Below are 140,013 nucleotides of genomic sequence, written 5' to 3'. Positions count from 1 at the left end.
GGGTCTTCACAGTCTCCTGGTCACAAGTGGGTGGAGCGAGCTGGATGGAGGAGGGGACAGTCACCTACGACCACTCTAACCACATGGCTAAGCTGGCCAATTATTTTTATTAATTGCAGACGATGCATCCTTTACTTCTTAGGGTTTGTATCTCCTCATGAGATTGTGCTTATTTCTTTGCGTGACTGGGGCTTGGGCTGTTTCCTTCCTCCCGAGGTGCAGTCGCGAAGCTGTCTTGGGGTCACTGCGGCCCTGACCCAGGCTGCTTTGTCCCCTGCCAGACTCTGCCCTGGGGACTCAGCAGCACCCTCCTCCCAGCAGACCTGCCCCTTGCTCAGGGACCCTTCCGTGGCCCTGGGCGGATTTCGGGGTCCCCCCACCTCACTCTCCAGGGGGGTCACAGTCTCCTCACCCTGGACACCTGGGGCCTCAGCCACTCCCCACAACTCTGCCTCTGCTCCAGTCCCCACCCTCCCTGACCTGCCACGGGGCAGCCACGCAGCCTCCTCCGGTTCATGATGCTTGCAATGACACACTAGCTCATGGTGGCTAGCTCAGGAAACGCGTGAGAAACTTAATTCTCAGCCAGCCAGTTCTCACCTTCAGTGCTCTTCTTACAATGGACTTCGGCTTCAGGTGCATTCTTGGGGGTGAAGTAAGAACCCTGAGTAACTTAGCAGCCCCTGGCAGGGGCCTGCCCTCCCACAGCCCTTGCCTTCCTCCACATCCAACCAGAGGACAGAGTGGGGCCTTCCCAGGCCACGGACCTCCCGGCAGGGCGCAGCATGTGTTTGCCCCATGTGAAGGCCACTCCATGATGGCCTGGGAGACATCAGGGCTCACAGTCCACCCAGGAGGACTTCACAGTCGCACAGACCAGATGGAGTGCCGACCCCTGCCAGCCCGCTGTGCCTGCGTGCCAGGCACTGATGTGTGGCGCACGTGCCCTCACGTTACCTACAAAGACCCCAGTTTCGGGCAAGTTTGAAGAACAGAGGGGCATCCTCGAGACAGAAGCCTGGCGTGGAGACATCCCGGGAGGCCGCTGGTGTGGACACCAGGGACACCTCATTCATGGGGTCCTGAGCCTCCTCCCCAAGGAACAGGAGGGGGCGCTGCGCGTGGGGACGCACATGTGCACATGGGAGGCGGAAGCCCCGACCCTGTACATGGCCGGGCAAGGGCCAGAGGGGCTGGGAAGGGCCAGAGAGCACCTCACAGGCGCCCAGAGCCTGTCCACGGGCCCCACCCGCACCGGCGGATGACAGCCCCAGGTTCTAGGAGATCAACTGGGAACACTTGCCTCTGGCGACCCCGGCACAGCTCACATGTGACACGACTGCTCCCCTCAGGGCTCCCCGGCTCAGAAGGTGGCAGAGAGGACCAGGGGCATCCGGAAGAGCCGTAAATCACGGCCAGAACAGCCCCAGGAGGGCTTGCCAGGGACCCTGAGCCCGTTTCCTTGTCCCTCCCTCATCCCTCCCACAACCAAACTATCTTATTTGGGATTTTCCCCGACGTTTATGATGGAGTCCTCCCCTCTGTGGACTGGCAGTGCAGCTCAGCGGTGAATCCATGAATGCAGAGAGGACAGGACGGGAGCTCTGAATCTGGGCCTGGCCCAGCAGCCCTCGGGAAGTTGGGGCCGGCCCTGTTGGGTCAGAACCGCTGCAGTGCAGCTTGGTCGTTTCTAGGGTTCTCTCCAGTGCACCCCCCACTGATTCTTCCCAGGGTCACAGAGGTGCTGAGAGGCGGCTGCAGGACACTGAATGCTGGGGCACAGGAGGGCAGGGGCAGCCGGGTGTGTTCCCTGCTCAGGCTCTGCAAGGTTGGAGCTCAGGGGACCTGGCGCTGCCAACAGTGCCCACACAGCACCCGCTGTCCCGGGCACCGCACTGCCTGACCCGGCCCCTGGCCCCTCAGGCTTCTTGGCTTTGCAGTCAGAGCTCAGGCCACTCAGAGGCACCCCTGAGGATGCTTAGGAAGTTCCAGCACACCGAGTGTCAGCACATCCTGTCCCTCCACCTGTGTTCCGACTCAGCATCCCAGCCATGAGCAGAGGAAGCCACCCTGGCTCAGGGTCTTCCTGCTCCCAATTCAGAAGTCAGAGAATAAACTTTCACTCGAGGGGAACTGAGGAACCAGGCTGATGGCGTGGACCTCGGTGTCGTGTCAGGAGGAGAGCAGAGGGGCTGTGTGGAGAGACGCACGCACGTGGACGCACGGGCTTCTGGCCAGGTTGGTCTCTTCTACCCCGTCGCCTGCCCCTTCCCCAGGTTTGCATGTCTGGGCTCCAGTGTGCATGATGTGTTTTGATCGTACCCATGTGCCCATTGCCTGCCCTCCCTCCCCATCCCACTCCTTCCCTTCCTTTCGTGGCAGAATCATCTCCTTCCTACATTCTCATCACCTTTTCTAGATTCCACAGACTAGGCAGAAGGTGCGATACCTGTGTTTCTGAGCCGGGCTTATTTTGCTCAACATGAGGATCTCCAGGTCCCTCCATTTTTCTGCAAAGGGTAAAATTTTCTTCTTCCTAGTGGCTGAATAATGCTCCCCTCTTAGATGCACCACTCTTCTTTTATCCCTCTGGCCCCCACCTGAGGCTGGTGGAACTCAGCCAGCCCACAGCTCTCGATGTGAACGGCCGCCGCCCACTTCTCCCTTTGTTGGTGTTGCACTGACTGATATTTCAGATTTAAAACAACTCTTACGTAGTCACAATGTACTGAGGTTTGATTAGCGTGCAATAAAGTATCACTAATTGTAAGTACAGATCAGCTAATGTTGAAGAGTGCAGTCCACAACTATAAGAAATGGTCCAAAATATCCACCACTTTGAAGTTTCTCTGCAGTGCATTCTTGATCAGTGTTTTATCCTCCCTGGCCAAGGACATGCAACTTGATTTATGTCCCACACATCAGCTTGCATTGGCTGGAGTTTTATTTGCCTTTTTTGGTGGCTGGCTTCTTTTATTCAACACCACAAGTAGGAAGGAGATTAATTCGTGCTGTTTCCTGAATTAGCAGCTGGTTTCTCCTTACTCTTCATGTGTTTCATTCTATGTCTCTACCACTGCTCAATGACCTATTGAACATCAGAGTTATTTTGGGTTTTGACTGTTAAAAGGAAGGGTTCTAGAAACATGTGTGCATAAGTCACAGTGAGGACAGGTGTTCCAGTGGCTTTCAGATGAACATTTGTAAGTTGAGTTACCAGGTTGTCTGGTAAACTACGTTAGCTGTGGAAGGAGCTGCCAACCCTCCTCGGAAGTGGCTGCCTCATTTCCTGCTGCACCCAGTGATGCACAAGTGGTAGCTACCTCCACCGTCCCAACCTTGATCGGAAATCCTGCCGCTCCCGTTTCTGACATTTTATTGAATGTGTGGGCTTTTTGTGGGCACATGTGTGTTCTTCTATAAAGTAATTTTGGAAGTTTAGTCTTTTTAGTGGGTCTTTGTTTTTATGCTTGTAATATTATCGAGTTGTAGGAACTCCTAGCCGATGTTCCATGTAGCTGAGAACACATCGGGTTGGCTCCTCCTTGTTGTTTACTGGTGGTGCATTCCCTGGCCACACAAGTTTCCCTGAATGTGGTGAATGTGCAGTGTATTAACAAGAGCACACATGCACTCGACCGTTGTCAGGTGGAATATTCCATGCAGCTCACTAGATCAAGTTGGCTAACCGTGTTGCTCAAGTATTCTATATTTTTATTGATTTTCTGTTGGCTTGTCCTACTAATTACTGAGAGAGGAATGTTAAAACTTGCTAACCGTGGACTTATCTGTCTGCCCTTTGACCCTGTCAGTTTGGGGTTCTGCATTTTGAAGCTCTGGTGTCCAGCAGGACAGCACCTAGGCTGGCTCGTCCTCTCAGTGACTGGGCCCATACCACGTGCCACCTCCTCCATGCTTCTCTTGCTATGTGACTGTGTGTAGCATTAATAAAGCAACACCACCCGCCCTAAAATTAGTACCTGCATGTCTCATATATTTTTTAAGCATTTGTTTTTTAACTTATGGTATCTTTAAAGTTTATAACAGTTATTACCAAGTTAAATCTTGGATTTGGGAGTGGGGTTGCTTTTGTTTTCTATCCAGATCTGCTAACCCATAAAAAGTGTCAAACCAAGCCTGTAGCTGGAGTTAAATATTTGCAGCATTTCTAAGCTACAGTTTACTAACTGCGAAATGTACACAGCTGCAGTGCAGTTTGATGATGTCTGACAGACTCATGTGCCCATGGAATCCATGAAAATCCTGAGCTTCCCGCAGCCCCAGTTCCCTGCTCCCGCCACAGTCAGCCCAGCCAGGGAAGCAAACCACTGGGTCACCGTGGGCCAGGCCTGCTGCCCTGAGCCACGTTTCACGAGCCACACACTCACATGCCCTGCATCTCTGGCTGCTTTTGCTTGGCGTCAAATCTGTCAGTACCATCCAGGTCCCCCCTTGTCTATGTAGTCCACTTCTATTTTATCATTTTTTAGTCAATTATGTTGTATACACAATTTTTGTTCTACTCTCCTCTTTATGAGTATAAAGTTGCTGTAAGCATTTTTGTATAAATCTTTTTATCAAAATAACCTCTCTTTCTTATGAGCAAATATACAGAAGCATAATGCCGGGCCATAATTTTATTAGAAACTGTGGATTGCATGAGCGTTCTAGTTGCTCCAATCCCTGGTCCCCTGCTTTTCATTTGGCTCGCTCTCTCTCTCTCCCTCTCTCTCTCCCTCCCTCCCTCCCTCCCCCTCTCTCCCCTATTGTAATGTCTCCGTGGTGCTACTGTGGTTTCAATTTGTATATCTTTGATTTTTAAAAAAACTACAAGCAGTATTTTTCCATATAATTATTTCCCAAGTAATTCCGTGAATTGTGCTATGGTTTGGGTCTAGATGTCCCTTCAGAGGCTCTTGTGGTCACAGGGCCTTCTCGGAGGTGGCTGGATCTAGAGTGTGTGGTGCTGGGACTAAGGGCATGCGATTATAAACAGCCCATTGATTGGCTTGGCTTGCCCGTATCCCAGTAGCCTGGATAAGGCACAGAAAGAGGCTCATCTTCCCCCTCGTTGCTTTTGTTGCCTTTTGCCACTGTGAACCCTCTGCCGTGCGCCATCCCGCCTTGGAGCCGGCCAATTATGGACTGAACCTGTACAAAGTGCGAGCCAGATGAACTTTTCCCCCTTTGACTTTGAGCGTTGGGTATTCTGTCTCAGTAACAAGAAAAATAACCAAGATAGAGTGTGATGCCAAGCAGATTGCCCTGTTCTGTTGTTATTGTTACACTGAAGATACTCTTTATGTGTTAGGGTTACTAGGCTGTTTTCAGGTATATCTTAGTGAATACTTTCCCCAGCTGTTTACCTGCCTCTTCACTTTCTTTATGATGTCTATTGATGAAATAAAATGATTCTGATGAATTATGAGTTAGCATAATATTCAGTGTTTTTTGCATTTAGTGTTCTTTCTAATAAATATTTTCATATTTCCAGTTCATGAAGCCATTCCCCTAAGTTTTTCCCTAGGAATTATGTGACTTTTACATTTAAGTCATACACAATTTCAGATTATTTGTATAAAGTGAAACAGAATTCAATTATGTTTTTATTGATATAGATTTCCTGTTTGATGCATGGACTCACTTTGGCAACTTTGTCAGAAAATAAGCAGATTGTTAGGTGTGGAGTTCACTGTTCTGTCCCACTGAGTCATTTCTCTGTCCCTACACGAATTCTCTACTCTCTGACCACCATCATTTACACCAAGCGTGGTGCACATCTGTAATCCCAGCACTTGGGAGGCTGGGCCAGGATGATCACTGCAATTTCGAGGCCACCCTGGGCTACATAGTGAATTCAAGACAAGGGCCGGGGATTTAGCTCAGAGGCACCATGCCTGCCTCGCAACCACAAGGTCCTGAGTTCAATCCCTCATACCAAAAAAAAGAATCAATTCATGAATTCAAGACAACCCTGGATTACATAGGGAAACTCCGTCTCAAACAAGCAAAAACAAAAACAATTTATATGACTTGGAATTGAGTAGTGTGGTGGTGATGAGAGCAGACACTGTTCACTGTCCCCACACCTGGCGGGCAAGTGCTAGTGTGGTACTGTCAGTCCTGATGTGGTTTTGTCCTACAGACCCTTTTCATCAGATTAAGGACATTTCTTCCTGTTCCTAGTTTGCTTATAATGTGAGTAGGTGCTGAATTTGTGAAATGCCCTTTCTGTATCTAATGAGAAGATCATATTTTTCTCTTTATTCTGATACGATGGTGAATTACACTAATTGATTTTTAAATGAAAGCCAACTTTTTAGAATTGGGTGAAACTCTTGGTTACATTATGTTTTTCACATCTTCTTGATTCACTTAGCTGTTTCCATAAAGGTATTCCAAATGGAAGGAGAAAGAAGCGATCAGCAGATTCCAACACTAGGATGACAGAGGTGATAGAATTATCTTGAAGTAGTTATCATAAAAACCATTTCCTGAGCAGCTACAAACACATACCAAATAGACGACAAAGAAAGACTTAACAAAGAAACAAAACCCTAAAGAACTGTGGTGGGTTACCTTAATTGTGTCGATTTGACTGGCTCAGGAGCCAAGAAGCGGTGAACAGAGCAGACTTCCAGGTGTGTCGAGTGGGTCACAGAGGGGTGACCTCGTGGACTCCGTTGGTCCCAAGCCTCTTCCTCTCTGTCACTGGTCCCCTGCTCTGCCTGCTGGTGGCTATAAACTATAAGCGCCTTTGCTCAGCCAGGCCCTTCCACCATGATGTTCCTGCTTCAAGAGCAGCTGACCACGGATGGAACCCCGGAAACCTTGAGCTCAATCAGACCTCTCCTTCTGTATATTGTGGATATTGAGTATTGTGTCCCAGGGACAGGAAAGCTGAATAATACAGAAAAATGGTAGCAGAAGTGGGATTGTTCCTGACTGTACCCGACCATGTGGTTCAGAAGCCTTTGAAACTGGTTCATGGGAGGAGTTTGGAAAAATTTGAAGATGTGGGGTAGAGAAGGCTTAGGATATTGTAAGTATTGTAGGCTTGGTGGGCAATTCTGGTCAGAGCTTTGAAAACCGGAATCATGACAAGAATGCAGACAGTAGAGGCCAAGCTCATGAGATTTCAATGGAGAATGAAGATTTGGGGGGTAAGGCTTGGACTAGAGGTCATGCATGTTACACTGTGGCTAAAAATATAACTGCATTTTGCCCATGTCATAAGATTTTGATGAGACTAAGTTTAAGTGCCATAGACTAATTAATCTGGTGAAAGAGATTTCAAGACAGCTGTGGCATAAGTACTTCTGGCTGCTTTTAGACAAATTTTTAGTGAAAATTTTAGGGAGGGAACAGAGCAGAAAATTTTGAAAAACTTAAATTTTGGCTTAGAAGGAACCGTGTATGAAGTTGGGGGTTGGGATCAAGGAAGTGTAGTTGCTGGATTAGAGTCATTAAAAATAAACCAAGTACTTTGAACCAGGACAAGAAGAAAAATGCTTTGAAGGCATCTCAGGAATCAGCAAGATCCCACACATCCCAGGCTCAGAGATGCAGAAGTGTCACCTTTTATTTGAGAAGACATCCCCTGGACCTCCTGCTCAGGAAGGGCCCCTAGGGAACTGGCTCCACAGAATTCATTTCACTGTATTCAGCCATCTGGGTATTCACCGGCCACTGCACCCATGGTCCAAGGGGACCTGGATATTGCTTCTATTGACAGCAGACTGTGGCATTGTCCACATGATACTGTTTTTGGTTGTTTTGTTTTGTTTCCTTCTGGTACCAGGAATCAAACTCAGGACCTTGCACTTGCCAGGCAGGCATGGTGCCACTGAGCTACATCCCTGGCCCCTGATACTGGTTTTACCAGCATGCTGAGTCTAAGAACTGTGGGGTCAGGGAGTCTTCTACACAGGCTATAAGAAAACCCGAGCAAGGATCCCCTGGGAGGGCAGTGTTTGAAGCCTTGGGAATGAAGCCAAAGGTGTAGTAGAGACCCCAGCAAGTCAGGGATGCCAGGAATGTGGAATACCTGCCAGGAAAAGCTGCAGGCCATGAATGGAGGCAGCCCAAGAGAGAGGCCATATGGGCTGTGACCAGCAAGGCCACAGAGGTGGAGCTGCCCAAACCTCCAGATCTCACCCCTCATGACCATGTGCCTCAGATGCAGATGTGGAGACACAGGGTCTCGTGCTGGCTCTGCTCGTTTTCATCTTGCTTTCGTCCAATTCTTTCTATCTTCCTATTCCTTCTTTTTGGAATGGAAATGCTTACCCTGTGACATTGTGCCTTGGGGTTATGTAACTTGTTTCTGTATTTTTACAGAGGTTGATGGTGAAGAGTTTGCCTTTGGTCTCAGGAAAGACTGACTTGGACTTTTGAAACACTGGAACAGTTGAAGGTTTGGAGAAGGGATCATTGCAGTCTGGTTGTACACAGGAGAGGTGGAATTATTCATTTGTTATTGTTTACTTACTTAGAGATTAAGTGTAGTTTAAAGAGATATGTTTGGGCATTCGCTTGACAAGGAGTGGAATGTGGTGGTTAAGCTTAACTGTATCAACTTGATTAGGTTAGAGCTACTGAGAGAATTGGTAAAGTACCCTTCTGGGTGTCCCTGAGTGGGTCATGGAAGCATGATCTTGGGTAATATATCTAGTTCCTCACCCATTCCTCTCTAGCACTGTTTCCCACCTCTGCTTCCCAGCCACCCTGAACATTCCTCCACCAGGCCCTTCTGCCATGTTGTTCCTGCCTTGGAGTCAGCCATCCACGGACTGAATCCTCTGAAACCTTGAACCCAATTAAACCTCTCCTCCTTTAAGTTGTACGTGTTGGGTACTGTATCTCAGGGATGGGAAAGGTAACTAATAAAATAATCAAATGTAAAATTTAGAAGGTAAAATTAAAAGGATGTGCCACGTTATTATTTATAATCTTTCTCTTGGTCCTCCATTCTTCTATCTTTAAGCCTATGTGGATTTACTCCTTATCTCCAATTGCTCTTATATCTACTCAGTAAATTTTTATTTTGCATTTAATATACTAGGGATAATCAAAATACATAATGCATGTTTAAATTTTAAAAAATTTATTAAAGTAAAAGACACATGCCATTAATCCATTTCAAATTATCTCACTTCAAACACATTTGTCCCATCATTCCTGCCTCTTTCTGAAGCAGTTCTATCTGAAAGTCCTCTTTTGGGAGTGTCTTGATGAGGTGTGATCAAAATACAATGAATGCTACTGTTGAGTGCCATCCAAGGGAAAAGTGGGCTCAGGAAAACATCACAGTGTGTTCTGACTTTATTCACTGTATCTGGCATCTTGTGACTTCTGGCTCTTCCTAAAGTCAAAATGACCATGAAAGGTCAATGTTTTGAATTGATTCAGGACATCAAGGCAGCCCTGGAAGTATAACTAAAGACACTCAGGAAAGAGGACTCCAGAGCTGCTTCAGAAAGTGGCAAGAAGATGGGATGGGATAAATGTGTTCCAAGTGAAATGGAAGATTTTGAGGGGGATTAATAGCAATGGATCTTTCAAGGCAATAATTTTCTGTTTAAACATTCACTGTATTTCTGTTCTGACACTTCACTTCATTTTTTCTTTAAAGTTCCCTTTCTGTGTTGGGATTCTTCATGTCTTCATTCATTATGACCATGTTTTCTTGAAAGTCCTGAGATACATGTGTACTAATTGTTTTGAAATCGTCATCTGTGCATCCTCGTGTCTAGTTTCTATGACCTGATTTTCTTCTGGAGTATTGATCACATTTCCCATTTCTGCACACATCTGATATTGTTTTTCATATCCTGGACACTGCAAGACACTTCAAAGGCTCTGGAGTCTGTTACCTCCTCCAAGGATTGATTCACTTTATCCCACCATGTATTCACCCCTCTGAGCCCACATCCCTAACTCTGTCTCGCTTTCAGTGGGCAAACCCAACATCTTTACCCAGTTCAGTTTTACGGCTGTTTTGGTTTGTTTTGCAGCAGAACCTGGAGCCTCCCCATGCATGTGCATTTGAGAGTGCACAGACTGCTGCTGCCCTGAGGCCCTCCTGTGCCCTCTCCCTGGGGAATTTCCTCCTGTCTCTCCATCAGGGCTGGTGTCCCTGCACACTGTCGTCAGAGCCCTGGACCAGGAGCCTGTGGCTTCCTGCTTGGGTCCTTAGCAGCCTGCTGAGATCTCTCTCCATCTCCTTCCAAAGGCTGGGGTGTTGACCATCACTTCCCCAAGGATTAACTGCAGTGCTGAGAAGGGTTCACCTGAAACCCTCCCCACCCTGACTTTATTCCCTGCAGATTCCCTGTCTGTCCTTTCCTCCAGTGTTGCTTACTCATAACCAAGTCAACATCTGGCGCCTGGGAGGGAGGACGTTGCTCACAGGTGGTGGCACAAAGTGAACTGTGCCCACAAGGAGCAAACACAATCACATCTCTAACCCCACTCCTCCCGCCCTGGAGTTGCTGGACCTGGAGGCCCAAAGCTGCAGACGCCCCTCACCAGCCCCGGCCAGGCAGGGACTCAGACAGGTGGGTGCAGGTGGTGGCGGGAGTCCGGCCTGAGGGTCTCTCCTCTCCTCGCGTCCTCACGCACCTGAGCTGACCCTGCGGCTTCCCTTTCATGCAGAAGGGAGACACGAGCACCACAGAAAAGGGCCAGGTTTCTAGGCAATCCCTGTCTCTGTTTCCTTATTGGACCGAGGGATCATAACCGCCAGTGGTGTTTTCCCAGTAATGGCTTTTCCACAGTCGAGAGCTTCCAGCACACCGCTGGTGAGTCTTGTAGAAAGCGTTCTCCTCTTTGGTCTGCACTCTGGGCTGTTTAATGGAATTGTTCAGGGACAATAGACAGAATCATCCATTCCCTTTAGTGACAGATAAGGTTGTCCTGCTCGGGAGGGAAGGCGGAGGCCTGCCGACCCTGACCGGATGCTGCCCGGCCCCCACAAGAGCACATCCCGGAGTCTCCACTGCGTTTCCAACCCACCTCCCTCAGAGAACAGCCAGCTTGCTGTGCCGCGGCAAAAGCAAACACCACCAATGGGCGTCGGCAAGAAGGAAGAATATTTAGCTTATTAATTCACAAGTGCTGTGTGTATATTTATTTTAGCATTCTCGTTTGATTATTTGAACAAAACAATGTTTTTCCTATGTTCATTAATGCTTCTTCAAGATCAGAGAATTCAGTGAAAAGTTCACAGATGAGAATTTCCCTGTGTTGCAGTCCAGAACCAAAGCCCAGGATTTGTCGATACTTTTGCATGATGACAAGGAGTCCCCTTACATGGCAGAAAACTGATCCTCGTGACAGTCACAACCTGTAATTACCCTTCCTTCGCCCATGTCCTCGGCTGAGCTCTTTTCATATTTTATATCTTTTACATTATTAGATTTTAAAACAGACGTGTTAGAGATTATTAATTTGTTAACACAGTCTGAGCTTAACTCATGACAATCTCAAATCTGTGTTTTCCCCGACTTCCACCAGAAACTGGGGACTCCTCCCGTGTCTGGGGAAGGTGTTTGTCTCAACTCTGTAGAGCTGCAGGGAATCGCAGAGACATGGCAGCAGGGGTGTGGGCCAGGCCGGAAATCCTCCAGGGCAGTCAGCGTCCTGGGCAAAGGTCCCCTGATCCTGGCCACATGTGTGTTCCAGAACTCACATCCACTGTCGGATGGAAGTTGAAAACAATAATGAAAAAACTTGACCAAATCTACTTGAAAATTAATAGTTGATCAGTCCCTAAACAGATACTGAAAAGTAAGTCAAGTAAAAACAATCGAGCCACGTTAGGAGTGAAAATTAAGACTTTGAAAATCATCTTCGGGTGACGGATGATCGAGCACAACCCCCATGTATTTTGTTAAACCATCACTGTTGCTTCCGAGAGCACAGGAGAGTAAGGCCAAGCGCAGCCCGAATGTGACCTGCTGAGTAAACCATAGCCCAGCACCAAGCCAACTCCTGGAGTATTTGGCTGAGCTCAAATAAATTATTCTGGATGCAGGCCACAGGAGGGCCTGTACAGGCCTCCCTCGCAGGGGAGAAAGAGCCCAGCCACACACGGTGTCCAGAGATGAGAAAGGGTGGCTTCTGCAGGGGGCTCTGACCACGGGGCAGGAATCTGGGGTCAGCCCCGGCCAAACTCAAAGCAGGGCTGGAGGCTGTGACTTCTCAGCCCCAGAGAGGCACAGAAGGCTCCCCGCAGTCAAGGGTGTCCATGTCCTGCTGAAGAGACCCTTGGCCCTGGCTGCTACCCCTTCCATCTGAGGCTGTGGCCACCTCCTGGGCCCTGCCACAGCAACAGTGCCACTGCACTGCCCCTCCGAGATTTGCCACTCACCGTTTCCAAACCTCTGCCCGGCACAGCTGAACGCAGCCCTGAGCCATCGAAGGGCACCTGGCCCAGCTCGCTGAGGGTGCGATTCACACGCGAGTGCTGAGTGTGAGTCTCCGCAGCAGTCAGGCCAGGAGCCCTGGGCCATGAGAGGCTCCAGGCCAGCCCTGCAGGCATCCGCAGCCCCGAGACAGGGAGCAGGATGAGGTCCCTGGGGGCACGGACGCTGGTCACAGCACTTCCCGGTGGGGATGGAAGGCAGCTCCTCAGGCCTCAGGTCGCCAGGTTGTCCCATGTCCTCCAGCCCGCTCCACCGCAGGGAAAGCACAGGCTTTTCTCACTCACCACTGCAGCTCTACCGCTGGCCCAGTCTGTACGAGAAATGCCTACTTGTCAGTCTCCACAGCTCGGAGACAATGCAGCAATGTCCGAAGCCACACGTGGGACCGGCCCTCCCGGGCAGCACGGGACTAGGACAAGTGGAGTCCTCAGAGGCTCTGTTTCCCAATGAGCCGCGCTCCTCGCTCCAGGTGCTGCAGGGTAGGGCCCGGCGCAGCTGTTGGGGACCCAGGCTCGCCCACCTCAGCCTCTCGCTCGCTCCCAAGCCCGCTCTCAGGGCTCAGCTCCAGCCCAGGCCCCGTGGGACATCTGAGCCACACAGCTGCACCCTGCACCCCAGCGCCACCTCCGCGGCACCCCCAGGTCCCACTCAGCCTTCTGCCAAAGCGCTGCTGGTGCTGGTCGCATTCTATTATGAAGGAGTAAGAAGCTAAATGCTATGCAGTCGGATAAACGTGAAGAGGGGCTGTTTCATGCAAATCAAGTTAAGTGCTTGGGAAAAACATGTTGGCGTGGAAAGTGATTTAAAGTGATTCCTGTGAAATGAAGGCTGGGCAGGATAACCATGAAAGATCGAGGAAGCCTCTGGGGCATCTCGGGTTCTTCCTTTGCGTGTGCTGCAAGTGTTTCTTATGTTTCTGGTCCTCTGGAAAGAACCCTGACTTGTGCAGAAGCCAACATGCTTCGCACGTGTGTGTGAGAAACAGGAAAAGCCGAACCCCAAGGAGGGCGCTGTCTCTGAGGAGCGGCAGCGAGGCCCGCATGCATCCGGAGTGGACTGAGCAGTGGGGGTTCACTGCTGAGTTTAGGGTCCACCCTCACTGTGTCCAGTTAACTGTCCAGTGTCCAGGCTGGACTTTGAGTAACCACGCACCCAGCCAGGCTCAGAGCCACCAAACCACCTCTCTGCTGCAGGCAGGCTGAGCCCAAGCCCTGAACTCAGGGCGTCGCTGCTGGGTGAGAGCCAGGAGAGCGCGGGGCAGCCCGACCTGACACCGTGTGCGGACACGTCACCATCTGTTAGATACAAACCGGTGTCCAGGGCTCACAGCACAGCTTTCCTCTCATCTTGCTTCCTTTTCCAGCCTCAGGCCTGGTTTCCTTGCCCAGGAGTTTCCTCCCACTTCCAGGAGCGACGCACTCAACACTGCATCCACCCATGTCCTCATCCGCGGGGCACCCGTCTGGGCTGGGAGGACCTCGCCCTCCCGGCCCCCACCTGTGCTGGTGAACTGTCATGCTGCAAAATGGGGACATGTGGATGGCACCGGGACTGTGCCTCCTGGAGCCCGCAGGGCTGGAGAATTAGAACATTCACCAGGGACGAGGACCGTGTGTTGTGAGTGTGCAGGAGGCCTGGAGGGCCACGTGTCCGGGCATCGGGCTCTGTCCCTGGCCATGGCCCCTCCCTTTGTCCTCGAAGCCAGTGAGGTGGCAGCTGCTACTTCTTCCAGGTCGAGACGCTCAGGAGGGGCCGAGAGCATGAGGGCACAAGGACTGGGTGAGGCGACCTTGCCCACCCTGTCCCTCCTTCCCACAGCCTTCAGCATTCTCTGCAGACGGGAACTACATGCCAGCCCACGGTGCTCTGCTTCCTGGGCATCTCTTTTCTGTCTCAGGGCTCAGGGGTCCTGCGTGCCAGGTCGGTGGGCAACAGCCGTCCCGAATGCCAGCCAGCACGCCTGCCCCTCCCCTGGCTGCAGCACAGGTGGCCTCACTGTGGTCTGGCCAGCGGGATCTGGACACCCTGCCGCGACGTCAGGTGAGCCCTCGGTTAGGGGATTGACCTGGTCGATCTGCAGGTGCCCTGCACCCTCAGAGGCACCCCAGGCCCTGGAAAGGTGGCTCCTCCTCAGAGCCTTCTGGTCTGGTGTGCAGAGTGACTGGGAGCGGTGCGTCAGGGAAAGGACCAGGTGGGCACAGGGCTCAGGGTGTCCCCTCAGCCACAGCACAAAAGGAACCGAGTCGATGATGATGTCATCAGGCAGGGTCCTGGGGCCACTGGGGAGCCCTCCAGGGAGACTCCCCTACCGCTTCCTGAGACTACCACGACACAGGTTCCTTAGGAGATGGGGAGCTCTTCACCAAGATATCACTGCTCACTTACTGTCAGCCTCAAAGTGTGTCTATAAACGCTGAAGTGTGTGCGTGAATATAAATGTGTGTGCATGTGATGGGCATGTGTGCAAGTGTCCTGCACGTCCGCAGCTGGTGGTCCTCTGGTCTGCAGCACACCATCCCCTCCTGCATCTGTCCACGGTGCTCCCAAGCTGCAGTGCTGGGAGGGAATGTGGCCACCGTGCGAGACCCAAGCTCCTGACCCTGAGATCCGCACACTGTGCTCAGTGTGGCTCTTACAAAAGTGGGCTGCTCCCACTTTTTTCCACTATAAATGACGCTGTGATGAGAGCTACATAAATGTGACTTTCTAGTCCCCTGGGGATTTTATCCTTTCGTAAGAGGAGAATCTGAGTTAAAGCTCAAAGCGCCATTCCTGAGCTCCCCACGCAGTGCAGCCGAACAGACCCATGCCCCATGGCACCTGCGTCACCCACACCTAGCCAAGCACGTGGCAGCCCGCAGGCTGGAAGCTGGCCTTCTGCTCATTTCTATGTCTCGGCCTCGGAGAAGGCCCGGGTCTCCACTGGGACCCGGATTTCTTTTTCTGCTCTGACCATTCATCTCCTTTCTATTTGGTTTTCATGTTTTTCTTACAAACTTCTATGAAAATAATTGGCAATTAATGTTCCAGCCCAGGGACAAAAGCTTTAAATGAGGTCAAACAGAGGGGAAAGGACACCTCGGGCTGAGGGGGGACTCTCAGGGCCCCTCACAGTCAGGTGCCACTGCAGGGGCAGTATCGGGATGCATCCCACGGCTGGAACCAGCTAATGCTGTGACTCCTAAAATGTCAGCCTCTTAACAAAACCTCAACAGCCTCAAAACAAAGGCAGGTGCATCTGTTGTTCAGCAGACACTCAGTAGGGTCCAGGCTTTAGACCTGGGCCTTGGACAGGCTGAAATTTATGGGCAAAGATGAAATTTCAAATTCTTTATCTTTGGCCCTCTTCAAATTGCATTCATCCAATTACTCGCAAATCCAGTAACTTTGGGTTAAAACAGGAAAAGCTCCTACACTGCTGGGGCGTGTGAAACCTAGAATCCTTTCTCCGCCTCTGACTGTACATTTCACAGCTGCCCCGCAGGCCTCTCCCCGTGAAATGGCTATGTCCCCACTTGGCTGGAGGTCCTGGCCTCCTCCAGACGTGCTGTCCCAGCCCTGTTCCAGCCCATGCCCCAGGCCAGCTCCCAGGAGTGGTGACCAGGAATGGCCTCAGAACGCCAGCTGAGACCTATCTTCGGAAGAGGTCAGTGTCCTGAACTGGTGTGCTCTAACTTGAGGCCTCAGGGCCCCGACCCCTCTGCTGGGACAGAGGATGGGGACCCCCTTCCCCTGGGAGCTGACAGCCTGGTGCGTGCACACCCAGCTCTGGCAAGCTAATGAGTCACTGTAAGACTCACTTTCCACACCTGTGAAATGGGTACTCGTGTCCCAGGGTGGGAAGGGTTGATTACACAGGTGCACATGCAGCATGGTGCCCAGGGCAGGTTCCTACAGGGCAATCTTACTGATCCTCCGCCTCTGCCCACTGCTCAACAGTGAGGCCACTGCCCCCAGCTGACGGGCGGTGCCAGCACTCCGGCTAGGGACAGGTCCTAGAACTCCCAATGAGCCTGAAGGGTGGCCAGTCTGTGTCCAGGTCCTGCTGTGTCCAACCCCTGGGCGGTATGGCCCCTCCTGGCCTAAGGGACTGCAGCATACAGCGTCTCTGCCAAGCCAGGCTCGGGCAGGGACAGCAGAGGCGCAGGTGCCCCGAGGCAGGGCCTCTGACAGTGACAGACGGCCAAAGCCACGGTGGAGAACCCTGAGTGACAAATGGTGGGCTGAGGAGCAGGAGCCGGGAGAGAGGCACTGCCTGTCACTCCGCCAAGCAGACCGGAGATCACGCAGCCTCCTCAGCCCAGCGAGGCTGTGACCCTTCTCACCTGATTGCCCGGCCTGCCTCTGTGATCTGACACATTGAAAACAAGCTCAGGCTCAGGCGGGGCTCCTCTCCAGTGGGTCGGAACTTGCGAGTGACAGGCTCTCCTTCCTCCACGCAGACAGGCGCTCGGGGAGGGGCCTGCGCAGGACGCTGCCTCAGCGACGGCCACAGCGCAAGGGCGGGAGCGGCCCAGTCCAGCCCTGCCCGTCCGCGCGCTGTGCCCAGCACGTTCCCGCCTCCGCCTTGCTCTGCCCAGACCCGTCCAGCCCCTGCCAAGTCCATCCCGCTGCGGCCAGCCCAGTCCTGCTCTGCCCGCCCGTGCATCGCTGTCCGTCTCCGTCCATCTCGGTCCAGTCCCCTCCCCGCAGCACCGCCCGGAGCGCAGGGCCCGCTCCGCAGCGAGTCCGCGGGCGGCCAGCAGAGGGCGCTAACGGGGGCCGCCCGCGCTGGGCGGACCGACAGACCCAGGCGCCCGACCCGCCCCGACGGAGGAAGGCGCCGCGGGGAGGCCTCAGGCCCCGGCGCGGGCTGGGCGGCTGGCGTCCAAGTCAAACGCGCTGCTCCTGCCCCACACGCGGGGCGCTTTGAGTCGCCTCCCGGCCCGGCTGCAGCCAGGAAGACGCCCCGAAGTCGGGGCCCAGCACTGCGATCCAGCGAGACTGAGGCCGGGCTGCTCTCAGCACTGACCGGCGTGACCACCGCAAAGAAGCGGCCACCTGAGCCGATGGGCCTGTTTTCTCTGCCCCAAGCACTTCCGTCGTTTCAGTGAATGACAAAAAATCACATAAGCCACGTGACTTGGAAATAAATATGAAAGACTATGGGAAATTCACGTTGACAAACAATACTTTTAACAGCCAACTTGACCCAGTGTCACCTAGGGTACAGGTATTTTGAGACGCTTCGAAAGGGCTGTCAGGATTCAGTCCGACCTGTGCTGCAGCCTGGGGCTCCTCGGTGCCTGCAAGTGTTAGGCTGCATCCAGATGTCCCCCAAAGCCCCATGCAGTCATGGGGGGGCTTTTCCGACGTGGCTGGATCCAGGGCGTGTGACACTGGGACTGATTCATGGTGCAATGCTAGGATCAAGGGTGCTAGGATGAAGGGTGTGAGTGCTGCCCGCCCGAGGTAGCCTGGAATAGATACTAGGGATAGAAGGCGCAGTGGTCGCCCCTTGCTGCTTTGCTACCTTCTGCCCATCATGAACTGTTCCCCTCTTCCACGCCACCCTGCTTGGAGCCAGCCAATGATGGACTGAAACAGAGCTAGATGACCTTTCCTCTTTTAACTTTGGGCACCAGGTATTTTGTCCCAGCAACAAAAAAGTAACTAAGACAGAGGGTGTTTGGGAGGGTGACCAGAAGGTGGCCAGGAGGGTGACCGGAGAGTGCAGTTCTGTCCAGTCAGGGCACACCAGAGAATTTACCAGAACAAGACGGTCCTCTGCACATGCCTCGTGCACATAGCACACAGCAGTGTAGCTCTAGCTACAGTGGCTGGTACCCTGTGCACAGGAGTAGGAGGTTCTCTACTCGGCTTTTTGGTTTGTCTGTTCTTGCCGTACTGGGTCAAAGCCAGGGCTCCAGTCTGCTCCGCGCTGAGTTTCACCCCCGCCCCGCGGTTCTGGTTTTCAGTGCACAGACAGAAAAGGGGCGGTGCTTGACACCACAGCTCACCTTCACGGCCAGGTGGAGTCAGCAGCTGTCCTGGCCCATCCTCCTATCCTCGCTGTCCCACCAGTAAAGAAAATGGGCCTGTGCCACAGGGGGTCACATTACTCACTGAGGTCCCCAAGACTCTCCAGTAGTTTATGCTTATTGGAGTCCAATTCAGTTATGCAACTTTGCATGCATGAGCTGATATGTGGGCTTTTTTCTTTAATGTGAAAATGCACATCACTTACAACTCACGAAATCTAGTAGGAGGGCCTTGGCATGAATGTGGAGAATGGGGAATCGGGAGGTCTGTACATCCACCATTCACAGAGACAACATGCACGCATGTGTGTGGTAGGCAAGACACGGGTAACATGTATGCAATATGTACAGATACACCATGGGTAAGGCTATTAATGGCAGAATGTATACATATTCTGTGCCTTACGGACATTCTGCCTAATGTCGCGTATATGTAAGTGAGCATGAGGACACATATTGGCCACTTTCCTCATCACTGGGACGAAACACTGGACACCACAGCTCAAAGGAAGAGAGGCTTATTCGGTTCACATTCTAGAAGTCACACTCCTTGCCTGGTGGGCAGCATGGTGGAAGGGCCTGGGCAGAAGAGAGCTGCGTGGCTCGTGGAGGACAGGAAGTACGGGGAAGGAGGAGCCAGGAGGTAGGTTTGTCCTTCCAGGCCGCACCCCAGCGAAGGCCTCTTCCCACCAGCCCCACCTCCTGACACCAAGCCAGCTGCAGCACACCAGTCGTAATCCAATCAGCTTTCAGAGCCAGCTCTGCGCTCCTGAGGCTTTGGGGGGCTCCAGATACAGAACAGGAGCTGAGTGTTGGACTGGATGAGACAGAGAGGGAGCGGAGGGCCCCCCATTTCCATTAACAGGACCTCCACACTGGATTCTGGATCAGCGACTGAGAGGAGCTGAAAGACACCATCAGGCTTCAGCGTCAAGAAGCATAAGGAACTGACAGGGCATTTCAGGGAGCCTACCACCACACAGCCCAGGGGACAGGGCCTTCCCCAGGCACCTGAGCACTGCAGCCAGGAGTGGTTGCTGTTCCCACATGAAAGACAGTGTCCTGGGGTGACACAGGGAGAAGAAATGACAACTTCATCCGATTGCCTAGGGTGTGTAATGGTAGAATATAGACACTGCAAAGACAAGTGAAATCTCGGTAAAAGGGAATATGTAAGGAAAACGTTCCTAGCTGACAAAAAGAAATCACTGCAATAAAAATACCAAACACAGTAAAGTGCTTTCAGGGGATTTTTAACTGAGACGAAACAACACATTTTAAGTGACGTTGCTGAGACACGGTCCTAGCGTGACACTGGACTGCGGGTGCACCTGCATCGGAGGTGCAGACAGAGCAGAGCGACCAGAGCCCAGGCGAGCGGGAGGCGTGCGGTGTCTGTCTGCACAGCGCAGGGCGGTGTCCAGCGACCCTGCAGCTCGCAGTGCTCAGAGACCTGTGCTGCAGCTGCCCCTCTCCCCACAGCTGAGACGCAGGAGAGGGTGCGGCTGTCGAAGGAAGGCTCTCAAGTGACGGTGCGGGAGCGCACTGGCGAGGGCCTGGTGGAGTGGAATCAGGAGAAAATGTAGGTGTGCCACGCCGGGGAGTCCGCAGGAGAGTCCTCATTGGTGGTCTGAGCTGCAGAGCGGGAGGATCCAGGCGCCGCTCACTCCGGGAAGCTGAAGCCGGAGACCAAGAGGGAACGAAGAGGCAGCTCCAGCCCCAGGTCCAGACCCGGAGCTCCCCGGAGAGTCACCACGGTCTGCACTGGGGGCTGAAGAAGCTGGAGTCCCAGAGACAGACGGCCAAAGGGCGCACCGCAGCCACTCGGGAAGAGGGAGCTCTTCCAGACGATGCACTTCCTTCCTCTTTCCGCTTCCTGTCCGGGCTGCAAGCCTATTGGTTGCTGCCACCCACATCCGGGGTGGGTCTCTCCCCCTCGATTTGCCAGCCTGCATATCAATCATCCACGGACAGACCTGGCGCCGTGCCCACCGCCCTACAGTGGCTTTTCCTTCAGTCAAGGGGACGCCTTGATCAGCGGTCAGAGAGGGACAGAGCGGTACCACCGTCCAGTTTTTTACTCAGCAGCGTTCTTTGCAAGTCCCAGGCACACCCTGGGCACTACAGGAAGGAAGAGGATGACGGTGGATTTGGGAGGGAAACCAGTGTGTGAACTGGTCACGGGAACAGAACACGCTTAGAGCCGGCAGCAGAGTAGAAGATCGTGCCAAGGTCACACTCACAGGACCCGTTCCGACCCAGTTCCAAGCCCCGACCGCCCCCATGTCGGCAGGTGCTTCTCAGATGTGTGACCCTTCCAGAGCTCTATGTGGGACTTGCCCACTGGGGAAGCACTGAAGTGGTGGTCTTCAACAACAGCAGGTCCAGAGAGGAAGTGACCCGTGGCCAGTCACACCTCTGTGAAGTCCCTCACCCACCTGCCTCCTCGGACACAGCCATGTGAGAGTCCCGGGACTCCTGTCCCCACCACCACTCAGCTGCCCACCTCTGGCCAGGACCCAAGAGCCACCAAGTGAGTGGCGCACAGCTGAGCCCTCGAGAACTCTCTCCTTGGCTCCACAGGCTCTGGCGCTCAGGGGTCACTGCCTGAACAAAAAGACACAAGGCACTGGTTTTGCAACCCAACACCAGGCAAGGTGGACAACTTAGTGAGACCCTGTCTCAAAAAAGTCTGAGATGCAGCTGAGAGTGAAGGCCCTGGGTCGGTCCATCCCCCAGCACCACACAAAAAAAAAGAAGAAGGAAAGGAAGGGAAGGAAGGAAGAAAAGAGAGAAGGAAGAGAAAGGAATGGGAATAAAAGAAAAAGAAAGGCACACAATTTATCACTTACCAATGTTTATTTCTGGAATTTTCTATTTAAAATTTCTGGATTGTGGTTGACCACAGATAAGTGAAACCACTACATGTTTCATACCAGGAAGGAGAACCAGACACCAAGGGAAGAGTATAGCAGAGGAAGAGCCACCTGGGTCCAGGACCTCTGGATGTAAGGATGACAGCGCCAACATGCCATCGTGAAGGCCGCCACCGTGTGCTTGAGGAACAGAGGGAACTGGGGCTGGAGCACCTTTTGGAAATGCTCTGTGAAGCAGAAGGTGGGAGAGTGTTGGGACCAGGGACCTGGAGGACCAGGGTTCAGCATCCTGTGGGGACTGGGGTCTGCTCCAGGCACAGGAGGCGCCAGGAGCAGAGACGTCTTCCACAGAGCAGGCTCCTGGGTGGTGGATAGGACCCTGGGGACCTGCAGCACCACCAGCTGTGTTGTTGTCACTGTGGCTGTGGGTGTGGCCCAGATGGGTTCAACCTGCTCACCTCTCCCTGTAGGTCGAGGATGAACCTGCGCACAACTTGAGCCCAGCAGGGAGTCGCGTGCCCCGTCTCTGGTGGCTGGTGGCAGGGCCAGCCTGTCACTGGCCGGCAAGCCCAGCAGTCCCTGGGACACAGCAGCGGCTCTCTGAGCAGGAGCCTTCGCCAGCGCTGGGGTCTTCCACTCAGAGAAAACTCCAGAGCTTCTGCCATGCCTATTTCCAGGGCAACTGTCCTGGCCATGCTGCCTTCCCCGAGAAGCACAGGTGAGGGGATGGGTTGAGCAGTGGCAGAGCAGTGACATTCCATACCTCCAGCTCCAGGACCTCCTGCCACGTTGCCAGACACGCCCTGGATGAAGTCAGGCTCCTAGGGAAACATTCATGAAGAGCCATAAAACTGAATAACCATGGCACGTCAGTGCCCTGTCCCGCCCTCCAGTCTGGCAGCAGCACCAGCACTGATTTCTTCTGCTTGACTTTTATTCTAGTTGGCATGTAGGGCAAGATGCTTGACAGATTCCCCCAAAGTAATGATAAAACTGGGAAGTATTGTCACAAACAATGTTGCAGGACTCAGGGGCTCAAACAAAAACATCCCCACCATTGAGAAGGACGCATTTTTTAAAAACTTGCTAGAGCTCAGGCAAGAAGGTGGGATGTGTGGTGCTTTCTGAGCACAGCCCCAGCCCTGCCCACCATGTGGCCTGGGCGGGTGGTAGTGTGGGTTCTCCCACCCTCGGGCTGCAGACCAGCTAACTGCATGCACAGGGCAGGCACAGCAGAACAGGAAGATCCTGACAGAGGGAGGCCATGCCCAAGCCCAGCTGACCACAGGGACAAGGGCAGCTGCACCAGCTCACTGGGCCCACGGGACCCAGGCAGTCTTGTCGGAAGCTGAGCACTCTCATCAGAAGGGTACCTGCAGACCAGGCCCAGTCTGAAACCGAGATCAGGGAGGGGAACCAAGCGGAGGTGGCAGGAGCCCCTCACTTTGGGGAAACAGAATTTACAGGACGAGACCAGACCAGTCACTTAGCAAACAGCAAACGAAACAGCAATGACAAAACAGCAGGAGGGGTCACACTATAGAGCGGGTGCAGCATATCACCGAGGAAATCAAGTTTTCAAAACACCATGAGACAGACACAGAACGAGAAAGAGCAATCCCTACCCAGGGAAAAAATAGTAGATAGAAACCCTGAGACCCAGGCGTGGAACCTACAAAGTCCTCAAGGAAGCTGGATGAAGATGTCCAAAGAACTGAGAAAACCACATCTAAAAAGTTAAAAGAAAAGGTCATGATAATGACTCCTTCAGAAGAGAATATCAACAGAAGTGTAAATTATGCAAAGAAATCAAATGGAAATTATGAAGTTGAAAAGCACAATACACAAAATGAAAAAATATCCTCTCAACTGAAGATTTGGACTGGCAGAATAAAGACTCAGAAAACTGAAGATAGCTACAAAGAGAATTTTCAATCTGAAGAGCAAAAGTGAAAAAGAACGAGAAAAACAAAACAAGCAGAGCCTGTAAGCCCAGCAGATACCACCAGGAGAAGAAAGACACCTTCAACAGGAGCCCCAGAAGGGGCCAAATAGAGTGGCAGAAAAATATTTGATAAAATAATAAATGGAAACTTAGCAAACTAAGGAAAAATCTGCATGCCAAGAAGCTCAGCAAGTTTAAAACGAGATAAGAACCAAGAGATCCATACATAGCATGTCATAGTCAAATTGTTGGAAAACAAAGAAAAAGAACATTTTGCAAGCACAAGAGAAAAGAGAAAAATACTCGCCATACATGAGGGACCACAGTGAGATTAACACTGACTTCGCATGAGAAAATGTGTATGGGAAAAGTCACAGGACGGCATCTTCAGAGTTCCAAAGGGAAAAAAGCTTTCAACCAAGAATCCTTCAGTCAGCAAAACACCTTGTGAAAATGAAAGCCAAATGAAGACTTTGCCAAGTGAATAAATGTTGAGAGAATTTGCTGCTAGAACACCTATCTTATAAGAAACAGGAAAGAACTCCTTCGTGCTGAAGGGGAGTAGCACCAGGTGCTAGCTCAAATGCATGTGAAGAAATAAGCAGCATGAGGGTCTTGTGCAGACAAATGTGAACACAATACAAGTGCATATTCTCTGTTGTCCTCTGAACTTATTCTACATAAAGACTTAGTGCAGTGATAGAAAACTGAATTGTTGGGCAAACAGCATAAATACACATCCATCACATACAGCAATAGCAATGTGAAGGAAGAGGGGCAAAGCTACATTACAGCCAAACGTCTGTATTCTGCCAGAATTCAGTTAGAGTTAACACATTCTGTCAAAAGCAAATATGAACACCATCATCCCCACAGCATTATTTTCCTAAGGCAAAAACATTAAAATGGGGCAAAGTAGAACATTAGAAAAGTTCTGTTTAACACAAGAAAGGCTATAAAAGGAAAAAATGGAGGAAAACAAACATGAAGAAAACAGCAAAAGGGCAGAAGCAAATCCAAGCACGTGACTAGCTCCTCCGGGACACACACAAAGCCAGCTATTGCTCAGATGGGTTAAAAACAAAACAGGGGAAACATGGTCCAACGTCCTCCTCTTTATAAGAAATGCACTTCAGCTTCCCAGACACAAACACTGAAAGCAAATGATGAGAAAACACAAACTATGCAAACAGAAACAGAGAAGAGTTGTCTGCTGATGTCAAGGACGTGAACCTGAAAAGCTGTGATGAAAGACATAGAGGATTCACCAGAAAGGTGCATTATGCATATGAACACACACACACATCCACACACACATGCACACGCACACACCCCTAGCAACAGGGCCTCAAAACACACGCAGCAGAACTGACGGAACCCAAGGGAGGAACCAATGACCCCGCAGTGCTGACTGGCACTGTTAGGGTTTGGTTCTAAAGCGGCCCCACTGCCTCATGTGTTTGGAGGGTGACTGGGTCGTGGGGACGCATGGCCACGTGGGTCTGGCTGGAAGGGGTGGGTGACGGGGTGTGCGCTGGGAGCCTCATCTGGTAGCGACAGCTGCCTCCTGTGCCCACCCAGCCTCGCCAGGGCACATGGATGAAGTGACTTGGTTCCTGGCCCTCTTTAGCAGGTAAAGACCGGCCTCTGCGTGACCAGAGCCAGGAAGCAAGGAGAGAACCAGACAAGGGGCACGAGCCCATGAGCCTGTACAGTGCTGCAGTCCCCATCCAGGACCTGCAACAGCTCAGTCCCATCTTCACAAACACACATTAGCACCACCACCCGGACACACTCATCCAGGCATGTGCCAAGTGAGCTACTTTGCTAGCCTGGGACATACATCACAGAGGTGGCCTTGCCATGAGGACTGAGTCTCCAGGGGCCAAGGGAAGTTGTGCCCAGATGGACTGGCAGCCGGAAGGAGCAGGAGTTTCTAGACAGGCCATTCGGAGGCCTTTCCTAACATCTGAACTCCCAACAGAAAGTGAGGGGAACCTTTCAGGAAAAGCAGGAGCAGAGCCAGGTCAAAGTGCCCAGTGGTGACCCCCATCTTGCTCCGTGGCTGCTCCATCCACACCTGGCTCGAGCCTCCCAGCTCCTGCTCACCTGTCCCAGCCTCTCCTGCGTGCTGGCTCAGCTGACCTGGCTCCCTCTCCCCAGCACAAGGGCATTGCCCTGCCAGTTCTAATCCAACACAGCTCTCCAAGGTCACAGTGCCAAGAACAGCACCCCAGGCAGTGCGCCTTCCCCAGCCACATAGGGGTAGTGCCAGTTTCACTTTGCATCTTCTTTTGAACACCTGTTTTCCATGAAACCACCTACAACACGCCTTGGAGAGTTGATTCATTTACACAGCTCATGGTTTTGAGAGCTGTGAGTGGTGTGGTTTCCTCCACTGCCTGTGTCGCATCACATTACTGAAATCCCAGGAGTTAGGAGTGCCACTGCCTAGCTAAAAGGCAGGTGTCGTGAAACTTTATTTAGTAACAGTCATTTTGGAAAGCAGATGATAACACTCTGAAAGATACTGTTTTTGCTTGATTTTATGTAAATAGTAGTGCATATATGCGTAGGAACAAAGAGAAAATCAAACTTTGAGTCCTAGAGCACACTCCCTGCCAGCTATTACTCCAATCCCACTTTTAAATTCTGTGTGCTTACAGAAATCCCTATGGAAATTACCAGAGCAAGCTATTCAGAGTCAGGTATTATTACGGCATATTTAAGCAGTTTTTCAGCAAGTGGCCTTAAAATAATCAGCAATTTTACTTTTTTACTTTACAGCATTCACAAAGTTAGTTAATTTTCTCAATTAAGTTTTCTCACTGCAGAAAATAAGATGCATTTTTAAAACTTCCAAATCTCTCTGTAATGTAAATGGATCATATTCACCACCTGGAGAACCCAGCCAAGTCTTGTTCACAAAAGACACGTGCACCTCATAAAACTACAGAGTGATTCAAAGCCAAACATAAGCAAGGTACATCAGGCCATATGAACACAAACCAGTGCAGCCGCATTCATATCAGGTAAATTAGAGTTTAAGTCAAAAATTACTAGGGGTAAAGACAGATAACACATAATGATGAAAGAAGCCATTAGTCAATAAAATATGATAATCTAAATTAGTGTGTACTTAAAAGTATAACCCCAAATCAAGAACACAAAAATTAATAGAAGTTAAAGAGAAAGAACCAATAGGGCCTGGGATTTAGCTCAGTAGCATCACACCTGCCTCTCAAGCTCAAGGTCCTGAGTTCAATCTCTGGTTCCAAAGAGAGAGAGAGAGAGAGAGAGAGAGAGAGAGAGAGAACAAATTCACAGCCCCAGTGGAGATTTGAATATGCCCCTTACATCATTTTCAATCTTATAAGACCATTGTGATCAGGAGATTTCTCATGAAATGTTTGAAAAGAGGAAAGCACCATATAAATGTAAAGTTAAAATGGCATAAAATGCGTTTGTGAGAAATAAAATTCACTGAGCAGAAACACCCAGACTGCACTCTCTTCTGTGCAGCCCGAAGTACTGGGTGTTTTGGTGGCTCCTGGTAAGGAATGCTTGCCTGAAATCACTGACCAGTTGCAGTGCCCACACCCACTGTGAACAGCCAGAACAGGAGGGGCTCATTTTTAAATGCACAGGACCAGCATATCATAGCTAGGAATGTTCCTTTCTGTTCGTGATCCCCATCTCGCCCTTTAGTGCATGATTTTTCTGCCCTTCAAGGGGCCCCTGAGTCTCAGGAACTCCTGGGCTGGGAGTCAGAAGCATAGAGGCATTGAGGTAGGGATGCTGGCTGAAAGGGAAGGGTGATTTTGGGGAACTCAGAGGTTGGGAAGGCCTGGGGCTGGCCTGGAAGTTGAAGGCCAAGAAAGCTTTACTTCCCTTTGGAACAAAGCAAATATTCACTAAAGGTGGGTGGGCAGAGGGACTGTGGATCTAAGAGGCAAGAGGCTTTGGGAAGAAGGGAGCTGAGGCTCAGGAGCCCCTATGAAAGAGACCAGTTATCAGCGTGGCTGGTGAAGAGCCTCCTGGAGAGGGGGCTGCCTCATGGAGGGCTGCACTCAGCCGGGGATTCCCCTGCCAATGTGCTATGGGGTGAGACCCACCTGGAGGGGTCGCTGGCGGCCTCTGGAGGCTGTATCTCTCCATGGTGCTCCTGCCCTGAGCTCTGCTTCCGGCTGCTGTGAAGTGAGCAGCCCTCCTCCACCACGCCCTTGCGCCATGGTGTTTCTGGCTTGGAGCAGCTGACCATGGACTGAGACCTCCGAAACCATGAGCCAGATACACCCCCTCCTCCTGTAAGCTGTGTGCCCGGTGTGGCATCCCAGTAATGGGGAACTGACCAATACCCCAGACTCGCCCATGGAAGGGTGCACAGCCACCCACTGCACACTGAGAGGACTTCGAGAGACCTACAGCCATGGAGCCAGCACCAGCTTCTATCTTGACTGATATTGACACTAGGTTCCAGGGCCTGACTGCTCTGTCCTCTGCACAGGGCGGCTCCACGGCTTGGTGGCTCTACCCTCCCGGCCAGTACCCAGGGTATTGCTACCCCTAGCCCTGGTCCAGGCCTGTGTTCCCAGCAGGACACTGTCAGCCTGGTCCAGCACCGGGAGGCCCTCTCTCTCTCCCACCAGGTCCAGGGCAAGCATTCTCCCCAGAGTCCCTGGGTCCAGGCCCCTGTTCCGATCACTGCTCCTGCCCCTCCCCTCCTGAGCTATCACCTGCCCTCCCCTTTTCTTTTCCTGCCTTCTCCCCAGAGCAGGGCTTCAGGCAACCCCAAGCCAGGGGCTCCCATTCCCCGTTAGTACCGGGTGCTCATCCTGGGAGCAAGATGCTGCTGGGCTGCAGCTGGGCTGAACCTCTGTGACCGTGTGACCCCAGGCCACATGCTCTCCCAGGGACAGGTCAGGATGGAGTCAGGGTTTGTGCGGGGACAGTGGTGGTCCTAAGTCCCTGCAGAGGGACCTGGGGGTGGGAAAAGTCACCTTGTGACCCACAGTGTGGCTTGCAGGGCTCTGGGAAAGACCATAAAGGAAGTCACGAGTGGGTATGGAATCCAGGCCCAGGAAGTGGCACCCACCAAGTGGCCCTGCAATCCCAGTGCCTCTGCATCCCCTCTGGGATGGGAGCGAGGCCAGACAGGGCCATGTGCTGGTTGTGAGCTCACCCTGCGCCAGGCGTCAGTGCAGCCCAGAGCCCCTGGGGAATCATGCAGCTTGCAGGGCCACAGCATGCAGAAAAGATTTCCGTCCACCCAGCTCTGGATCTCTTTGCTGGGCCCTGCTCATTCCACCTGCCTCAAAGGCTGCTCTGCAGGTCAGGAGCTCCAGCCTCTTGCCCCACACACCTTTGGGACTTTAAAACACTGCCATCCATAGCGGTCAGATGTAGTTTTGCATCTGTCATCTGTCTTTGTGGAAAACATCTGGCCAGCCAATGTGTAGCTCAGGGATAGAGCACTTGCCTAGCACGACGGGGAGAGGTGCTAGAGGACAGGGGGAGGGAGGGAACCTAGCATCTTTCTTGCAATCAAAACAGTACATGTACAATATAAACATTTGAAGAATTAGGATAAACCGGAAGAAAAAGGAAATCACCCACACTCGTAACTACCAGCGAGAACAGCACAGCTAACATTTAAATTTATTTTTCCAGTCTTTTTTCCTGTGAATCCAGGACATGCTTTGTTCTTCAGAAATGGAATCACCCAGTTCCAGCTGTCTGCAGTCTGATTTTTCAGTCAGCTGCCTCCTGCCGCCCTTTCCCGTGTCACCAAGCCCCTCGTGGGACTTGACTTCCTCAGGCTGCACACAGTGGACTGTGACTGCTATGGCCAGCCCCGTCCTGGAGGCTTCACACCACAGGGCGTACGGGTCGGACTGCAGCTGGCGCGGCCCCCTGTGCTCCTCAACATGGCACTGCGCCCAGCCGGTGTCCCTGGGCCCTGGCTGGTGCCTCGGTCTCTGCCTTCGTCGTGTCAGTGGCCCCATGCTTGTGCCGCTGGTGCTGTCCCCATCTGGATGACGCCTGTCCCGTGGCTCAGGCCCCACCGGGTGACCTCGTGCCTCATTACGTCTGTAGAGACCTTGTTTCCAGCAGGGCTCTGGGGCTGGGCTGGGCTTCCTGCTGCACATCTGGGGACACTGTTTGGCCCCACGATTTCTCCATCCTGGCCCTGTGCTTCACACTGACACTCCTGGGCCTCCTTTGACCCGTGCTGCGGTCACCGACCCTGTGTCCCTCTATGGCCACTCCCTGGGGTCCTCTCCCCATACCAGAGTGTGCGCTGCATCCTCTGCCTTTGCAGAGAGATCAAGACAAGCAGCAAGCGGAGTGGCCCCAGTGTCGCTGCGGGAGAGGCTGGTGGAGGCCACCTGAGCTGTCACCCAGCGGCACAGGCACGGACGCTGAGTCTCGGGGGCAGAGGTGGAGGAGCCCCACTACGTGGGTCCCTTGAGTCCCTTCTGTCCTCAGGGGCTTCCACCCTGAGCCCTGAGTGTCCTCGCATGTTGCCTGCTCTGAAGACGGGGCCAGCCCTGGGCCCCGCAGGCATCCACAGCCAACCCGAAGGAGGTCCAGGCCAGGCCTCGGAAGCAGTTTGGGAAGCAGCGTCTGGTGAGGGCACAAGGTCACTGCTGACGGCCCCTCCTGGCCCCGGACCCACTGGGCCCTGGGACTCCCAGGGGGCACTAGGACACTTCAGGAAAAGTGCCACTTCGAAGTCCTGAAAGATGACTGAGCAGGCCAGTCCCATGTAAGGTGCTGTCACCTCGCAGCCCGGACACCCAGCCTGGGAAGAGTGTGTGTGGCAAACATCAGGTCCCCAAAGAGCCTCTCCCAGGACAAACTGCCTCTTCTCTGCCCACCACCCCCAGGTGCTGACCACTGTACCAGAGAGGGCTTAGCAGGCCCCTGGACATGGTGGATGAAAAGAGAATGGGCCCAAGTCCAGCTGGAGCTGCAGCGGCTGTCAGGCAGGGACCCCAACCCCAACCCCAGGAGGGCAGGGAAGGAGACACGGGGTTCTCCCCCGGCCACACGGTCCATCTTGGGACAGCAGGTGTCCTGACCTCTCCATGTCCTCCGCTGAGGCAGGAGCCAGGGGCTAGGGGCCTTGGGATAGGCCGAGGAAGCCTTATTCAAAACGCTTGGGAGCAGAAGTGTTTCGGATTGGGGTTTAAGACTTGGGAATATGGGTGCATCCATCAGAAGGGATCTTGTGAGGGCACCCGAGCACGGGCTCAAACATGATGCATGCAGCCGGAAGGTAACTTTGTGTAATAATTTTCAGAATTTTGTGCATGAAACAAAGTCTTATAGTGTGTCAGCGTGTCAGATTTTGGATTCTTCGGTCAGGGGTTCTCACCCCCAGTAAGCAGCTCTAGGGCTGTGCAGGGCAAAGGGACATACGCAGAGAGGGGACGGCAGCCCTGTGAACACAGGGATCTGAGGTCACGTGTGCCTGGGGAGCAGATCTCCATCCAGAGTGGATGCACCTCTGGGTGCCACCTGCCCACCTCAGAGCCAGGGTGGTGGCCATCGCTTGATAACCAGCACTGCTGGAGGTCAAGATGCTGAAGTCCTAGCCCAGACCCAGGACGGTGACTTCATCTGGAAACAGGACCCCTGCAGGCATCAGCAGTGAAGAGAGGGCTGCAGGGTGAGCCGTCACCCCACAAACATGTGTCCTCGGAGAAGGGGAAACTGGGAGAAAAAGACAGAATGACCAGAGGAAAGGCAACCGGACACAGGGGAGATGCCATGGAGAAAGCAAGAGACCCCGAGGCCACCGAACCGAGGAGAGGCCCCTGCCCCGATTGTCTACCCTCCGGCGCCGAAAGTGAGACAGGAAGTCCTGCTGCCCACGCCACCAGCAGCCCCGCACACACCAGCCCAGGACACGCATGCGTGGGTCAAGCGCAAGAGCAACCGACACTCGAGTGTCTGGAACCTGCCCACGGCCCAGGCTGCTGGGGCTCTTGGCTCCACCTTCGGGCCACTGCTTCCTGCAGCCGAGCCTTTCCTCAAACCATTCTGCACACCTTGCACAGTGAGATGCCCGCAGGGAGACGTGTGTGTGTGTGTGTGTGTGTGTGTGATGAGTGCCACACTCGGCCCCCACCGTCCCACCCAGCACAGCTCCCCTGCGTCGTCAGCTGGGCCCTTGGCCGCTGCCTTTCCCTGTGCACCTGCCCTGCCTGAGACCAATTTGGTGGCACCCTTACCTGCAAGGACTACACAGGTAACAGATAACCGTGCAAACCACACATGCTTTCTCTACAGCTGCCCACAACACGACACATTGAAGTCAGCAGCGTCTCAGAGCCCTGGATGCCGACTCAGCCCCCACCGTGAGACAGACTCCAGCAGGCTGCCCTCCGAAGACATCAGGGTCCTGAATCCCACTCCTCCTCTAACTCCTGTTGGCCTTGGCAGAAACCTGCTTTCTGTGCCTTTGTCTCCTCCTCTGTGAAGTGGGAGAGAGACAGCAGCCCGCCCTGACAGTGGCCTGGGATGGCACGGTGTGACTGTCAACCCGAATGTCACCTTGGCTGGCAGACGAGGAGAGCCCGCTCCCGGGGTGTCTGTGGGCGTCCCAGAGACGACTGACAGCGGGCTGGCAAACTGAGAGGGGACCCGCCCTGACTGTAGGTGGCCTTGTCCAACAGGCTCACAGCCTGGATGGAAGGAAAGGGAGGAGGAGGCATCAGCCTGGGTTTGAGAAGCTCCGTGCTGCAGGTGTGTCGTTTGCAGCTGCCGTCACCTGTGGATGTCAGGCTCCAGTGTGTCAGCCTGTGGGGTGGATTCTCACCAGGCACAGCAGTCGTGGAGACTGGCAAGTCCTGGGTGTGCAGGCAGACAGGCGGGCCCTGCAGGAGGTGCAGGCGGGGCCAGGTGGGTCTGGTGTCTGGGGAGGTCCTTCCTGCTCAGAGCCCTGGCCTTTGTCTACCCAGCCCTTCAGCCAGGTGGACGCAGACCACCACCCCCTGAAGGTCAAAGTCCCCTGGTTCACATGGTCCACACCAAGGCCCAGGAGGGTCTCGCAAAGCTCACAGCCCTGGGATGTTGGGCCCCAGCTAGGCGTACTTCCTGTCATTCTTCAGTGCTCAGTCACAAACTGAAAACCACATGGCCCTGTGCTGACAAACCCTCCAGGCCCAACCCCAGGAAGCCTCAGGGTCTTAGGACTCATGGGGTGGCTCGGCGGTGGGCTATCCCTCTTGTGACAGGGCTCAGAAGGTTCCTGGGACACCAAATGCCATGGCCACCAGCCCCAGGACACAAGGGCAGGCACCCCAGGGTCCCCCTGCAGGCTCAGCCTCGAGCCAACCCCCCAAGAAAGACAAGAAACAGGAAGACGCAGCGGAGGCCCATCTGGCAAGTTCTCTGCTTGCTGCAGAGGAAGATGATGTGCTACATAAATAATGAATTAGCCGTGTGTCTGCGTGGAATTAGTTCTTGGAGTGGCTGGCAAAGCAGTTGCGCGATTCCAGGTCACCGCAGGCCGTCAATCCAGGAGACGCCGTGACAGATCTGTTTAAGGCTCGTGTTATTACCTACCCTCCATGGAATGTCTTCATGGGTCTCACTAATTCTATTTCGATGTGGCTGAGTGTCGGAGAGGGCTCAGATGTGAGAATACCCTTTTGCATTGTAAAGGGACCCAAAGGACTTGGCCGACCTCCACCACTGTGTGACTCTCTGCTGGGATGCTGAGGGCCCAGAACCATCCTTCCAGCAAGACCCTTGTTCCCTCCTTCCCCAAGACCTCAGGGTTCCTGAGCACAGGCAAGGGAGAGCTCCAAAGAGACAGCCCAGCCCCAGACCCCGTGGAGGCACCGTGAGGCCCCAGGACAAGGAGGGGATCTGGAGACAGGGCCCAGGCAGGGCCCAGCTCCGTCCCGGCCAGGATGCATTCCAGAGCACAGCTCTGAGCGGTCTGAGCATGCTGGAGCTCACTGCAGGGCTGGATGGTGCTGGAAAGTGTCCCGAATTCCCTCCGCTCCCACATCCAGGAAGGCTGCCTTTCCCTGGCTTGCGCTCCCCAGCTGGGGTCCCCGCCTCCTCAATGCCACAGGCCCCATGAAGCCTGGCACGGCTCCTGGTCACCTGGCCCAGCGGCTTGGTGCTTCCCTTCAGGTGACTTTCCCAGCCTAGGGGCCCTCAATCCCGGCTGGTGTCTCCCTGCAGGTGCTGATGCTATACAGCAGGGTCCTCTGGTGCTGAGTCACTGAGGTCACTGCCTGGTAGATTCCTCCAGGACAGAGGCAGGTGCCATGGCCCACCCACATGGGCCGAGGCCACCCACTGCCCTTGGGTCCCCAGGCTGTGCTCTAATCAGTGTCTCGGGGACAGGGCCGATCTCTCCTGCCCAGGTCACCTAGGCAGCAGGGCCAGCACTGTGGCCAGCATGGTCCTCAGGTCACAGGGAGGCATCTCTAGCTGTCTATGGGGTCCAGGCTGTGTGGGAGCTGCTCCGGTCAGGCTGGGGACACACGTCCTCTGCAACAGGAGCCTGACATGGCAGCACCTCAGGAGGCTCTCTGGCAGACCCTGTCAGCCCTGTCCCAGGCAAAGGCAAGAGGTGGGCTTACCAGAAGGTGACACTGCTTGAAAGCTCGGAGAGGACACCGCAGAGGGGACATGCTGGGTCGGGCCGAAGGTGGTGTTGGGTTGCATAGGGGACCCCACCTGCCTCCACCAGGCAATCAGAGGCACAGAGCAGCGGCCAGCGACATGGAGGATCAGCCGCGAGTGGTGCCCACCAGCTGGCCATGTCCGGTGCTGCCTGCAGACCACCTGGCCCTGGCTTCGAGGGTCGTGGCTCTGGGAGGGTGGGTAGCAGCTGGGCCCCTCCCCAGGCCAGCACCTGAGGGCTGAATGTGACAGCAGCACTCGGGCACCCAGCCTCGGGGACTCTTTGCACCAGCAGTGCCAGCAGCCGCGGCCACCCCTTCCGAAGCAGACGTCACCTTCCACCCTCCTGACCCTTCCAGGCAGGGGCTGCGGAGAACCCCAACCGCACCAGTCATCCCGGGCTGGGCCCAGCAGGGACCTAGGGGCCAGGGTGCCCCCGCATCCTGCAGTACAGTGTGGCCCATGGGCAGTGAGCTGGGCCCTCCCTCAGTGAGGGGTTGACGTCGAGCCCAGAGAAGGCAGGAGCCACCAGAGGTGCAGAGACCGGTGCGAGACAGGATGGAGGAGAGGCAGGGACACGGCTGTGGCAGGTTCACTCACACAGACCCACACGCACAGCCGGGCACACGCACAGCCATGCACAGGGCACACGCACAGCCGGGCACACGCACACGCTGACTTCTGCAGAGCCAGCAGGGTGGCGGTGGTAGGCACCAGTCAGCCACATCAACTTCCTGCCCCTTGCTTCGTGGCTGGAGTCAACCTTCGGCGTCAAAGTGCCCCGAGCACACCCCACTCTGAAGGAGTCTGGTGTCAGGAATGCCCCGCGTCGTGGTGAAACTCACAGTGACTGATTCCTCAGATGTTGTCTTGCTGCAGACACCAACATATTATTATTGTTCTTTTAGCAGTAAAACGCTAAACACAGACTTGTTCTCTACAAGAGAGCCTTAAAGATCCCTGCGACAAAAAGAGATGACTTAATTAAGATGGAGATGCGCAAGTGGAAGAAAATGGAAAAGGACTCAGCCAGTCGAGTTGTGCAGGCTGCGGTTTCCATAGCCACAGTCTACACTGACAGGCGGCACGGGGTCTCCTGGGCGGGCCGAGGTGGCAGCGGGGAAAGAGGCCAGGTGGGCACCTTCAGGGTCCCTGCAGTGGCCACACAGTGCCCATTCCTCAGACTGGTCCAGCCGTAGCCCAGGAGTGGGTGCGCTTTATTGCATAAGGTACAGCTAGACCAGGTCTGTTTATAATAAACAACACTTTTCTTACATCTCCTCCGCAACTGGCACATGGGTCCCTCCGCGCAGATCCTCCTGAGGTGCCCTGTGTATAGGGCCGTGGGCCTTCTGGGTTATGGGCCTCTGGGCCCACCCATGACTGTGCCTTGTCTTGCCTTCCAGGTCCATCAGCTTAGGGGCAGGACCCATCCCTCCAGTGACCTCGGCCGTGCCCAGGCAAGGTGTGCCCAAGCATGCCCCCTCCATGCTGCTTCCGCTTGGAGCCCGACCCAGGCTGAAACCTCTCAGTGCTGGGAAAGTGGCGAAGACGAGAAGCACCTGGCGGGCCTGCCCAAGGCCACGGGGTCCTGAACGTCACAGCCCTGCCCGCCGGGCCTGGGGAGGCCCCTGTCATGGCACCATGCCCATTCACCCTCCAGGGGCCACGTAAGTGCCACCCACAGGTACAGTCACCCCAGGGAGAAGCACTGCTCAGGCCAAGACGGAGCTGGCACACCGGAAATGAGCTCAGGAATAAGACAGGGGAGGAGGCAAGAATGGAGCAGCCTGACAGCAGGGGTGACTGTGCCAAAGCACTCAGATGCCAAAGGTAAAGGTCACCCTGTCCCCCCGGCCCCAGGCATGCACCAAAACCAAAGCACAGGACCCTGCTCTGCATTGGACTTTACTTCCATGGTGGTTTTCACACCCCCACCCCGTTGGCTTCAGACACCATGACACTTCCCCCCCAAACCTTGGGCTAGCTAAACGCCCCCTGTTGGGCCATGACTCCTGTCCATTCCCACCTATGGACACCCAGAGCCCCAGGACCTGAAGAGTCCTGTGCCTGGCCCTGCCTGGCCCTGAGCCCCTCTCTCTGGACCCTCTGCCCCTCAGGAGTGGACCTTCGCCTCTTTCCATAAATCTTGTGCTTGCTGGTCCTCCTGAGTGTCATGCTCAGTTCTTCACTCAGGACCCAGAGACAGCTTTTCCTGTGACCCCCATCCAGGCCCAGGACAGTTTACCTGCGTGACGTGGGCTTCTTGTGTGGACAGGACCTGAGTGTGGCTGTGGCCAACCCTTCCGTGTGGCAGAAGCCTGCATGGGGAAGGTGGAGGAAGCAAGCCTCAGGAGGCCAAGGCTGTGCTGGGAGCCCAGCTGTGGGCCCCAGGCAGGACAAGGGGCGGGGAAGAACCCTGGCAGGGGCCGTCCAAGCCTGGTCACAGCGCCTGCGGTGCAGTGCTGTCACCCTTGGTCAGATGAGGCCTCCCTGTTTACGTACAGCAAGAGGCTGCCGTTAGCGAGCTGCCGCCAGTCCTCGCCACCAAGAGCAGCTCTGCATGTGTGCAAGCACAGCCGAGACCCATGCGCTCCCCGTCAGCCTGGCCGCTGGGCCGCTCTGGCTCTGTGGAAATGAGGAAGGCACCCCACCCCAGCAACTGTGCATGACTTACAAGCACTTTGAAAGAAACGCCTGCGCAGCTGTTTACCACTTAGCATTACCTCTACACGTCATAGCTCACGGTCTGACAGACTGTGTCCGGTTTCCGGCCCAGCAGATCCCATCCATCAGTCCATACGTGTTCTTTGTCAAAGTCCTTCCCAGGTTCTCCACTGCACCCTCCGCTCGGTCCCCACGCTCGGCCTCACGTCCGCAGACAGCACCCGCGCTGTGAAATTAGCCGCAGACACGCTGCTCGGCACGCAGAGCTGGACAGACAGACAGACAGAGGGGTCTAAACGCACTCTCTCCGCCTTCTCAGCGGCAAAGACCTGTTGCCAACACAAAGAGGAGTTTGTTTGGAAGTTTCAGCAAAGCCGCTGAATCTGTTCACCGATGCACAAGGTGGTACAAGACAGCGGGGCAGCTGAAGGATGGCTCGAAAGAACAGTGCATTCAGGTAGCACAGAAAGGATGAAGGTAAATAAAGTAATTCCAGAAACCACGTGAACGTGCGCATCCTGGAGTAAACCCGATGCCACGTGCCTCCCATGAGCAGGAACAGAACATGGTTTTCACCCGAAGACGGGCAGCAAGCAGGGCCTCTGAGGCCCTCACAGGAGGGGCAGGGGCAGGACCCTCTGTCCTATGTGGCGGGCGGCAGCAGGACCCCAGGTGGGTGCTGAGACTCCTTTCTCCACAGACAGCCTCGCCTGGGGAGAGGGCTTTGTCAGGCCATGACTGCTTCGCCATGCTCTGGAGACATGCCTGCCTCTGCTGCAGCTGTCCGTGGCCAGAAGGAGCCCAGGCTGCCTCTTCCGGCTCCTACTGCCCTTTCCCAGTCCTCTCCTGCTGGAGGGACCCCTCCCCACACTCCCTCCATTTCCCAAGGCTCAGGTGTGGATGCTGGGCTGCTTCCTGTCTCCATCACAACGGTGTCAGTGTTGTGTGCCCCTCGGTCCCCGTCCGTCTCCCTGAAGTTCAGCACAGAAATCACAGGAGACATAAACAAACTTCCAGACCGACATCCTACCTCCTGCGTTTAACCCTCGTCTGGTCCTCTCTGTCCGTCTGCCCAGCGCACTCCTCTCCTCTGACATGCACGCTCCCCTTGCAGACCTGCCCCTGGCCAACTTGTACGGCCACCCCACTCCTGGGGGACCAAAGATCCCGAGTGAGATGACTGCACCGTCTGTCCCCAAGGCCGCCTCCTCCTCGTGAGCTCCGCTGGGATCATTGTCTACGACCCCCACCGAGGACCGCCACCCACGCCCGTGCCCAGCATCATGTCACCCCTGCAGACCCTCTGTGGTCGTCACCAGAAACCACTGCTCGTGACCTTGCCGTGACCTTCCCCGAGGTCCCAGACTGACTGCGGAGGTGCTGCGCTGACAGCAGGAGAGACAGGGAAGGAGGGTGCGGCCCTCCTCAGGAAGAAACAGGTGCAACACTCGGCCAAAGAGCGGGGACAGCGCCACCACAACCTGGGCGCGAAGGTGGCTGCCGCACACCCGGCTTCCTCTGCGACCCGCAGCTCTGGACACTCACCGCCAGCCCAGGTGTGCGTCCTTCGGGCGCAGAGCCATGGCTCGGGGTTGGAAGCCTGGCTTCTGTTCCCCATGGGCCCCACGCATCCAAACTCCGCCCTACGGACAGCCAGGTGGACTCACAGCATGCGAGTTCCCCACGAAACGCCATTTGTGAATTTTTGAGCCATATCTGGCCAGGAACCACGAAGAAATGGGAGAGCATCCCTTCAAACACCCGCTGTGCCCACTGCAGTCTTGACGATGATCGGGATGAATACTTCCATGCACTTGGCCCTTTTTAAAGACAGACTCAGATTTTGGCGGCCCAGTTCCACAGCCGTTTGCACATCGGCCGAGGACTTCGGACTCCGCGTCCTCCCGGCGCTGCTGCTGCTCTCACCATCCTATGGCCAGGCTGTTCCCCTGAGCCTCTCTCACCTCCAGGACAGACCGCTCTTCCCTCCTGCCTCAAGCAGGGGCCGGAGCAGCAGTGCAGGCCTGTGAAGCTCCCCAGCCTGTTCTCCATGAGTACCGCTGACCGGCCCCGTGGAGGCAGCGCCTTCTTGAAGAGGAAGTTTGGCTTCTCACCATCTTAATGAACTGCCGTGAGTGTCTGTACAAATACGTGTGCACACACACAGTGTGTAAACACAGACCTGCCGATAATGTGGATAATGTGCGCATTCGTGTCTCTGTGACAGTCTTATCTTGTTTTTGTCTAGAAGTGTCCTTATCTGCCTAAAGAGGATAAAAGAGGTCAAAACTGCCTGGCTAGTGGAGTTTCATATAAGAAACAACACTTTCGTGGGTCTTTCCTTACCTTGATGCAATAGACAGAACACAAATATTAAAGTTACAAGCTTTAATATTTAACCGCAGCTGGCCTGTGGAGGTAGGGCCCTGCGATGTGGGTGCTTCACCTCGTTTTAATAGACATCACGCATTAAAAAGGGGAGGGTTGTTAAGTTGCCGTTCAGCTGAGAGCCACAGGGCTCAATATGTTCTCAGGTCAAAAGCACACGTCCTGAAGGAACTGGCAAGCTAGAACAGTGTCTTTGTTATTAATCCGGAAATTGCATTTTTAGAACTGATATTGTCGACTACATAAGTCTCTACCTTTTCCCCAGTGGAAATTTTTTTCCTCTGAAAATCAAACAAACTTTCCTTTGTTCCCTCCAAGGCCAATGCTGGCCCTCATGGCGGTGGCTTGAGTCTGCGTGTCCTTCTGCAACACACGGCCCTCTGTGTGTCCCCAGCAACGTCCTGCACGGACGGCCTCATGGAAAGACAGCTGCTCAGGTGACAGGGCACAGTGGGCACGGTGTGAGCCACTGCTGCTGCAGAGGGCCAGCAGCTGCGTCCTCCCTTCCCTCAAGACTGAAGGACGTCTGGGACCAGAGGATGAGGCAGGAGGAGCCTCCCCTCCCCGGGACAGGCAGCAGTGTGTGCTGCTCCAGTCTGATTTATTTCCTGAGAAACACGGGTTGGAACCGGCCTCCGACCCACACATGGAGCAGGACTGGCCAGGGCCCAGCACACTTGCAGAAAGGAAGCTGCCCAGAGGCCACTCTCCTGAGGCCCCCTCCTTGGGCTGTCCAGGGTCACGGTGTGGATGCCAGGAAGGGTCTTCCCCGCCAGGGTAGAGGCCGAACTCCCCCGGGTTGAGGACAGGGTCCCAGTCCTGGCTCTGCCGTCGGGCCAGACACTCACCTTGCCTGACCCCCAGGGACAGCAGCTGGGAGCCAGCATGGGAGACAGCACAAAGCTCAGGGCTGGAAGCAGGAGGGGCTGGGGAGGCCGTGGACATGAGGCAGGAAAAAGGCCCCCCGGAGAGGGGGCATTCGGGACCCTTGCCGGTCACCCAGCGCTTTCGGGGATTTGTGACCGTGAAATATCAACTGTGTTGCCTTTTCTAGAACTTTCTCACTAGCATGTGTTTGCAGACATGAGTTCACATGCATCCTGGGGAGCAGGTACAGACACAGAGCACCCTCCCACCCACCCTGCCCTCCTTCGCAAGGTCCTCTTTCCCATTTTCATTATTATTGTCAGTGAGCTGCCTGCCGTTAGCACATGTTAATGACGTGTAATGTTCACATCATTGTGAGTATTTGGAACCCGCATGGGACACACCTTACACCTTACACCTCACACACCTCACCTCCCTCCCCCCACCCTCAGCCCCTTGGTCTCCTTCCTATTGGAGAAAGATCTGTCTCCCTGTTTCCTTTTATCAGTCTTTAATTTTGCTCTTTATATGTACATTGCATTATTCAAATGAGAAAAACCATACAGTATTTAAGCTTGTGTATCTGATTTATTACACTCAACATTGTATTTTCCAGGTGAATCTATTTTCTAACAAATGTCTCTATTTTATCCTTCTTTATAGCCGAGTTAGTACTCCACTGTGTGTAAGTATCACATTGTTTATATCTACCCATCTGTTGATGGACACATAGGCCACTTCCAAGATGTAGCTATTATGAATCATGCTGCTATAGACACGGGTGTGCTGGTATCACTGCATTGTGATGTCTGTAACTCTTTTGGGAAGATTTCTAGAAGGGGAATAGCTGCATCAAATGGCATTTCTATCTTCAGTGTGCTGAGGACTCTCCACACTGACCCCCGGAGTGGCTGTACCAGTTTACACTCCCACTGACAATGGAGAAGGCTCCTTTCTCCAGGCCTCAGACTCTTGCCGTGTGTTCACAGTGCACTCATGGCCCCACGTGGGAGCCTGATTGGGCTGCAAAGTCAGAGATAACACAGCAAGTGGCACGCGGTCATGCAGGGCCAGACATCGGGGGACAGCTGACACAGTATCTCGGGTCCCAGGGTCCTTTAGGGTTCGCAATGGTACAACACTTTGCTGGCCTATTTCAGTGATCAGAATCCACATTCTGTGCACAAAAGCATGGCTTCCACGTGGCACATTGTCTGCTTGTCCAGCACTGAGGGGTTCTTCAGAAAAGATGCTCCCCCCATCTCCTCTCTGGAGGCTTCGAGCTTCTCAACTCCAGGCCCTATCATGGAGCACGGGTTTAAGGAGCCACACCGTGTCACTCTGACGTGTTAAAATGCTGCTTCCCCGTCCTCCCCTGTCGGCTGTTGGCAGGGCCGGGGGGTGCTCGCAGGTGTCTGGCCCAGCCTGACTCCTCTGAGGGGTTCTAGGATCCAGGTGCACCACATCCTGGGGGATGACAGCAGTCACCTCCAAATGCTTCCTGGAGCCTGGGCTTCTGTCCCCTGGAATAATGAGAAGGCTCAGTCAAAAATGTATTTGCTCAGCCCAAAGCCCCAAGGACTTTCTCCACTATTTTCTTCTAGGAGCTTTATAGTTTTCACTTCGCAGTGAGGACCCACTTGGAGTAAAGGTTTACATGGTACAAGGCACTGATCGAAGTCCATTTTCTGTATGAGTCACCAAGTGTTTTAGAAAGAACAGGGATGACCTCTTCTCCACTCAGTTGCCTTTGGACCTTCACCAGAAATCAGCTGGTACACACCTGAGTCCATTTCTGGACTCCTCTGTGTCATTATGCCCAAACCTCTCTGTCTTGACAACTGTGGCTTGACGAAATTGGACAGTGAAAGTCCTCAGATCTGTTCTCCTGTTTCAGAATGACTCGGTTGTCCTGAGTACTTTGCACTTTCACGTACATTTCAGAGTGAGACGGTCGGTTTCTAAAGAAGTGGGCCTGTGGGGTTTGGCCTGGTGTTGCTCTGAGCCCATGGGAACCCTGGGGAGCACCAGAAGATCTGTCTGGCTGCTTGAGGCTGTTCATTACTCTCTCCCAAAACGTGTAGCTTTCAGTGAGTAGATCCCACACAATCTTTTGTCAGATTTTCATTTTTCTGATATTTTGAGTGGTATTTTTTCCACTTCGACTTCTGGTTCTTGCCAGCATCTAAAAGCAAAATTGACTCTCAGATCGACCTCAGGCCCTGCAACTCTCCTAACTTACTTATTAGTTCTAGGAGTTGTTTAATAGATTCCGTGGGATTTCTACACAGGTGAGCATGTTGTCTGGGAAGTAAGAGCTTTCGATCCTATAGCTTGGCCTTCTTGCAGACCAGACGGCCCTGGCTGGACCCCAGGCTCTGTGGTGTATGACGAGCCATGGGCCCTGGCACAGGGTGCTGTCGCCTGCCTTCTGCCTTCTCCCTGTGCTCACCAACTTCAGCAGCAGAGCCACTGGGCCTTGGGTTGTCATGGGAAAAGGTTAATTATAGATTTAATGTATTTAAGAGATAAGACTATTTATTCCATCTCTGTTTCTCCTGGAGTGAGTTTTGGTAGTTTCCTTCAAAAAGAATGTCCATTTTGTCTAAGTTTTAAATGTGTTGGCACTGCTGGGTGGGGTGCCACACACCTGTAATCCCAGCACTTGGGAGGCTGAGGCAGGAGGACCCCTGACTTGGAGGCCTGCTTGGGCTACATTGTGAGTTCAAGGCCAGCCTGAACTGCATAGTGAGACCCTATTTCAACTAACCAATCAATCAACCAGTGTATGTATGTATTGGCAGAACGTTTACCTAGACACTCCCTGAGGTCCCTGAAATGAACAGCCTCAGAGCCGGTCCTGGCGTCCCCCTGGCATAGACACTTGGCTTCCCCTCCTTTCTCCACCCATCCAACTCAAACTTACTGATTCCATGCATCACCCAGGGAACCAGCCCTGGCTGCCACCACTTTCCCTGCTGCTCCTCTGCTTTATCCAATGTATTCGTTTCTCTGGATGAGGAAACTAGGAGGTGCTGCAAACATGTGCCAATAAAAATAGACTTAAAATAAATAAAATGTGCTCATTTCTGTTCTGCTCATTAACACTTCGAATTTCACTTACGCTTATTTTTCTGACTTCCTGGGAGGATTTGAGAGCGCTGATCAGCCACGTCCCTTCTTCCTCCGCTGGTCGTCATCAGTGCTCTGATTTCCTGCAGACTCAGGCCTCCCATCTCTTTCATGTCTTACTTGACCAATGAGTTTCCAAAACTGTGTGGCTTTTAAGTATTCAGCGACTCTCCTAATACAGGCGGACTCTCTGTGGACTTCTAGGTAGGTTCCACTGTAGTCTAAGTCTGAACTTCTATTGCTTCGGTCCACACACTGAGGAACTCATCTTCGAATACGCTTTGTGTGAACAGAAGGCGGTGCTGGTTCCACTGTCATCTAGGGACCTGGAGCCCTCAGGCAGCTCGGGCGGTGGCTGGCTGGCGGTCCCCACCCAGCTTTCAGTTCCTACTGAAATTCTGCCTTCCACTCCATCTATCTTCGGCTCATGGATACCTCAGGTCACTGCGTCCTTGTGACTGGCTGACACCTTCACCACTGAGAGGTGTTCCGCTCTGTGCGGTCACAGCCCTGGCTGAGATGCACTCACCTCATGTTCACATGGCCCTCGGCTACCCGCTGACCAGGGTGACTGCAGCGTCTCTTTTGGTGTCCTTTTACTTTTAACCCATTTCTGTCTTTATATTTAAAGCGAGTTTGCTGAGTTTAGCGAGTAGCTAGGTCCTTTCTGTGTGGTCTGGCAGTCTCTGCCCACGTCAGGGTTTCTGGCCATTTACATCTGGTGCAATGCTGCCATGGTTGGTTTTAAGTCAACTATTTGTTTGTCTGCTCTCAGCTTTTTCTGTTTTTTCGTCACTTGTTTTGCCCCCTCTCTGGCTGCTTTAGGGTAGAGGGCGTTTTAGGGCTGTGTTTCCTCACCTTAGTTGTTTTAGTGCACAGTGTACACAGTGAACTGCCACAGGGCGCCTGCCACCGTGTGATGCCTGTCCACACGTCCCGTGAGGACACAGTCAGCTCCAGCCCTCCCACCCTGCCCAGCTCATGCAGCTGAAGGGATACATTTGACTTCCGCCTGAGAGGCAGCCCCAAATCACGTACGCCAGCTGCTATTTCATACAACTTGACACAATTGTCTTTCTTATTAAACTTTTTTTATGTTATCCCACGCCCTCCCTCAAGCCCCTTCCTTCCCTTTGTACAAAAGCTTTGTTTCCATTTTTTCCTTCTATTTTCACTTTTCTTCTTGTCTCTTCCTTTCTTTCCTCCCTTGTTCCCCTTCCCATTTGAACACTTTCTTCCCATTTCCTAACACCCATTATACATCTCAGTCCTTATTTCTACTTTAGGTTTCTCACACCAAAGAAGCAATGTGGTATTTAAACACGTGTATCCAATTTATTTCACTTAGGAGTACGGTCTCAAGGTCCATCCGTTTAGCTATAAATGTCTGAAGCTTATCCTTCTTTATGGCATTGTAGTACTCCATTGTGTAAAAAAAAAAACATATCTTCTTTATCCACTTGTCAGTTGATGGGCATTTGCGCTGTTTCCAAGATTTAGCTATTACAAACTGTGCTGCTATAAATATAGGTGCACATATATTGCTGTAGTGTGATGCTTTTAATTCTTTGGGGAAGATACCAAGAAGAGGTACAGCTGGGTCAAATGGAACCTCCAGTTTTAGTTTTTTGAGAAATTTACACACTGATTTCCACAGCAGCTGCACCAGTCTGCACTCCCACCAACAGTGGAGAAGGGTTCCTTTTTCCCCACAGCCCCTCCAGCATTTATTGTTGGTTGATTTCTTGATGATAGCCTTTCTTTCTGGAAGAGGTAGAATCTCAGCGTTGGGTATCAGAATGAAAAGACACTTCTCAGATGAAGAATTAGAAATGGCAAATAAATGTATGAAAAATTGTTCAACATCACTGGTCATTCATGAAATGCAAATCAAGACACAAGCATCTTTAAAGAAATTTAACTGATAGAAAATCACTTTGCATTTCCATCCTTCCAGTTGCCCTTGGTGTGTTTCTCTTTCCTTCCTAAAGATCCAGGTTTCCATCTGGTGACAGATTTGGATTGCCCAAGGACACTCCTGTGCTAATTGTTATTGTACAAGCCTGCTGACGGCAAATTCTTTCAGTCTTTCTATGTCTAAAATCATCGCTGCTCTGCCTTCATCTTTTTTTTTTTTTTTTAGTACCATGGATCAAACTCCAGACTTTGCACTTGTGAGGCAGGTGGTAGAACCACTGAGCTAAATCTCTGGCCCTCTGCCCTCATTTTTGAAAAACGCTTTCATTGCATAGAGGAATCTCGGTTCACAGTGTTGTATGGTTTCCTGCAGTCTTTCCAGTATGTGACTCACAGTCCTCCTCCTCCTCCTCTCACTGCCCATGGAGGGGAAGGTGGCTTCTGGACATCATGTTTCTTCCTTAGCTTTGGCTTCTGGACATCATGTTTCTTCCTACAGCTACTTTTGAGATTTTCTCTTTACACTAGCTTTATGCAACTTGATTATGATATACATTATTGTGAATTTCTTCATGTTTCTTATTCATGGTGTTTGTTAAAATTCTTAGATCTGTGAGCTGATAGTTTTCATAAAATTTGGAAATGCTTAGTCTTTATTATTCAACTATTCCCCTTCACTCGCTCTGTCCGCTGTGACTAAACACCAGACACTGTCACTTCTACCTGGTTGCTGGATACTTTTGTTCCCTAAATATTCCTGAACTGTGTACTGGGGCATGGGCAGTTGACTTGAAAACTGCTTTCCTGAGTCTTGCTTTTAACAATTTAAAAATACTTCAATTTAAAAGGCCACACACATGTTTAGAAAAATACTCTGTGTGTGAACAGAAGTGTGCACTCAGCAAACCAAACATTACACCTCACAGCTGTGCTCCCCTCGTTGTCAGTTTTAAATGCAAGCAGCAACTGCAGGCAGCCACTGAAGAGGCAGAAAGGGCTCGAGCTCTGGCTCCTGTATGCAGACTCATTGCTCTCGCTTCTGTCCTCCAAACCCACTGCAGGGTGAGGGAGGTGAGGCCACAGTGCAGGACATGAGGCCACAGTGTGGGTGACGGGGGCATCTCCGAGCGGACGGCTCAGAGCCGTGAGGCCCTGCTCAGGGAAATGCCGGAGTCAGGGCCAATGCCAACACTGGGCTTTCTCCAAAATCATCTGCGCAGGGCTGTAACCGTCCCACTACAGCATAAGTAGTAAAGCTGAACTAAACAGCCATCCTGTGAGTTGCAATCTCAAACCAGTAACTCTGCCCCAGGAGGCAGAGGTGGCCACAGGCGCACAGCAGCCACACTGAGCTCTGTCACTGCAGGACAGCGAAGATGGCACCCTCTCCCCGCCTGCGAGCCGCAGCTCCACTAGCCAGAGCACTGTCCAGTGCAGCAGGGCTGCAGCCATTCCTGCGAAACTGTTACTTTGTTACCACACCCAGCTGGGTGTCTGTGGGAGGACGGGCCTCCAAAGACAGCTCTGTGTGTGCTGACTTGGCTCCGGACAGTGCAGCCAGCAGGGCAGAGCCGCTGAGGACCAGATGCTATCCACTCGCAGGTGCACAGCCAGCTGCAATGACAGGAAGGGCATTGCCTGAACCTGCACCGCCTGGCCACTAAGGCAGCTCACGGTTCATGCAGCAGCAGCACAGAGAGCCCAGGGCCACCATGGCACGGGCAGCAGGCAGGGGAGGAGAAGGCGCCCCGCCAGGAGCCATCACTGCTTCACAAAATCATCAGGGCAGAAGCATAAGAAGTGATCGGACAAGTGCACCCACTCTGCTCTGGACCCCTCAGAGCAAAGCACTGGTGCGGTCCAGCCACCCCGAAAGGCCGTGGTGTTTTTGCTCTTCAACCACTGTAGAAAAGTCGAGACAGATTTTAAGGCTTTAATCTGCAATAGCAAAAGCTCAAGTTACTGTATCCTGCGTGCAGCAAAGGTCACCTTCTCACAGGTTTTCTCCATCAATTTGATAGAGGTTTATTCACGTGGCTGCGTTCTTATGTCGTCAAACAATTAACCTGTTGTGAGAGCAAACTGGACTCACAAAGCAAAGAACAAGCGCATTTCTGTGTCTGGAGCCTGGGGGTTGTCACGGGCAGGGAGGACAGGGACCCTGAGCCCCGGGTCCCCTCCCCTTGGACCCTGGCAGAGGCCGGACGCAGCCCTTGTGAATGCTGCTCACGGCTCGAGCTCCAGATGTCTCAGGGGAACGCTCAGTGTGCAGAAAAGCACAACGAAGTGACTGGAAACCAGACAGTGCACAGGTCCGTGCCCTGTCTGGCTCAGCTGTGGGTTCCCCACCCACAGACGGGAGCTCTCCCACAGGTGCGGCATCACCCACTGCACACCCTGCTCACTGCAAAGCACCTACGTGAATGGCTATCACTTTTCATGCACGTTTTAAGTGGCCTTGGAATATCACTGATACTCGTCCCCCACGGAAGTCCTGTAGCACATGGAGGGCACGGAGGCCTGGCCTGGGTGACTCGCGCTGGAGGGGACGCCATCCAAGGTCAGCCAGGAGTGGCTGGAAGCAAGAAGCAGATTCCTTGTTTGACCAAAGGCTCAGGCCAGAGAAGACAGAGGAAAATCAGAAAGGTTTCTGTGTGGAAGAAAACTGAGAATCACAAAAAGAGGATGGGAAGGTTTTCATTTTCAAAGTGATGTCAGTGGTGTGGAGTGAAAGTCTATGGGAAAGATTTAAGGAAGTTCACTGTAAGTCAGACAGTGCTCAGCAGGTAAAAATCCTTTTATCTCAGCACAAACGGTGGACTCGCAGCTCCAGCCCGGTGTCCCAGCTGCCCTGACAGAGCCCTCCGCAGGCCTGTCTCCCCGGGGTCACCTCGCGTCCCACTCAGACAGCAGGAGCCCATCGGACCACCAGGGAGCGACCACGACTTCTCCAGCTCCACACAGGTCTGCAGGGGGAGCCTGCTCATCCCGGTGACCAAACCTTAAAACGAGCTCTTAGGAGGAGCAAATGCAGATCCCACCGCAAACACCGATGTGGTGTGCACATCGAGGGATCTGCCGTGGCTTCTCACCGCACCCCGTTTATTTTCTGCCTTGAGAGACTCTTGTATTAAAGAGCAAGAATTCCAGAAAACCCAGTTTCCTTTGTTTTTCTAAACTATTGGTGTAATGACCATTTCCTACATTGTTTTGAAGTACTTGTAAACAGCTAAAGTTCCATATGTTACGGTATCTTGGGCTCGACATTGAAATTCCACCCTTTCGTTTTCAATTATTATTAGAATACAGAATATACATTTTCTTTAAGCTCCCAAACAAAACCCCATTAAGAAATACACCAAGTAGCTCTCACATGGCTGTGTTTTATAAACTAACAGAGGACTGAAATTGCCAACAAATCTTTACAATTTACAATTGGCAGACTTTTTACCCTGCCAATATTTTTAGTCAATTTGTCTCTGCCGTGTGAGTGCAGGTGCTTTTCGGCCAGCAGCCTCGATTCTCAAGGAAGCGCATGGCGCCATCTTACAGGCAGACATGGTCTCGCGTGGTGCTGAGTCCCAGCACTGGAAGATGTCCTTGGCATTCTGCACCAGCCACCTGGTCCCTGCCAAAGGGAATAGTGTCTCTGGGGCTGACTTTATGTTGCACCCTCTTTGCAAAACCCAAATCTGAGAGCAGGGCCTGAAAATCCAGGTTTCAATAAGCACAGTCAGGAAAGAGGTGGAGGAGTTCTCTCATGACAGACACAGGGTCCCCCTGCGGGGACACGCAGGTGACATGGAGATGGAATGCCGACCTCCTCGGGGTCCCTCCCCTGGGTGCACACAGCCGGATCGGGTCCTCCACACCACCAGAGGTCAGAGTAAGTCACTACTTAAAGCGCCTTTCATGGTGACAGCCACAGAATCATGGTCTTTCCTGGAAGACCCAGTGTCACCACGCCATTCCCAAGTGCCCCCTATACAGACAGGCTGGCAGAGTTTTAGCTAAGGATAAAGCTCCATTACACTGAATGAGAAAAACCCCATGTAGATGATTCCATTCTCTATAATGTGCTCATGTGGAACAAGCATTCTCAGATTTAGGGTCGAAATTGGAATGAAACTTTTCTTCAAAGACCTGGTTCTTTGTACACTCTTTCTCCTTTATTAGATGAGAAGTTCATGAGGGAAATATTTGCATTTTGCTTTCCTTTACTTCCCACAGTGTTTAACATATTGCTGGTGATAAGTGAATATTTTAGGAATGAGCACAGATGAGTAGAAGGAGATGTTGTGTTGTAAAACATCCTATTATATTCATTTGTTGAGCTTAGAGATTTTCAAGATAGATCAAAACAATGAGTTCCTTTTCATCAAAAAAAGGAAAGATTTTTAAATCTTGCATGACTATTAATCTCCTACAAGTCAAAGTCTTACTGTGTGTTTGGCAACAATTTTAAATGTGCACTGCTAAATATTTTTGATACAGTGACCACTTTATCCTTCAGTATTGTGTGGCATTTTTTGTTTTTATACTTAAATTCTTAAATTTTCTAGACATAAGTCAGCATTTAATAAGTATTTCCTGAATGGATGGCTAAAACATTTTTTATCATAAAAGAAAAAACTAAAATAAAATTTCAAAAATTACCCACAACCACACAGACAGCTATTTTGCCTTATTCCTATTTCCAACTCTGCTCATGTTACGAAGATGTCATGAAAGAGGTGCTGTCACTGTGTGTGGTTTTGTATCCTGCCTTGTTTTCCTTGACATCATCATTACATTTTGTTGCAGGATTCATAGTGACCTTTACAGTTGCCATGTCATGCACACTGAGCACATCCCACAGTTTTTAGCTACGTATCATTGTTGGACATGTAGCTTGTTTCTAATTATTTACCACTATAATAAAAAACACCTTGGCTATGATCCTGGTATTTGTGGAGTTAGTTGTTGCCTTATTTTTCTCATTGCTAAGGCAAAATACCCAACACCAAAGTTAAAGGAGGAAAGGTTTATTGTAGCTCAAGGTTTGTAGAGGTTTCAGTTCATAGTCGGCTGGCTCCAAGGCAGAGTGGCATGGCAGAGGGGCGTCACAGAGGAGAAACAGTCCATGGCAGGCAGAAGGCAGCAAAAGCAGCAAGCAACAAGCAGCAAGCAAGAGCAACAGCAACTCTCTTTCTGTCTCTTATGTTTTATCCAGGGTACCCACCCTCGGTAGCACTCACACCCTTGATCCCAGCATCACACACTCTAGATCCAGCCACCTCTGAAAAGCCCCACCTATGACACAGGAGGATTACAGGGACATCTAGACACAAGCCATCAAAGTTGTATTGGTGTTTTTGCTTCTTTCTTATTGAGATAAAATTCACTACTTTATCTGTATTGAAGCAAACAAGCAGTAGCTTTCGTGTGTCTGCAGTGTGACACAATCAGCACCATTAACCCCAGGGCATTAGGGTCACCTTATAAAGGAGCCCATGTCCAGTATCAGTCACTCCTCAACTCCCCCTCCCCTGACAACCAATAACCTGCTTTCTGCCTGAATGGATTTGCCTTTTCTAGACATTTCTAGAGGTGCAGTTGTACACCATGCAGTCGCTTGTGTCTGGATCCTTTCTTCTAGCATAACATTTTCAAGGCTTATTGTGTTGCAGCAAGTAATCAATGCTCCATTCCTTTTTATGCCTAACTAATATCCCACTCTCTATACATACAAAATGCATTTGGGGTGTTTGTACCTTTTGGCTACTGTGAGTAGCTGCAGTTTGTTTTCTGTTCCTCTGTGTGTATTCCTAGATACGGAATTACTGGATCACATGGTAAGTAATTCCATGGTTAACTTTTGGAGCAATCCCCCAACTCTTTTCCACAGCAGCCATACCATTTTTTATTTTCAACTGCAATGTCTGAGGGTCTGGTGCCCATGGTTTTCATGTTCCTTTTTATTACTGCTGTCATAGTCATCCTAGTAAGTATGGCAGTGTCTTGCTGTGGGTGTGATTTTCTTTTCCCTCATGACTAATGATCTTAAGCATATTTTTATGTACTTGTCTACTTCCACATTTTCTTTGGAGAAATATCTACTCAAGTCCATTGTCCATTTTTCAATTAGAATTTGTTGTTGAGTTGTGTTTTGTAGTATTCCAGATACTAACACCCTCACAGAAGCAATGTTTGCAATATTTTCTCCCATTCAGTAGTCTGTGTTTCCACACTCTTAATAATCTCCTTTCATATGCACAGGCTCTCGTTTTGATGAAGTCTGAGTTATCTGTCTATTTTGATGGTTTCTGTCTTGTGTTTTCAATGTTATATTTAAGAAATAGGTAATCCAACATTTTGAAAATATGCACCTATATCTCCTTGCAATAGTTTCACATTTTCAGCTGTTTCATTTAAGTCTTTGCTCTATTTTGAGTTGATTTCTCGTGTGGCATGGGGCAGGGGTCTGGCCACCTCTGTGTGTCATACCCAGTGTCCAGTGCCATCTGTTAAGACAGCTGCGCATTCTTGGCTCCAGACAGAAGTTAGTTGCCCACAGGCATATGGTTGGTTTCTGGGACCTCAGTTCTATTTTTATGTTCTGCATTTCTGTCTCGCTTCAATGCCAGACTCTTGATTACTATACCTTTATAGAAAGTTTCAAACTTAAGAAGTATGTGTTTCCAATTTTCTTCCTTTTTAAGGTTGTTTTAGTTGTTCAAGTTTCCTCAAACTTCCATACTAAGATTATATTTTACATTTTATTAAAACTCGAACCTCTTTGGGATTTTGACAGGGTCCAGCTGATCACTTTGGGGAATGTTACCTACCATCTTTATAATCTTCAGTCTCCTTTCCATGAACAGGGGATGACTTCCCACTTATTTAGGTTTGTTTTCATTTCTTTCCACTAAATTTTATAGTTTTCAGTGAATACATTCTGCACCTCCTTGGCTGAATTTATTCTTAGGAATAAATTGTTTTATTTTTCTTGATCCTGTTGTAAATAGAACTTTTAATAACTTCCTGTGTGGATTCTTCATGATTTCTAATGAGCAGAGCACACTCAGTCAAAAAGGACGGCAACATCTGATGGCGGAGGACCATTTCCTTGGTGAAGGTCGAACTCGGGACCTTGCGTTTGCCAGGCAGGTGCAGCACCACTGAACTAAACCCTCAGCCCTCCAACAAGCTCTCTGAGTAGAAATAAAACTGATTTTTTTTATGTGGATCTTACATCCTGTAGTGTGCCAAGCCCATATATTAGCTCTAAGAGTTTTGGTTTGATTTTGTTTTGTTTTTTGCAGATTCTCTAGGAGTTCCTATATGCAACGATGTAATAATATGTTAGTAGAAGTAGAAGTGGTTTTATTTCTTCCTTTTCACTCTGTGTGCTTCTTCCTCCTTTTTTTTTTTTTTTGTCTAATTGCCCAGCGAGGTCTCCCAGCTTGCTTTGAAGAGTTACTCCGTCTTGTTCCTGACCTCAGGAGGACATTTTCAAGTTTTCACCTCTCAGGGTGATTTCCATTGTGAGCTCTCCATATGTGTGCAGGCAGTTATGGAGAAAATGTTACCTCGATTTAGGGTCAAGGTTGTCCAAGCTGTTAAAAAAGCAGAAATTTTTAAATTGCCAATGTAATATTGAATGTGGGGCGAGATCCTATGCCTGCTTTAGAGAAACAGTGTCAGTGTTTCCATATTGATCACATCCACCAGAAATGTCCCCTCCCTGGGGCCAGTCACTCTGCCCACCGCACACGCACCCTTTGGAGAAACGGGAGCCAAGAAACAGCCAACTGCTTACTCCAGGAAGGTTTTTAGAAAGCGAAAGACAGGTGCTCCCTCTCTTGCATGGGGCTGTGTCCCAGTAAACCCATCAGAAGTTGTGTTTTCCTATGTGGAAAACACACTTCATAAACCTGGCCGGCTGAGCATCGTGGCTGAGCCTCCCCTGCCTTAAATGTGCTCAGGAAGCTCACTGCAGCTCCAGCATCTAGCAAGAAGCCAGCGGGTGACAGTGCCAGTGTCTCAGGGTCTGCTGAACAGGCTGCAGAAAGCAGAAGGGCTGTGCATGCACTCCCATGGCACTAAGTCAAACGTCCTGAGTGGAGCCCTAGAGTCAGGGTGGTCGTGGCCGTCAGAGTCACCAACCCATCCTGCGTACCACGGACCACTCACCAAGGCACCGTTTTCTCCTGCCTCAGCCCTAGCTGGCTCATCCCTGATCACTACCTTCAGCTCTCAGGTGCACTCATACATTCACACACACACACTCACACTCACCCACACATTCACACATACTCATGCACTCACACACACAAGGAGCCTGCGGAGCGGTGAGATGTGATGGGAACAGCAGCACTGGCCCAGGGACATCACCAGCCCTCATCCATGCACTCAGCAAATACGGCTGGGGGTACAGTGAGCACTGGGACGCCTCACCTGCCCTAACCAGCTGAGCACAGGGACAGACAGACGGGCGTGGTGCAGTGCGTCGAGGCCATGTAGAGCACCTCGGAGGAGCTCTGGGCACTGGCTTCCAGGACATCAGGGAAGTGTCCTGGAGGAAGAGCCAGAGGCCAAGTGCACAGAACCCAGTGGGCAAGAATGTGGATGAGGAGGCCCCAGGCCACCCACAGTCAGAACATCTCCAGGATGAGGCTGCACCCCACTGGGCAGCATCACCACCTCCAGCACCCCCAGCAATGGCCACCTCCCCAAAGCACCAGAGTGCAGCGCTGAATGCGCAGGGGCATCGGCTCCTGCAGATGAGAAGCCAGAAGTTGCAGGGCAGGCCAGACTCGGCCACCACCCAGCGACAGCCTCACCACCCAGCCCACCTTCCAGTGCCCAGCCCTCAGCCGAGCTTGCGTCCAAATCGCAACCATCACAGCAACAAGAGCAGAGCAGAGCAGGGCCCAGACGGAAGTCGCCGGGTCCCTTGGCCCATCACCAGCCAGAGCCAAGGAGAGAGAACAGCCTTGTTCTCTCCAGAACAGAAAATGAACCCACAAATCACACCAGGTCTGCCCAGGTTCTCACAGGACAGCAGTCAATGGCCAGCCCGAGGACCAGGGTGGGAACTATGAGCTCCCACCCGGGTTTCCCATGTCTTTATTGGTTGCATCTCAGCCGTGTACTTTATTTTAGCACCACCGTAATTCCTGCCAGCCCTGGGCTGAGGTACTCTGTCCTTTTGAAGCTCAAAGACATCTGTTCACAGAATGACAATTTGATGTTCTTCTTTTCTCTCTTTGGGGTTCCTAAAGGATCATAACCACAGGCAGAAATTAATTTGGAGACCATATTCCCAGAGCACCCCCTACTGCCAGAGAGATAGAATCGGCAGACACCTGTCAGCCAGGAGCCAGGCTGTGAGGCACAGGGTAAGAGGACGACCTGCCGGTGGTGAGCTTGCCGACCTGGACAACGGGTCCCCTCAGTCTCTGGAGGGCTGTGACCTGATAAACCTGCTCAGCACTTGCCTGGATCTTGCCACCTGGTATGCTAAGTGCACTGCAATAGGATGACTTCTGCCCATGCTGCCTGTCCTTGCGGTTGGTAAGAGGAGCTTAGTGTCTGGCAAGCCTCCTCCTCTCTCTAGGCCCAGGCCACTCAACAGAGGGAGAGCATCTCCGCTCCACACAGGCAACTGGACCCTGGGGTCTGCGGCACTGTAGTCACTCACATAGCCCCTGTGGCCACAGGAGAGGGAAGGGGGCAAGAGGCCGATCCTCCCATGGACCGAGGTGAGGAGAAGCATCCGCCACTGGTCAGAGCATGGCTGGGCACAAGGACTCCTTACCTCAGCTGCCGTTCACCTGTGTCGCGGGAACAAGGACGCAGCCTCAGTGGTGCCCACGTTCTCTGCCAGGGCTCCAGTGCGAAGAGCTGAGGCAGCAGATCCCATGCCTCCCTGGAGGTAACAGTCCCAACCTGGGCTGGCCCGATTGTCCATAAAGATGGTAAAAAGTGTAGAAACTACCTGGCCAGTGGCTGAAGCCTGAAGCGAGCAGAAGCTGAAGGAGATAGGCAGGCCCAGGTGGGGACTCCCAGCTGCTCAGTCCGCAGGGTGCTTCTCGGGGGTCATCCCCTCATCCTCCCTAGAGCTGCAGAGCTTGCTCCCAGCACCCTGGGGCACTCGCCCAATCCTACCTGCAAAGCACAGGCTGCAGGAGCATTCCCACTGCAGGTACCTAAAGCTGCAGCTGCCCAGGGCCTTAGGAACAATGCTGTGGGAAGGTCATTCTGGGTCCCCATTGTTCACAGGACGCACAGACGTCTGCTCCCAAAGGCCCCGACTGGAAGCGGCTGGAGAGCAGGAGGCCCTCGAGCCGGCCTCCCAATGCCCTGTGCCATAGCGCCGAACTGTGAATATTTCATGGGTGGGGACAGCGCGTGCTCCCAGGGTGACGCCGGAGCCCATTAAGCGGCTCTGCAGCTCTGCTTTTCAGCGGATGTGTCAGGTCTCATTCATCCACCCTGCTCAGCTCAATATGTTTCAGGGCTGAGAAATCAGTCAGTCGTCAAAGGGCCCATCGTTCATTCACACACAGTCTGCCCTGTTACTCCCAGGGATGCAAACTGGCAAACTCGGATGTGGTTAAATTCTTAGTCCAGACCAGGACATTTGACCTGGGACTCTGCTTCCCTTTTAAATTTGTCATTTTTAAGGCAATTTTGTGAAAACATGAGGACATAATATTTTTTGGAGGGGGTACCTGGGATCGAACTCGGGACCTTGCGCTTTCGAGGCAGGCGGCGGCACCACTGAGCTAAACCCCTGGCCCTGTGAGGATATAATATTAAAAAGAAGGTCTCAATAAAATGGGTATAAGGAAAACAGCAATATTTATTGACTTTCAAATGGCTTTCACAAAATACTTTAAATTTTCCTAAAAACTCCATGGACTGAAAAGTTCATGAAGAGAATGTGTCCAGAAAAGAGCATCTTGGGAAAAAAGCCAGACACAAAGCTTGAGGACACAGAGTCAGGACAGCGACAGCCCGTTGCCACAGCCTGGGCCAGGAGGGTGCAAGAGCAGCTGCTAACTTCCGGTTAGAGCCTCATCCTCGTGTCCCGAGGAGCCTGCGCTAGGCCCTTTGTAACGCCTCATGGCACAGAGCAGAGGTCTCACTGTTTCCTCCCTCTCTTCCAGAATTCCCCGGAGACATTGCAAAGGTAATTACAGACCCAACCGTGGAGACTGCATGACCGGGCACTGCGCCCACCCCTTGGCCTCCTCGGGCTGAGCAGACGGCGTGCAAGTCACAACCCAGCCACGCCTTCCTTCCCTGCCTCTCCAGTTCCCGCCCTGGTGTTAACTGCGCTGCCTCTGCCAAGCCCTCTCTGAGGTGCTCCTCTACCCTGGCAGCTCCCAGACGGAGCTTGCTTAACAAATCGGCCCTCGGGAGGTCGATGAGTCACCCACACCTGGCCCAGAGGTGCCGCACAGATAATCGCTCATTGTTGCTTCCAGATGCCCGGCAGACACCAAGGAAACAGTTCGCCTTCAAAAGACAGGATGGAGAAGGCGGGCAGAGCACTGCCCACACGCTTGGAGCCCATGCCTCAGGGAGGCTGAGGGTCAGATGGCAGCCGTGCGTTCGAGCCTCAATCCCGAGCCAAGGAGCGAACCAGAACGGAGCCCGGTCACTGCACCCTCCAGCCACAGCCCTGTCTCCTGTGACAGCAGCAGCCCCTGGCCGACTGAGGCACCTCGCCTGCTCTGAGGAGCTCACAGTGGCCCTGTGGCAGGTGGAAGAGAGCAGAGCTGGTCAAGACCAGAGCCCAGCACAATCCACTCACTTGGAAAAGCGAGCTCTGGGGGAAGAAATCTCAGGCCAGAGTCCAAAGACAGTGGAATTGCACGCTTAATATCTATGGTTGCAGTGAGGCTGAAAGAGGCGCCTCTAGTTGTCTTGAGGATATTGATCCTTAACGCTTCCACAGCAACCCGCGCCAAGAATAATGAGAACATAAACAGAAAGGGGTGAGGGCAAGACGAAAGGAAAAGGGGAATAAAAGGGACCCAAAAACATCTTCCCTTCCCCAGACATACTTTATCCTGTCCACAATGCGAACTATTATTCCCTCTCTCCCTGGTCAGAAAGCCAACAGAAATTTTAAATCCAACCTCTTGGAGGGCACTCGAGGTCCCATATCTCCCCCACAGCCCCTCCGTCCTATCAGCCCCTGCCCTCCTTCCCAGCAGCCACTGCCCTCCTTCCCATCAATCACTGCCCTTCTTCCCAGCAGCCCCTGCCCTCCTTCCCAGATCATCCCAAGGTCATCTTCACCCTCTCCTGCTCCCCAGAAGTCAATGTCATCGTGGCCCTAAGAGCTGAGCCAATGGTGCTGTGCTGTAAGGGGCCTAAGACCTGCCCAGCCAAAGAAAGGCCTCACACTTGGATCAATGCTCTGCTGTTACCATCTGGAAATTCTCAGCCATTTTGAGACAAGGAGAGGCCCAGTTGTATTTTCTATTGGTTCCCAGCAGCTCCCGGCCCTGCACCAGGCAGACACCTCAAACAGCCCCTGGAGGCCCTGCCAGTTGGGTCAGGAGGGCACCTGCCCAACCACAGCCTGTGAGGCCTACAGAGCAGCCCACGCAGAAGCCCTGAGCACCTCCACTTCAGCCGCATCTCTGCATGCAGTGTCCTAGGGTAAACGAACAGAGACCACAGAGAGCTCCTCCCAGATGTTCCACTGAGTTCTTCAATTACAGACAGCACAATCTTATGATATCATGGTTTCCATTCTCTTTGGTGTCCAAGTCACAGGACTTGACTAAACTACTCATTTGGGCAATTGCCAGATTGTTTTGTTTTCATAAGAAAAAAATCACAGCTGTCTTTATTCGAGGAACCGAGGTCCTCTGTCCCATGGAGGAGAAATGGAAGGAATAAACTTTATGTTCCGTTTCCCAGGACTTCACCCTGAGCACGGAGACCAGCTGTCTCCTGCGTTTTGGAAGGATGTGCAGAAAGCCATTTCAGTGGAACTTGTGGATCTGAGTTTCCTGCCAATGGAGGTCCTGGAGCGTGACAGCGGCTGCCCCTGGGAGACCTGGGGAATGTCCCCTGCAGAGTCTCCTGCATCCCCACACAGCGGGCGGTGCTATTCCAGAGCAGCTGTACTTCCTGTGACCCTGACATGGCCCTGGCTCACGAACCCGGACTCCGCTCACAGCCAGGGTCCAGCATGGGAAGGCAGACTCCAGCCAGCAACCTGGGACCCGCAGAGCCAAGCGTAGGGTTGGCTGCAGCTCCTCAGCTGTGCTCGCCTGGCCTCCTTCCTGCCAACCCAAACTCCTCCTTGTCCTGTAGGCTGGTGCTGTCCAAAAGAAACAGACCAGTGACTTACACAACATTATTGCATTTTCCATGGCTATGCTTAAAACGAAACAGGTGAAAGCAACTTCAGTAACATTAATTCAACCCAGTGCAGTCAAGAGCCAAATCAACCCTAAAATAGTGGGGAGATACCTGCATGCTTCTGCACCTAGTCTCTGACAGCCGTGTGCAGGTGACTGGCCATCCCTCTTCATCCACGGCAGGGACATTAGGGTGAAATGCTCTTGTGCAACCTTATTTTAAAGGTAAAATCAATACGTATCTGGAAAATTTCCTGATTAATGGGGTTACTTCCTTTTATATTTTTCATTTAACTTTGTTGAATTTTTAAAGGAAAAGAAGGGACCCTCACAGAGTGGAGCCTAGCCTGGGCCTTCGGGCCTGGAATGCAAAGGGAGTGGCGGGTGATGGGCACATCCTAGATTGTTATGGGACCCTGGTGTGTGGGCACATTTGGTGTGGGTGTGTGAACCCGGGACCCTGGTGTGTGGGCACACTTGGCGTGGGTGTGAAAATTTCCTGCTTGTCTGGACCACACTGAATGGGGGGCACTGTAGTCGAGGTCTCAGCAAGGAAAATAGATTTACTACAGGGAACATAATTTATAGGATTATTTTACAATAGTCACCCAAAAAAGTCAAATGCAGAGAAGTGTAAGAGATCTAGCCACACACTAGACCCAAAGAATCCATCCGAGGGCCTGGGTCCCACAGCAGTGTCCCACACAAGTCCAGCTGAAGGCCTAGAGTCCAAGGCAATGTCATCCATGACCCCAGCCAGTGGCCTGGAGCCCACAGCAATGTCTCATGCTTGTCTGTATGGAGGATCTGCACCTGGAAGGCCCAAAGGCCAGTGGTGGAAGCCAGGAAGCCGGTGCCGGTGGGGTGAAGGATTTGTGCCACCAGGCTGAGGGATCTACACTGGAGCCCAGGAAGCAATGTTCACAGTGAAGATTGGAGCTCCCCTGACTAGAACAGCAGCCATTCCCAGCAACAGCGAGGCCCCGAGCTCCGACGAGGACAAGAACAGCCAAGTTCGCATCAGGAAAACCATCCACAGGAAGCTTCTTATAGAAAATCAACAGCCCACGAACTTCCCCTCCAGTTCTCTTTATGGCTATTGGCAACAATCCTCAGGTGGGTCCTCCACACCCAGACCACGCTGATTCAGTTCAGCTGGGCTTACAAGTTGACCACAGAAGGAATGTATAATAAAGTCCATGTATATAAGTAACAAAATTTTTATTTTTTATAACATTAAAAAGAAGTGGCCGTGGGCCGCAGGTTGGACACGGCTGGTGGGAATGAGATGGTTGTGGATTGGAGGCAGCCTGGTCCGAAGGCAGACCTGGGACAAGGACACTGAGCCAGTGCTCCGAGCCAGGTGGAGGGGAGCAGGTGGGCAGGAAAAGAGGTGAGGATGTCTCGGTGGAAGCCCTGGGCATGGTCCTCCTGCCGGGCAGGCTCAGCACCCACTGCTGCCGGCGCTCACGGTCCCTGACTGAAGCTGCGAGGCCCCTGGCAGAGGGCTTGCCCAGGACCAGGCTCTGGGGCAGAGGGCCCCCTGGCAGGCTCACCACCCTCACCCTGCCAGCTCGCAGTCAGGGAGTCACACACAGGACCGCAGAGACAGCTCAGAGCATGACAGTCAGAGTCACTCGGCCGGGACAAGAACTGTTTCTCACGTTGAGCCCAGCACACACAGGGGACAAAGCTGGAGCCGGCATCAAAGATAACTGTCCGAGGCTCACAGACGCTGTGACTGTGCAGCCACCACACAAGTGCGTGTGTGATGACAGAAGGTGTCCACAAACCCCAGCAGCCAGCGCCATCTCAGCAGGGACAAGGGGCAGGGACAAGGGGCAGGCGGCGGGGCTCTGATGCCATAGGCACGGGCTTCCAGGCCCCCTGAGGCCCTGCGTGTCCCCTGTGCTCCACCAGGGGTCAGTGACTGGGTGCAGGGAGTCAGAAATGATGCCCAGGAGCCAGGACTCTGCGTGTGTGGTTCATGGCTTGCAGGTCGGTGGACAACGAGGCAAAGCCGGACAGGGACACCCTCCGGCCCGCAGTCCCAAGGGCGGCACACAGGGATTAAGAGAAATTTAATGACACGTTTGCCAGTGGTGAGTGACAATAAGCCCCAATCCTGTAAATAGAGATGCAGACAATGCCTGCTTTTTCTTCGCTGGGGGTGGGAGAGCTCGGGACTGGGGCAGCAGCCATCAGCCCCGCCCACCCCTCAGGGCACAGCGGGGCCCAGAGGAGCACAGGGTGGGCCACAGGGCCAGAGCCCAGGCTCCTGACCAAGACGCTGAGCACTCGTGGAGGAACCGTGCACCGTGATCCACGGGTGAGGGCGCTGTGGGTGGAGGGTGGGAGGCCGCCGGCCCAGGACTCCCCGCAGGAACCACAGCCCCCAAAGCCCATCAGAGCTCTGGTGGGTGGGCTTAGCTACTTTCTGCTACTACATTAAAACCGGGGGAAAACATGAAGCGATCAATTCATTTAAAAACAATGAAGAGCAAATTGCATGACCTCTGCATACATTGTTTCCTGCTTTTTCTTTTCACGTTTAAAGGCGTGAAAACCACTTTCAACCTCTGGGCCATGGACAGCCAGCCTAGGCCGTGTTAGCTGCTGAAGACAAGAACCCTGGGCTGGAGGTAGGTCTCTCAGTGGGGCCTGGGGTGGGGACAGGCAGAGCCAGGAGCCTGGCACCCTGCCTGGGTCGGGCCTCCCCCTCCGCCTAGTGATGAGCCGAGGATGGACACAGACCCAGCCACCTCCCTCACCGGGCCGCTGCAGGCCACGTGGGGTTCGTCACCTGACAGAGTGGAGAAATAAATGACTGTGGGCTGGCAAAGCGCACCACGGGCCTGTCTGTGGGCACTGTCAGAGACAACGGGCTGGAAGCCCCGCAGTGCTTGTGGGTGTGCGAGTCCAGAGGGCTCGTGGCCCAGGTGGACTGAAAGGGAAGGAGGAGGAAGTCACATGTTTGGGAACCGCCTGCCACTTACAGATTTGTCACTGCAGCCGCCATTGCCCGTGGCCTTCAGACCCCAGCATCCTCAGCCTTCCGGGTGGCCTCGGAGCGGCGACTCTCCAGGGGGCTCTGGGCCTCATCTCTCATTCTGTGGTTGCGGCTTCGTGGCTGGGCAGCTGCAGTGTCCTCAGTGTCCAGCTGCAGATGGCCACGTGGACTCTCCCCTCCATCCTGTGAGCCAGCCTAGTCACCCACGCATGATCGTGTCTGTGCACGCGCATTCCCCCTTGACTCTGCGCCTCCTGGGAGCCCTACCCAGCACTGTGGACCCCATCTGCCACCTCCGTGTGGCCCAGGCACAGGGTGGACACCAGGCTCAGCACCCAGCTGGAAGAAGGGCCGCTGGGGCCCACACCGGGAGGGCCCCAAACACACACCACGCTGTGTGAGCCTCTCATCCTTTCCACCGGGGCCCAGTGGAGGGGCAGTGGCTGGGCCGTCTGGATGGACAGACTGCACCTCCGAGGACCTTGGGGAAATTCCCACTGAGCCTCCAGGGGCATCGCATGAAGTACAGCGAGTGGCAGTCCTGACCTTTGAGACAGTGGCTGCTGTGTTCCCGGGGCCTCTGCTTACCACAACAGAGATGTGGCTGTGGTAAAGCCCGGAGGACAGGGCCACGTGTGCTTCACAGAAGGCCGCTGTGCCCAGGCACCGAGGAGGTGGCCTGGGCCCTGGGTGAGGCTCAGGTTCCTGCGGATGACGGGAGCCTCAGGCGGCCGGGCTGGTCGGTCCTTCTGGGTGCAAGGGGGCCTATGCAGCTGTGCCCTCCACCAGGGACTTGGTCTCCAGCCGTCAGCCAACCCAGGGTGGCAGTGTCCTGAGTCCGCAACGTGGGAGAAGGGGACATGGGGTCCATTAAGCCCTGAGGGCTCCGAAGGGTGAGCAGTGCAGGGACCATGGAGGGCCCGGGCTCTGCCGAGCAGGGGAGGAGCTGCAGGGGAACACACTGTCTCCACGCCCCACCTGCACCCCAAGGACCAAAGCTCCAGCAGAGAAGTCCACAGAGGGCATGGACATCGAGTGTGAGCCCCTCACCTGGCAGCACCATCTCACCCTGGCTGCTGTGATCCACACTCTTCTCAGGTCCTGGGCGGCTCTCAGCAGGTGTGGCCGATGTGCCTGAGGCTTCCTGGGTCACACACAGCTCCCTGCGCCCTGCGCCCTGTGCCCTGCGCCCTGCGTGAGGCCCTGACCCTGCGGAGCGCTCAGCCCTCAGGGCTGCTCACGTCACAGAGCTCACCTCCTCGGCTGCCATCTCCAGGCCATGAGCTCACTGCTCCATTCGAGGGTACTCGACCACCGCCCGTGGCCACCCTGCGTCACCCCGCCCCCCGCGTGAAGGGGCCCTGGGCTGAGTGGGAGAGCAGCCCAGCGTGGCCACAGCGCTGCAAGCCTCCGGGGTCCTCGCCCCCAGCCTCGCTGCTCGCTAATCACGTGCTGTAGACGAATGGTCCTCTGTGAAACTTGGGGACTCGTGTGCAGCGGACACCGACTCGCTTTTCTGCACAAGTGCGCAGGGCAGCAAGTGGCCACCACAAACTGAGCAGCAAGTGCGGTCAGACCCCTGGGTGCAGGAACTCGGGCCAAGGGCGGTGATGGGGACCGGGTAGCAGAGCGGCCCAGGCAGAGCCAGGTCACACGCTCATGGACTCTCTTACTCCACAGCCTGCGGTGCCCGTAGCAGCGCACATCTGACAGCCACAGGGACAGCTGCGGACCCAGAGATTCTTCTCACCTCAAGCAAAAAGCAATTCCAAGCCTTGTGGTGGTGCACACCTGTGATCATGGCACTCAGGGAGGGTGAGACAGGAGAATACCAAGTTGGAGCCCACCCTGGGCAATGGGGTGACTTAGGCCTTGCCTCAAAATAAAAACTTTTAAAAGATTAGGATGTGTGTGAAGGCCTTGGGTCCCATCCCCTATATTGAAAAATAAAGCTCACAAAGTCGTCCCCATCCTTTCCCCAGCCGGGAGCACCCCACGTCCCTCCAGCACGAAGAGAAAGTGGTGTAGCACATCTGGAACTGAGCACCACGGGATGCAGAAGTCTGCACCAGCAAGGCGGGCTTCTTTAATGCTGCTCTTCGAGTGGCGGGAGAAGCCAGACAGGAAGGACCACCGGGTGCACGTCCCCCACAGGAAGCTCAGGGTCCGCCAAGCAGGCACTGTCAGACTCCGGGGCGGAGAGACCCCTGCAGAGACAGCGAAGGGAAACTGCTCACAGTGTGCTGTGCTCACCGCTCACATGCACGGTGTACTTTAGTGGCATCTGCTTAAATCTGGCTGGGGGGAAAATGAGTCACGAAACACCTGCGGTGGTGCGAGTTCAGAACTCAGAAGGAGCAGCATGGGCCAGCAGGGATGGGAGGGTGTGGCACGCGGGGACAGAAATCAGGTCTCAGGGACCCTCGGGGCTGGACAGGCAAGGGACAGGCAGACGGATGAGAGCTGGGTGGTGGGCAGGTGGACAGGAAGGTAACAGGCGCCAGACAGATGGTGGGTGGATGGAGAGGTGGATGTGTAAAACAGGTAGACGACGGAGGGACGGAGGGACGGAGGGACGGAAGATGACAGACAATAGGTAGGTGTGGGCTGTGATGTTAACTGATTGTGTCAACTCAAGCAAGAAACACCCAACTAAATTGGATGGCCCCAGTTCTGAGTGTGGCTGAGGGGACTGACTGAAGGCAGAAGACACAGCCTGGGTAGGCTTGTCGCCTGAATGGAATAAAGGCAAAGAAGGACGGCTGCTCCCGTCCTCGGAGGAGCTCCGGGCGTCTTCACCTTGGACGTCGTCTCCCGGCTCCCGGCTCCCGGAGCAGAGCCTTCAGCCTCGTCATGCCAACCCACACGGGACTCTGCACGGAGCTCCAGGCCTTCGCCTGGGTCCTTGGGTCTCAGCGCGCCCGCAGACCGACCCTCTGCACCCTCCACACCCGACTCTGTAAGGCTGCCTTCTACACCCTTATATATTTACATATCTTCCGTGAAATCTGTTTTTCTAGTGAGCACGGACAGATGCACGGATGGGGATGGGTAGAGAGATAGACGCATATAGACAATAAACAACACAGAGACGATGAGTCAATGAGTCGAGGGATGGATAATAGATAATGACAATGGGGAGATGATACGTAACACGCAGATAATGACGATAGGTAGGGAGATGATAGGTAGATAAGAAATAATAGATGGCAAGTGCAGGACAGACAGAAAGAGGCGATAGGTGGACGATAGGTAGATGGCAGGCAGACAGACAATAGCAATGGTGGGTGACAGATGGGCAGGAAGTGCCAGGAAAAAGACTCCTGTGCACAGGCCTGGAAGCTGAGCTGCGCTTGCCCGGGGTGCAGGTGCCAGCTGCGCAGGAACGCCTGACAGAGGGTGCAAGCAGACCACAGACGGACAGAGTGCTTGCGCTGCCCTGACGTGAACGAGCGTCTAATAAAGCCAGGAGTGACGGTCCTACGTGCAGGGCTCATTTCTACCTTGCAGTGCGGTCTCTCAGCAGGCGTCTGTCTGAGAGCCGGTGTCCCAAAGCGTGCTGCAAGTGCGTTCTCGGCTCTCAAATGTTCCGCCATCGCCTTGGCAGCCCCTCCCGGACTTCCTTCGGACCCAGGCGTAGGCTCGCATTTCTCTCCAGACTCCCTTGCCTTGCTGAAACACACTGGGGCGGGCATTGAGTTAACTTCACCCCCTTGCTCAGTCACAAAGGCCGGTGCTGAGGGCCACCAGCCTCTCCATCTGCAGCTGGATGCTGACTGACTGTGAGGTAGAGTGCGGCAGCAGTCGAGCGTGTGTCCCAGCCGGGCCACTGCAATGCTCCCCAGACCTTAAAGAGGTGAAGGGTGTGATTACTACAAACCTGCCTGTGCCCCCGAGGTTCCTAGCAGGTGTCACAGCGGTTTCTGGAATCACTGGCTCGGGGCTCTGTGGGACCCCACCGCCCACCTCCTCCCGCCCCGTCAGAGACCCCCACCCAGCTGTCCTGGGAACCCTCGGATGCGGCCAGGGCTAGACTGATCAGAGAAGACCCCTGGAACAACGTCATTGGCTCACTCCAGCTCCACGCCTGCACTCTGCGTCTTGCCCAGAGCAGTGGGGCGACCCGTGCAAAGCACTCTTCCAGCCGGTGGAACGCCTCGCAGTGGGCTGTCACTCACAGGGGACATTGGTATGCGCCGCTCGGCGTCCTTGGCATGTTCCTGAGATCTACATGGACTGCCCGCACTTGCGAATCATAAAGCAATCATCCATGATGCCTCTCTTCCGTCCTGATGAGCCCCTCGCCAAGCCCAGCTGCCAGAAGCCATGGAGAGATGCAAAGCAGGAGGGGCGGGAGCTCCTGACATCTCTGCAGGAGCTTGGTCATGCAATAGTAAGTAACAAAAGCAATAGTAAGCAGGACAGAGGAGCTAGGCTGCTTCACACTATTTTTAGGGTCCCTAGGAAGGATCTACCCTGCACTGCCTGGGGTGCGAGGCCTCCCGCTGCCCTTGCTCCTGACATCCACCTTGGCTCCGTGACATCTGCGCCCCTCCCCAGCCCAGCACGCAGTGGCCCCATCATCCCCTAGCACATCAAGAAGTTAGGAGAGCAAAGTTATGTCCACCTGCTTCCGTGTGAAGAAAGAAAGGAAAGCCAGCTGCCCACTGCCTGGACAGAGGAAGCCTATTCCAACAGGGACCGAGGGCCTCGTGGGTCTGAGCCTCGTGTGCCACTGTCCAGGGGACCAAGGCACACGGGGCAGGGGGCACAAGGAGGGAAGGACGCTGGTGGCAGAAGAATCCGGAATCTTTGGAGGGAGAGGACATTGGTATGCACAGAAATCTCTGGGGGTGGGGGTGGGAAGGAAGCAGCGCCTCTGTGTGCCCACGGGTGTTGAAGGTGCGTGAGAACACGTTTGTGCTACCAAAGCTGTGAGCACCGGGCAGTGGGCTAAGCCACATCCTGGAGGTGGCTGAGGCACATGGGGGGCTCGAGGGCAGGGTCAGCTCCAGTCACACTTTGCAGTGTAAGAGGGGAGGACACGGCTCAAGGAATCAACCCTGCACCAGCCCACAGGACACCTGAAGGAGGAAGCACCATGGAAAATATGCTGCTAACGGCAGTTTAAATAAAGGAACAGACAGGGCCAGGGATTTAGCTCAGTGCTTCCGCCACCTGTCTCGCAAGCAGAAGGACCAGAGTTCGATCCCCAGTACCAAAATAAATAAATAAGATAAAGGAGCAGACAGCCAGAATGACTCGAGCCTACTCTGGGGGCACAGAAGGCAGGGCTCGGACAGAGGGAGCAAGGCCTAAAACACGCTGGCCTGTTCTCCAGCCCTGGAGACTGGGGTGTGGAGAAGGAAGATCCTCCGATTTCTGAATGCTATCCAGTCATGCCCAGAGGAGCCACCGTCAGGGCCAGGCTGGCGAGCCCCGGTCTTGGACCTGCTCCACGCCTAGCCCTGCCGGGCTGGACCCCGATCTCCCGCCTCCAGTGCAAGCCCGCCTGGTCTGCCAGGTCCCCATGGCCTCTGGGGATGCACACCACTTACCTTCTCGCCTGTACCCGATGCTCAGCCCGTTCCCGGGAAAAGCTTGCTGGTGGAAGGAGAAGGTGCTTGAACACATGGTAGAAACATAACCTGCACAGGCACTCTGGCCCCGGGAGCCTTCAGAATCACCTGCACTTCAAGAGACTTACGGGTCAAGTCTTTAGCGCGTGCGTAGGTAAACCCGAGTATTATCCTGAAAAAACAGACCAACACAAGGTCTGTACAATATGCTTACTCAATAGTATTTTATTTCTTCACTGAAGAGACCTCAAGAATCTACTTTTGTGTGAAAATAGGGAAACCAGAAGTGATTTCCCTCCCACAGGAAGTAGCAAGGAGCCCATTTTGAAAACTTTAACCCAGATTCTCACAATATTTTTCCAAGGACACACTATATAAAATCAATAAAAATCATTCAATTCAGTCACCAGTGTTTCCCAAGCATTAGGCTAAGCAGGCTAACAGCCAGTTTAAATAACATTTTCCAGCTGTTATCTGCTGGAGACCCCAGAGCAGGACACAGAAGCCATGCTGGAGGCCCTCAGAGTCCAAGGTCTGGACCTGCTCGTATCAATCCCATCGGGAAGCAGCTGACACATTCCTTTCTTGTACACGATTGTGTGCTGAGGAGCACAGACACCAGGCCCCCAGCTCCGGGCAGGCGCTGCCTCCTAGGATGCACCAGCAGCCCCTTCCCGGGGGCCTCCCTGGAGTGGACTTTCAGCCACGTGCACAGAAGTCACTGCACCTCAGGTCTACAGTGAGCTGGGGAGAGGCAAAACCTCAGACACGTCAGAGCCCAGACCCGGGGCGCTTAGCTCTCAGGGGGCCCTTCCTCCTCAGGACATCCTGTGCCACCTGAAGCACACCTGCCTTACAAAGCCTCATCGGACCAAGCTGCGCTCAACACTGAGCACCTGCAAATCAGCCTGAAGACACAGAAAAGGTCCCGGACTCACGAGCAGAGATGCCTGGGAGACACAGCCAGCTTCGCTGAGCACTTGGCTGCTAGAATCTGGCAGCGACTGAGCAAATGTGGCCTCACGGGGTCTTCACAGCCTGCACCATGTGCCTGAACGGGAAGAAACCTCTATTTTATTTTTTAAGACCACATCCCACAGTGTTGCCCAGGCTGACCTCAAACTTGTGATCCTCCTGCCTCCGCGACCTGAGTAGCTTGGATTACAGGTGTGCAACACCAGGCTTGGCTCAGGTCAAATCTCATACAAAAAAAAGCCAAGAAGAGCCAGAATTGCCACACAAACTGCAGCAAAGTAAGGGCTCTTTGAGCCTCAAGTCTCCAGCAAATCAAAGCTGTGTCTGGACGGCCGTATAACTGAGACTGGAACTCCGTGCTCCTGAGGGTTCATGTTGTTGCACAGAAGGGATCAGTCACTGCTGTTTTCTCAAAGGCCACCCTGAAGATGCCTTCTTCTGGTGCAAAGAAAAAGCCTGCTCGGGCTGCAGACTATTGGCTGGGACATACAGTCCTTCAGGAGCCACAGGCACAAGCAGCTCCTCTCCATGATCCTGGTCATCGCCCCAGGTTGAGAGACCGAGTGCCAGGTGGGAACGGGGTTGTCTCGGGTTGGGGCCAGGGCCACTCCAAGGGAGAGGCTGGGGAAGAATTCCCCGCCTCCTTCTTTTATTTCTCCTGGACTGTAAGTGCACTGGGCCTCCTGAATCTGCAGAGCCAGGCAGAGGGCAGAGCGGCGCATCCCTCCGAACCTGGAAGCCACGGTGTGCACGGCGGGATGAGGCTCGCAAGAAGGGCGATGACAGATGAGCAGCAGGAGCCGGGCCTGTGATCCGGCTGCCTCGGGCGGCACCAGGTGCTGGTGAGGAATGAGGCAGGCATGCAGAGGCAGCCTGGGACAGGGGTGCTGGGAAAGTCCCTGCCCGCCAGCTCGCCCACCTGGGCCGCCTGCAGCTGCGGCAGGGGTCCCCAGCTGGCACGGGACGGGGCGGGTGGACACGCATGAGGCCTGGGGACCTGGAGCTGCAGTGAGACACTCTGCTAAGGGGCCGGCTTTGGAGGATGCGGGAGGGGCCGTTATTAAGTCTTCAGGCCGGAGGTGCTCACCTGTGACTGCAGGGCGAGCGTGTCTGCTGCCCACACCCGTAACCCACACTGTCCCAGCCACTGCGGGCTCAGCCTGCGCCCCACATTCTCATCAAGGGCTCCTTGTCACGTGCCCACGGTGACACTGGCGGAGCCCCATGCCCACCGCGCTCTGCTTATCAGCATGTTCCTCCTCACAGCGGTGCTCCGGCGCTGTCAGCCGGCTGCAGATCTGCCCAACAAGAAAGCGAGGTGACCGGGGCTCTGATCCTGGGGTGCGGGACGCGCCCGGGCCTTGTCCTGCAGCTGGAGGAGAAGGGGCCCCTGGTGCCGGGCAGGGGCCTCTCTCCCAGCCCCTGGGGCTCCTGTCAGCCCCGAGGGCCCCATGAGCATTCCAGGCCTGTGCCCGTTGCCTGCACACACGCTCGGCTGCTGAGTTGCCATTTGGCCTGAGTAGCCCACCCATTTTCCACAGGGCGGCCCAAAGGCCCTCAGGGCTTGTCCTCGGGCAGCCAGTGTGACCGAGAAGGGGCCCGACGGTGTCCAGCAGGCTGCCGGGGTCTGCAGGGAGACCTGCAGGCCTAACGGGGCCGCGTTTGCAAGTGCTCCACTCTGAGCTTCCTGCCTCGAGCTCCTCGTCCGCTTGCCGCCATCGCAGCCGACGGGGGACAGAGGAGGCACCCACCTTCTCGAGGGGCCTGCGAAGGCCAGGACGGGAGGCCGGAATCACCACGGGGCCCCTCACTCGCATCACACCACTCCCGTGCCAGCACGGGACGGAGGAGACCCAGGAGAGCCTGGCCAGAGAAGACGGGCAGGAGAGCTTTATAGGAAATCAAGCAAAGGGTAGATGGTGCAAGGAGCCTGCAAGCGGGTCCTGCTGGGCAAAGACCACCCTGCACTAAAGCAGGAGGCCTTCCGGTCGGTGACCAGAGTGCACGAGCCACGCAACAGGACAGTCCCGTCAGAACCGGGGCGAAGGGGACCAACAACAGACAGGCGCTGATGTCAACCAGTTTCCAAGCAACGAGGAAGTGCCCACTCCGCATCACTGTGCAGCACTCCCCGCTTCGTCCCTGCCGCTCTCCAAGCCCACAGGCATTCGAGCTGCACCACACTGCTGCGTTTACTCTAGACAGCCCAGGGCCTCACCGCTCACAGGCAGGGCTTGCCCTTGGCGAGGTTTGCTACAGCAAACTTGTGTCCGGAGGCGGGGCCTGGGGCGGGGCCTGGGGGGGGAGGTGGGTCCCTGGGGCGGGGCTGGAAGGGTCCATCTCCCGCCCCTGCTCCTCCCTTCTCTCTGCTTCCGGTCCCCCATGATACAAACAGCTCTCTTCCTCTAGGTCCTTCCATAAATCTGTTTATGCCCAACAGGGACTAAAGTTTCTGAAACTGTGAGCCAAAATAAACCCCCTCTTCCTTTAAGTTGCGAGCCTCAAGTGTTTGTCTCAGCAACAAGGACGTGACTGAGACCCATACCAGGGTGAGGGCTTGGGGCACTAACGACGTCCTCAGAGTCCAGGGACTGTGATCATCACCATCAGCTCATTGTATCTCTACTTAGTCACAGCGGGCACACTGTCGCCCTGCAGCCTGTCCTGGAGGTCTGCAGTGACGTCGCAGTGGGGTCTGCCTCCCGCCCCGGGGTCTGCCCACCCTGTCTGCGGTAGCGCTGCTGCGAGCTTCAGACCCGGCCTTACGGGACGAGGCCGTGCGTCCACCTCTGCTGTCTGGGCCTCACTCTTGGAGCCCAGGCCACCGTGGGGAGGCCCAACCCCGGTGGGGAAGAGGTCTGTGGATGCACAGAGAGGGCAGAGGTCACCTCCAGCCTCCCTGGCCAGTGCCAGAAAGCAGAGGAAGGCAGCCCCAGGCCCAGATCTGTGGAAGGCGCATGGCTCGGCCCTCTGAGCTCCCAGGCCTCAGGACCGGGTGCAGCTCGGGGTTTGCCATCGGGGCTGACAGGAGCTGGCTCTGGTTGGGCAGAAGCTGGAAGGGCCTCCAAAGGCTGGTGAGGGCCACAGGAACAAGGAGTAGATTGTCTGGGGCTGGGCAAAGGGCAGCCCCGGCCGGACATCCACAGCAGCCACTGGACCCCTGTGTGTGAAGAAGCCATCCCAGAAGTGGGTACCATCACCCTGGGCACCCAGGCTCCTGGCCACAAAGCCTGGTGCAGCCGTGGCCCTGAGCCAGGTCAGCATAGCAGTGAGTGGCAGAAGGGTCTTATTGGCCCAGACTCTCTTCCCTAAGGAAAGGGAGCTCTGCTCCTCCACCCTCCAGGAAGCTGGGAAGAGTGGGTGACCGATGCAAAGATCAGACGAGACAATGGTGGGTGGCCTTGTCCCAGAGCAGAGCGGTCACCCCTCGTCCCAGCATGCCTTGGTGACAGCCAGCACGTGTGGCCCCTGGGGGTGGCTCACTGCAGGGAGAACGGAAAAGCCCTTACAGAGGAGGCAGAATGGTGATGATCCAAAACCCTAGGCCAGTTCCAAGTCCGTTTCAGGTTTTATGCCCTAAACTGTAGATCTTTAAAATTTATTAACTGAATCCATCTGTTTTCTGAGATTTGAGCTCCCAGTGATTAAGCAAAACTGAAAAATAAGGCAAGGTTTCTCATGAACTTTGGAAAACCCAGCAGCTAAAATTTGTTCAGTCCTGTAACACGGAGGGTCTATGAAGAGCACTGCTGCACCTCACAAGCTGGCTCTGGGAGTCCAGGAGCTCAGGGTCCTCCAGGACCAGGCTCCCAGGCCTGAGGAACAGGGGGATGCTGGCTGTGTACACCTGTCCCTCAGCCTGCTGGGCTCCCGTAAGACGCATGTGAGGCTGGCACTGGTGTGAGAATACACAGGCTCCAGAAGTTGTTCTGATATCACTCTTGAACACACAAAAATAGGTAACTGACCTAAAATTAGTTACTTGAGACTTTTCATGCTGATGGAAAATTATGTGCAAATTCTGCTCATCCTAAAAGTGCCCACTGCTTAATTTGTCATCTACCAGGAGAGCAAAGCATGTGGCGATAGATTTATTTGTTGGAAAACACAAAATTTTGGAATAAAGAAATATTTCCCTATGAATTATGCTACACATACATGTTTTGGAATCCATGATGATAAAATTATTTTGAAAATGATGTTGCAAACTGTGAGTTTCTTTGGCTCATACTTGTAAGATCTGAAAACCTGAAGTTTCAGCTCATTTGAACAGATAAAGTTCTAAAATCCCAGTTGATTAGAGCCTTATTCTTACTAAACAATCCTGAGAAATTGAAAGATGAATTTGCTGGGTAGCTCATGTATTCATTTCATTGTACAACACTGCCCAGGAGATTTGAGGCATTTAGAGAAATTTTCCTGTTTTTCTCCCCTGCAATTGATTTCTCACTGCACAGAGACTCGGAGTTTGTGTTGACGGCACAGCTGGCTGGAGGCACAGGGGCCCTTGCTGGCCCGAGGTCCTGTGACACCCAGGGACTATGGACACCCTCCACACGGGAAGCAGGGCTGGGCTAGTGGGGACATCACAGCCTCTTGGCTTCTGGTCCTTTCCCCACAGCAGGCAGCAGCCTTGACCATCCAGGACACCCTGGCCAGGACTTGTGCCCACTCTGCTATGGACACCAGAGGGGCAGGAGGCCATAGGCCTCATCAGCTGCATCTGAGGTCCGGAAGTCCTGTGTGTGACTGGACACCGAGCCAGTGCCACCGCAGGAAGCCCCCAGCTCCCTTCCTCCCTCCACTTTGTCAGGCCAGGGTGCAGCGCTGGTCCTCAGAGGTGCCAGGCTCCGGTCTTCCCATTTCACAGACACTGTGCACTGTCATTTACACTGATGTCCCATCCTGGGACGGCACAGACTCAGGACAACTCAGCCAAGTCCACAGACCCCCGGACTCCCACGAAACAAATACTCAGAAACACAGGGAAGAGGGCTTGAAAGCCACTTCTGTGTCCACCCCAGGATTCCCACATGCATGGCCACACAATTCCACACATGACCAAGCTGGAAACAACCCAAGTGTCCATCGCTGGCAGCAGCAAAGGTGAAACAGAGGACCCAATGGGCACTCCAGCCGCCGGGGAGGCCACAGAATCACAACTCGCCATGAAAACAGCTCCGGGACTGTGCCTTGCATGATTCCATTTCCATGGCACTCCCAGAGTGGGAAGTGAGGCCGACCGCTGTGGCAGTCCCTGGCCCTGCAGGTGGGGTGGGGAAGTGCAAGAGGCCTCAGGGGGTCTGGGAGGAAGAGGGGCTGGGAGCAGTTAAAGCTGGCTGGCGAGGGGACACTTGCAAAAAAGTGTAGGTTTGTTAGAACTTACCAAACCAAACCCTGACAACTGCAGGCACAAAAATTATACCTCATTAAACTCTTAAAACAGTTCCAAGGAGCCATAGTTTGCACACGAATTTCATACCCAGCCAAGCTGTAGTCAAGCAGGAACGTGAGGTCATCCCAGACACATGGGGTCTCGGCACAATGGCTCCCAAAACGCTCTCTTCCGAGGCTCCTGAGACATGCTTTGGCAAAGCAGACAGAAAGAAATGCAACTACTGAAGAAAGGAAGCATGCGTTTCAGTTCACTTTCCCATGGCTGGGACAGAGTCCCTTCCACCCACAGCCCAAAAGAGAAAGGGTTTATCTGGCTCATGGTTTCAGAGGGTTTAGCCCTTGGTCACTGGCTCCAAGGCAGGACGTCATGGCGAGAGGGCTTGGTGAAGCAGAGCTGCTCAGTTCATGGCAGAGAGGAAGCGGAGAGGAAGCAGAGAGGATTGTGGAGGGCAAGAGAGGAAGGCTCTAGGGTCCAGGTGTAGTCTCCAGGGTCACCACACACCCCGTGACCTACCCAGACATACCCAGGAGTGGGCTTTGCTAACCTCCCAGGTGTCCCTCCAGCCAGTTAAGTTGACAGTCAAGATGAACTGTCACCGTGCACCACCCAGCAAAGAAGGAAGCCACTGTGGGGCAGATCAGTCCCGCCTGAGCACGGGGCACAGCTGCCTGCACCCCAGGATGAGGGTCCTGGGCACACAGACTGTTAGACTGTGATGCACATGGGGGTTTAGAAACTCTGTTCCCAGGTGTTCAAGAGATGAGGTGAAGAGTGCATGACATGGTGCTGACTTCCTAGAAAAGCAAGCAGTGAAACAGCCTTGCAAACACTAACTCCGGGAAAAATGAAGAGTCACATAACCACACATATTGCTTGGCCTAACAGTAATAAGAACGAGTGATGGAAGGAGTCTGGGAGCTCCATGATGGCAGGCCAAAGCCCACAGCGCCCACAGAGATGGTCCAAGGGGAGGGCCAACAGCTGGGGTGGCTGTGTCATAGACGAGCGGACCCATCGCACCATGACCCCAGGACCCGAGAACCCCGTCAGCAAGGGTCTCAGCACAAGGAGCGTCCACAAAAGAGTGAGGCTGAGAGCCTGGACAGGCACTGGGAGCCATGAGGGGATGGAGGCAGAGGCTGGAGCACAGCGACCACATGGCGGCTGGAGAGACTGGTGGGTCCTGTGGTCTAAGCCCCACGCATGACACTCACCACAGCAGCCCCAAGCACTGCTCCCCACGCTGCCTGCTCTGCCCCTGCACCCAGTGGCACTTGGGATGGGGCTCCCCACCAGGTGCTGCAGGGAGGGCAGCCCACAGCCTGTGGCAGGCGCCAGACACAGCCCTCACAACAGCCCTTGCCCAGCGGTGAGCCCAGACAGCCCACTCCACACCCTCTGGACTCGGTGCTGCTGGCTTGTGTTTCTGGGGCTCACTGGTTTCCTCTCGCAGCCTGTCAGCTCTGCAGCCAGCACCTAGAGGAGGGGTCTCTGCCTGCCAGGAGGCTGCCAGAAGCCGAGAGCCAGTGCCCTGGGATAGCGGGGACAGCACGCCCCACAGGCTTCACAGAACCAGGCCGGGAAAGTCCCTTAGGCGGTGCAGTCAGAGAGCCAGCCTCCCCTCAGAGACCCCAGGAGTGGACGGAGTTCTGAGGCACAGCCCCGTGCATCTGCCCATGAGTGGGCCCTGGGGCTTCCTATGTGGCTGTCATGGATGAGACCATGACCCTGGCCCTGGGAGCAGCTGGTCACCTGGAAGCCGACTCGAAGGAGGAGCAGGCTCCGTGGGGCACAGGTGTGGCCTTGGCAGTGTCACACCTCAAGAGGCAGAGAAACACCCAGAGTCTCCCGTGCTCTGCTCCCAGTGGTAGGATGGTGAATAGTGTCTAATTGTTTATTATTTTGTTTTCCCTAGAATCAACCTGTGCTGCCAGCGAATCTCCTTGCACACTCAGGCGAGGTCAGAGAGGGGCCTGCAGATGAGAGCAATCAAGCTGCACCCCAGGAGCTGCAGCTGCAGGGAGAGGGGCGGGGACCCAGGAATGGGGTGCGGGAGGCTGGTCGCAAGGCTGGGCAGGGCGGGCGCACAGCCTAGGTTTGCCCCATGCTCTCCAAGGCGTCCGGAAACCCCCACTGCTCCAGACCTGGCAGTGCAAGGACCTGAGGGCTGCCGGCCGGGGCAGCAGGGCTGGCATGGTCCTGGGCTGAGGGGTGGGTCCTGTGCTTGACTCCAGGTCCCCTGCGGGGGCTGCAGGAGCTAAGGGACCAGGGAGGGAGGACCTGGGGGCCAGTTCTGGGAGGCTGGGGTGCAGGGAGCGTCAGAGAATCCGCCCTGGCGGCGTCACCATCGTGGGGGGCTGGGGACACCTCTGCAGCCCCCGCCCCACCTCAGGGACTGCACAGCGAGGCAATTTCAAGCCAGTCCCAGGGCGTGGATGACTGGGACACCGATCTGCAGCTGCAGTGGCCATCCTTGCTCCCTGCACCCACCCCTCCCGCCAGCCTCCGGGTGGCCCAGGGGCCTCAAGGCCGAGGGCTGCAGGGGCGGTTTCATCCAGAAAGTGTGTGGTGACGGGGATGCCACGTTGCCCAGTTGCTCCCGCTGCATTGTGATCCCAGCTTCACTCTGCATCCCATAAACAGTTCTAAATAAGCATGGAGACACACGTTTGCAGCTACAGCGGGAGTGTGTCTGAGAACCTACGGTGCCGTGCGCGAGGCGCCGTCCACACTGAGTTGCACCGAGACACTGTCTGTCCTGTGCTCAGGAGGCCCAGCCCCTGATGTCGGCACTGGGAGGCTCAGGGGGAGTGCTGAAGAGGCTTCCACCAGCCCCTCGGATCCACCACGGTCCCCAGGCACGGAACACATGGAAGCAGACGTGTGGGATCCCGTGTGCCAAGGGCCAGATCCGAATCACAGCCCAGCCCTGAGGAGCGCCTGGGGAGCCAGACACCAGGGTGCAAGGGCGAGGTGTGGGGACCCAGGACCTCAGCAGGGGGTGGCCAGAGCTTCCCGTGTGGCCTCTGCTGGGATGCCCGGTGTGTGGGCTCAGAACCGCATGTGACCCCGTGCCTGGTGTCTCAGGGGACTGAGTCTCACTCACCTGCCTCTGTGTCTGCCCCTCACTCCTGCCTTCAAAGGGGCCCTGGGCCCACTCGAGGGTGGGGTGCAGGGGACCTTGATTGTGGGACCGAACCCCTGAGGGAGGTAGGGCGGTGCCCCCTGGGTGGATCAGCACAGTGGGAAACCACACTGGCTGAGGATTCCAGAGCCAGGAGCGGAGATGAAGGAGGAGCAGGGGCCTCACCACCCCGTGGGACATGGAGGACCGAGGGCAAGTGCCTGTCTGTCTGCTTGTCTGTCTGTCTTTCTGTGTCTCCTGTTTAAAAGCAGGAAGCCATTCATGAGGCAAAGCCCTCCGACCAGATCTCCTTTTACAGGCCCAAGCTCCTAGTTTGGTTCCCATGGCAACCAACTGTCAACAGGAGCTTGGAGGAGACAAACGCTCAGGCCCCTCCCAACGAAGGTGCATCCTCGAGGGGCAGAGGGAAGGGCAGCAGCCACAGGGCATCCAGGTTCCTGCTGAACGCTGAGGACCTGGGCAGCGGGCAGAGGCCATCTCAAGCCACACCTGTGGGAATCAGGCCCAGAGCCCCTGCCCCACAGTGGGCAGGGCAGCAGAGACCTGCTGGGAACCACACGGTGGTGGCCTTCTTGGTGTCCGCAGCTGCGTGTCAGGCCCCTGCCGGCTTCCTCCCCACATCCCTGCTGGGCTCTTTCACCAGGGCTCTGCATGGTTGGCACCTTCCACAGGGGGAGCAGCAGCCACCCGTGTGTCCCCCCCAAGGCTAGAGTCAAAGGCAAGCTCCATGGCCTGCCAGACACTAAAGCCAGGGCCCCTCACTGCCACCTCCACTGCCTGGCCCAGCCGCCGTCCCTGCCCTGGGTGTGGGCTCCAGAGACACAAACACGAGGCCAGCTTCGAGCCCTATGTCCCCTGAGCCAGGCCCCGTGCCCGTGACCCTGGCTGTCCGTGACCAGCAGAGACACTGGCTGGGGACAGAGGGACAGGCCACGGGAGACTGCGCAGGAAAGGCAGGAGTGGAGGACGGTCCCCTATTACTGCCTGTGGCATGGGAACCAAGGCTGTAGGCAGGGCTGTGGCTGCCTAGCAGACGACAGGGCCCAGTGAGGGCAAGGCCGGGCTGGGCCGGGCCACCCTGGGTGTGAAGGGCGGCACAGCCAGAGACTTCCTCCCCCCTCCTGGGAGATCAGCTCTGAGGCTCCTCCACCCGCCGCCACGGCCCAGTGGAGTCTGCTCCCAGTGACAACAATGCCCGTCTTAGAACTCAGTGTCCACGTGTACAAGGGCTGCAGCCTGCGTTCCCCATGGTGCTAAGTGACACAACGTGGCATTGGAAGGGAGATCCGAGGAAGTATAATCACCAGGTACCCGAAGGAAGGAAGTCACTGGTCCCACAGAGAATAAATGGAGGTGCACAACAGGAATAAAGAGCAAAAGCCATATCAACGTAAATACGAGGTGCTCAGAAGGAGGCAGCACAGCTGGGCAGGCGGGTGTCCTCACATTCCCACTGCCTGGAATGTGAACAAGATGGCTGGCACTCCAACAGAAATCTTGGACACGAGGAGGCCTTGGCAATGAAACGTGAGTAAGCCACCTCAACCCAGGTCTGTTGTCACAGGCATCTGAACCTAATTCCTAATGGGGTTGGTCAGGCTGTTCCAATCCTGTCGCCTGAGCAGCTAGAACATGACTTCTGCTGGCGGGCACAAGCACACTAATTGCATTGTATTTATTTATTTAGGGTTTCTTTACTAGCAGGCACAACCCACACCTCCCATACACTCCCGTGTGACAGGGACTGGGATCCCCAGGCTCTGTCCCTTTTAATCACCTTCATGCATAATGTATCGGTCAGTCAGGTGCTGTGTAACAAATGTTATGCTCTGATTCCTTGTGACCTCACAGACGGTTGGCTTGGCTGGCTCTCAGGGGCTCTTTGCCGGTGCCCAGGAGGGAGTCTGCACAGAGCTGACTTCGGGCAGCTGCCTCGGATGTTTGGGTGGCCAACCTCCTGCAGCCTGAGGGGAAGCCAGGCACAAGTAGGCCAGCACCGTCCCGTCCCTCTGCAGAAGCGCCATCGGGGAGGAAGCCACAGAGCCACACCAGCCTCAGGAATGGGGACAACACAGTGCTGAGGGGAGGGACACGCAGTGCTGCCATCCCCATGCTGGAGACGGTGGGTTCCACCCGGGGGATGGAGCCAGCGGCCTGGCACCCGGCATGCTACAGAGCCAGTGTTGCACCCACGGGTGCCAAGGATGCCCCTCCACACCGGGCACCCCCAGGTCGCCAGGCCATGTGCTGAGCCACCTCAGGACAGGCAACTGCCAGCCGAGACTGGGCCTCTTCCCCATGCCAGACTGCAGGCTCCAGGGCAGGCATGAACCCCCAGCAACACGGAGCCCTTGAACCCTGCCGAGCCTGGCTGCCAGGGTCCAGCAGATCCATCCCAGGAGACTTTGGAAGAACAAGACCTCAGGCCTGAGCCTGCTGTGGCCTTCAGGAGACACCAGATCCGCAGGTACCACACTCTGGGCATCTTCGGGGCTGCACAGACCCGTCACTCGCTGTGTGAGAGCCATGCTCAGGGTCCTAACGCCATGCTCAGGGCTGCCTGGGCAGGGCTGGGGACGAGGGCTGCATGTGGCCTCCCTTCCCGAGGCCTTTGGGGAACGGGCATCAGGACTGCAGCTCCCAGCAAGGACTCAGCGTGGCTGGCAGAGGTACTGGTGATGTGGTCGAGACCATGAGTAGGAACTCAGGCACACCGCCAGGCCCACGGCCCTCACCCGGAGGGGCAGCTCCCCGGGCAGCTCCGGCGGGGCCAGATCTCCGCTCTCTCCTCAGTGTCCGGGGACCATGCTGCTGGCTGATCTTCCTGCAGTCCCAGAGCCGGGCCAGATTAAACCATGGAGGAGCTGTGGAGACAACGCTGCGGTTTACAGTGACGGCTGGCGGGCGCTGCCCAGAATATTTTTCCAGTGAGGTGCTGATGAGAAACGGCTCTGAGGACCATAAAATCGATCTCGTGCATTTGTCCCGACAGCTGCTTGTTCCAGGGAACTTTGCTTCAAATTCAAAATAAAGAGCCTCACTGGATGTCAGCCTTGGGAGGAGGAGACCAGCCAGCGAGGCAGGCCCAGCCCAGGTCACCCGAACACTGTCCGGGCAGGTCCAGGGCACCTGCCTCCAGGTGTGCGACTTGTGACAAAGACACTAGGCTGCCCACTGACGGGAGTGGGCCCTGCACCAGGCAGGTTCTCTGGGGAACAGAATCATGGAGAACGTGGTTTTGATCATGCACGGGGTTACTAGTCCGGCCCACGGTCTGGGCGGAGAGTCCACGGCCGTACAGCAAGAAGGGTCCAGGAGCTGCCCAGCCAGGAGCTGAAGCCACAGAACACAAGGGCCAGGACTGAAGCCCCAGCCCAACTGAGGCCCGAAGCCCCCTGGAGAGTAGCCGGGAATCTGCTCCAGAAGCTGGAGGCCGCCCTCGGAAGGCCATGGTGAAGACTGGTGCTCTCGCACCTAGCGAATCTGGGCCACAGGCCTACTGGCTGGTGCCACCCACATCGGCTGGGCCGCCCCTCTCGGTTGGCTGGCCCCCACGTCAGTCATCCACAGACACACAGGAGGGCTACAGGAGGGCTTCTGTGGGGGTGGTGATGCCCTGACCAGTGCTCTCTGCAAATCCAGAGCTCAGCAGTGCACCTACTTCCCCTTCTGAAGCTTCCTGCTTGGCCAGCCTGACACCCTCTCCTGCGCCCCTCCAGCATGTGGCTTTGCCCATGGAGAATGTGCCCCTTGTCCTGAGATCCCTGGGGAATCGGGGCCACCAAGGGCAGGGGACAGTGAGGATGGCAGCGGCCGATGATGGCAGTGGCCATGCCAGCCTCCCTGCTGGCTTCCCACCTCCTTGGGTGCCCAGGGCCCAGGCCTCCGGGGGGCTTCCTGCCGGCTCTTCTGTGTGACCCCCCCAGTGCCCCGCCCCTGGTGTCAAACTGACCTCAGCCTCACTAGAAGAAGCCGTGTGGAGCCTGTGGGCCTGGCCTCCGAACACAGCCTCAGGCAGCAGGGTGCCCTAAATGTGCTTCTCCAGGTCCTGGTCCCCAAAATGCTCCCCTTGTGTCCAGTAACCATCGGGAGCTGCTGGTGGCATTCTGTGTCCTCCGAATGAAGACTGCTCCACTCTCTGAAGCGACCTCAAGGACAAAGATCAACTGGCCCCTCTCGTGTGGCAGCAACAGAATTCAGTTTGAGAAAAGCAAAGCGTGTTTTCGCAACAGCAACTACAAAGTGTCATGCAATCATGCGACAATATGGTGTCTCCCTGCACTGACCAGAAAATGACTTCTGGAATATAACGTGGGACAGGAGACACCCATGAGAAAGGACAGCATACCCTTCCTCGCGGCGACAGTGGCTCCTAGGGACCCAGTCTGGCCTGGGGAAGCCACCACTCACCAGTAGGAAGAAAAGTGGAGAGAAAAGGAGCCGGGTTTGGAGAGTGACTGGCCACGCCCCACCTCAGGTGCAGCTGCAGCTCTGGCCCTGAGCCATTTGCTGTAGCAGGGCCAGGACCTGTAGGCCGATGGTCCCAGGTCTGAGGCAGACAGCACTCGGGGGCATCTTGTCCTAGAAAGCAGAAGCCACCACGAATCCCAGGACCACACAGAGAGATGGGACAGCTTGTTGTGGCTTCCAGTGGCCAGAGGAGGCCCATGAGGGTCACATTACAGAGATTCCAAACCGCAAACCCCATTCCGCCATGGGGAGAGGTTCCTACCCTCATCCCGGGGGATTCTGGGAGGCCAGCCATGCAACACCCTTCCCTGCAGTGTGACCAGCAGTGACCCTGGGGCCCTGCTCCCTCCGGAGTATCCAGCTCACCACGGAAGGGAACAGAATGCAGATGGATCCTGGGTCAGTTCCTGGGGCACAATAGGCTGAGCATCGCAGGAGCACACCAAGCCCCGGAGGAGAGCGACAGGAATGCACCCAAGTCTGAGGCAGTCTGGCAGCACCAAGCCAGGGGAGGGGTGCCTGTGTCCACTTGCCCGAGCATGGGCCACCTGGACAGAGGGCAAGCTGAGGGGCTCCACTCCATCATGGGCGGAAGGGCAGCAGAAAGGTGAAAGTGGAGGAGAACCCAGAAGGTCTCAGGGATCCAGAAGATGAGGACAAACTGCAGCACCTGTGGCCAAGTCTGTGTGCGTGGCCTGGTACCCAGAGCAGGGCAGGCGGGGGCCACCGAGGGTGTACAGCTTCACCGTAGGATGATGGAGCCCTCCAGGCAGACTGGATCAGGGCTGCACATTTGTGAGTCACTGAAACCCGCTGCTGACTTCCGCGATTCACACCGACACTTCACAGTTTATCTCAAAGAAGCTGTTGTTCTAAAGTTAAAACTTAAAAATGAATAAATAAACTGGGAGAAAGGCAAAGGAACAGGAACACTGCTTTTTGCAGACCCTAGAAAGTCCTTGACTTTTTAGGAATGACGGCACTAGGTTTGTCACAGACACGGTGTCCTGAATCAGCTTCTGAGCACTCGGTCCGGGCCAGGAGAGCGGAGGAGCTGGTTCTACCTGCACAGAGTGCGGCCTGGGCCCCATGTTCTCCCTGCTCGGAACCCTCCCCTCTTTTGTAAATGTTTGGGATTCTCCATGAAAAAAACTTCAAGCTGCAGATTCGGGACAAGGGACCCCAGCATCCACCAATTGCCCCTCCTGCTTTCAGGGGACAGCTCGGCACGCTGGGTGGGGCCAGCCCTGGTGTCTCTGCGAGGTGACGGGACACGGGGCCCCCCACGCCCAGGGACCCCCAGCCCACGGAGCAAAGAAGCTCACTACAAGGCCTACAAGCTCAGGCGTCCAGCAAAACCCGATGGAGGGCAAGCAGCAAGGATTCTCCTGCCCGCTGTGGCCTGATGGTGGGCACGGGATGGCACTGGCCGGAGCCCCGAAGCATGCTCCACCGCAACTGCCTGGCTGGCTCCGGGAGCCAGAGCTGCAGTCCAACACTGGAAACTAACTTTAGGGCAGCAGTGTCAGACCGAAAAGACAAAGCAGCCAGACACGCAGCGGAGGGGAGGCCCCTGAAGGCAGCGAGGCCAGGAAGACAGGCACCAACTTCCGGCTGGGCCCCGGCTCCAGGGATTCGCAGCCAATGAAAAGATCTTGCTTGCTCCTAAGGAGACCTCGGCCTCCCCGCCATCCAGGCTCGGAACATCGGACCACGCCGCCGCGGTTCACAGGGAAGGCTCAGGCTGGACGGCGGGTAACCCCCGGGTCTGGGTTCCCAGCACCCACCCGCAGCTCTTCCCTGCAGCTGGCAGGAGAAGGAGGCGCCCCCTCCACACACCCCAGGCCTCCGGGCAGAGCCAGGTCTCCAAACCACCAGTTCAGGGCTTTGCAGACCTTCAGAACCCGGAAGGTGACTCGGGGCGCCTGGTGATCCACCCAGGTCCCAAAGCACCAAGGCGAGCTAAAGACAGTGAGCCCCACCCCCAGTCAGGAAGGCCAGAGCGCCCGAAACCAGGACCCTCCTCGCCCACCTGTTGGGGTCCTAGGGAATCGGGCCTTCCATCCTGAGCAGAATGACAGCCATGTCACCTCCCCCCAGGCACACAGTGGGTCCCCAGGCCCCAAGCCAGGGTCACGTGAGGAAGGTGGAGGGCTGGGGACACATGGGGGAAGGCATACAGGAGCCACTTCTCCCACGCACACAGCCTGGCACTGGCCTGGGACACTGGCTCTGCACCCACAGCCCCAATTCCAGGAAGTGACTGGACCTCGGGCATTTGGGGACCCCCAGCCACCTTGGAGTCGGTCCTCCGGGCCAGCGCCTCACGGTGGGTCGCTGGCCCTCTCCTCAGCAGGGCGTGCTGCAGGGGAAGCACCAGGAGGCTTCTCTACCTGAGCAGCACAGGGACTGTGGGGCCCTGAGAGCCACTGGCTGGTGCCAACCGGGACTCCCGACCCTCCCGTCTCAGGCTCCCCGAGGGCTGGGCCAGCGCTGGCTGAGGTCTTCCTCAGTCGTGGGGCACAGCTCCATCCCAGTCTGGGGCCCCCAAACTTGAGGCGGAATCCCGGGGCAGCCTCCTGTGCACACGTGAGGGCCCGGGACACCGACGGAGGAGTCCAGGCAGAGGCTGCCCTGGGAGGGCACCAGTGCCGGGAACCAGGGCGTCTGAAGGGGAGCCCCCCGCAGCAGCCCACATGGCCCCTCCTTTGAGGCAGACAGGACCCGTTCATTGTGCCACGCGGCTCCCTCGACCCGGGCGCACGCACAGGGCCCCACCACAGCCATGCCCGACTCCAAGCCTCACTGGTCACGTGGGGTGCCTGGTCCTGTGCCCAGGAAGGCAACGGTGCCCTCCACCAGCGTGGCTGTAGAGTGTCACAGAGCAAGCACCATTTGGAGGACACTCAAGGGCGATCGGGCCAAGGCAGACGCCCCGCCCTGTGGGAAGGAAACACCGGCTCTGGAGCCTGCTGCTAGCTGTTGAGGTCGAGCCAACTGTCTCCAGCCCTGGCCTGGACCCACCCCAGGCTCCCCAGCCTCCTCTCGGGGTTCTAAGGACTCCAACCCTGAAAACAGTCACCTTCCCGGACCTCGTGGGAAGGAGAGCGTGCAGGCACAGGCTGCACCTTCCATCTTTCACTGGCATTTCATATCTTGCCCTTATGTCGCATTTCCCCCCTTAAAATAATGTTTCTGTCTGGCTGCTTTGCCTGTGTTAAAATGACACTGTAACGTGTAATCACATGATAACATACAAATGTGTTATAACATTACTACGTGGCTTGCAGCTCTATCAGAGCACACATGTAATGATTACACTTATAACATCAGTCTGACTTGCAACGGAGCAGCTGTATCAGTCAGACAGGAGACCACAATGCTGTAACAAGCAGCCCACACCTCCATCTAGCTCTGGCTGAGTCCAGCCCAGGCCAGCAGCGGTAGAGGGTAGGGAGAACTGACCCCGTACTCAGCAAGGCTGTGTGGGAGTGACATCTGCCACCCTACCTGTCCCACTGGCCAGGGCATGCCAAGGCGGGCGCCGTCCACATGGGCTCAGAAGGAGAAGCCCTGTGTACCTCGAGGAACACTGAGATTGGGCACTGAGGTTGGGCACTGCCTGCTGCCAAGCTCCCCATTTTCTGGGGGACAGCAACGTGGAACAGCCTAAGGCAGAAGCTCAGTGTACAGCCTCTGCCTGGGAATCTGCCACCTCTCCTGTTCCACTGTCTTCCTGTGGGCAGAGGGACTGGCTCCGGTGGCACAGTGTCCACTCCCTGTGCCCTGCAGCGACTAACAGAATGTGGCCATCTGTGTGAGGGGTGCCAGAACCCACAGCCGCCCTCCACTCGAGGCCAGGTCTTGGCCTGCCAGCCATGAGGGTGAGGACGGGCTGTGCCAGCTCCCACAGACCTGGAGGCCCTGCTTGTGCTCAGGGTGCAGTCTGAGCCCACAGACTGGGGACCCCCAGGCCCCATCCAGGAGGCTATGGGTGACCCTTCTGAGGAAGTGACAACCACACCCCCTCTTCATCCACCAGCATAAGTGTCCCCTGTGTCCACTGCTCAGGGGCTGCCCCAGAGAGCCCAGAAGAAGCAAGAAGGCAGGAAAAGCCCCATCCCAAGGAGCACTGGACCCAGCAGGTGGAGAGGGGACAGCACCAGAAAAACAAAGGAGCCCCAAAGGATGTTGGGGCACCTGAGGAAAGAGGGTGCAGGTGGAGGTCACTCAGCGCCCTGGGGCCCTCAGGAAGCCAGGGTCCTTGAGGGCGTGATGAGGCCTGTCCCATGGACACTCGGAGCAGGGGCCTGAGTGAAAGTTACTCTGAAGAGGGACCCAGGGCAGGGGCCCAGCTAGGAGATGGACAGGACCCTGAGGTGGCCCTGAAGGGTCCCCCACTTGCAAGTTGGTGCCCCCAGGTCTGTCTGCTGCTGTCCTAACCAGTGCATGGGAATGTGGCCCTACCTGGACACGGGGCCAGGGCAGATGTCACTAGCTAAGATGACAGAGTGGCTGGGATCCATCCAGTGTGACCATCATCCTCAGGAAAGGGACACCGTCACACGCGCGCCCACACACACAGGGAGCCAGAGACGAGGAGCAGGAGCCCCGCAGCGCGCCAGCCGCCACTGAGAGGAGCAACCCGCATGGACTCCGTGCAGAGCCCCGCACCCTGAGCTCACGCTCCAGCCAAGGCTGTGGGTGGCAACGTCCCCTGCCCAGGGGAGCCTGCTGGTCACCTGGCCACAGTCACCCGATGCCTGCCTCAAGTCGGACCTGTGTGGCCAGGCCAGCATCGCCAGCACGGCATCATCCTGGAGCTTTGTGTGTGAACCAGGAGCGCGTCTTCCTCACTTCTAAACAGAGCTTCTGAGGCTGCCAGCTGCGCCATGGCTGCTGCCCGGAGCACAGCGCTGTAAAGCGCGACAGTAAGTGTTTCTGCTGGCTTTGAAGTTGTACTCCACAGCTCCCTCTCCCCCTCAGGTTATTTTACAGCCATTAAGAATGGGCTCCTTTTATCTGGGGCCTTCAACTAATTGAATTTTTTAAAACACTGTTTTTATAGAAAAGCTGGCGTGCTCCTGGAGGACATTCCTCTGTAATCCGCTGCCGCAGTAATTGAAAGTGGGCGCAACACACCGGTCACTGCCACTCCGTTTTAACCTGGGAACCGTGATGCCCCTGCAAGGCTGCGAGACCCGGAAGGCCACTTTCATGTCCAGGGCTGTTCGGGTCCCTGACACCTGCTCCTGAATGATCCTGAAGGGGACGCCCCAGTAGTCCTGGGACAGCCGGAAGCAAGCACAGTAACTTGTAGATGTCCCTGAGTTCCTGGGCTTTTTCTGGGGCATCACTGCCGTGTTCATGCAGACCTCTGGGAAGCCAGCGAGGAGCCAGGGCTGTGTCTCGGTGCCTGGTGGGGCCGGCCGGGCCCGGCAAGGCTGCCCTCCCTTGCCTCCTTTCCTTCCTCTGCCTGGCCTGTGGGGTCACCATTTGGTGCCTGTCCCCCTCCACCCCTGAAGCTGCATTTGTACACAACACTGTGGGATGGGCTGGCACCTCAGGGCCCTGACGGAACGCATCCTGTCCTCTGTGAACCCCAGCAGCAACAGGCGGCCCTGTTTCCAGCCCTCCCTCTGGCTGTGGTTTAGTATTTTTTCCGTCCTTTGCACAAACATGAGCTCAACTATACAAGATACTTTTGTGCATTTCCTCTTGAACACGTCACACACCTCACAACAGTGTTCACTTCCAGGCCAAGCTGCGCACTGCTTCCTCACGCCACGATTGGGAACCAGCCTCATGTGGCCGCTTGCAGCCTGGGCTTTGCTGCTGTAGTTGTGTTGGGTGCGCATCTCGAATGCATTCAGCGTGCAGACCGCAGGTGCTGTTCAAATTAACAGCCTTCCTTTATAGCCCCGGACGCTCCTTCAGATTCGAAGGTGCCCCTCCCGACTGTAGGAAGAGACCACGTCCCCACTCCTGCTCCCTGGCCTGGTTCCCACAGCACAAGGCCGGGGCAGCAGGAGGAGGCCCAGCCACACCTCTCGAGGTCACGCAGCAGGCACCGCACACCTCTGCCCAGTCTCCTGATGCCACCTGCTCTTCTGCTGAGTCAGGTCCCCTGAGGACAGGGGGCGGTGAGCGGCCCAGCTGCCCCACCTTGCATGGTGGGTCTCTGTGGCCTCCTGGGTCCCCAGCGGGTGGGCAGGAGGCCGAGGCTGTGGACCCCATGGCCTGGTCGGCTGCCCAGGTGCCAGGCCTGCCCCTCTACCACCCTGGGTGGACCCAGGACCACTCCTGTGCAGAGGGCCCGGCTGCAAACTCGACACTCAGCCACTGCCTTGCAGCCGGGAAGGAGCCGCTCTCCTGTCACAGCAGCGATGAAGGCGGCGGGCACAGGCAGCTGCTCTGACTTGGGTCACCTCAGTTCTGAAACAGGCCGGGTTAGGTCAGGTGTAGTACAGGGTCCGCGGGCCTGGGGCTGGCCAGGTGGTGAGGAACCCCGGATATAAGCCTCTGGCCTCCAGGGACCTTGTCCATGAGCTCGGGTGCTGCTCCTGCTGGGCTCTCGCTGGGGTCATGAAGCAGAACTCCATGGACGTGCACTGAGTTCAGGTGCAAACCAGCTGCATACAGACACCTGGCTCCCATCCGGCTCTCAAGTCTGAGTTCCAGTACCCAGAGGCTGTGCTGGGAGGATCACAAGGCAGGACTGGGCTGCACAGTGAGCTCCAGCCTCACGGCACAGCGAGACGCTGTCTCAGTAGGGAAGAAAGAGTCTCAGCTCCACGGGAGCTCGCAGGGAAGCGTGCTGCGCACTGCGCACGGAGCCTCTCACAAGGCACAGGAGCCCACAGGACAGGAGCAGGTGGGCACGCTCTTCCTCCTCCGCCCCCACCTTCCTCTGCACCATAAAGGCCCCTGCCAGTCCAGCTCCCCAGCAGCTCTGAAGCCAGCACAGGCCAGCCTGGCTCGAAGAGTGGCCCTCAGCCTCCATGACCCTGAGCCCGGCTAACACACAGAGGCCTGGCTGCCCTGGTTTCCCCAGAGCAGAGTCCTGCAGGCTCCTGCACACACCTGCCTCCGAGGCACTGAGGGCCGGGTGTCTCAGGGCAGGGAGGGGGGCTGGCCTGCAGCCCCGAGAGCCATGAGTGACAGTGATGCAAGCAGTCACTGTACCTGCCCAGCAGCTGCAGAGGACTCCAAAGGGAAACACGGAAAAAGGAAAAAATCTGCAAGTAACTGCTTCAGATTCTCTGGGCCAAGGGCTCAGGCGTCACCGTTCGGCGCAGTGGTGGCAGAAGCAAGACTGTGTGGCTCTTGAAGGGGAAATGATGAGGCGGTGGATAAAGGGCGGAAGAAGGAGGCATTGCCTGGCCACACAGTGCCAGCCCCGGCAGTGAGGCAGGCCAGAAGGTCCTGCAACCCTGGCCACTCCCTCTGTGCCCCTGTGACCTCTACCAGGGCTCCACTCCACCCAGAGGGTCCCCAGGAGACCACATCAGGGCTCCTGCAGACAGGGCCGGGCGGGAGGCGGACCCGACCCGACTCACCCGACCCTCCCAGGCTGGTAGGGTGCAGGCCCAGAGCCCCCAGCAGCTTGTCACCTTGACCCAGTCCCGCCCAGGCCCACTACCCAGCGCCCAGGTGGCCAGGGACCAGTAGGCCCCAAGGAGAGGAGAGAACCAGCACTGGGCCCGCTTGCCAGGGAGCGTGGGTTCCCGCTGAGAGCCCAGCCTGTGCCCAGGGGTGGCCACGGGGGCAGGGGCCTTCGACCAGAGCTCTGGAGTTCAGAAGGAGGACACCCATCCGCGGGGTGGGCCCAGTGGGCCAGGAGAGCTGCGCGAGGGCCAGAGCCCAGGCCTTGCTCGGCACGGGGCTGGAGGGCGGCTGTGGGGCCAAATCGGGGCACGCGCCTTTCCTGGCCCGCAGAGGGCGGGGTGTCGCCCAGGCCGGAACCGCGCACGCACCCCGCACCCGCACCCGGCGGCGGCCGGGCGGAGGGAAAGTTGGCAGGAGCGCGGCGCCGCGGGGGAAGCGTTCATGGGCGGCCGCGTGGGAGCCGCGCGCCCGCTCGCCCACGTCACGCCGGTGCGGGCTCGGCTGACAACCGCGGCGCCTGGGGACGCCGGCGCGCTCTGCTCGCCAGGTGCTCCGCCTGGAAATGTCTCCATTAGTTGTCGCCCGCTCCCCTCCGGAGCGCGCGCGCCGAGCGGCCGCGCAGAGCCCTCGTGGGCGGCCAGGAGCGGCCCAGCGCCCCCGCAGGTAGGCGAATCCCGGTCCCGGACCGGTCCCGTCCCGCGCGCCGCCCCCGCCCCCGCCCCCGCCCCGGGCTCCGAGACCCCTCCCCCTGCGCGGGGGGCGGAGGCGCGCGCGGCGCCGAGGGGCGCGGGCGGTGGTGGCGCGGCGACTCGGTACGTCCTGGGCTGCGCGCTGCTCCGCGGCCCGGGCGGGCGCTCCCGGCGCAGGTAGGCTCGAGCTCGGCCACGCAAACTTTGCGAGGGTCGCTCAGGCGCTGGAGGGGACAAAGTTTTCTGCTCGCCGCCGGGGCCTCCGGAGGGCGCCGCGCAGACTGCAAGTTTCGGGAAGCGGCACGGGGAGGGACGCGAGGCTCAAGGCGCGGGGCGCGGGCAGAGCCGAGGGCAGGGGGAGGGGGCGCCGCGGCTGAGCGCAGGGACGGGGCCCGGGGGCATCTGGGGACCGGACTCGGCGGGCACCCTGGGCGGGGGGGAGCGCCCCAGGGTTCGCCCAAGCTGCACTCGACGCCTGGAGCGAGCGGCTCCAGGCCCAGGCGCCTGCCGACAGCGAGCAGAGTGGGCGCCCAGGCTTGGCCCAAGGCCTCAGGAGAGAGACCCTTGCCGGGCACCCGGACTCCCGCCTGTATCTTGGCCGGGTCAACTTTCCTGGGCTAGAAAGCGCTCCCGAAAGGGTGGCCTGGTTCAGTCTGGCTCCAGGACTGGGCTGGTCACAGGAATGCTGGGCCGGGCCAGTCTCCCTGAGGCCTCCCCTCTCAGAGGGCCCACACCAGTTCTGCCAAAACAGGTGGCCCACGGGCTCCTGGCGTTCTGGACTGAGGCCCTCCGCCCCTGCGTCCTGCTCAGGCCCTCTCCGAACTGTTTCAGAGCTTTCACCGAAGCTGGGCTGCCCAGTCCAGGGAGCTGCTGTGTTTATACCTCGGCCTCTGCAGGCTTGGGGCGCAGCATGCCTCGAGGACTCCTGGGGGTCTATCTGCTCTTGCTGAACTGGTGCCTCAGCTCAAGGCTCTGGCTTTTAGAAAGGTCATTGGACAGCTGCCCCTGTACTCCTGGGATACGGGTGGCCTAGTGCCCTTGACCCGGGCAGGGGCCAGGGCCAGACTGCAGGTCACCACAGGCTATCTGTGGGCATAAGAAGCAGCTGGCAGACTGACCTTGCGTCCAGGATTGGAGAGGGGGCCTGAGTGGACCAGACAAGGTCGTGAGAGCCCTGCGTGGCTGGCTGAGCCCCCCAGGCGCTTGGGCCCGCCCCGAAGTAGGTGGAGATGGATGTGCAGCAGCCAGAAAGTGGGGTCCAGCAATCCAGGTCTCCAGGTGTGGGAAGGGTCGCTCCGGAGAACTAGGGGCTGCTGGGGACTAGAAGGCTGTGCAGGCTGAAAGGCAAACCCCAGGATGTTGGAGGAGCCGGATGAAGCCCATAACCCCTCAAAGCTCCCCACGGACTGCATGCTCCCACCCAGGGCCAGGTGGGGCATAGCGCTCAGAAGAAGAGGGCAACCTGTTCAGGGCAGCCTTCGGGAGGGCTGGGACAGGTCTCCTGGGAAGCAAAGGGCGCGGCCTGGGTGGAGCCCCAAGACCCAGGCCCGGGAGGCCGGGGAGACCCGGCCCAGCTGCGCTTCCCGGCCTGGGCTGGGGAGGGAGCTTCAGAAGGGCCAGTGATGGGGAGCAACGCCCCTCTCCCGGGGGCCCGGCCTCACCTGACCTCGTCTTCGGGAGAGAGCGGGTTGTTTGTAAACAATAAATAATGGAAAGTAGGGGACGCTGGGCTGCAGAACTAGTGGGCCTGGGAGGAGGGAGATGGGGGAAGGGAGGACAGGAGGAAGAGGGAGACCAGATTCATTTCCACCCGAGAAGCCCCGTGGCTACTTTCTGATTATTTACAGGAAGGCGGTATTAGCAATTCAGGTGAGAAAGAAAGAAACGGCCTGCCACGAAATCAATACAGAATTCAAAAACAATTATTAATGTCATTTGACTCGTGTTCTTTATATACCTCTCCCAGCTACGGCGCTAAACTGTCTGAATAATCTGCATGGGGCGGCTATTCATTATTTCCGAAGGTTTCCCTTTGCCAGCCTCTCGGACGCGGCCGGCTTCGGTCCAGCGCGATCAGCGAACTGTATTTTCATCTGTAAATTAAAGCAATTACGCAGCAGATATTATATGATGTGTGCTGCGGTCTCCAGATAGTCATCAATCACCTTCAACAGAGCTGTCAGAGGCGCAGATTCCGTTTCTGGGAGGCAGCCTCGCAGCTGGGGAGAGGGTGAAAACGTCATCATTAATTAGAGGGTGACCCCGGGGCTATTCACAGGTCTGCGCCCAGGAATCTTCCTGAGCAAGTCTGCACAGAGCCCCCGCGTGGTTCCGCTCCGGCCCAGCCGAGCGGCAGGGCGAGCTCAGCTCGGGCCTCAAGGACCGCGGAGCCCCAGGCCGGGCGCGAGTTCCGGGGAACCTGGCCTCCAGCGCGCCGGGCTCCGGCAGAACTCGGGCGTCCTGACCCCTCCCCGGGTTCCCGTGCGGCCCAGGCTGGAAGCGGCGCGGTGCGGGGGCACCTCGGGCAAGTGCCCAACACCTCTCTCCCCAGCGCCTCGGCCTGCCCGGCTCGGCCGGGTGCAGCGAGCCGCCCAGGCGCCCTGCCGAGTTGGGAACCCGCTCTCGCCTCGAGCTCGGGCAGGGGCGTCCGGCAGCCCGGAGCTCGACCAGGAGGGGCAGAGGGCGCCCCGGGGGCGGAGAAGCGGCAGGGGAGCGAAGGCGGTGGCGGGCCGAGGGGGAACTTCGGTGACCTGTGGGGGAGGGGCCTCCGCTGGGGTCGCCTAGGTCCTGCGTGGCATAGCCGCGGGCGCGGTTCTAGGGAGGCGCCGCAGCTCCTGCCCCGCGACCCGGGGTGCTGGGCATGGGGCCGGTGTGGGGACTGCTGGTGGCCCAGAACGCGGGGCAGGGCTGCGGCGCCGGGACGCGCCGCGGCGAACAATGGTGCGCGGGGCGCCCCTCCACCCGGACGCGGCCCATCTTGAGCGTTGATTACATCTTCACCCGAGACTCACCCGCGTGTCCCCTCCTAGATCTCATTTGTAATTGAGACTAATGATTATAGGGGGGCGGGAAGGAGCAGCTGCTCATTAATTAATTTCTAATTAAAAGTGCCTTCCGTGCCGGTGACTAAGGAGGAACACGCTTCGCCAGGGCGGTATCGACTCCGGGGACGGAGCCCATTTGTTAGCGCCCAGCGCCCCGCGCCCCGCCCGGCCCGGGCCGAGTGACCCGCGCGTCCGCGGCCGGCGTGGGCTGACGTCAGCGCCCTGCAGAGAGAGCGGCGCACGTCCGACTTGACGGTTCGCGCGACACATTTGCTCCCATATTTTGCAAAATATGTATTTCTGTCGCCACTGCGAGGCCGGTCGGTCCCAGAGACCCCTCCAGGCGCCGGGTTTGGAAGCGGAGGCCGCCACCGCTCACTTTCCGGCCCGGCTGGAAAAGTTGGTGGCGGGGCGCGGTAACCGGCTCCCTCGCTTCGCCCTCCCAGCGCCTAGGAGCCCGCCGCCCCGCCCCGCAGCCAGCCCCGCCGCGCCCCGGGCCGCCCGCCATGTCCTACCCGCAGTTCGGATACCCCTACGCTTCCGCCCCGCAGGTAAGGGGGCCGCGGCGAGGCCCGCCCTGAGCCCGCTTGTGCCCCGAGGGCGCCAGAGCCCCAGCCAGACGAGGCCCCAGCCGGAGCAGGCCCCAGCCAGGACGAGGCCCCGGGCGCAAGTGGCCCAGGCGGCCGGGCGGGCGGGAGGGCGCGGGTGGGGCCGGGCGGCCGTGGGGTCGGCGCACCCTTCCTCGCCCTCTCCCCGCAGCTGCTCATGGCCGCCAACTCCCTGGGCGCGTGCTGCGAGCCTGGCGGCCGCGCGCTGCCCGAGTCCAGCCCCGCCGCGCCCGCGCAGGCGCCCGTCTACTGCCCGGTCTACGAGGGCCGGCTTCTGGCTGCCGCGCGCCACGACCTGGGCTCGGCGGCGCTCGGCGTCTACGGGGGCCCCTACGCCGGCGCGCAGGGCTACGGCAGCTACGCCGCCTACGGCTCCGAGGCGTCGGCCTTCTACTCGCTGGTGAGGCCCCACGCCCGCTCCAGCGCGGGCCACCGCTCCCCAGCTGCGGGGGTGGGGGGACGCCGTATCGGGCGTGTGTATTGTCTTCCTTCTAATCCATCACTGGCTCGGGCGGAGCGCACACCCAGGCCTCCAGGGCCCGCGGGCGGCTCCGCTCCCTCCCCTTCCTCCCCCTTCCTCTCCCCTCCCCCTCTTCCCCTCACCCCACCTTTAGCCTTCTCTCCATCCCAGTTCCCTGACTCTCTTCCTCCTCGAGCCACCCTAGGGAACCTGGTACCGGGACGGGGCTCTCCCGAGGGCCCGCCCGAGGACGGGGCTGCGAGCCGGGGTGTGTCCCCGAGCTGTGACCCCAGACGCCTCCCTGGCTCCTACAGAACAGCTTCGACTCTAAGGATGGGTCGGGATCTGCCCACTCGGGGCTCGCACCAGCCGCAGCCGCCTACTACCCCTACGAGCCTGCCCTGGGCCAGTACCCCTATGACAGGTGAGGGACCTCCAGCCACTACGCCTCCATGCCCATCCGGGAAGGGGGGTCCTGCTCTTCACCACCCCTGTACCTTGCCACAGCCGCCCCACACACACCCCTTCTTTGGGGACCGCTAGGATCCTCTGGGTGCTGGGGCTTTTCGGGCAGACCGGTCTCAAAGGCCCAGGAGGCCAGGCCAAGCAGGGCCTTGGGTGCCGCCCTGCACCCCAGGAGGTGCAGCCCTCTCCCCTGCAGGGGAACCCGAGGAGGAAACCCCACACCCAGCCTGGGACAAGAGGCGCAGACACCCCAGTTCAGCACAGCCACTGAGCCCTCATTGGCTACTCCACCTGGTGTGAGGCCCTTTCTGCCTAGGGCCTACACGTTAGGGTGCAGGCTCCTGTGTCTGCGATATGTGTTTACGGTTTGCAGATCAAAGGCGGAGGAGCAGAGCCCCGAGTGACAGAGGCCATGACCTCGCTTGGGAAGGAGCCAGCTCCCTGTCATTTTAATAACATTATCTTCGCCCTGGGCCACAAAAGGCAGGGCGGCACCCACCCCAGGCTGGGTCCCCGGCGGACCCCAGTCAAGCAGCCCTAATAAGCGCAGACCTTCCGGAGGCAGAGCCCTGGTCTGTGCCAGCCACCCCCACCCCACGACCCCCGTCTGCAGGTACGGGACCATGGACAGCGGCACACGGCGCAAGAACGCCACCCGCGAGACCACCAGCACGCTGAAGGCCTGGCTGCAGGAGCACCGCAAGAACCCCTACCCCACCAAGGGCGAGAAGATCATGCTGGCCATCATCACCAAGATGACCCTCACGCAGGTCTCCACCTGGTTCGCCAACGCGCGCCGGCGCCTCAAGAAGGAGAACAAGATGACGTGGCCAGCCAGGAACAAGTGCACGGACGAGAAGCGGCCCTATGCGGAAGGCGAGGAGGCCGACCAGGAGGAGGCCGGGGAGGAGCCCCTCAAAAGCGCCAAGACTGAAGGTGCTGGGAGGTTGGCCTTGGGGATCAGCCGGCACCCTTCCCGCGGTTAGGACACCGGGGTGGCGAAGTGGGCGAAGGGTCCGGGCCCCCAAGCACTTGGAGCCTTCCTTCTGTAGGCCCTGGGGTGCTTACAGAACCAGGCCCACTTTGCCCTGGGGTGCCCGCCTTGATTCCCAGCCGAACCCCACCCCGTCTTTCTATTGGTAATACCTGAAGGAGAGGGGAGGCTGGGAGGGGCCTGGCACTTGGCCCACCCCGCTCGGGATGGGTCCCCCCCCCTCCGGGTTTAAGAGGAGGCAGCGCCCGGACTGACCTCTGCCCTGTTCCCTCCAGTGATGGAGCCTGTGGGCAAAGAGGACAAGGAGCTGGAGCTCAGCGACCTGGATGACTTCGACCCCCTGGAGGCCGAGCCCCAGGACTGCGAGCTGAAGGCGTCCTTCTCCGCCCTGGACAGTGGCACCCTGGAGCGCGTCCCCCGGCCGGAGGGCCCCACCCCTCTCCCGGGTGCCCCAGGCAAGGAGGCCTCGGGCGCCCTCAGGATGCCCCTGGCTGCCGCAGGAGGGGCCGCCCTAGAGGAGGACCTGGAGAGCACCGGGATCTGCCTCCGGAGCTCAGGGGCAGGGCCGGAGCCACAGCTGGGCCCAGAGGGCCGCCCTCGGGCCTGCGAGGCCAAACTGGGCTTCCCGCCCACCCAGAGCGGGGCATCGGGGGCGCTGGAGACCAAGCCACGCATCTGGTCCCTGGCCCACACTGCCACTGCCTCCGCGGCCACCACCCTGAACCAGACGGAGTTTCCCTCCTGCATGCTCAAGCGCCAAGGCCCCGTGGCCCCTGCAGGCGTATCCCCGACGCCCGCCACATCCTCACCCGCAGTCCTGGCCTCCTCTGTGGCCCTGGAGAGGCACCAGGACTCCCCAGTGACCAGCCTCAGAAACTGGGTGGACGGGGTCTTCCACGACCCCATACTCAGGCACAGCACTTTGAACCAGGCTTGGGCCACTGCCAAGGGCACCCTCCTGGATCCGGGGCCACTGGGACGCTCGGTGGGGGCGGGCACCAATGTGCTGACGGCGCCCCTGGCCCGAGCCTTCCTGCCCACTGCACCCCAGGACACCCCAGCTGCGGGCACCGCCCGGGATCTGCTGGCCCTGCCCAAGGCGGGCGGCAAGCCCTTCTGCACCTGAGCCTGAGGTCCAGGTGGGGAGGGCGGGGCTCTTTTCTACTGAGATTCCAAAGGAAGGCGAGGCCAGCCGCCTGCGGAGAGGGAGGAGCTGCAGTGGTCTCCCAGGGCTTTGGGCGGAGCCCTGTCTGCCGTCCCACCCGGTCCGGAGTCAACTCCGCCAGCCTTCCGGAACTCCAAACCTGCCTGAGTGCTCAGAGCAGCGGGAGACCCAAGCATAAAGTTTACGTCCAAAGTTTACATGGGGAAGGCGTTTGGGTTCCAGGCATGCAGTGTGGGCTGCAGAGCACAGCCCCTCATCTGACTCCATCCTGCCGGCAGCGCTCACCGACAGCACCTCCACCAACTGCACACGGCTGCACACTCCCGACTGAAACAGTTACGCTTTTTTAAATGTTATGTGCACACCAATAATTGCCTGCTTCAGAGAGAGGCAGATATAACAAAACCAATAAAACCTTGTGGCGGTGTTTGCGTTGCAGAAAAGAACACGTTTGGAACCCTGGGACTTGCTGGGTGGGTGTGCACCAGAGTCCACCCCACTCAAGTCCCTGCCAACCCAGGACCAGGATGGTCACTCTGAAGTTACGAGGTGCGTGGGACTGGAAATGTAAATTCTTCCTCTTTGCCAGACTCCAGGATGTTCTTGGGGGTTACCAGGGATCGAACCAAGGCAGGCCCTGTGCCACTGAGCCAAATCCCCGGCCCCAACTCCAGGATTTTGAGCAAAGGGGTTGCTTTGACTGAATTAGAATTAAGCTTTCTGAAGTCCAGAGGCTCGGTCCTGGGGTGGGGCCATCTCTGCTCCCTGCCTCTCCCTTGGCACACCCTTCTCCGGAGTCTGGCAGCCTTGGGCAGTGCCCACCGCCCCACCCCGCCTGCCCTCCCTTAGGGACCGGCTTTCCGCTTCCACTGCTCGGAAAGTGAAACGCAAAGCCGAGAGCCCTCTCTGGAGGAGCCCCCTGGGGGCTGGGAAGGCAAGGGCGGAGCCTTCCTGTGGTTCCCGCCCTGGGCACCTGCAGCCAAGCGCGATACTGGGTTCCCCACTCGTGTCCCCGGCCTGCTGGTGGTGCCCATTGAGTCGGAGGTCTTCGCCCTCTCCCTCCCTGTGGTGTCAGGCTGGCGCCTGCTCCTGGCTCTCCATGTGCCCAGAAGCCCCGGGCTCTGGGTCCCCTCCTGCCTCTGGAGTATGCAGTGTGCAAGGGAGATGAGAGTGGAAGCCTTGTGCTGATGAGCACGAGCGAGGCGGCCTGTCCCAGTCCTTGCCCCCGGTGGCCAGCACAGAGTCCACTTCCCAGGCAGGATGGGTGCTGCAGAGCTTGCCTCCTGGAGCCAGGTGGGTGGGACGGCCCCACAGAGTCCCACGCTCTGGAAATGGCCCCGGGCGGGCCAGGCCCAGAGGAGAGCAGGCCTGATGGCTCAGAGGGCTGGTATCGGGTGAGTCTCGGCAGCCCCTAGAGACACTACCGCTGCGCTGGGTTTCTGGGCCTCGCTGGGTACCCCAGTGTTGGGGCCCACCCTGGCCCCAGACAGGGAGCTGGGCCCCCAGGCCCCGAGTTCGGACCCTGAGTGCAGACCCCAGCCGCCCCTGAGCCGGGCCAGCCACGCGGTAATTGGATTGTACCAGCCTGGCGCTGTCACCGCGTTGACTTTCGCTCCCGTGGATGATATTATCGAGATTCGGAAGCTCGCCGCTGATGTGCCTGTCAAAAGCCTGCAGCAGGAGCCCCCGGCCTGGCGAGCGAGCATCAGCCAAGATAATTTGAAGTGAAATTTTCATTTTGACAGTAAACCCCTCAATTTCTAAAGGCTGCGCGCTCCAAGAGCTCCATGGCAGGGAGGCTTTGCAGAAAGCCCATGTCTTAGACTGAAAAGGGCAAAAGAACTCGAATTAGTTGTAATAGATAAAAGGGCAAAAATAAAGAGCCAAGGGTACTTGACAGTAATAGCGAAAGTGGAGTCTCCGGGGAGACTTGTTTCGGCCGGAGGCTGGGGCGGCAGGAATTTTAATGCGGCTGCGGAGGGCAGCGAGCGCGCCCCCACCCTAGCCCTAGACAAAGCCAGGCCTTTCCCAGAAAAGGAGGCTTCCCGGGCCGGCCTCAGGGTGACAGCTGCGGAGGCAGAATCGGGTCTGGGCGGGGCCTGGAGCCCCCCCCCCGCCCCGTCCCGCTGAGGGCGGAGCTCGGGCACACCCTCCAGAGAGCGGCGGCAGCCCAGGTTCCAGATCGCTGCTCTGCAGCCCCAACTAGCCACCCTGGGGACCTCTGGCAGCACTAGGAATCCCACGTCCCAGGAGCCCCGTCCCGGGGGAATAGCTGCCCAAAGTGCCTTATTTACATCATCCTCGAGACAATGAAACACAGGCATCAGGGGGAGGCGCCTCGGCACACGCTAGGGGCCACACAGCAGAGCACACCCGAAGCTGAGCCCGTCACTCTGACCACCCCTCACTTGGGCACAGCCTGCAAGATTTGCCAGGGACCCCAGGGGTGCCATGGCGACAGTACAATCCCACAGGGGTGGGCGCCTGCGCAGGAGAGCACGGGAGGTCGTGGGCTCAGGCAGAGCCTCGGGGCAGCATCTCAGGGGCTTCTCCAGGGAGAGGGTGTCAGGAAGGGGCTGGGGCCAGAGCGGCAGCGCCGGACGCACTGGCCACTCAGGCGTGGCAAATGCAAACACTCCGAGGAGAGGCTAAATTAACGGTGCTCTTTACATAGAGCCCAAATAAAACTGTAATCAGCGGCGCGTTACTTTTCATTAAGCGAGTCTGACAGCAGCATATTCAGGCCCGACCGGGAGCAGGCGTGGGAAATATACGGCTTCCCCGGCCAGCAGGCCCGGGCTAAGATAATTCCTTAAGCTCCATTAACAGCTCGTAGCCGCAGGAAATGGGCTCAGGAAAACATCTCCAAATCTAAAAGCTTTATCGACCCCTCAAACCGTGGCTGATGATGGTTCCATTTTTTTCTTTTTTTCCTTCCCTTTCCTTTCTTCCTCCTCCCTCTCTCTCTCTCTCTCTCTCTCTCTCTCTCTCTCTCTCTCTCTCTCTCTCTCTCTCTCTCTCTCTCTCTCTCCTTAAGGAGAGACATCCAGCTAGGTAATAGAGTCTGACAGGACACCTTCTTAACTAGAGAGAGGCAGGGAACCGGCCCTTAAATGATATTTAAAAGCCAACCAATTAAGATTTAAAGTGGTCATCTCCTGAGATTATGCAGGCGATTTATGCCACCTACTCCTCGGCAGGCAGCCTGGGCTGCTGCGCTGATGAGACAGCCCTGCCAGGCTTCTCCCCCACTGACGGAAACCAGAGGAGCAGCCCTTTCTTCTGTGCAAGGGTTCTCGGCTGCCCTCAGGAAGGCACACCCCGGTGGCCTCTCACGGACAGCCCTGCTTGTGGGCACAGGACCCAAGACAGTCAACAGCGGAAGAAACGCTAACCTCCCCTTCCAGGCCCCTGAAGTGTTGCCTCCTTCAGTCCTGGAGATGCGGGCTCCTGGGGAAGCCAGGAGAGGCCAAAGTTCGCCCACCCAGGGGTGCGGCCAGTTTGTTCTCATTGGAGCCCCAAGCCTAGGGCCCCTGTGGGAAGGCACAGGGCCCAGTGACCCTTTGGTGTGACCAGGGCCAGAACAATAGGACAGGGGAGGACTTAGGACCCAGGAGCAGAGGCCTGGGCCAGGGGGAGTCAGGGCAGAGGGCCACCTTCTTTGCTGGGCACTTCATAGAAGCCAGGTCACAAATCACCTTTCCTAGCACCTAGGGAGGCAGCACTGGGGAGCAGTGAGGAGGCTGAAGACCCGCTCACACACTCCGGCCATGCCCAGCAACTCCTCCTGCTCCCACCCCAGGCCCCCAGGAGGGTGCTCCCGAGCCCCAAACCTCCCGTGCAGCTCAAACTTCAAGGGTGATCCCATCCCAGTGCCAGCACCCCCAAACGTGGCCTCAGGGCCTCGCAGCGGCTGCTCCTCCTCGGGCCTGAAGCCTAAGTGTGGGTTCAGGAAGCTGACACAGCTCTGGGGCCTCAGGCCTGGGCAGAGACACAGAGCTGGAAGGGCTGCTGGGGTGGGGGTCCGGAGTTCTGGTCCCGCTCCAGTTCCAGGGCCCACTACACTCTGCACGGAGCGCCCTCACGAGAAGTCCTGCTCTGCTGATAGCTCTGCTTTTCAGAAGCTGCATCACCACCCAGGGAGCTGTGTGCCATCCATGGGGACTCGCGCCCCACTGGCCACAGGACCCTGTGATCAAGCACCATGGGGTGCTGAGCTCCCACTCTGGGGCTGGTGGGGTTCCCCAACAGTTGAGCACCCCAGGCCCTGAGCAGCACAGCTGTGAAGGGACGACCCTGGCTTTGGGGTGCAGGACAGAATGTACAAATGTGGCCCCAGCCTGGGGTCGCTGTGAGCAGCCAGGACCCTGACAGCTGAGGAAGACCCTGGGCCCAAGCACGAGTCCAGGCCACTGGGAAGGACGAGGCCACGGTGCCTGAGCCCAGGGTCACCTGTGGGTGGGACACACAAGCTCCTTTGTTTGGGGACAGAATGTTGTCAGGAGGGAAAGGAGGAGGAAGCAGAGGGCCTGGCCAGGCGGCGCAGGAGGGGATTGGGGGGCTGCAAAGAAGGTGCAGTGCCCACCTGAGCGAAGGCAGCTCTGTATGTGAGCTCACACTGCACCAACTGGGCAGGAGGGGTCTGCGTGCACTGAGCTTGAGCCAGGAAGTCCCAGAGCAGAGCCATAAGTATGGGGTATCAGAGCACAGCACGGGGCCAGGGTGCGTGCTGCACAGGAGCCGTGGGACCTTCCATCCTCAGCTCAGGGGGTACCTCACCCCACCTTGCCCATACACCTGAGCCCGGGGACTGAGCACGACGGGCACCTAGTTCAGGGCTGCAGGCTCCAGGCTCTCCCAGGATCACCCAGGCATGACAGGATGGGGTGGCCAGGGATATGAGATGCTTGTACACACACAAGCGTACACGTGCCCATTCAGTATGCACACATGCATGCACACACTGACACCCTTGCCTGGGATTACCCTCTCCTTTCTGTCTCTGGTTCTTTCTTTGCCTCTCTCCCTCCCTCCCTCTCACAAACACACACTCCAATGCACACACATGCACACATGTGCACACACGCACATACGTGGGGCTGCTGAGTCCCAGGCCAGTGGTGACCCCAGGCAGGCAGTGGCCTCCGGTAGGTGCAGAGCTGTCCTGGAAGGAACCTGTGTGCTTTGCCTGCCCAGGGCCCCAGGCCTTTGTTTCGTGGGGAGCAAGGAGGAGACCTTGCTGGCTCCAGGGCACTGTTGCTGCTACCTGCTGCTGGGAGGGGACTTTGCTCCCGGGCCAGCCTGGTGACCAAGCCACGTATGTATCGGGAGGACACGGGGAGGCAGCCCGGCCTGCACCCAGCAGCATGGCCCTGCTACACCCACATCTGTGGGCCCTGCTCAGTCTGCCCTCCCTGGGAGTGGGGTGCTGCCCCACCAGCGCACCCTGCACCAGGACCCCATCCCAGCACCTGCCTAGGATTCCAGGAGCTCGGCTGGGTCCTCAAGGCAGGATAGTGTCTCCCACCTGGCCCAGCTCCTCCTCTGTCCCCTCCTGCCCCACCATGGGGCCACAGCGTCTCTCCAGCACAGAGCTGGGCCATCCCAGCACACAGGTGGTTCCCACGCACAATCAGGCTGCAAATGGGACCTTAATTAATGAATCTGATAATCATCTCTTTTCATGGAACATTAGCCAAGTTCAAGATAATCAGGCTGAATGCAAACCCCAGTTCTGCAGAAGCAGCAGGCGCCTGGGGCAAGAGTATAATTTATGTCAGCTGAGCAGGTAGGCCCCATGCCACACGAAGGTCTGGGGGTCGGCTGGCACAGGACTGCCCCAGGGGTTGGAGTGCCTCGAATGCCCAGGCCTTGGTGCAGGTGCGAGAGCCTCGGGCCTCTGCGCCTGGCCTGGCCCGGGCCTGGGTCATCTCTGGGCCCTGGGGAGCCATCGGCCATGGCCAGGACAGAGGCCCCGCGAGGCTCAGGGGCGGCCCCTGGCGTCCTGCTTGACTCCTGCTGGGCAATGTGGGCCATGCACCCCCTAGACCAAGGGCCAGCTGGCCCTGGGCGTGCTGCAGCCCCGGGATTGTTCCCAACTACTGAGGGCCTTAGGAACGGCGGGGAACACAAGGCCGGCCCCGCGTGCACCCTCTGCACGCCTCTTTCTGGACCTCGGGGCACACATCGCACCCCTGCGGCGCTGGCTGGTTTCTTGGAGGGCATTGAGGATCGAGGCGGGACACAGACCGTGTGCCCACCCCAGAGAGCACAGCAAGGCGCAGTGTCTGGGACCGCCCAAGCAGCACCTCTCACCCCAGCTGTGGCAGGAGGAGCAACTCAAGAGGTTGCAGGCGGGCAGCAGTGATGAAGGCAGCCACAGAGCCCCTGGATCCAGGCAGGGACCCGCAGGCAACTCCCTGCTCAGCGGCACTGCAGTTTGAGGGGCCGATGGCTTGCACTGGGACTCGCACCCGCGTGTGCCACCTTTGCTCGGTGGAGTCAGGCTGTGGGGCTGCAGCTGCACCCCAAGAGGAGTGCACTGGGAGGCCCGGGGCGCCCTGGGGTCTGGCGGCTTGCATGGGCTCTGAGGTCTGTGTGCAGACGGAGTGGGAATGCTGACTGCAGCACAGTCAGAGCAGGCACACACCCTGCCTCTCCCGAAGCTGGGCCTGCTCCTTCGCCCTGCCCTGTAGCTGACCGGGGGTTAACAGCACATCTGTCTCTTTGGCTCAGCAGACATCCCAGGGGGCTGCGGGGCTCCTGAGGACAAGGACGCGGCCACCCAGGGAGCTCAGCTACCTGTGTTAGAAGCCACAGTGCAGGAGCCCTGAGCTCCAGAACGGACTCAGGGGCCCACGCGAGCACACCTTTCCCAGGCTACACAAAGCGTGCTGGAGCACGTGGGTTTTATTCTTCTGGTTTCAAGTATGACATAAATTGTTATGGTTGAAAACTTTTCCCCTCTTTCAAGGAACACCCCAGCCTTTTGCATACGCACACTTACTGAAAGTCCCTGACTTAGGAACATTCCAGTTTCGAACTTTCACAGATACAGAAGGACCTTGCATTATGAGTATTCATAGATTCAAACAAATGCCAGAAGGAGCTCATGAGTCTGCCAGACGTGGAAACAAAAGTGACAATAACTGAGATTGCACCGAGGTGAAAAGATGGTAGATGTTGTGCATCCTTACAGCATGAATCATCCAACCAATGGCGCAGTTCCAAAGCACAAGGACAGGACCGTGGGACATGTGAGGTCTGTTGCACCAGTGACGCCAACAGCGATACCCAGAAAGCGAGGTAGAGTGAGAGGAGGCAGAGAAGCTCCCAGTGTGTGGATGCAGGATTCGCATCAGTGCTGAGTCCCACCCAGCTCAGTACTTACCAAGGAAGAGCTAAAAGCCTGTTTGAAGACTTGAAGAAAAAACAGGCAGAGTCTGTGTCTTTCACCTAAGTCTTATGGACTTATGAAGGAATCCGGCTTCCGAATGGCCTCCCAGAAGGAACTCATTCGTTAGTCAGGGTCTTGATGTCCTGGGCAGTGCCAAAATCCACAGCACAGGAACCAGACTGAAAGGGGCACTCTCCTCCCCCGGGAAGCCTGCCAGGTGCTGGGCTCACAGCGAAGCCCGTCCTTGTGTTTAAAATAGATTCTGGTTTATCAGGCCTGCTCTCAGGAGCGTCCAGATGGGGGTCTGCATGTCTTCCCGCATGTGACAAGTGCCACCGCCCACAGAGCTCCCGACCTGTCCCCGCCCCAACCCTGGCTGCTGGACCCTAGAATCGGAGGACGGGATCGCATTCCTTGGTGGAAGGTATGAGATGCAAATTAACTAACAGATACTTAAAAATAAAAGCTTTGCACCATTTAAACAGACACAGGGCACAGAGGCAGAAGGGGCTGGTGTTGAAGGGTCTCCTCCATCGTCATTCAGAACCATCTGGACTTGCTCTTTGTCAACCCAATGTTTCTGCTTGTGCTCACAGGCCTGTGTGAGCCACCACGGCCTCTCCCAAGCCAGAGTTTCCATCTGGAGCGCTGCCAGCCCCCAGCCTCACGCCCTGTGGCCCACAGGCCTCTCAACCCAAGGTGCCCTGAAGGCGATGTTAATGTCCCCAGCTGAAGGATCCTGGGGCATCTTTGTGCTTCGGGATTCACACTCTGTGGGAAGGGGGTGTGGTCTTCGGGGGCCTCCAAGCCTTGGTGCACAGCTGAGCAGCCACCTCTCTGAGTGTCAGGCGGGCGGGACAGAGAAAGAGGCCTGGCCTGCAGTGTCACCACCCCGGGACAGTGTGGACACTCTCAGAGCAGCACTTCACCAACTACAGCTACAGCCTCCCTGAGCTCCAGGGCTGGCTGCTAACCCTTCCAGGAAAATCAGAACCAAGGTCAGGGGCCTGCAGAGGCCACTCTGGCACTGCACTCACGGGACAGGCCCGGGCGGAAGGAGGGAGGACTTGGCTCCCAGGATAGAGAGACAGATCCCAGGCTACAAATGCAGACCCCGGGCTGCAGACCCAGCGCCCCCACCCCCTGCAGGTTCTCTGGCGGCCCCCCCCGAGCCCCTCCTTACCTCCCCCACACAGAACACATGTGCCGCAGTCCCTTCTCTGAGTCTGCGGCCCAGCAAGCTCCGAGGGCCAGATGCAGTTCTGGGGAGAGAACGTCGGTGGGCCCCAGCCAGGCTTCCCGCACGCATTGCATGAAAGACCCAGTGCGTGCAGTGACCAGCACCCCTGTGGGCACTGGATGACTGCTGTCCCCTGGAGCCAGCCTGGAGCCTGTTCATACGGGCGGCTGCCACCTGCATGGGGCAGGCAGGGCAGGGCAGGCCTAGGTGCTGGTGGCCCCGCTCGAATCCCCCTCCTGGCTCTGAGCCTGTCCCGCTGGCCCCAGAGACGCTTATCTTGGGTCCCACAGGGAGCCATTCCTGGGACCCAGAGCCACACGCCTGGCCCCGGGCTGGGTCCCATCTGCTCTCCCGAGCATTCTGACCACTGTGGCTGTGCCGCACCCACTCCCAGGAAGAACTGGCTTCCCGGTCACCTCCGAGACTCTCCGGCCAGCCCAGCCTGCACGCCAGGGCTCAGGCACAGGTCGTGGCCCAGGAGGAGGGACACTCTCAGGAGGATCTGCAGGGTGTCCTGCTTTCACTAGGAGACGTGGGCACACCAGAGCATCCTCAGTCTGCTGTACACACTTAAACTCACACCCACATGCACATGACACATGCTTATGCAAATCACACAAACCTACATGCATATGGCACACACACCAATGCAAACACACATGCCTGCTTACACACATAGACACAGCTGTGTACACATACATATGCACAGCGAACCCCATGTGTGCATACTACACACACTCCCACTGTACATAAGCATTCATATACACACAAATATATACAAAATACACACATACATGGACATGTATGCATACATACACACCAACACATGTGCTTGTTACCTGCACATGCACATATATCCATACAGGGAAAGCATGCACATGCATCCATGTGATGCATATGCACACAAATACACATGTGTGTTGTTCCCGTATACACATATAACATGCAGCTGTGCATGCTGTGCACATGTACACATGGTATATGGTCTGCCAAAAGCTGTATGCAGTTCAGGGAAGTATAAACTTGTACAAATGTATTACTACTGAATTTACTGAGACATCGTGAAAGCCCTAAGATACACACAGACAAAGCAGTCCATTTACCGGGAGTCAAGGTCTGGTGAGTGTTAAAATATTTACACAAGTTTTTCTTCTCCTGAAGAGTGTATACAGTTTGGGGCAGACCTGTACTTGCATGCACATGCATACACATGCTTGCACAGCACAGACAGTGCACACATTCCACACATATACTACCCTGCAGCACACATGCTCCACAGCTTACATGGTGCACACACCACGTGGCTGCAGAGCGTGCTACCACTCGCCCGCCAGTGGCCTCACATTTCTAGGGAACCCGCAGGTTCCGCACAGCCCTCCAGGGTCCGGGACACGGGAGGTGCGGGCTGCGGGTCCCCTGTGGTGCTCCTTGCCTGGCTGCTGTGCTGCTCCACACTGACCCTGCTTCCGGGCTGTGAGGACGAGGAGAAGCCCTCACTAAGGACCAGCCCCTCTCTGCACTCAGACTGCGCAGGCCAGGCGGCAGTGCGGTGCCCCAAGAGGTGCCTGCATGTCTGTCTGGTGGGTGGGAATCAGCACCTCAGGCCTGCCCCGCACTGTGGGTGCCCACTGGTCCGGGGGTGGGTGGCAGAGCGGGTCCTGGGGACAGGCGCTGGCCCACGAATGGGCCGCATGAGGCCGGGGATGTCCTGCGTGGACTCCCTTGTCCCCAGCCACAGTTTCTCAAGGGACCAGAAGCCATTTTTCCTTCAAGCTGGTGCTTTCAGACTGGGGAGCTGGGACCCCATGGACTGCTGATGCCCACACTCCACACTGGCTTCCTGGGCCCTAGTGCCCTGCTGAGGTGGCCGGGCCTTTGTGGACAGATGCGCCAACAGCTTTGTCCCGGACCCTGGATGCTCTGACGGCCCCACGGAAGCACCAGACGCTCGGGACGGAGTGAGGTCCAGCACCAGGGATGGCACAGCGTCGCACGGCTCGCAGGGCGGGACCCTGCGCTGGGCGTCTGGGCTGGGAAATGAGTTTGGGCCGCAGCTCAGCAGCTCCAATTGTATTCGCAGGGAAACACGAGTGTAAACGTGAGTCGGCCAAGCAAGCAGCTGGGGATGCGGTGAGCAGCTCCCACAGCCAGTTTTTAGAGCAAGAAAATCACCTTTTCCTTTGTCCATTTCACTGTTTAGTTTTTCTAGTTTTTGTTGTTTAGTTTCTGCATTGTTTATCTGTTTCGTTGTTTAGTTTTAGGGTCTTGGTTTTGGAGGTACAGGGATGGAACCCAGGGCCTTCACACAAAGCCAACCCTTATCCTCTTGTTTTAAAATCTTGAGCCCAGTTCTCACTAAGTCCCTGAGTTGCCAGGCTGGGCTCAAAGTTGCGATCCTGCTGCCTCAGCTTCCCAGTGTGTGGGATGGCAGGTGGCACCACCACGCCCTGCTCATCTCTCTCCCTCTGGCACCTCCCCTGTCTGACTTCACTCACACCAAAGCAGCTAGGCTCTCCACAGCCCCCGCGAAGCTGACCCACTCGGTCCAGGGGACTCCGGGCCTCAGAACAGCCCAGGAGGGACCTGAAAGGACAGCTTTGACGTCTGATCTCTCCTAGGCCACACTGAGTTTGTGGGCTGAGCGATACTTCTAATTCAAAGTTTACTATGTGATCATGGTGTGAAACATACTGTTTTTCTTTTGCTTTTGCTTTTTCCTCTCTCAGTTAATGGTGAATTTTATTACATAAATAAATTACATGTGCTGTAATTCTGGCCTTGCAGCCTACACACCAATTACACCCGGAGTCCACGCATTGAGCACAATTACCTGGAACAACAGGGGTTGCAGCCACCCATTGGCAGTGGTGACAGCAGCACCATTTGGCTCCAGGAAGCGAGTCCCACCCACCTTCCCTCGCCGCCCGCCAAGAGGAGACCTGCTGCTGCATACGCAAGCCCTGGGCACCACGCTCCAGACAGAGCCTCCCAGGCTGGGGGCAAGCAGCCCTGGATCCCCAGGGAGCAGGCAGTTTGCCGCCCACTCAGCTGCCTGGCCAGTGTCCTGCTGTCCGTGGCGCACGCTGGCCTCCAGGCCTGCAGGCTCAGCCTCAGCTCAGGCACAGCCAGGGCCGGCACTGAGCCTGGGAGGAGGGGGACCACACCCAGCCCACAGGGGCCTCCGTCCCAACCTGAGGACCCCAGAGGACACCAAACACGGTGCCCTCAGCCCACCCAGGCTTCCTCACCCCTGGAAGGCCTTGGTCACCAGCCAGGGCCCTCGTCAAGGGCAACCTCCTCCCGAAGTCGCCACTGGGGCAGCTGATGCGAGGCAGAGGGACGTGGGAGCGGAGGGTCACAGGACATGGAGAGTCCTGCCCGGGGACCACACCCCCACGAGGGACCCGTGGCCTCCTGCAGACAGAACAAAGAGGCACCCTGACCCCAGAGAGAGGGGCTGGAGCTGGCCCACGTGCAGCTTGCGGACGTTGAAACCAAGCCGCACTGGCCTATGCACCAGGCACTGTCCACCACAGCCCACTGCTCGGGCAGCGCAGTCATCGGTGCCTGACTCCCACTCCCTACCGTCCTCGGCTGAGACCAAGACAGATGCCCACTACAGCCTTCAGCCTCGCGTCCCCTCTCCCACTCCCAGGGGACCCCGCCATTCAGGTCACCCCATCTGTCCCCCTCCCTACACAGCCCCCCCCCACTCCCTTCCCTGCTGCCCAGCAAGGAGGGCCGGGTCCTCTCCCCGCAGCGTCCTGCCTCCCCCACCCCCTGGCCACGCCCACAGCGTCTGGGTCCAGGGTCTCTGGTGGTCAGCAGTGGCTCCTCTGCCTGCCCCAGCCAAGCTGTGGGCTCAGCCCTTGGGGAGGCGGAGACAGGGCCTCCCATAGCCACAAAGACTGCACCCAGCCCCTGCACTCCTAGCTGGGGGCCCGGCAGCGCCTACACACACCCCATTCGGCCTGCAGGGGGCACGCCCAGCCTCAGCGTGCTGCCCTCTCCCTCCCGAGCGCCGGACTGAGCCCAGCGGGCCGGCCGGGGGCTGAACGCAGGAGCTCCTGAACCCCGGTGGGGTGGGCGGGTACAGGCTCTGTGAAGCCCCAGTCATGTGGAGGCCCAGGCACCCCGGAGACAGCAGGAGGTTACCCTGCCAGCAATCGGCACCCGTACTGCCCTCAGGACTGTGGGGGTAAGGCAGAGAGGCCGGAAGAGGATAGGCTCCAGAAGGCAACCAAGTGGGGCCGAATTGGAGAGGACAGAGTGTTCACAAGCGGAGGGGGAGGTGGCACAGCGGCTCCCGGCCCCAGAGCACCCCGTGTTGTGTTGGGGTGGGGCTCCCACTGGTGTGATTGTCCCGCTGGCATGGGGAAAATCTCCACTCACCCCTCCCAACACCCTGGTTCTTACCCCCGGAGGCTGCTGGTGTGTGTGTCCACATGCATGTGATTGTGCATGTGCACGTGTGCACGTATCCATGAGTAGGTGGTGCCGGACGTTGGCCTCCATGAGGAGCACACTGCCTTGTGGGGTTCACGAGACTCCCTTCCTCCCCTGAGCTGGTCCCACAGCTCCATGAAGGGAGGCACTCACTGCAGGCGCTCGCTGCCCACGGCACGCTGATCCCTCCCTGTGCAAATGGGGTCCCAGGCTGGCCACCCATGCCCACCACACCACAGGGGCCATGCACTGGGCTCAGAGGCGTATATCCCCTCAGCCCCAGGGGTCCTTGGTCTCGGAGATGCCCCAAAGCTAGGTGAAAACCAGGAAGAGGACAGTGGCCAGAGTGGGGAGAGCCACATGCATGCACACAGCATGGAGGCTTCGGGCCAAGGGGCACGGGCTGAGTGGCCGGTGTCCTGGCCCTTGGAAGGATGCTCCAGGCAGCGAGGAGGCCGTCACCCCTGCCAGCGCCTCTGGACTGTGCCGACCTCCCCACCACACAGGCTGGCGGTGTCAGGCGCCTGCTCTGGCCACTGACGGCCGTCACCTGGCAGCCTCTGGCTTGCGTCCTGCAGCAGCAGCTTCCAAATACCACGGTGGCAGAGACGCGGCTGTGACAGGGAGGCGAGGAAAGGTCACGGCCCTGACACATCCTGGGCTCCTAGCTGTCACCGTAGCCTCAGAGGCCAGGAAGCGGGGAAGCTACGTGGGCCCGGGGACCGGCTCAGCAGCTCAGGGTGCAGGCATCATGTGGCGCCCTCCTCAGCATCCAGAAAGCTCCGCAGGGATCGCATGGGGAGAACCCTGGCCCCTGTGAGTCATGTGTGCATGCATGTGCAACTGGGCCGAATGCACACGTGTGTGGGTGCTGTGTGCCACATGCTGCTCACGCGGGTGTGAAGGGTCCTGCTCTGCAGTCCCTCTGGGGACTCGGCTCATCCTATGGGGTGGACGACCCCTGCCCACGCCCGCCCTCCAGAAAACAGCAGGAGGCATCCCAGAGGAGGCGGCCCAGGGTCCCTGGCAGATCTGACCGACCGAGTGACGTGGATGATGAAGGGAGGGCACTTCCTGGGCCACAGGGACTCAAGCCCAGGCCCAGGCCCAGGCCCTCGGGGCCCCAAGTCCTCAGCCACTCGCCAGCAAGCACCGCACCTCTCCTCCTCGCCCAGAAGCTGCAGTGTGCTTGGAGACAGCACCTGCTCAGGACACCAGGGCTCTGCACCCAGGCCACCTGGCCGGGTGGCAGCCTCGCTGCTCTGTGGCCCTGTCAGTGGACTGCTTCCTCCTGGGAGAGAGCGCAGGGCCAGCAGCAAGAGCAGCGAGCTCAGCTGCCCCATCAGGCGCCCAGCCTGCTGGTGCCTCATACCAGGAGGCGGCCAGCACGGGACACTCTCCTGAGTGCACAGTGCCGCATTTCTGACCTGGCCACTTGGTCCAAGGCCACAGCTCAGCCTAAGTGGACCCAGGGACAGAACACCAGGTGGCTGGGGACACAAAGTACACGTGCATGTATGCACACATACAGCTCACTCAGGCACGCACACACATGCACCTACCCTGTGTACACACTCCCTTGTGTGCACGAAGGGACCTATCCTGGGCAGCTTTCCCCGGCCGCCTGCTCTGCTTGGGCACCATGCCAGCCCAGCCAGAAGCCCCGTGCCCTCCTGTGCTAGCAGAGTATGGGCAGTCCCTCCATCTCCCCGAGGTTCCGTCTTCCAAGGACAGACCGTGCGCTGGGATGCATTGGCAAGAAATTCCTGGCATGGAAACTAAATGTGCTGAGTTGAAAAACTTCCAAAGGTTCATGGCAGAAAGGGGGGCACCAGAGGCTGGACAGGACCCTGTGTTTATCCTCAGCCAAAGGATGTTCAGCTGGTGTCTTCCCACTCTTGGTGATTTCCCCACACGGTTAGCTAACACTGTAAACACTGTGGTTGGCAAAGGGCCGAGAGCAGCTGGGCTGGGCGAATCTGGTACAGCTGCAGCAAGGTGTGCCAGAAGCCCTCCCGCCCCGATGCACGTCAGGTGGGGTCCACTGCATGGTCTGGAAACAAGGCCCTCATCGCTGTGCTAAACACCCCTTCTCTGGCTGGGCATGGTCAGCGTGCAGGACAGGTGAGGCCGTAGCTCAGGGCCTTAGTGCTGTGACCCTCCCTCCCCAGTCCCCCTAGGCCACTGCTGACCCTGCCACAGCTTCGCCCTGAGCTCCTGGGCCCGTGCTAAGTCCCCCGCATGTATGTGGCCAGTCCCGTGTCCCTGTGTCTTGCTGAAGCCCTCTCCAGCCTGACCCAAGAAGCTCCCAGCCCGGCAGACAGGCCCAGCGCAAAGCCAGCGCCTTTGGCCAGCCACATGCCTGCTGCTCTGTTGGGGGATAGCAGTGAACATCCCAGACTCGGGTGGCCTCAGAGCCGGGCACGGGAGCATCTGCTCAAGCAGGAAAGCCCGAGTGGGGCAGCGGAGGGGTGGGGCTCAGGGAGTCCTAGAGGAGACTGGCAGGTTGGGGCTCAGGCAGTGGCTGGGGGTGGCACTCTGTGGGCGGCTGTCCTCCTGAGTCTTGCGCGCTGAGCTGACACCTGAGGGTTGCACTTTGCAGGGACACCGACCTTGCAGCTCTGGGGAGCGTGAATGTGTGTGCCCCAAACTAGGGTCCTGACTTCCGCTCCTCAGGCCAGGCCTGGGGTCGGCTGGCAGGGCCACCACCAGCAGGAAGACCTCTGAGGGGCATGCAGGTGGGCCAGCAAGACTCCCAGGGGCCAGGGAGGAGGGAGGCTCTGTTCTCTCCACCCCCAGAGCCTCCAGGTCCCAGGCCGGGTAGGCGGGGTGGCACATTTTCCACCTTATCCCAGCAAAGCCACCTCGGCACACTGCAGTCCCCAGGCTGTCACCGCAGCTGCACCAGCCCAGGCTGAAGCCCCTGGGAGAGGACAGTCACCGTACAGGGGGCTCACAGCATCACCCAGTCCCAGGAAAGGCCCACCTCTCCCTGCACAGCGGCTGGCCCAGGCAGCTTCAGAGGCCCGGGGTCCGTGGTCAGCATTAGGTGAGATTCCTGCTCCTGGGTAACAGTGCTGCCACTCTGCTCATGGTTGGTTGGGAGTTGGCAGCAGAGTGGGCCCTGCCGGGGTCCCCAGGATCCAATCCAGCACCCAGCTGGTGGCTGTCTTGGTGGAGGTTCCACCGGGAGGGCTTCCATGCAGGCCGTGTGGTGCTTGAAGTGCCCAGCTCCTCTGGTGTGGGTCACAAGCCCAGCCACGACCCTCCTCAGGACCCAGAGAGACGAGCCACCTCCCTCAGTGTCAGCAGAGTCAGGGACATGAGCACGGGCTCACATGCATGTGAATGTGCTCGTGAAGGGCAAGCTGTGATAAAGGGCATGCAATCATGTGTGTGTAAGCCTGTGTGTACAACAAGCAAGTGTGTTACATGTAAAGGTGCATGCATAACTCCACAGCATAGCCCTGCTTGGGGAATGACATGCATGTGGTCATACATGTGCGGCTCTCCCCTGCAGCTACACACGTCACCACACATGTGGCCATGCACATGCTGTCCCACATAACTGCACATGTGATGACACAGGTCTCTCATGAATACCAGCCCCCTTGTCCTGGCTGTGCCTTGAGGCCCTGCCCTGTCCCTTATCACCCATCCCTTGTGCCCTGACCCTTAGCTGCACCTGCCCCAGCCCAGGACCTCAGTGGCTGGGGTTTGCTGTCCCCTGGCCACGCTGTCTGGAGGACCTGGTGCTGAACCCCCGGCCCTGCATGGCACCCTGTCCCATCTGCGTCCTCCTGCACTGACGCATGGTCAGAGAGCTCCAGGGTGACCCTGAGCAGGAGGCCACCACCCCAGGCCCTGCTCCACAGGCAAAGCAGGGAGGCTGTGTGACAGATCAGCAAATCCTGGAGGGAGGAGCTCACAGAACAGGCCAGTGCAGAACCCCTGGGGCTCAGCAGGGTTGAACAGCACAACGAAGACCAGGCGATGGGTCTGTGGGACTCCAGAAGTCAGGGACTGGACGGAACTATACCTGCAGTGGGGACCTGCTTACCTCACCCGAGGAAGCTGGGTGACATGAAATGCCACTGAACACATCCTTGCATGTGTATCCAGTGTGCCCTGATGTGTGCACACACATGTGTGTGCATGCACACTTCCATGCGCGTGGATCTCCTGAAGGCAGGCTGTGACCTTGCTGCCACTGCAGACGTGTGCACCTGTGCTTGTGTAAGCATGTGTCTTGCGAGGCTCCATCACAGGAAGCTCTGAGGGTTCCTTGGGTGGGAGCTCACAGGGCCAAGCAGCACCAGGCCCAAGTGAAGGCATACCCTCCCTGGGGATGTGGCCGGCTCTGTCCTCCGCTCCAGAGTGAATTTGGGTTCCAGGGGGCACAGGGAGCAGCCACAGAGCAAGGGTCCTGAGGGCTCGGGGATGCCGGAGGGCTAGGACCAGGCGTCTTCCCAAAGACTTAACGTGCTCACAAATGGCATCCAAAAGGGCAAAGCTCTGGACTAACCATTCATTCATTGGTTCATTCTGGTGGTGCTGGGGACTGACCCCAAGCTCATGAACACTGGGCATGCACCCTGCCACTGAGCCACCCCAGCCCCATCTTTCCTGAATTTTAAGATTGGGGGTGACATCCAGTCCGTGGCCCAAAGCCTCCCCTTTGCCCACCACGCTGGCTTCCCCACTTCTCAGCAGGAAACGCCTGGGCCGCCACCGCCCGGACACCCAGAGGCTGAAGTCCCTCCCCACCAGGTGACGGTGGCCCCTTGGTTGAGCCATCGCCTGCAGGCTGTGTGCTGAAGCACGCAGTGAGGGAGGTGGGGGGAGCAGTGAGGTGCAGGACCAGCGTGGCTCAGATGCACACGCACATAGCACACACGTGAACACAGGAGGACGGAGCCGGAGAGGCAGCCTGTGTTGATGACTAACAACCAGCACAGTCCCACCCAGTACAGGACCTGCGGCTGTGGCCCTCGTCTTTCTGGGCAGCGCTGACATTGAGCAATGGGTGGAGAGGACAGCGGGCTGGGCGGCCAGCCGCTCCCCGATGCCTGAGCTGGGCAGAGCGCCTGGACGAGGATGGTTAGGATGCGGCCGCCGGCCGGGGCCCGCTGGCCCTGCACGTGGTGCAGCTCCAGGCGCAGGAACATCTGTGAAGCAACACCTGCCGCCGCAGAGCCGCATTCATTAATCACGCGACTGAGACCATTCTCCTTCACGCGGTGACCTTCCCAGCCACCTCTGCCAGCCGGGGCCCAGCGCAGGCAGTGACCTCACCACTGTGAGTGCTGGAGCCTGGCTCCCACGCGCAGGGGCCCAGCAGCCCCCAGAGACTGCTACGGCCAGACCCGGAGCCAGGGAGGGACCCAGGGGCCCAGCTCCCGGAGGGCGCGACTGGGAGGGCCAAGAGGGCTCCCCAAAGTGCGAGGGTCCCGTTCAACTCGCCGAAGGTCTTGCTTTCTTTGCATGGAGAAATAATTTTAAAAGCAAAGACTCAGAGAAGCAGCGAAACCAAACTACCGTTGTAAGAGCACACAGCAGCAAATACCACGTGGAACCACACGGAGAATCGATGTACTTGGGTTTGAAGAGCACGCGTGGCACATCCAGGGTCCCCGCGCCCCACCACACCCTGCTGCCTGTCTGTACCCCGCCCGCTCTGGCTGCGCAGACTCCAGAACAGAGTGGACTTGTTAAAGCTCCTCACTGCTCTAACATCAGCGACGTGTTTACACAACGGTTCCCGCACATTCACAGGCATGGACTCACTGTTTCCTGTACGTACACACAGCGAACGGATTTCTTGGAATTCAGTCATTTTTTTTTAGTGGAGATTATAAGGTGTAAGTTAAAGATTTATATTGGTTAGAAATCCTCCTCTTTGTTGCATATTAAGATACCGTGTTTTAAAATTATTTTTACAAGTTTTTAAACTGGAATGGCATTTATTATCTAGAAAGTATGCCTTTACAGTATTATAAATCATGCCTTTTCTGCCTTGAAAATTATTTTCACTTTGGCAACACAGGTGTAGGCATGAGTAACACAATGAGCCTATGAACACCATCGAGGGGTGCGTATAATGATGTAAAACCCAGGTACAGTCCCACCAGCAACACAGCTGTCCTCACCATGAAGTGGTGTTCAGACCTAGCTGTGGCCCACACAGGGGGTCACTTAATGGAACAGCCTTGTGCAGGGCCCTTCTATGGCCTTCCCACCCAGAGCGCCAAAGTGCGGCCCTGTCCTGAGGACCGGCCTAGAGGCCGGGCTCCCGAGAGTCAGGGCTCTGGGCAGCTCTGTCCAATTATCCTCTCTACCTTCAGCCACCTGCAGGAACCGTACGGCAGAGATCCCCTGGAAAAGTCGGGCTTTCTGGTCGTTGGCTGCCTGTCACAGGACCCGGTGATGCTCCTGGGTGACGGCGGGGCCGGACTGGGTGTGGAGAAACGGAGATCATTGTAGCCTTTTGTATGCAAGAGGCTGCTTATTCACCAGTGAAGGTAGGCCCATGGTAAATTTAAACTTCTATTTTATTTTTTATTTATTTTTTTGGTAGTGGGGATCGAACTGGGGTCCTTGCGCTTGCGCAGCAGGCGATGAAACCACTGAGCTAAATCCCCGGCCCAAAACTTCTATTTTAATTCTCTTTTGCTTTTGACGTTCCTGGTGTTGGCCGGAAGTGAAAGAACAGGGATTCCCTCCATGCCACACTGTCCAGCCTTCACCCGCCGCGTGGTTCTCGTCTCCAAGAGAGCCGTACTGTGACATCCAGACAGCGGCTTCTTTTCTCCTTGCAGCACAGGGGCAGAGGCCCATCCCTGCCGGCTGTCTGCAGGCCTCAGCATGGCCGCCCTCCCGTGACTGCTGCGTGGCTGCACGGCATGCAGATGCACACGCGAGGCCTCCTCTCAGAAGCCAATTCATGCGGGCACTCATGCGTGCCCGCCCCGAGCCACGCCTCGGCTGATGCACTGACAGGCGGCCCAGGCCCCAGCCCCGCTGTCTGTGCGGGCCCTGCCCTGACCTCCCGGGCGCCCGGGCCGCCCCTGCCCAATGACCCTCTATCTCCAGCGGGTGACAACACTCCCCTCACAGCCTCTCCAGAGGTCGGGCGATAACCCAGGAGAGGCCTTATCTGCATCCTTCCCCTCCTGTCCCTGAGAAGGGACAGGACACAGGGCCTCCACGGAGCTGGGGCAGCCAGCGAGGAGGGCCCGGCAGGCTGCTGCAGGGCAGGCTTGTCACGTGTCCACAGGCCCCACTGCCCAGCGGGTGGCCAGCATCCTCCACACAGCCGCGCCGTGCAGGTGACGAGGCAGTGGAGATGGCAGGCTCCTCTGAGGCCCTCAGGGCCACAAGCAACTCTCCCCTGCAGAGAGGAGGCGCCAGGGCCTCCCTGCCTGTGTCCCCAAGGCCCAACAGATGGCCTGGAGGTGGCCGAGGTGGACCTGGCTTCCCCCAAGGGGTGGCCCAATGCAGCAGGTGGCACCAGGCCATGCCCACTGGGACTGGGGTCCGACTGGCCCGGCCCAGCTCCTGGCACAGCCATGAAGAGGGCAGTCCGGGCACGGTCACAGGGAGCTGGCCCGAGTATCTCTCCTCCCGCCACCGCCCCACCGAGAGGTGCCAGGAGGGGTCCTATCTCCCCACTGCCTCACGGGCTGGGCGGCTTGAACCGCAGAAACCTCTGCCCTGGCCCCAGCAGGCCTGGCTCCTCCCGGGTCCTCTCCAGCTCCATCTGACATCTCCGGTGTCCATCGGGTGTCACCTGTGTCCAGCCCCTCCGAGGGCCCCAGCCACGTGCAATCCAGGCCCAATCTCCTCCTGCCCGGCCTCGCCTTAACCTGACTGAATCTGCAACAACCCAGTTACTCGCAAATGCGGCCACACTCAGCAGTCCCAGGGCACGAGCTTGGGGAGCACTATTCAACCCAGCACAGGCCCAGCAAACGTGTGCCTCCCTAACAGAACCCACACCTCATCTCAGAGCCCGTCAGACGTGGGGCCCTCGTCTCTGCGCCCCGCCTTTGGTGTGACCTTCCCCGAGGGCCGTGGCCAGGCTGGGGTGCACACTAGTCGTGGGCCGGGTCCTCGCACAGAGAGGAACCGGGCACATCCCACCCGCATCAGTGCCTCTGGGAGGGGTCCCAGCAGGAACCTCTCAGCCCCGCGCCTCCACCCCCGCACGCCGGGGCCCCACAGAGGAGGCGGCCCACCTGCACCCAAGCGGCCTGCGGAGGGCGGGTCCCGACCCACTGCTCCTGACCCAGTTTGGTAGCGGAGAAAATACGGTTCGAGGACAATGGATCAACAAGGAAATCCAGGAAAATGTCTTGTTCCCACATTAGAGAGCGTGAAGAGGATCATTTATTAATTAAATAAGGGACTAAGCAGGACAAACCTTTGAGCAGGCGACGTAACATTTAAGAATAAAATCGACGTGGTGAGTGAAGGTCGCAGAAGATCAAGTAAGGCGCTAACAGTGCTGCTTTTTCCATTTTCTTATCGATCAATATTACATTTTTCCAAGCTAAAATGCAGCAGCAGACTTATTGCTGACCTTTTCCTCACCTTCCATGCGCGTGAAATCACGGCAAAATAACAAACGACTTTATAAGCCACTGAATTTTTCTGATACAAACCCCCAGGTGGGCTAGAATCTTCCTGAGAATCTATTTCTTTTGAAAGTAGGAAGAATGAGCCGCTGCTAATTAGACACCCAAGAGCCGCTCGCCTGGCAAAGTAAATCACGCTTCCAAGCAGTGCTGAGAGCTCGGGGCGAGGCCGGCCTGCTCCGCAATGCACCCCGCGCCCCGCGCGACAGCCGCCTGGCGGGAGAAGGTCAGGTCGAGGCGACGCGTCTCGGCCCGGGTCCCAGCGCTCAGGGCGCCCCTGCCACCAGAGGCTGCGTAGCTCTCGGTCTGAGAGGTTTCTTAAGCTGGGCAGGAAAACCCAGGGGCCGGGCCAGACCCCGGGCGCCTAACCCAGAGGGACACACGCACGCACTCTGTGTGTGTGGCGTGTCCCCGGCCCCCGGAACCATTATTGGAGCGTCTGCGCTGTGTGGGCGGGCAGAGCACCGGCGGGCTGGGCCGAGAGGCCTGGCTTCCTGCCGGGCCCCCAAGGGCCCTAGCAGGGTGACCAAAGTGAATTCAGACTCATTTTAGAAAGACCTTTGGTTCCCAGTAAAATAAAATAATTGCCTCGATACTAACAAAGGTATGGATTTTCTTTAAACCTCTGAGTGACAACAAATGACCTAATCTGGAAATTCCTGCTACAAGGAAACTCGACTGGTCCTGAGCGGCTGACAGCATAACCCACACTCAAAGCCGCACGGCAGTGGCTCTCACTGGATTACGGCGTAAGTGGCCCCGCCTAGGAAAACCCAGTCTTATTAACACAAAAGCTGTTATCCGTTTAGAAATGAAAAATACAACACTTAAAGAAGGTAGTTTTTAGAATGCTGTATTCTACTCATTTGTAGAATGAGTACCTAAATCCTAATGGTGCTCCACTAATTATTCGTCTTAAATAAAATCTAAACTGTGTACATGCAGCGCGACTTGTGAGGCTGGGGTGGCTGTTAATGGAAAGTTATCTTCCCTTTCATTTACATTCCAAAATTCCAAGCTGGGTTAGAAGGAGGTCCCGTGCTGAAATGAGGCGAGCGTCTTGGTTTTGGGGAAGCCTGATGGTAGCCAAGCTTGCAGCATAGCTCACACTGCGCCTGTGCCGAGTGCCTACAGTGGATCCCAGCCGGGGAGTGATGGGAACAGAGGCAGGAACTGGGGCTCCGGTTGGGGTCTCGGTCAGTCGAGGCCAGAGGGAGGCATGAAGGTCCTGGGCAGGAGTGACAGGGACAGAGGGCCCAGGCCACTGGATCCTGAGCCTCCTGCTCCCAGAGGGCCATCGGGAAGCCCCGGGAGAGCCCGCTGCAGGAAGGAGGGGTCCCCGGAACTGGGCACATGGTACCCAGCTGGCCGCTGGGCCAGTCTGCCAGCAGCTCCCTCTCCCCATGGAACCCTCAGGGCTGCTCCAGGCTCAAGCGGGCACTGGGAAGGGCGCTGGCAGCAGGACGCAGCAGAGCCAGCAGCAGGTTGAGGACAGCCCAGAAATAGTGTCCCCAGGACACCGCAGAGAAGCCAGGCCTGTGCGCAGCACCGGGGCCCTGTGTGGTGGGGGCTTTGAAAAGGTCACTGCGCAGCAGCGCCCACAGCCAGAGCCACAGGCACCGAGGCCTTCAGATTGTCATCTGTCACCTCCTGCCCCGGGAAGGAATGCACCCCTGAGATAGGAAGTGCAGGCGGGGGGCTTGACTCGGGGAGGGAAAGCGGCTATCGATGGCCCTCTCCACTGTGCTGTCGACACGGTTATCGAAAGAGGTGGACACACCAGTATTATTAGCTCCGAGCTCTCAGCCGGCCGCGGGCGAAGGGACACAGGAAACCCGAGTGTGGCGTGCGTGGGCCTCACTCACCAACAAAACCGTCTCTGCAGTTTTCTGTCTTCTCCGGCTTGGCGGCCAGTCACACGTAGGTCAAAGACAGTGGCTCACACATAACAGCAGGAGCTGTACACAGAGCATCTCTTTCTCCTCGTCCAGAAGTGGCTCGATATCAAAATGATGAGGAAAAACATATAGGAAATATGTAGGGAAATATGACGGATTTCTTGGGTAGAGCAGGTTTTAGAGTACAGAGTTTTATAATTCTTCACATTTGTTACTGCATTTGACTTTTAACCATGTGCAGGTAATGAATGTTTCCATGAAAACAGCAAATAAGTAAGCAGTCCGTGACGGCCACCTCCCCCTGTCCCCTGCTGGCACTTCCCGGACCCCAGGTGCCCGAGAGCCGCCCCTGGGGTCCTGGCCTGGGCTCCCTCCTGGGCCCTGGGCCTGCCGAGCCCTCACCATCCACACTAGCCTGCCGTTGGATTTTCTCATAGAACTTCCACGTAGTTGCTAAGTCTTTGCTGAAGCCAAAAGAATCTGCACACCAGTGTTTTCCTTCCTCTCATAACCCTGAAAGGCAGCCAGAGATTAACTGTATTTACAAACTAAATGAGCCCTGTGAGGGATTAAATTTACCAGGAAAATAGGTCTCAAAAAAGAAAGCTCTGCACTGCATGACGTTTACTCTTTTAAACAACAGAAAGGGAGGCCTCGTGTGGGTGAGGCCTCAGATGACCATGACCTGTCCCGTCCACAGTGACCCGGCATGGGGCTGTCAGCGCAGTATCCCTGTCCCTGCACGCTGGCCGAGGCCGTGCTGTCCTGCACCCCCTCCTCCTCCGAGGACGCGGCTTGAAGGACGGGCGGGCAGAGTCGTCCATCTGTCCTGTGCCCCACGCGTCCCTCCTACGTATGAGGGAGAGGCCGCTCAGGACTCCTGCATCGTCGGTCACAGCCCCCGCTTCCCTCCCGGATCCGCCTGTGAGGTCCACGCTCAGAACCGGGGGCTCACACTGCTGCCCTGGCCCTTTGGCCTCCCTGCCCGGCTGGCGGTGCCCCACGTGAGCAAACAGGAGCACCATGTCCTCTCCCTCTTGATAGCAGGATTCTCGGACCCCAGAAAACACCTCCGTTCGACGCTGTCCTGAGATCACACCCTTAGTTACCTGGACAAGGCTGAGCCCTGCAGAGCTCTTCTAGCACGGCCAATTCCCCGCATTTCCCTCCCACTCGTGGCAAATGTGACCTTTTGCTGGGATCTGATGGCGAGCCTCCTGCAGAGAGAGGTGGCCATCAGGGCTGCTGCTCCCTGTGGCCCTCTGATGGGGAGGACCTGTAGGCCTGGGGCACAGTGCGCGGCTGTAGAGGCGGAGACGGGAACCCAGCAGCTCCGAGTCCGACTGGCAGCCGCGAAACAAACCTCGTTCTGCCAGCGTCTAGGGTCATCTCAGCCACGGCACAGCCGGGCGGCCCAGGGCGGGCAGGCCGAGGACTGCATGGGCCTCCTTCCTCCCTTCCTCCCTCCCTCCCTCCCTTCCTTCCTCCCTTCCTTCCTCCCTTCCTTCCTCCCTTCCTTCCTCCCTTCCTCCCTTCCTCCCTTCCTTCCTCCCTTCCTCCCTTCCTCCCTTCCTCCCTCCCTTCCTTCCTTCCTTCCTCCCTTCCTTCCTCCCTCCCTTCCTTCCTCCCTCCCTTCCTTCCTCCCTTCCTTCCTCCCTCCCTTCCTTCCTCCCTTCCTTCCTCCCTCCCTTCCTTCCTCCCTTCCTTCCTTCCTCCCTTCCTCCCTCCCTCCCTCCCTTCCTTCCTCCCTTCCTCCCTCCCTTCCTTCCTTCCTTCCTCCCTTCCTTCCTCCCTTCCTTCCTCCCTCCCTTCCTTCCTCCCTTCCTTCCTTCCTCCCTTCCTTCCTCCCTCCCTTCCTTCCTCCCTTCCTTCCTTCCTTCCTTCCTCCCTCCCTTCCTTCCTCCCTTCCTTCCTCCCTTCCTTCCTTCCCTTCTCTGTACACTGGGGACTGACACATTCCCCAGCCGCCCCAGTGTGTGCAGGGCCATGGCCAGGCAGAGCCTCGGGACCACAGCTGCTGGAGTGGGCCCACAAGAGCTTGGGCTGGGCCTAGATCAAGTGCAGCAGGCCTGGCTCCTCCCCAGGCCCCTCCTGGGCACAGGCTTCAGGCCCCTCATGGCCTCACTTCACCTAACTGCCGGCCCAAACCCGCAACTCCTGCCCCCGCCGCACTCCTGGGTTCCAGAGGCAGAGCTTCCACGCAGGGTCTGGGAGGACAGCAGTGGTCCCAGGGTGCTGGCTGTGCAGTGAGAGGCCAGCGACACCAGGCTGCACAGGCTTCGCTGGTCGGTGCGGCCTGAGACCAGGGCTGTAACACTCAGCTCTCTGAGTGCGCACCTGTGGGGACCAGTTCCTCACCTGGCTTTTCCTGCCACGGCCAGGGCCCAGGGAGACTGCGAAGCCCTGAGGGAGCGTGGAGAGAGGGCGGGGTCCCGGCTGCACCTCGGCTGGGTGCTGTGCTGGGTCTTCCAGCTTCAACCCCATGCCACTGCGGAGAGCGCAGGCCTCTGTCCACACCTGTTCTGCTCAGCCCCTCCCCGGCCTGTGAGGGTCCTGCCCTCCCGGGGTCATCCCCTTCTTAGGGGCCCCTGGGACACTTCTGCGACCCCAGTCCCTTGGCCTGCTGCCTGGGTCGGCCGTGACTGCTGGGCCACACTGTCACGAGCCTGGGTCGTCCACGGCCCAGCTTCTCTCCGGGCTCCTCTGGCCTTGCCGTGGCCCCACAGATGCGACAGTGAGACCTCGTGCCCAGGCGAGGGCGGGGCTCCTTGCTGCCAGCTGTGAGCACAGCACCCGTAGGGCTCATTTCGAGCGTATAAATCCACAGCTTTTGAAGCCACTGTTCTCTTCTCACAGGAAGAACTGGCTCTGTGGCCACAAACCAGCCCACGTGGTGCAGAACGAGGCCTCCCTCGGGCCAGCAGGAGAGTCTGCGGGGGAGGAAGGGACAGTGACAAGTGTCCTTCTGGGACATCTTGTCCCCGCACCCCACTGACCTGCCAGCTGCTTGTGAGGACTCCGGCCTTCCTGGGGGTGCAGATGCAGTGCTGTGGGGACCCAGACCCTGCCGGGCTCCCCTCCCTCCTGATGCTGTCGGGTTCCTAACCCTGTTCCAGGCTCTGCGTTTGTGGCTGGCAGTGCTCTGCTTCTGGCTGTGCCAGCCCCACTCTGCTCATCACCGCAGAGCAGAGCTCTAGGTGGCCCTGCCCCACACACTGGCTCCACCTGCTGCTCTCCCTGGCCAAGGGGCCCCGGGGCCTGTCCCGAGCACGGCTGTGCCCATCTGGGGCCTGCTGTTACAGCTGCCTGCTGCCCACTCCCGGGGGACGCCCGAGCAGCCCCGCCCTGTCCCTGGGAGTCCCTGACATTGGCACGTTTGGGGTAGACCAAGACACCCCTCATCCTGCACCCCTGGTGTTTCTGACAGACACACAGGGCCAGGGGGATTTCCAGGGCGAGGAGAGGAGTGCAGTGGGCGACAGCACGGCCGGGACCACAGGCAGGGCCCGGAGAGGCGGGGCAGGTCGACACCACCCTGAGCTGCCTGCCCGCCCTCGTGTGGGGATTTCACCCTGACCACAGTACAGGTCGCAGCTGCACCAGTGCTGCTGGGCCTCCACTCGCCTGTCCTTCCAGAGAAGGCCGCCTGCTACAGACACGGCAAACTACCGATGCAAGTAAAGAAGTTTGGAGCCGGCCCCTCCCGGGGGCTGCGCCAGGGGCGGGGGCCACTGTCGCAGGGAACAAGCGCCCTCCGTGACCAAGGCGCCATAACTCAGCGTGGGGGGCGCGCTCGCTGGAGGTACACAATGCAATTAAATGAACAGAAGCATTAGCCGCAGCAGGGACATAATGAAGTGCTGCCGTCAGCACCGCGGCCGGCCGGCCGGCCCGGGGGAGAGGCTGAGAGGGATGGAACTCCAGGCACCAGCATTCAGCTCCAGAGCTTCCCAGAGAGCCGCCCTGCGAGGAGGGGCTGGCTGGGGGGAAGCGCAGTTTCCCAAGTCCAGGTCACACGCGGCGAGGCGGCGAGGCGGCGGGGAGCAGGCTGCCTCCAGGGGCCGGGCGCAGGCAGCGGGGCAGGGCGAGGCGGGCCCGGGACACAGCCCGGGACCACAGTCCCTAAGCCATGCTCCTGTTCTGCCCGGCCCGCCTGGCCCCGTCAGCTCGGTGACGTCACCACACAGAGGCACAGGGTAGGGCTGGTCCCCGCCTGCTGACCTCCACGGGAACCTCCACGCACACGCTGCAGGCTCCCCTCCCGGCCTCCTCCCCAGAACCACCCTGCCTCTTGGGATGCTCCCGTGCATCCTGAGCACGCCTAGGAGCGTGTGGACGGGTGAACATGACATTGCCAAGGACTCCCACGCTCCAAGCCCAGGGATGCGGCCGGGGCCTCAGGGCTGGCCTGCTGAGGAAGAGCCCTGGAGCTGAGATGGACATGGGCACAGCCCTAAGACTGGAGGACGGGTCCCTGCCCCGGGGAGGGGGGTGGTGGTGGCCAGAAGACCATAGACGGAGTGTAGCCACACCCCGGAGCCCACGCCCAGGACGGGGCAGAGGGACAACGGCCTGCAGTCTTGGCAGAGCAGACAGCGGATGGCGTTCAAGTGCCAGAGCAGCTGAGGAGCTGGCAACAAGGCCAGCGGCAGGGAGCTGGGTGGGGCGGTGGGTTGGGGTTTACTTCTAGAATGGCCCGGCATCTCAGTCGGAATGGTGCATCGGTGCATCGTGGACTCCTCCATGGACAAGCTCGTGGCTGATGGGCAGTTAGGAGACAAGGCCTGGTGAAGGTGGCCCCTGAGGTGTGGCCTGGAAGGATGTCCTTGTCCCTACCTGCGCTCCCTCCCACTCTGCTTCCTGGCTGCCCTGCTGCAAGCAACTTCCCTCCGCCAGGCTCCTCTGCCATCCTCCTCCTTTCAAACCAGCGGGGCCTGGAGTAAAACCATGAGCCAAAATACACCTCTCCTCCCGTCAATTACAGATGTCCAGTACTTTGTCCTGGAAATGGGAAAGTGGCTAAGACGGTGGTGGGCAGTGGTGGACAGTAACGCATGGCTGGATGGTGAACTGGGTGTGCGGATGGAGAGCGATCCTGGGTGGGCAGGCCGTGGTGGCTTCCTTCCCACTGAGGCTGGTGACCCCCCCGAGCCCTGGAGGACCAGGCCCGCTTCATCTCACACCACGCAGCTGGCCCTGATCCCCCCCCCCCGGCCATGGTGGACGCCACCCAGCCCGAGCTCCACCCCAAGCCACTCCTGACACTTAGGGGACACCTGGGGGGGTCAAGCAGATGGAGCCCCCTGCTTGCCCTGGGGTATTGCCAACCTGTGTGGGCCAGTGGGCAGACCCAGGGGAGGTGCCCAGCATGGGCAGTGGGAGGACTGGGGGCTCAGCTGCTCCCTTCCTTTGTAATCTCACAGCACGATGACAATGTGAGCGGTCTCGGGGACACTGCTTCCCCTCATCCCTGGTGGCTGCTTCCGTTTTGCCTGCGCCAGGCTGAATTCCAGACTGCACTTCTCTGAGAAACCCTTCCTCCCAGGCTCCGTGGACACTCACTGGGAAGGGGCAGCACAGTCCCTCCTGCGAGGGTCAGGGCTAGGCCCACCTCCAGCCCCACTGTGAGTGCAGACATGGCAGCTGGGTGTCACCTGCCTGTGAAGGCTCCTCCCAGCGCAAGGGAGCAGCTTTGCAAGGGACACCAGGTCCTCACCACCACAGCCTTGTCATCCCAAGAATGCCTGAATCCCAGAGAAGAAAACAATTACAATAACCCAGACGTGGTGGCATACACCTGTGATCCAAGCACTCTGGGAGGCTGAGGCAGGAGAGTCTTAAGTTTAAGCCCCACCTGGGCAAGTCAGGCCCATATCAAAATTTTTTCAAGTGCTGGGCATGCAGCTTGGTGGAAGACTTCGGGTTCAACCCTCAGTATCACACACACACATACACACACAGGAAAAGAAATGAAAATTGCTATGCATCATAAGAAGACATTTAATGCACATGAAATCTGGTCCAGGAACGCGAAATCAGCTCAGTTTACAGTACGTAGCTGTTCTGCAGCTTCTTTTCATCTCCTAATCTCAATTTGGAGACAACACCAGGGCAGGGCATCCCAGCAAATGAGGGCAGAGCCCTGAGGATGCCGCATTCATATTTCACAAGACTCTTGTGCATGGAGGGAATGATCAGCTAAGCCTAATCTGCTTCGATGTTAGCATTTTAAACTTTAAATAACTGCACAAGATGAAACCTACAATCTCCCGCGTCTGGCAGGTTAGATCTGGAACCTCGACTGATCTCCAAGGAATGGAGCAGGTGGCAAGGCCAACCTGGAACCCAAAATGGCACCCTGGGCTTGTGGGCCATCTGTGTGATGCCACAGGACCTGCTGACGGTCGCCGAGCCAAGCCCAGCTGCCACCTCTGGGCAGCAGGAGGCCACCTTCACATCAGGCTCCTGCTTGGCACGGCGCCATCTGGGCCAGGCCAAGGGACTCCCTCAGGGGTGGCATGGTCCTGCTGGGCATCCTCACCATTGGCCCCCGCTGCAGGCAATGCTGCTCCCCACCAGCAGGGAGGGACGGGCCCTTGATGAGGACAAGGGACCCGGCCAGGCAGGCACAGGCCCTAGGGATTCTGGCTGAGGACCCTCAGCCCCGGGGGCCTAGGGCCTCGCTGCCAGCAGCCTCCAGGTGTCCAACATCTGTCCCCCAGGGCGCACAGCTGTCTGGGCCTCTACATTGAGCATCAGGTGTCAGCGGCACCCAGGGCTGTGCCTCAGCCTCAGCCCATGAGGCCCTGCGCTGGGACCAGGCAGCCATGCTGAGCACCACTGCCCCCTGCTGGTCAGGGGGGTCATGAGGTGGAGGAGCTGGGACCCTGCAGACCTGGGGAAGGGCCTGGAACAGGCTCCTGTCCCCCCCCCCCCCGCTTTACCCCACAGCCCCTGGCACACGCCTTTGGCACATTCTAGCCACAAGCCCCACTCAGGAGCCGTGCTGGCTGCCTGGCCAGGAAGGGGCCATCAGCACATGCTCGCGGGCTAGAACCAGACACCAGTGTTCGGGTCTCCTGGGTTTATCAGGACAAAGTTTACATCCGCTGCCCGGCAGAGGTAACACTCCTGAGACCCAGGGCAGGGCTGGCCCTCATCCTTGAGCTAGCAGAGCACACAGGCTGCAGGGACTTGGCTGCAAGCTCTCCACGTGCTCTCCTCAGGAGTCCCCACCTCTGGGTGTGACACCGAGGACTGCGGGAGGCAGGCTCTGACTGTGGTGGGGCACAGCCATGCCAGGGTCAAGCTCCAGGTCAGCTCTGGTCGCTGCCAGTCACTGTGGGCCAACACCTCGCCCAGCCCAGGCCCAGCACCTCCACCTTCCCAGCTCGGGGACCTCGGTGCTCGGCTGGTGTCCCTCTCTGCCCTCCTCTCCCAGCTGCCCTTGAAGCAACTCCTGGGGCACTGCCACCTGCTCTGGCCCCGCACAGCAGTATGGGTCCCATGGTGAGTCGGGTGGGGTCCTGGCTGTGCAGCCACCCAGTCGGCACCTGAGGACAGGGCTCCCAGGCTGCAGCATGGACACTGTGGCGGGCAGGCCATGTGGATGCCGGGCCCACAGGGCGCCCTGCAGACAGCGGTACTGTGCAAGCTCGGGCTGCTGCGAGAGCCTGAGGTCCGTATGCCCCAAGGTACCCACAGGCTGTTGCCCTCCTGGGAGGACAAACCTGAAGTGGAGCTGTTTGAGGATGGAGCAGAGGACACTGCAGCCCTGGCCCTCAGGGAGCCGAAGCACAGGGGACATGCTGCCTCTGGAGCAGCTGCACCACCTTCCACGGTGCTGTACGCAGTGCCTGATACTCAGCTGGCAGGGACGGGGGACCCTGGAGGCAGGCGGAGCTGCAGGGGCTGTGGCACAGGAAGAGGGTGCAGTGCAGCCACTGTGGCGCCTGATCACTATGCCGCTGCAACTCCCTGGCACAGGGTGGGAGGTGTAAACACGCCATGACCCGGCAGCTGTGCAGTCCTGCCATGCCTCAGCCACAGGGGAGCCCTGAGAAGTAGGGGCTCCCAGGACACCCATGAGCACCTTGGCACACACCCTGCTGGGCCCAGGCGCATGATCTGTCTCACAAGGCAGGGAGTCTTCACAAGGTGTGATCAAGAACACAGTGAAGCCGGGCGTGTGGCACATGCCTGTAATCCCAGCACTGGGGAGGCTGAGGCAGGAGGATCACCACGAGTTCAGGGCAGCCTAGGCTACATAGTGAGTGCAAAGCCGGCCTGCACTACATAGGGAGATTCTGTCTAAAAACAAACAAAAACAGCAAATGCCACACGATGGAAAGGAAGACTCGTAAAAATGACAGTGTGCCCTCATGTGCCTCACCGCCAGGTCTGACCAGTGTGACTGCTGGCTCTTCCCCAGAGTCAAAAGCTCCTGGAAAGGTTGGCATTTTGAGTCAGTTCAGGACAGCAAGGTATCTATGACAGTGCAACTAGACACCCAAGAAAGGGTACTCAGCTGCTGCAGAAAGTGCTGAGGACAGTAGGGTGTCTTCGAAGTCACGGGGGATTTTGAGGGGGGCTTGCAACAATGTATCTTTTACTGTAATACATATTTTTTAAAAATCTAATGCTCACAATATTTTTTGATCACATCGCAGGCGGCAGGAGGAGCCACTTGACACCACACCCACACACCCTTCATCCCTGTCTGGGCCACCTGCTCAGCCTGCAGCAGGCCACCCACAGGCCAGCGCCATCATGGCAGCCCCAAGAAGTCACTGGGTGGCACAGGCTTGTAATCCTAGCACTGAGGGAGTCTGAGGCAGGAGGACCACAAGTTCGAGTCCCACTTGGGCAACTTAGCAAGACCCTGTCTCAAAATACAGACATTCCTCGCTTAGCAACCTACCTGTTTAATGACTGCTCAGGCTTATGACCTGCCTTTTTTGTATGGTTCTGCACATCTTGCTTATAGAGCCTCCATGTCTTTTGTACAGTTCACCTAGTTTATGCAGCACTGTAATTTCTGCTGACTGTACTGTACAGTACAGTGCTGTAGTTTTGTCCTGCTGCACATCACAGCACTGCATGTAAGTCATGCAAACAAAAGCAAAGTGATCAGGTAAGTTTCCTTTGACCATTTCTTTGTCCCCAATATTGTAATGTACATACTACATACAATTCCTCATTTAGCGATGAATTCATTAACAGCATAGTTGCAGGAATGTAACTTTCTCATTAAACGAGGACTATCTGTAAAAGATAAAAAGGTCTGGGGATGTACCTCAGAGGCAGAGTGACCCAGGGTTCATCCTCAGTACCAGAAAACAACAAAAACCATGAAAGTCGCTAAAGTCCCTGAAGATCAGAGCTTCATTTCTGAATTTAGCCGGAACATTTTTAGCCGGCTGTCGCTTTCCCCTGTGCAGGGGTTTCCTCCTTCACCCTCCTCGTCCCTGTTCCTTGCTTGCACCCTCCCCAGCCTGTTCCTATCTCTGAGGTCCCCGCATTGCTACTCTGCCTCTTTTAAATGGGTAGAGCCAGGGCACCCAGAGCCCTAGGCGCCCCAATGCCAGGCTCCAGCTGAGGCTGAGGAGAGGAAGCCGCGCCTCCCCGGGCACCCAGGCTCCAGGGGCGGCGGCCCAGAGAGGGCAGGTTCTGGGAGTCATGCACAGCTCAGAGTGCCGGAGCCAGGAAAGAAACCCGCTTGCACCACGTCCTGGGTGCCAGGCCCTTTATTCAGCGCCAGGAGCCCACCCAAGGCCCAAGCGTTGCATGCTCACTCTGCATCCCGTGCCCGCCTAGTGATGCTGCTGCTTGAACTGCAGGCCGCAGTAGCCACACGTCCCCGTCTTGGTTTCTTTGTCCTGAAAAAACCCAACAGGAAAGATCCCTTATTTCCATTTCCCCTCAAATCCCGCTGTCAGACATCAAGCCCCAAGACTGGGTCCTGCCAGAAACGCAGTCACCTGGAAAGCCTGTGGGAGAAGGAGGCTTTGAGCATGGAACCAGGAAGTGTGGCCGTCGCCCAAGGGCTCCCCACTGTCCCCACGGCTACTCCAGGCCCAGGACTGCGAGCCCGCCGTCTGCTGAGCCTCAGGGACAGGGCCACGCAGGACGACAGGCCCTGCTCCGGGCCCCTCAACAGCCTACGCCTGCTATGCTGCTCGCCTGCTGTGACAGCTAAACGACAGTGCCCAGCAAAGGTCAGTGCCAATGAAGATGAAGCCCAGGCTGGCGCCTCCATGCTGGGGAGCCGGGAACGAGACCCCAGCGCCCGGCCAAGGCGGAGCCCTCTCCCTGCCGCCCAGCACAGGCCACAGGCCACAGGGCCAGCGCGACTTTTCCTTTCATTCCTTCTCGGTTCTGTCTTTGTAGCACTGGGCGTGAGCACCAAGCACCGAGCAAACCGGCCACACTGGAGCTCACTGCATGGCTTCTCTCAGCCTCTCCTCCTCCTCTCTATGCCCAGTGTGGATGTGACTAGGGACGGCCAGGGCAGGACTGTGTCGCCTCTCAAGGGCACATGTGGAAGCCCTAACCCTCCACGGGACTGGATTCCGTGAAAATGAGTCCACTAGGCTGGGTCCCAACCAGGACAACGGCACCCTCAGCAGGGACCAGGACGAAGCTCACTGGCCATGACACTGCCCTGGACATACACGGGCAGCCCTGGGAGGACACGCGGGCAGGACCGGGGCGGCGGGGCAAGACCGGCTCCCTACCAGGTTGATGTACACCCTGGGGTGGCCCAGGGCGCCCCCGCCACCATCGCACGCGATCACGCGCTGGGCCACCTCGCTCACGGGCTGCTCTGCTATCAGGTCAATGGCGAAGTTTTCATTCACCTAGAACAAGAAAAGGAAAACTTACACGGGCAAGTGCAAAATCTCCACCATTCCACAGTTTAGGCTTACGCACACGCGTTGGCGCACTCTTACCGTCATCACTGGCATCCCCGGAGGACACGTGTGAAGGACCTACGCCGTCCCTACCCTGGGTCTGGCAACCGTCAGGACACCTCCTGGCCTCTCCCCTCACTGCAGCCTGGCCTGTCTCTGCGCGCACGCACACACACGCACGCACGCACACACAGCTTGGGGTCGTGGCTGAGCCTCAGCCCAAGCGGCTCACACACGTCCACACCCAGCAGCTGTCATGCGGAGAGACAGAGCCCTGCACTGCCTCTGATCACCCACAGAACGCTGCCCTCAGGCCACGGCATTCACACGCGTCTGTGAGCACCCAGGGCAGGCGCCATCCTCTCGGCCCAAAGCACCCATCACCCGTGTCCCTGCACCGAGACCAACACCAGCCCCACCGAGAGCGGGTCCAGCTGACAGTGAGTCCAGCACTGCAGGCACCGGCACTGTCCTGAGGAAAGGACTGGGCCCCCAGAAGGAAGCGAGGCGGTGGCCAAGGCCAGACACACAGGAGCTCACGGACACGAGCTTCAGACCCCAGCCAGCATGTGGGGCGCAGCCAGATCCCAAGTCCAACCACACGCATGAGGCACAGCTGAGGATCCTGAGCCCCACCAGCCAGAGAAAGGGGTTGTGACTGTTACTGTCGCCACGCGGGCATCCTGTGAAGGTGCACACTGCACGCGTGCTAGGCCTGGTAGCTGCGCTTCCCCGGAGGCCCAGGGTCAGGAGGGACGAAGGCGAGCCCCAGCAGCCAGGCTGAGGCCAGAGCCCCGCACCCTGGAAGAGGACACCGTGCTGCGACTCCCTCCGTTTCACAGCTGCTTCCTCTGCCTGGGACAGGCCCAGGGCACGCCCCGACCCCACCTGCCTCTGTCGCAGGACCCCACTCTCTGATGTGCCGGGAAGTGGAGCGTCTGTGTCTGCACCTGTGATGGGAAAGAGCCCGACTCTGCAGGCCTGGTGCAGTCAGCCCTGCGTGGCTGCCCCCCAACACTGGAGGCTTTGTCTTGAAGTTGCTACCCAAGACTAGAGAGGCGGTGAGGCCCCGGGGTCGCACTGACTCACCAGGCCAGCCCCTGTGCAGCGTCACAGCGCTGCCCGGCACCCACCTGTGCTCTCCACAGGTGTCCAGGCCGGGCTGCTGGGCAGGAGAGAGCCACGCTGCCAGGACCCTGGGAGGGGCCCACAGGCGCCAGGTGCCAGCCTCTTGCCCGTCTTCAAGAACTGAAAATGAAGTCTGCCCTCAGGGCCACCAGGCATGGCACCCGGCACTCACTCCCTAGGCCCCTCGGGGCAGGCGCTGCCCGAGCGCTCGCCCTGCCTGCCCCACCAGCCAGCGCCGTGTCCCGAGGGGCTCGGAGCAGGGGCTCTGTTGTAGCTAGAAGCTGGTCAGGGTGGGAGCCTGGGCCCGGCACACAGGCCAGGCCGCCCAATGGTGACCAAACACACCCAGCGACAGGGGCGAGGCCCTACCACCAGGGGCTGGCGGTCATCCCACTTTCAGTCCCACTGCACCAGCACTGGAGGACCGAAGGGCTCGCTTCCCACAGCAGGAGTCTGACTGCAGAGGAACGAGAGCAGAGGGCACCAGGCACTTGCAAGCCAGGGCAGCCACCGTGTCGGGTCAGGACTGGCAGGCGCCTCACAGTGAAGCTGCCCAGCCTCCCTGCAGAGCCAGCTCAACGCCTCAAGTCCTGTTCCCCGGGGCCTTCAGGCGAGGCTCGCACTGACCTTTTCTTAAAATACTGCTGGAACTAGGGACAGATGAGAGGTGGCCAGAGGGCGCCCCGGGGAGGATGAACAGGCAGAGCACAGATGTGGAGGGCAGCGAGCGACTCTGGGTACCACAGCAACAGCGGGTACAGGCCAGGCCACACCTCCCCAGACCCAGAGCCACACACGCTGTGCCGTCTGCAGGTGTGCACTACCCTCCGAACTCACGAGGCCACGTCAGCGAGGAGGGGTCTATGGGGACGCTGCACTTTCTCCGCAGCTTTTCTGCAAACCTGAAACGATTCTAAAAAATAATCTCTTTGGGGCTGGGGGTGTAGCCTAGCAGCAAAGCACTTGCCTGGCATAACCAAGGCCATGGGTTGTATCCCCAGCATGATTCCCTACCAAAAACATTTTTTCAGTTTTTAAATTAAAAAAAGAACATTTTCTTTTGGAAGAAATAAAGCCTGAGCAGGATGCCGCTTCCCAGGCAGGATGCCAAGTACTTGGAGGGTGTGAGATATGCCCCTCCCCGTGATGCTGCAGCAGGCAGGGTTCTGGGACACCGGAGGGGACAGCTGCATCCACTGGGGGCAGGCAGGCTTGCTGTCCTATTCCCACATGTTGGGGGCTCCCCATTACCCTTTCCTTTGCCCACCACACAAAGAATTTCCAGCAGAGGCATCTCTGACGGGGAGCTACGTCCCCTTGCTAAGAAAAGGACCAGGTCTAGGGCAGGTGACAGGACCCACCTGCTTCCTGGCTGCTCAGCCCACGGCACTGCTGGCATAGCACATCCGCCCAGCGAGGATGTGGAGTCCAGCTCCCATCAACCACCTGCCCCTGCCAGGACACCTGGAGTGGATGCTGCCCCGCACTGAGCCAACCGCCCTGACTCCATGAGACCCCACCAAAGGCAAACTACAGTCCTGCTCACCCTCTCAACACCACAGTACCAACTTCCAAACGTCACGCTCCCACACCTAGCTGGAAAGCCTGACTGTGCTGACCATGTGAAAGAACAGACGCCCCATTCCCAACACCATGCGCTCCTTGGTGCAAAACACAGCGCTTCAGAACCAGGGCCGCAACACAATACAGCAGGAGTGAAGCCAGGAATACAGTAACGGCTGAGAAATGAACCAAGAAGGCTCTGAGGACAGGGAGGAGGATCGCTGCTCACACTAAGAGCTTGCAAGGCCATCTGCATTATCCCATAGGATGCTTATAATGACAAACGCTACAAAAAATATCCACAAGGTTTCCAATTTACATATGAGAAAACTTCCAGGGCACTAACCTGTGCTGAGATTCAGTGCAAAGCCTGCAGCCTGCAAATGCACATGGCTATTACCCACCGGAGGCAGATGCTACACACACCTCTCTGCACCACCACACCCAGCATGACCTGAGCCGCTTCACACCACTCTTCCTCCGAACCGGGAGTGGGCCTCAGCATCCTTCCCGGCCCAGCGCTGCACAGCACTAGCACACAGCCAACAGGGAATACAAACTTCTCTAGCCCCATTCAGCAGTCACACAACAGCCAACCAGCTGAAATCTGAGAACATGAATTATAACGGCCAGTGGCCAACAAGAGAGCTGCTCCATAATGCCCTGTAGCTCCCAAACAGATGTTGTCATGGAAATACCAGGCACTGGGACAGAACAATGCAGCCACAAGCAGAGGCAAAGGGGAAGCACTGATTCAGAGACGCCTGAGGTAGAAAGAAGAGTGACTTAAGGTGAACATGGAAGACCAAAACCACTCAGGGAAGCTGGAGGTCTGCCGGAACTAACAGGAGTGAGAATAGGGAGCTGGGGACAAGAGTGAGAGAGAGACTCAGATAAGAAACAGGCTCATGTCAACAAAATACCCCATCCTCAGTGTTCTCCAGCAGCACGGTCATGGGTGTGGGAACTAACCCATCTTCCCTTGCAATGTGTGGAGGAGTTAGTCCCACCCAGAGAAGTCATTTCAGCTGGCCAGTGTCCCTGTGAGAACACAGCCTAATATAGTGAAAACCATGAAGAGCATACCTCAAGAGGTGATTAAAAGAATAATCTGAGACCCAGAAATGAAAACAAAGGTCATTCTCATGTATAAATGGTCATAGGATGCTATGGTTATAGATGTTTCGTTATACATTTTAGAAGGAAAAAACAAACCCAATGAACATTCAGAACTCAAGAGCTTCTAGGGTGCTTGAGATATGGGAAGGATTTAAGTCTTTTTTAAATTTTATTGGTACATTTTAGGTATACAATATAATGACATTCATCACTGGAAATTTGCATCTTTACATAATCTCTCTTGGTTCTTATTTTTCCCCCTTCCTCTGCCCTCCCTTCAACCCCTCCATCCCTCCCAGGATTTAAGTCTTATACGTTAATTTTCACTTCTTGTTGGTGACAGAGGTTGAACCGCCCTTTTCTAAAATGCTTGGGACTAGAAGTGTTTTGGATTTTGGAATATTTGCAAATACATAATGAGATATCTTGGGGATGGAACCCAAGTCTAAACACCGAATTCATTTATGTTTCTTTACATCTTACACACAGCCTGAAAATAACCCCATACATAACTTTTAATACGCCTGTCTTTTGACCGAGACCTACCTCATGAGGTCAAGTGTGGATTCTCCACTTAGAGCAACATGCCCACGCTCAGAAAGTTTTGGATTTTGGTGCATTTCAGGTGCTTGGATTAGGGATGCTCAACCTCTATAAGTTTTATGAATGCTTACCACTCTTTTACTAGGTCTTTTACTCACCTCTTTCTGACGACCTACAAACCGAATTTTCCTGTAGTCTTTATCATCATAAACCTGAAGGAAAAAAAGACCATCTGTGATTTTTTACTGCCTAATTCTGAAAGTGGTCACTTAATATCAACCTAAGTATTATTATAGGAAAGTGTTTTTCTTGACATTTTAGGCCATTAACAATGAGTCACCAACAAAGAGGATGAAATGCACTTGTACATGCAGTCGCATTTCTCAGCAAGACTCCCAATAAGGATGATCTAACAGGAAGGCAGCAAGTCTGAGTGGCCCGGGAAGGTGGAGGCCTGAGGCGATCCTGACAGAGGGAGAACCCCCAACCTCCTTTCACTTTAAGCCCCACGTAGCTTCATTTCCCCCTCTCAATATACTAGGTGCCATTTTAGTCCCTTCTTTTCCATCTGTCCGCTCAACATGATAGTTGAGAGCTGTTATGTGCACTCAGCAGACCCTCGAATCATTAAACTTTACGATTTAATATGACACAAGCATCAAAAACTCTGATCCAAAGAAATGGTGGTTAGAGTCCCCATGGAAGGCTCTCTGCAGCGGCCACCGCAGCCCACTGGGCAGCACTGGAAGGTCAGCCGCGGCCGACAGGCGAGTGGGCGTGTGCGTGTGGGACCCGGAGCAGGAGTGAGCGAATGACATCGGCTCAAGCACAAGTCGCAGCCCCGGGAGGCTCAGGGCGAGGATCCCGCAGACGCTATCCGGCCACCCACTCTCCGCGAGCTCTGGCCACGGTCCAGCCCCGGGCCTGAGCCGCGGGTGTCGGCTGCCGCAGTTACCTGGCCCGTGTGCGTGATCTTCTCCCCAGTCGGCGACACCCGCACCCCGAAAGCGCGAACGGCCCGGGGCAGCGCCACTAGCCGGCAGAAGGTCACTGCCGCCGCCATCTTGCCGGTGACCCCTGACCCATTCTGTCATTCTGTGCGCCGACGCACGCTCCCGGCTTCCGGCGGGACCTGTTTCCGGGACTTATTTCGCCCGGAGGAGGCGCGCGATCAGGCGGTGGGGCGGTTGAACATGCGCTACGCAGTTCGGCTGGCAGGTGCAGCCTCTGGTTGGATTCCACCTCGCAACGAGCAACAGGCGTTCGCAGTGTTCAGCACTTAGTGGCTGGGTGGCGCTTCCTGTTTGGGGGACGAGGCAAGGAAAGTTGAAAAGTGAAGGTGCACTGTATTCTCTTGTCAGTCGATAATCCTGAGAAGTTTAAATATCAAATGTTTTTATTGGGTGAAGAAATCGATTCTTAGAAGAAACTGGAAGCGCGTTCCCGTCGCAGATGTTCAGCGTTCCGGGATTTCTGCCACAGAGCCCAATAAAGCTGCCCGTAAACTACAGTTGGTGTTTACCCCGCGAGCAGACACACCTCGAAAAAGGCCCATCTTATGTAGAGCCAATCACGGCGCACATTCCAGCCGCAGCCGGCTGCTGCTTCGCCTACAGGCTCGGCCCTGTCCCGCAAGCCGGCTGTGCGGGAGCCGTGCACAGGGCCTTCGGGTGGCAGTCACTCGGGCCCGCCACGGGGAGCCAGGTGCTCAGCGGGCCCCGGACCCAGCAGGGCGGGCGCACGCGGGCCCCAGGGGTCAGGTGCGGGCAGGAGGTGCGGCACCCACGGCCTGGACGCGGGGGCCTCCGGTGTCCTCTGCCGCGGCCAGAAGCCGAGGACCAGGTCCCTCCAGGGACGAGGCCTCAGCGACGGCCCCCAGGCCCGGGGGATGATGAAGAGGGAGGGGCAGTGAAACAGCAGTGCGCCAAAAAGCCCCCGAAAGGGGGTAGGGAACGGCGTCCGGAGCCAACACGACTGCGGGCCCTGGCGCTCCCCGGCCGGGCGCGGGCGTGCACTCGGCCCTGGGGCTCTTTACATGAACAGTGGGATGGGCTCGGGAGACCCGGCCGCGCAGAGCTTGGGCGGTGGCCACGCGGGGGTCCACTGCCCAGCTCGTTCACTTCTCCGTAAGTCTGGAGCTCTCCATCCCGCGAGAAAACGCGTTTAGCCGTAACCGGCCAGGGTCGCTGGCTGGTCCGTTTCCACAGACTTCACACGGCTGCCTGGGTGGCACTGCACGGAAACCCGATCTTTCCACTTTTTGTTTAGACGTTGGTATTTGCCAGTCTAATTGGCTGTACGTAATTTTTTTTACCATTCTGGATATGCTTCTTCGATCCTACTTGTGCATTTTTTCCTGGGTAGGGCAGGAACCCAGGCGGGGGTGTGTTGGGGGCGTGGCGGCCCAGTGCGCCTGCGCCTCTCTCTGCCCACCTCTCCCGTGGCCATCCGCCATCTTTCTTCCTGGCAGAGGCCTCGTCGCCCACTACGCAGGCGCGGGCGCTCTCCTTAGAGAAGGCGCAGGCACTGACCGCAGTGTGTGGCCTGGCGTCCTTTTCCTAGGTTCGGTTTCGCGTGTCTGGAGGATGGGGTAGTGGGGGGCCGGCTGGGCGGGCGGGGGAGCGAGGGCAAGCGGGTCTCTAGGGCGGGTGGAGGCCCCGCGCCGACAGTGCCCTCCCAACGGGGAGGGCCGGGGCACTCTGACCGGGGGTGGCTGACCTGAGGCTGGGCCCGGCGCTCCGACGCTGCCGCCCTCGCCTCTAGCGGCGGGGCCCGGGGGGAGTGGTCTGCAGTGGAGGGGACTGACGGGGACGGGCTGGGACTTGCGGGCCGGCGCCACCGCTTTCCTCTCCCCCGCAGGTCCGCGTGCCATGGCCGCCCTGCTGCTCAGGACCGTGCTGGCTGCCGTCGCACAGCGCTCGCGACACCTGCGCGCCTGCCCGGGGACGCCCCGCGCCCTCTTCTCGGGGCTGGCTGGGGCCCCCGGGGGCGCCGGGCCCCGCGCCCCGCTGCTCCTCCGCAGCCTGCGGCCACCGCCGCCGCCCGCGCTGGGCTTCAAGTCCAAGGCGGTGCTTAGAAAGCGGTGTCGGGACTGCTACCTGGTGAAGCGGAACGGGCGCTGGTACGTCCTCTGCAAGACCAACCCCAAGCACAAGCAGCGGCAGATGGTGTAGACTGCGCCACCCAGAGAACATTCTCGGCCGTATCGAAGCAAAGTACAGCTTGGGGGCTCTGCTGTATCGCGCCTGCTGGTCGTGGGCTCTGCTGAGTTAGCTCCCGGCCTTCCTTTCAGTGCTTTTTACCAACCCAGATCTGGACAGGACATGCCAGACCCCGCCGGGAAGGGCTTTCTGTACCTTGCGCGCCCTGTTTGTCCTGGGCAAAGCTGGTTCATGCTGCATCTCAGCACAGGCTCCCCAGCAGAGCGGAGTCCACAGCCCCTTACCTGATGTGCGTGAGAACACCTCGTCCCTGCCTTCCCTCTGAGGACAAGGGTGAAAGACAAGCACAACAACCTGTAACTCATAGGAAACGCATTCGTTTATGAATAAATGCATTTTGGTTAGCAGTTAAGCATGCTTGTCATCCTTGGCCTGGAGTGGTGATGTACCTCAGGCCAGCAAGTTGGGGCTTTCGGAAAGTGCCAGTCAGTTAATCCACTCAAAGAAAAATGGCAAGCAGACAAATATACTGATGGCTTCAGAGAGGAATCTACAGTATCGGGGGAGAGCACTGTGGTCCCAGCGTTTGGGGAGACTACGTTTGTCAGTGTTGAAAAGCCAGTGGGGACCTGTGCTGCTCGGAAGGAGGGTCTCTGGGACCTGGTTGGTCACCTGCTGTGAGCCCCAAGTTAATAAATCTTGCAAACCCAGGGAACTTGAGGTTCTTCTGGCACAGTTCACTGATTCCAGACCATCACCATGACACCAGTGCAGAGAGCTGTCCCACCTGCAGCCAGCAGTCAGGGAGGTGCAGGGTTAAGCTCTTCCAGAGGGTTATGTTTGTTAAGAAAGAACTTTACTGGGAAACTAGGAAGCACGAGGATGGAAAGAGTCTACTGATAACAGGCAGAAGCCTGGCAACAGGCAGTGTGTCACATGCTTGCTCCAAGTCGTACTTTTCTGACTCCTGACGTAATTCTGATACTCCACATTTTCCACCTTACAGACAAAGAAATTGAGGCACACAAGACCCCAGGTCACAGTGCTGGTTAGGAGCAGAGTTGGAATTGAAGTCCAAGCCCTGAGCCACAGTTCAGGACTGCCTTTCAGGTGGGACATGGGACACCAAAGACGACGCACAGGAGGAGCAGCTGTGCTGGGAGCACCAGACCTTGGCCTGCAGAGAGAAATAGAAACTCAGAGCTAGAAAGAGCCATCAAGTCAGGAAGCTAGGTATGAGAGACCGGGGGCTGATGGGCCACAGCTCTAGGCTGAGGGTGCTGGGAACTTGGTCATGGGGGAGGAAGGTGTAGCCTGTCTGGGCTTGCAGCAGCTGGGTCCTAGAACCCTGGGGGCCCCAGGAGAGTAGGATCTGTACGCAGGTCTCTGGCAGCACCTTTCTCTCCTCAAACCCCAGAGCCAAGGCCTGAGAGACCTGGTCAGAGCTCAGGTGAGGGACAGCCAGCCACATTGCTTTGCCTACCTTAGGCGTCTGCAAGATGGTCAGGCTGGACCAGACGTGGCAGGTCTGGCAAGGTCTTCAAAGACAGCACTGCAGGGCTGTGCTCAGTAGAGGGCAGGGTGGACACGGAGGACCCATAGGCCCAGGTCCCAGGGCAGGGACCGGGCGGTGGCCCAGCAGGAGTGACGGGTGGGTCAGAGGCACCAACAGAGGCCACTTGGTTAAGGCCACTACCAGAGCAGAGGGGACTGTCAGACTCTGCCTCACAGGGCCAGGGTACCGGGCACTCACCCACCTCCCACCCCTGAGAGCCGGGTCTCCCCAGGCCACCCACACCACACCTTCGAGTCCCATGGCAGCTTCCTGAAGGGAGAGGCCGTTCCACCGCCACCTGCTGCTCCAGGTCTCCCGACACCCTTCTTTCTGGGCCTCCCCAAAAAATCCAGAATTCTCAGGCCAACCTCCAGTCCTGACAGCCTGGTGTGACCCCTACGTAGTATACTGTTGGGCGGTCACTGAGCTTGTGCCCACCCAGCCTCAGGAAGCCCAGGCCTCACGGGCCACAGAGGCAATGGGGCCACAGCCTGGGTCCCACTCCCTGGCGGAGACAGCTAAGCTATCTCTCCTGCCAG

At 57.1% G+C, this 140,013-nt stretch overlaps 3 protein-coding genes across 6 annotated transcripts; 2 read left to right on the top strand and 1 right to left on the bottom strand.

The window, feature by feature from the left end:
• Positions 1-58,824: 58,824 nt before the first annotated feature.
• Ndufs6 (NADH:ubiquinone oxidoreductase subunit S6) lies at positions 58,825-135,913 on the bottom strand. Of its 2 annotated transcripts, XR_015442158.1 has the most exons (8): positions 135,714-135,913; positions 134,917-134,970; positions 130,229-130,351; positions 129,287-129,370; positions 67,794-67,906; positions 64,780-67,027; positions 61,865-63,483; positions 58,825-61,459 (listed from the first exon to the last, which is right to left on the bottom strand). XR_015442158.1 is itself a non-coding variant. In XM_004845142.4 (5 exons), exons 1-4 carry the CDS (start codon positions 135,819-135,821, stop codon positions 129,305-129,307), a joined length of 351 nt encoding a protein of 116 aa, XP_004845199.1. In that variant the 5' UTR covers positions 135,822-135,913; the 3' UTR covers positions 128,631-128,756; positions 129,287-129,304. The 2 variants fall into 2 exon arrangements, 1 of the variants encoding a protein (XP_004845199.1); XM_004845142.4 differs by lacking the exons at positions 58,825-61,459; positions 61,865-63,483; positions 64,780-67,027; positions 67,794-67,906 and adding an exon at positions 128,631-128,756.
• Irx4 (iroquois homeobox 4) lies at positions 88,827-96,211 on the top strand. Of its 3 annotated transcripts, none has more exons than XM_087189180.1 (6): positions 88,827-89,114; positions 92,631-92,735; positions 92,944-93,192; positions 93,567-93,676; positions 94,331-94,653; positions 94,987-96,211. In XM_087189180.1, the coding sequence occupies exons 1-6, from the start codon at positions 88,893-88,895 to the stop codon at positions 95,835-95,837; spliced, it is 1,860 nt and encodes a 619-aa protein (XP_087045306.1). In that variant the 5' UTR covers positions 88,827-88,892; the 3' UTR covers positions 95,838-96,211. The 3 variants fall into 3 exon arrangements, with proteins under 3 accessions (XP_087045306.1, XP_012927799.2, XP_087045307.1); XM_013072345.3 differs by lacking the exon at positions 88,827-89,114 and adding an exon at positions 89,194-89,317; XM_087189181.1 differs by lacking the exon at positions 88,827-89,114 and adding an exon at positions 89,347-92,439.
• A 112-nt stretch (positions 135,914-136,025) lies between the features above and the next one.
• On the top strand, positions 136,026-138,331 carry Mrpl36 (mitochondrial ribosomal protein L36). The gene is made up of 2 exons (XM_004845141.4): positions 136,026-137,320; positions 137,618-138,331. The coding sequence occupies exons 1-2, from the start codon at positions 137,083-137,085 to the stop codon at positions 137,929-137,931; spliced, it is 552 nt and encodes a 183-aa protein (XP_004845198.1). The 5' UTR covers positions 136,026-137,082; the 3' UTR covers positions 137,932-138,331.
• Positions 138,332-140,013: the final 1,682 nt, after the last annotated feature.

The sequence above is a fragment of the Heterocephalus glaber genome, unplaced genomic scaffold (genome assembly GCF_053883595.1).
Source record: "Heterocephalus glaber isolate CG9 unplaced genomic scaffold, H.glaber_assembly_v1.0 deba00001537, whole genome shotgun sequence".
NCBI classification, from domain to species: Eukaryota; Metazoa; Chordata; class Mammalia; order Rodentia; family Bathyergidae; genus Heterocephalus; species Heterocephalus glaber.
Note: the sequence above shows the minus strand (reverse complement) of the source record. Positions and strands in the feature narration are given on the sequence as shown.

Bases quoted from the DNA above. Each gene is read 5' to 3' on its own strand.
- Irx4 (XM_087189180.1), top strand. From the start codon at position 88,893: ATGGGCGGCCGCGTGGGAGCCGCGCGCCCGCTCGCCCACGTCACGCCG. The intron at 92,736-92,943 runs GTAAGGGGGCCG...CTCTCCCCGCAG, and splicing joins CCTACGCTTCCGCCCCGCAG to CTGCTCATGGCCGCCAACTC. The intron at 93,677-94,330 runs GTGAGGGACCTC...CCCCGTCTGCAG, and splicing joins GGCCAGTACCCCTATGACAG to GTACGGGACCATGGACAGCG.
- Ndufs6 (XM_004845142.4), bottom strand. From the start codon at position 135,821: ATGGCGGCGGCAGTGACCTTCTGCCGGCTAGTGGCGCTGCCCCGGGCC. The intron at 134,971-135,713 runs GTAACTGCGGCA...TTTTTCCTTCAG, and splicing joins AGATCACGCACACGGGCCAG to GTTTATGATGATAAAGACTA. The intron at 130,352-134,916 runs GTGAGTAAAAGA...TTCTTGTTCTAG, and splicing joins TTGTAGGTCGTCAGAAAGAG to GTGAATGAAAACTTCGCCAT.
- Mrpl36 (XM_004845141.4), top strand. From the start codon at position 137,083: ATGCTTCTTCGATCCTACTTGTGCATTTTTTCCTGGGTAGGGCAGGAA. The intron at 137,321-137,617 runs GTTCGGTTTCGC...TCTCCCCCGCAG, and splicing joins GCCTGGCGTCCTTTTCCTAG to GTCCGCGTGCCATGGCCGCC.